This window comes from Hetaerina americana, unplaced genomic scaffold (assembly GCF_022747635.1).
Source record: "Hetaerina americana unplaced genomic scaffold, ioHetAmer1.1.p SCAF_2, whole genome shotgun sequence".
NCBI lineage: Eukaryota > Metazoa > Arthropoda > Insecta > Odonata > Calopterygidae > Hetaerina > Hetaerina americana.
Window position 1 is genome coordinate 25,219,618 of NW_027286763.1, and position 144,179 is coordinate 25,363,796.

General features: G+C 36.7%; 4 protein-coding genes across 9 annotated transcripts; 1 reads left to right on the top strand and 3 right to left on the bottom strand.

The window, feature by feature from the left end:
• Nucleotides 1-26,507: 26,507 nt before the first annotated feature.
• On the bottom strand, nucleotides 26,508-96,556 carry LOC139688310 (YLP motif-containing protein 1-like). Of its 5 annotated transcripts, none has more exons than XM_071585804.1 (21): nucleotides 96,359-96,556; nucleotides 85,331-85,514; nucleotides 81,045-81,167; nucleotides 78,852-79,901; nucleotides 69,914-70,036; nucleotides 65,371-65,538; nucleotides 53,773-53,884; nucleotides 51,142-51,238; nucleotides 50,015-50,475; nucleotides 46,713-46,835; nucleotides 45,204-45,347; nucleotides 44,069-44,162; nucleotides 40,702-41,103; nucleotides 37,594-37,906; nucleotides 36,996-37,115; nucleotides 35,852-36,028; nucleotides 35,486-35,653; nucleotides 31,933-32,043; nucleotides 31,162-31,225; nucleotides 30,241-30,359; nucleotides 26,508-27,782 (listed from the first exon to the last, which is right to left on the bottom strand). In XM_071585804.1, the coding sequence occupies exons 2-21, from the start codon at nucleotides 85,505-85,507 to the stop codon at nucleotides 27,642-27,644; spliced, it is 4,287 nt and encodes a 1,428-aa protein (XP_071441905.1). In that variant the 5' UTR covers nucleotides 85,508-85,514; nucleotides 96,359-96,556; the 3' UTR covers nucleotides 26,508-27,641. The 5 variants fall into 5 exon arrangements, 4 of the variants coding, with proteins under 4 accessions (XP_071441905.1, XP_071441904.1, XP_071441903.1 ...); XM_071585803.1 differs by having other exon boundaries at nucleotides 37,594-37,903; nucleotides 46,713-46,838; XM_071585802.1 differs by having other exon boundaries at nucleotides 46,713-46,838.
• An 89-nt stretch (nucleotides 96,557-96,645) lies between these two features.
• LOC139688311 (uncharacterized) lies at nucleotides 96,646-104,199 on the top strand. Of its 2 annotated transcripts, none has more exons than XM_071585808.1 (6): nucleotides 96,646-96,864; nucleotides 96,971-97,047; nucleotides 97,135-97,262; nucleotides 103,301-103,436; nucleotides 103,543-103,668; nucleotides 103,825-104,199. In XM_071585808.1, the coding sequence occupies exons 1-6, from the start codon at nucleotides 96,801-96,803 to the stop codon at nucleotides 103,942-103,944; spliced, it is 651 nt and encodes a 216-aa protein (XP_071441909.1). In that variant the 5' UTR covers nucleotides 96,646-96,800; the 3' UTR covers nucleotides 103,945-104,199. The 2 variants fall into 2 exon arrangements, with proteins under 2 accessions (XP_071441909.1, XP_071441908.1); XM_071585807.1 differs by having other exon boundaries at nucleotides 96,647-96,876.
• Nucleotides 104,200-109,713: 5,514 nt separating this feature from the next.
• LOC139688436 (uncharacterized) lies at nucleotides 109,714-115,475 on the bottom strand. Its single transcript, XM_071586009.1, has 4 exons — nucleotides 115,416-115,475; nucleotides 115,195-115,308; nucleotides 113,740-113,918; nucleotides 109,714-109,852 (listed from the first exon to the last, which is right to left on the bottom strand). Exons 1-4 carry the CDS (start codon nucleotides 115,451-115,453, stop codon nucleotides 109,764-109,766), a joined length of 420 nt encoding a protein of 139 aa, XP_071442110.1. The 5' UTR covers nucleotides 115,454-115,475; the 3' UTR covers nucleotides 109,714-109,763.
• A 4,267-nt stretch (nucleotides 115,476-119,742) lies between these two features.
• On the bottom strand, nucleotides 119,743-139,649 carry LOC139687624 (uncharacterized). The gene is made up of 14 exons (XM_071584861.1): nucleotides 139,557-139,649; nucleotides 136,240-136,325; nucleotides 136,038-136,158; nucleotides 135,823-135,951; nucleotides 135,669-135,730; nucleotides 135,283-135,456; nucleotides 130,984-131,085; nucleotides 130,765-130,891; nucleotides 129,041-129,242; nucleotides 128,786-128,930; nucleotides 127,395-127,559; nucleotides 125,007-125,071; nucleotides 122,772-122,923; nucleotides 119,743-119,976 (listed from the first exon to the last, which is right to left on the bottom strand). Exons 1-14 carry the CDS (start codon nucleotides 139,647-139,649, stop codon nucleotides 119,743-119,745), a joined length of 1,857 nt encoding a protein of 618 aa, XP_071440962.1.
• Between the last annotated feature and the right edge of the window lie 4,530 nt (nucleotides 139,650-144,179).

Below are 144,179 nucleotides of genomic sequence, written 5' to 3' on the forward strand. Positions count from 1 at the left end.
TATGCTGAAATAGTCGACCGAAACTTCAGAGTTCGGGTGAATCAGTCTATCGCCAATGGAGGGCGCCACCTGCCGGATACAATTTTTAAAAACAGTGTAAACTGAAATTTCCAATTGTGTATAATAATGAGAAAAAATAAATAAAACCATATCATCGAGCTGTTTCATTAAACATTCAGATCAACAAGTTATGTTGCCGCATCTTGTACTACAATATCTCCAAGAAGAAAAAATATGAAACAATAAAGAACGATGCACCACACCCTACCATTGTCATTTAACGTAGGGGACAAGTTGCGAGTTCGGATGATCAAAAATTATCGAGAAGAGTGGTAGTCCTGAACATAACCTTTTGACGAAACTTGACCCTTAAAAGCATCGCTGGAGCTTCGTTAAACGAGGGGATCGAGAATAAAATCCCATTCTCCGACGGAGGAGAGCTGTTACAATCATTACCTCCACTGGTGCGATTACTGGCAACATTTCCATTTTCGTAATCCGCACTTGTAAATAAATAGGAAGGGATTTAAGAATATTGAACAGAGGCATGCATGTACCACGGTCAGGAGTCAAATGGAGACGTGGTAGGAAATAAGAATAAACGGCTTTCCAGGGAAACAAACTCACGATGCGGTCGTTTCGAGGCCGGTACTTGTGGCTGGAGGGTGCTGATGATGACCTCACCAAGAGAAGGCGGGCCAGGTCGTTGACTCACGCTGCCAGGAGCAGACGCTAACGACTTGGAAGGAAAGCTTTCATTTACAAGTGTGACTAGAGTTATCAAGGGGCTGCACTCTCGAGAAAATTTATTCGCATCAAAATGAATTCATTTAACATCAGATTACACGACATGCTTTTATTTTAATCGTATAAAACATTCGTTCACAAAAAACAAAGAGAAAAATGCTATACGAAAACAGTTCATTAAAGAAAAATACACATTTCAAAATACCTTCATACATCCTTCAAATTTTCTAGTTCTTCTAGAAGAAGCCCCAATTGCTTGCAAAGCTCTTTTCCCACCTTTTTTCCGGTCTTAGAAGCTATGCTGAAAGCCTTTGTTTTGTTGGGTCATTCAAAATCACATCAGCAGCCTACACCACTCGTGATGTAAAAGGATTTCCATGGAGGTGTTACTTTCCCGTAGAAGAACAGGAAAATTCACATGGCGAAAAGTCTGGGCAATATGGAGGATGATGAGTAGAATTTGCATCTATTTTCACCAGATATTCAACAAAATTTGCGATGTGCGGCCTTACATTATCGCGGTTAAGCATCCAGCCCGTGACGCAATGAAATGTGGCGTTTTGCTATGACATGACCTTGAAAAATTTTCTACGTACCCCAGGAGTACGATCCATTTACACCTGTGTGCGCTAGTGGGACTTGGTGATATACCATCGAATATCAAAAAATAATATGATCAGAACTTGCCCAGGAGATGCGACCACTTGATTTTTGTGTTGGCGATTCCGAAGATTTCCCCGCAAAGCTTTTCTTTTTTCTTCCAGGATCAAAAGGATATAGCCAAGTTTCATTAGCAGTATAACCTTCGAAATGAACTCCTCACCTTCCCGTACAATTTACTTCAAATGCGAACCAATCTGCACGCGGACGCTCTGTTGTCCAGTGATGGATAGTCTCGGAATCAACATGCCTAAAAAACACGTCTTTTATGCAATTTTTCCATAATCCACGAGTGAATGATCAATACTCCTGATAGTGCTCTTGGCGCTATTCGACGATCTTGCCCGACTATGCCAAAAGCGATGACGAGGTTTACTTCTATAAAAGCAGTGATTGAGGCACCCGAGTCCTTTCATTGAGTTGTCTTCCCTCTACTATCATTTTAGACTATCTTCTCCCTGTGCTATAGAGGGAAAAACAGACTCTCCGTAAACCTTCTGTAGCTTCGGTGTTCGTCCAAGCGAAAGTAACATTTAAATGCAGCATGTTACTACCTTCGTCGTAGCTGAACTTACAACATCTGCTGCTAAAGCAATGCTGGGGTCAAATCATTGCAACGTGTACCACTATTTGTTAAAATGTATGATTACCAATCGGTGACTCTCTCGGTATTTTTTTCTCACCATTCAATTACCAAATAATAAAAAATCACAGTAATCAAACCCAAGGTTGGTTTGACATGTGAGGGTAGACCTATCCCCGAACTAATACAGCGTGACATTCACAGTTTTAGGGCAGGGATACCAGTTCCAAGATAGTCCCAAGGATTCCCTAAAAAAAATTGGGTACCCGAAAAATCACAGTTCAGGTGAAGTTGGGCATGTTTAGGAGCGTCACCCGGAATCGAATCCGGGCCTTCCGGTCCGTAGACCAGCGCTCTACCCACTCTGTTAGCATGCCAGCCTGCAAAAAATACAAAGAGAGAAGGTCATGGGATACGCCTAAACCCTGCTGCGAATCTATTTCATGAGGAAAATATTTACTGAGATGTTCTATGAAACACCATCTTACGTTTCAGAACTGTCTAGTAGGCTCGTCGGCTTAAATCCATAACCAGAAAGGAAATTCCAGAGAAATAAAAACATCCCAGACGTCCATTAAAAATTCAAAACCGTAGATACAAAATAAATAAATGTACTGCATGCATAACAATATGGAGTGGAATTTCACAAGAGCAGCTCAGTTGGAACCTTTTGGAAAAAACACATTTCAAGGTGAACTGAATTTCAGACGATTCTGCAGGAATATACGCTCTTATAAAATTCCTTGAGGTCTCAAAAATTTTTAAATAATAACTTGGAACCGTTTTTAGTTAATTTTGAAAACATTTCTTGCATTTTTTTAAATCTTCCACCGGTCAGCTGGGAGTCCAGCCCAATAATATCACCAAGTTTGCAAGAGGACGTTATTGTTATGCCATTTATTAGCACTACCTCCTCCGAGTCCTAGAACTTGAGGTTTGAAGCCTAGGCGAAAGAGCTCGTTCTCTCGAGGCTCTAACGTTAAAATTGACTTCTACGTGTCGTGGTAAATAAAATGCAAAGAAACGGCGAAAAATTCCACATCAGTAACTTTAGTGGAGTCTCCTGCTGGCGTGAGCACATGCAAGAAATATCCCTATCATTCTCTCGGACTGGAATGCGAACCGAAACTTCGAAATGTGAAAGGACACATGGGCAGCTCGAATGGCTTGAATTTACGGCCATAAATCGAACTCTCCAGGTTCCAATCTCGGTAGAGAGGAATGATTTTCTTCACTGCGAAATTTCTCACATTTGGAAGTCGGGTACGCATGACCGTGGAACGCAGGAATGATTCCAAGCCACTCGACATTTAGATTTTTCCCCCTTAAATTTATTGCCTAATGTCCCGTTTGCTTGAGCAAGCCTTAAACGGAACAGACATTGATGATAATAGAGACATAAGAGTAATCGTAAGTCCTCCAAAAAACGGTAAGGATAGAAATGTATACAATCTTCTTCCTCATTAATGAATCAATATTTACAAGGAAGACTTCTGGTAGATTTCGCCATTTAAATGGCTTTTCCTTTACATTCTCTTAACCACGCGCGCATTTCTCGGCTTCTCTTCTTCAGCCTCCAAACGGTTTTCAATTACATTTTATCCCTTCCACAGTTAAATTTATTTCTTAACCTGTCTCCTTTTCTCGCAATGAATGATTTCTGTGTCTCGTGTCCTAACTCATTTTCCACACGCCCCTAAAAGCGGTCAACAGGGTAACGTGCACGGTACTCACACAATGGGCAAATGGCTTATACGGAAGCAATTTTTCGGCGATGACATAGGAAAACCCGCCTTCCCTCCGATTCGTCGACCTCAGACGAGACGCCGAAGAAAAAAAGATAATTGGACCGAGACGGATGCCGCCGCGACTCTTCGTCGAAGCATTCGACGCGAAATACACGCATCCGCGGATGGAACCACCCGACAGGGAGGTCGGTGTAGCACCCCGAGAACAATGGACGGGGGGTAATTAGGAGGGTGGGACATTTTCGAGGGGCACCCGGCCGTGAGTGCGCGCTCTCATAAGAGTGCGACAGGTGCGGCAAGAGAGCCTGAGTCCAGGAGATGCAGCCGCAGAGCGCCCTGTTGCCAACCGGCCTCTCATGGCCCCCGGTGACCGCCAGCAGCCCGGGGATAGCCGCCGCGGTGAACGCCCGAGCCGGCGACGGGATCAACCACAGGTCAGCCAATGTGCAATCGCGGAGGGCAATCGAGGGAGAGGCAGGATTTAAGACATCAGGGAACTACATTACGAGATAGAGTCAGGGATTAGGTCACAGACAGCTGTAAAAAAAACACTCCGGGAGATATTTTGCTGGTGTATTTTTATTTATCAACGCGTCAACCAACTTGCATACACTTATTCCGTCGCTTCGCTCCAGAAGTCGGCTCTTAAATAGCAGAATCTCTCCCTCAGCCACATTCAGCGTTCAGTTATCGTTGGACATCCTCATCGCCCACTTGACATTTCCCGGCAAGGTGAGATTTCAAGTGGGAAATGAAACTGTGCTAAAACTCAACGTGCGATGGTATTAACTGAGGAAGAAATGATACACCTAGGGATGCAATAGAAGTAAATCAGTGAAAATTAATAAGGAATTCAAAAGATGATTTGCATCAGCTAAACAAGCAGTTATGAAGAGGAGGGGAGTCGATTACAGGAACTCTTTGAGTTTCGATGTTGATGAAGGTTAGAGAAAACTTGGGTATAGCGCGTAGCGTCGTATGTTTCCGAACAAGGTCTTTGAGCAGGGAACACGAGGGTGAAATGGGTTTGGATAAGTGGATGCTAAGCCGAACTGACAAAATAAGATGGACGGAAAGGAAAGCAGGCGACGAAGTACCAAGCATGGGAGGGAGAAGAAGAGAAAACTGGAGAAATTGGATGGAGGCTGGAAAAGTGAATTCAGGATATACTGAGTGGAAATGGAATGTGGAAGACTGTAAAAAATGGAATGAATAAAAATTTAAGCAATCGAGGGAGGGTTAGGAATAGGATAGGCGTTGAACGGAATGAAGTACGTAGAGTTAAAAGAATGAGTTACTGCAATGTGCAATGGATTACTCAAGACACTGAACTGCGCCAATATGGTCTAGTCCTAAGGATTGCTGAGATCGTTAGAAAACCATGGTTTAGGCTAATAGTTTTCAAGATGTCTAGTATCAATTTTAGTCTAGTTTGGCCACCATATTTGACAAATAAGGAGATGCACTGGTATAGAACACACACGGGAATAATAATGAGATTTATTAAAAGCTACGTGGGAGCGTCAGCAATTAGGGCACAGACAGCTGTTTTTAAAAAGATGCCCAGTGAGATAGACCATTGTCAATTTTTAACGTTATTCCAAAAACCATTCCATTTTATATTTTAATTTCCCATCGCTCCACCGGCGCACCAAAACCCTTAAAGTACTTGTCGATCCTGCCACAGTCGCACACCACATAACACGTCCTCATGCCCTACGAAACGCTTGCGTGCTTGCTTGTTTAGTGGACCAATGAACAGAGCATGGCGAGCATAAGTAGTTGGGTTGACTAAGGCGATGACGGAAGACATGGGATTGTGTACCTCTTTTTTTACGTATGCAATTGAAATAAAAGGCCAAAAATAAGATATGATAATAATCATTACCAATCCTAAAAGTAGCACGAAGTCTACGAAAATATTTTAAGTGATTATAATTTTAGTTGCGATAAAAATACCACCTTGTTGAATTGAATCGTGACGTCTTGTAATTTCTCACCGAAGCCGTGCTGTTTGTATGACTGAGGGAACGAATACAGTAAAGTTGTTTTCGCTAACGTCAAAGTGTCTAAAAATAACGGAACCGACAAAATAACAATCTATTTATGATGTATTCCATTTCGTGTTTCTAAAACGATCAGAAAATGTATTCCTTCCCGTGCCTAAATTCGAAGCAGTCCATTGAAAATTTTCTAGCCTCTGCGATATAAAACTCAAGACTCATGCTATCTACGACTAACTACAGTTAACGCAATCTAGAGATATTTTATTAACTACTTTTTTTATCATAATTAATGCTCGAATTATATTAATGGCGGATTTTGTGGGTCCACGAGGCGTGGAAAAGTGGGGCATTCCCTTCCCAAAATTCTTTTGGAAGGAGAAAGGCTGAGAGAAAAGTTACAAGTGTGATAATACTAGCTATTTAAATACGATAATTTATCAAGTCTACACCCTCTGCCCCATGAATGCTTGTCATTTTATGATGCAAACATTGTCACCGATGTTGAATTGAATCGCTACTCATGGTTCGGTATATTTTACGTAGATTACAAGGCGGTTAGGATGAACATTTGGCATTTTCTTATAATACAGCATAGCATTATTAAGTATTCAAACCCTTTTTCCGTAAGATACGAACGGTCCCTTAATGAAATTAAATTCTGTTAAATGAACAACTTATTTCCGACAGAAGAAGGAATTTCTCTATTAGAGAAATAGGAATAGATGATTCCTAAACTATTCATGGCGAGTTCATATTTAAAAATAGTATCTCAGCATATTTCTTGTGGATAATACTTGATATTGAAATTGACTGTTAACAATAAACCCTCGCAATAAAATACTTTGATTCTTACTAAAACTGTTCCAGAATATTATTTAAAATGAATTTATAAAACCAAATGAAATGATCGATAGCGTTATACTGATGTCATACAATATTATTTCACTTTACTTGTATTATGTCTATCGCCAAACTTCATGTCTTCTTTTCTTCTATAGCGAAGAGGAAGTCAGAATATGACGAGGTGACGTTTTGAAAAATATTTTGAATTCAAAAAATCCTGTGTCGCCCCGAGATCACCATTCAGTTTCTATCCTACCGAAGATATTCGCGTTAATACTCTCCCATTTCAGTTACAGAACGATGTGGGCTATTACATCGGTAGAAATATTGCAAGCAAAGCAAGAACCCTTGGACTCCCCCGTAAGAAAATAATTTCTCAATTTCAGCTGGTCGAGAAGTAAAAAGCGCTTTATTTATGGCAGACATACGTACATTGACTTCTGTCTCTCTAACGCTATGAACTTAGGATACTCAAGCAGAGATGAATTCTAGTTCACGAGCTACAATGAAAGTGGCTACAAGAATATTGTCCATTTGGAGCTTTGAGAGTGACAGCCTAAAAAATCTGACTCGATCGAAGAGTAACCCCGTAACAGATATCGGAAAATTATACCTCAAGGCCGCTTTGACAGCGAGAAAATATTGCTAAAGACATCGCGGGCGGAACTCAAGAGGGGGCCAAAATATTCTCTATAAAAGCCATCTTTCTGATTCATTTTCATATGTTCTTCCATTCAACCTGCAGGAGACCGTGTTATCTCATCGAGTACAAACGAGGATGACATTCTCATCTTAATATTAATGAAAATTATTACAGCATTTAACAACGCGTAAAAACACGAACTGTATTTACTTTTGAAATCGGTGAATTAAAAACAAGAAGTATAAAAATGTACGATAGGTATATCGTAGACTGCATCATAAAAGACAGACCAATAAGGAATACATCCAGCGTATACATACATACATGGCACCCTGCAAGCCAGATCCGCTAGGGTGTAATTACGTATGCTAAACTAACGCATATATGTGCGGCTACAACGAAATGACCCCATTTTATTAATGACTTTGCCTAACATTTAAGATTGATTTCAGAAGACTTTTAATTCTGATTGTAGCTTTCAGATACGAGCCCCAGGTGTCGTCCTGTAGAGGATGAGTATGGAGAACCAGGAAAAGCAGATTTGTGCAAAATCAATGGATTAAATTTTTGTAATAATAACAAAATTTGAACGACTTGTTGCACGTTACAATTCGTTTTAACACGTTCGGTTCAGATTTGGCGAAAAACATTTTAAAGATTGGTCGCCATATTAATGTATAATCAAGATTTCATTATTGATTAAATTCCACCTCCGGCGAATCATTTACTTATTGAATAACGCCATCAATGACATTGACCTCACAATCATATTAATGCCACCGGCGAGTCTGCGCATGTTGATAAAGACATCAGTAATGCTTAATTAACTCAGCAGTCACACAACATACAAGTAAAAAAATATTGCGTGCATTGATAGCAAAAAAAGGGGCAATATCATATTATCAATAATCTGGTTTATATCAGGGAAAGCGGAAATATTCAAATTTCTAAACTTTTCTCTCCAATCCCAAACACATCAGGATATAAAATAACAGGAATTATTTATGTGAACAAAGGGAGACTTTTTAGATCACCACCTTATATAGCCTTTTGAGTTCAAGTGTAAAATACCGCCCGTGAAACCACAGCCACAGCCTTGACTTCGCGCCGGGGATGATCAGAGATGACTGCAGTTATCTCATAATTTACTTAACAGTTGCAATTTAGATGTCAATTAGCTTGAACTTGCATCGAGACACCATAGCTTTCACTATGACGAGCAATTGTAAATATCATACACTTTTTTCATTTTGATGAAGATATGAGATACCTTTTCGTAAAAATTATTTTTTAACTCGAGGGTAAAACCGGCATGTAGATTTCAAGTTTTCATTCCAATGTAAATGCGTAAATTTCCTGTGCATAAATTTTTCTCAGGCATACGAGGTGCGCCCGGAAACTCTCCGACCTGCGTTCATGTCTCCGCATCTTTGTCATCTGGGCCGTGGCATCCTTCGAAGTAGCCCCCATTTGATTGAACCAAACGCTCCCGGTGCTTCCACATCTTAAAGCAGTCCTCGAACGCAGATTTTGGAATGGCCTTCAGCTCGCACGTCGCATTACTCTGAATCGTGTCGATGTCGTCGAACCGCTTTCCTTTGGTAAGTTCGATGAATGCGCTGGCGCATTATCGCGGTGAAGAAGCCAGTCACCGCTGGACCAAGACGCGGTCGTTTTCTTCTCACGGCATCACGCAATCCTTTCATAACTTCAAAGTAATATTCTTTGTTGATCGCCTGACTTCTAGGAGCAAAGTCGTAGTGCACAACACCCCCACAATAAAAAAACTCAGGTCGGATACTTTTCGGACATACCTCGTATAGAACTCTTAGTGTAGACAACTAGTTATAAAAGAAATGGCCGAAGTAATAAGCCTTTACAAGTTAAAACATTCAGCTATTAGTACTTAAAGCAGTTGAAACTGCAAATTCTACGTAGTTGCATCGTATTTATTCAAAAGTCGACAAAACAATTCCGAATAACCCAACAGTCTAGATTTCTCCATCGAATCCCGGGATCTGTTCTGAAGCTTGGTTTCTTGGCATTTTCACTTTCCGCTTTTGAAAATAGCGTGACGAGATTATTATGCGGGATGACGGCGGTAAATGGGTTTCCCACCCCAGCTTCTGGCCATTTGCGCCTCCCTGAGCGTGTACTGCGAGGATCAATTCAATCATATGTGCGGGCACTTTAGAGGCGTCAAAATGCGATGATAGCGCCGCGAGCGACAACCATTTAAGCTAAAAAAGGAGAGCAAAAGGTTAGACGACATGACTCAGGATTCATAGACTTGCGATGATTCAGTCTGAAAAATTCAACTTTGACCCCATCGGCAAGCCGGTGTACCCGAGCGACACTCACTTCCTTCCAAACAGGATTGCTGCGTCGTCACCATGCACCAACAGCGAGGGAAAAGTGGTCCTTTCAGTTGTAAATCTGTGAGCAAGTAGCGATTCGCGTGATTCGGAATTTGCGGAGATAGGTCGAAGGTATCGATTCATAATTGAACGAGCGATAAAAACCACGCGCACACTGTTGCACTCCCGTGCGCAGGGTCAGCAGAGCCTGGAATGGTTATAACACGACTACACTCGCGAAAACACTTTGACGAACCGTTAACACCTGGAATCGTAAATATGGTCGACGCATCGCAAAAATCTTGGGCTTCCAACTTTTTGTGGCTCAGGTTAAAGGTAAACTTCATTCATTGCCACTGGCGCGAAGAAGCAGCGTGACGGTTCAACTCGAAACGGTGTGTCAGAGCACGCACACAAATCCTGGCGGTTTTATTTCCCTAAACCCACAGCGCTGAAATAAAAATCCGAGTGTTCTCATGGTACCCTAGCCGATGGCGATACGCGAAAGGTGAAATATCACCGAGCCTATTATTATCAAACAAGGTCTACACCCACCAACGCAATTGACTATTAAGTATCGGTCAGCTTATCCCTCTGGGACTGTGCCGCCACTCAAACTGGAGGCCAAAGGTGCAAGTCCCCCTCGCTCCAAAATTAGCCGGTCAACTCTTCAGCCTCCTCCCCGAAACCGAGGTCCCGCTCCCTGTCAAAAAATAACATGCGGGCAATAAGGTACGCAATGTCACAAGAGGCACCAAGCGATGCTCATGTTGCGCAGCACTGGACATCATCACTGCTTGTCTCGTCTCACGATGACAGACGACAGCGACGTTCAGACAAAATGCAACCGGTCGCCTATTAGCAACGGTTGACATACTCAGACGCCAATGAATGGTCTGCATAGGCGAGATTAACTCCCAGTTGCGGCTACGTTCACGTTCATAACGGCTGCGATAAATGAGAAAAAAATGTGCGAGGGCTGGGCTAGTAATATATGATTCCATTTGAGCCACTTTCTGGCGTATTTTTGCTGTACAGGCTCTGGGTTTTGCTATGATATTTATGTCGTAAGTGGTAGGCAAACTCAAAATTCTTAAAACTTGCAAAGTAATTCGTTGTTAAGTTATAGCAGCCGAAAGGATTCGCTTTGGTCACTGAAGAGTCTCGCATTGGACAACATGTCGTAGGAGCGTCTACTAGGTTCCAGAATAATCAACTAAGGGCTGCTAGTCGCAAAAGGACATGGCGCGGCCAGGACTAATATTCAGGATTAATATTTCTGCAGTAGCGGACGAGTGTAGTGGGTTACGGGATGGATGTAGAATTGAGGACGAGTATCGAAGAAGTGGGGATTGAGGGAGCCTTTAACCGTTGGGAGGTGAGAGCCATGATTAGGGAGCAGTTAGTCCCACTCTAGCTATTAGTTCCGAACTCATCAGAGGGGGATGGTACGCGGCGACAGTTCGTTCCAAGGCAAGTCTGTGCAGTTTGGTAGGGGTGGGATTGCTCCGGAAAAGGGAGTCATACGTTAAGAGGGGGCTGATCACGCTGCTATATCGTACAATTTTGGTGTCGAAATGAGGATTTTCTGATGTGCGTGAACTGAGGGAACCCTCGACAAGCGAAATTCTGAAGAATCACAGGGACGCAGAATACACTGCGAGTATTACCATTAAGCGTGCTTTCCCTGCGCTGGGAGGTACGGGTAATCTATAAATTAATCATTCGTCGGGATTGACAGCTTCCGGATGTTCGTCCAGTCTTGAACAAAGTCGAGGTGCTCCTGGATATGACCAGCGTGGTGTCAGAATGGTAGGATAGGTGCGCCAGAGCTGTGCCATTCACAGGTGCGTGCAGAAGTATTTGAGGGAGTATCATCGATGCAGATATTAAAATGTGGTCGGAGAAAAATGGCGCCCTGGGAGATGCCAATGGTGACTGGACTAACGGTGGAGGAGCGGAAAGAGGCGAAGAAGAAAGAGTAAGCGAATTCGAGGCAACAGAGTTTCAGGGTTAAGTCCGGTTAGCCATGCGCGGTCGATCGTTCTTGGAGGTCCAAAAAGACAATATGGGTGTACTTACGAGTTAACGAACGGTTGAGTTAAACATTCTAAGAATTGGATAGGTGGTCGAGGTATCAGCACGGAAACCGTCTTTTTATGGACGAAGGCGATAGGCGGAATTCCACGAGGAGTTGATGGATGATCTTCTATAAAAAATTGGCGAGGGCAGAGAGATGCAGCGACATCCGTCGGGGTCCGCGAGAGGTTGGTCAAGCTTCTGGATAATTTATCTTTCTCTTAGATGAGGAGAGGAGAAGGGCATAGAGACATTGAAAAGGTGGCGGGACACTCACACCTCCGAGTGACGGTATTTAAAACGCAGGTCGTCGAAACGCTTTTGCTAGAACCTTCTTCGGTGCCGCTCGAAAATAAGGCCAAATGAATTTAAAGTGACCTCAAATTGATTTATCTTGCTCGAAAATACTCTTAGCCAGGTAAACTGGGATATTTGTTAAGAATCTCAAAGCCTGCTGAAAACACAGTAGGTGGGACAATAGGCTTTGCACTATCAACTATCACGCGATACAGGCCCTCACGATGAACACTCCATTTTGCTCGCCCGCGCGTAGGCCACGACTGCGGCCTAGGGCGTTTCCATCGAGTTTTGTTCGCTTTGATTCCCAATTCCTCGCAAAAATATACACAGCAGAGCGCGGTTGACACTGCAGGATACGCACGTCAGGTGAAACAAAGCGAAGAGGTCATCCCTGAAGACCAATGGACATTCAATGCGGTTCGGAGCGTGAAGTGCAAGAAACAGTAACTTTCAAAACGCCAACAGTATAAGTGGGGAATCGATTAATACCGGGGAAAAAAACACAGCGATCAGTCGGGTAGGAGTCTGGTAGACTTACGCAGAATCAGCACTTGGAACACCTGTAGAAAATTTAACGTCACTCCAGGTAGGTTACCTTAAATATTTTTCAAGGGACATCATTCACAGCCGTTGTCACAATGTCTCCGATTGGGTGGTCGCACACCGTCTACAAGATAAATTTATGTACAAATATTTTTGGAAACATAATGTTTACCACAATTGCTGCGTCTCAATCTCTAGTTGACTAGCCTAAGTATGGCCTTGATTCAACTTATTCCTCGGATGCTGAACAGCTGCTTCACTGGGTTCAAACCCACGTTGAAGAGGCTTTTGCCATGGAGTGTCTTGAACGCTGATGCAATTTATTTTTTATGCTCACAAGCAAAAATGTTTCCCTGTCCACAGTTGACTCATGTAACAGAAAATACTTCACGCTTTTGTAAATGTATGCGAGAATTAGTTCATTGATAATTAAACATACTTGCTGAAATATATTAAATAATGAAAAATGGTGACATACCATCGTAAAGCATGCAAAATCACATCTTCCACTACAGAAATGAGGAACTAATGAACAATAAATAATTGGATACTGTTTTAAAAATTTCAAAAGAGTTCAAGAAAATGGGTATTGATGCAAGTATCTCATGAAATTATTTCCTAGTACCAATTCAGGGGGAAGGGATGAAGTTCTGCCAATGGCTCTTCAATTTTCATATTACAAGATATGATTCAGCTTCTGCCAAGCTATTTTATGCAGGTCTAAGATCAGCAGTGCATATCGATGAGACCTATGACCTTTCTCCAGGAGAAATATCTCATAAAGAAAACACTCTCACGCTGCAGCTACCAACACAAGATTTTAAAGATGTGCTTCTGGATAAATAGCAGTGTAGGCACATTTCCCTTAAGATAACAATATCCAAAATAAATGATACATAGGAAAGAAACCAATGACTGTGGTTATGATGCTCATGTATGTACAGAAGACGATGTGCCAAAAATGTCATGATATTAAGCTGTGGATACTCCTTTCCCAGATATAAGAATTAGAATGCCTGGAAAGGCACAATAGTCACCATAATTATACACTGAATAACTTATTAACACCATGGAGTTTTGGTGCTTATCATAAAATATCAGTTAGCATAAAATAGAGATTCAATAAGCTAATGTAATCAATTACCTACATAAACACTACTAAAATGATTTTTATTTACATTTCGGTACTAGTTAATACCACAGATATATCAAGGAAAAGCTGTTAAAAATTATCATTCCTTACTTTTTATTAATTATGAAAATTAATTCATGGAAAGTTAAAAATGCCAATAAAATGAAGAGAAATAATAATAATGTTCAGTTTTCATGTCTGAAGGATTGAACACTATTCATAGGAAAGCCACATGTATTATTTTTATCAGATGTGATAAATAAATTAAGTCAATGACCACACCATATTATTCAAGTAGTAAACTTTAACTTGCATATTATGTAGGATTTAAAAAATCAGCCATCAATTATCAGTGCATTCTTCAGCTATGGACATGTTAAGTAATTCTGCAATAACATGATAAAGCATAGGAATGCCACCATTATTTATTAAAGTGCAATAGCACAAGTTAGTCAGTTGGTTCAAGCATCTTAAAAATATTTAGGAACAACTTCCTAATATCAGGGCTCACTGCTTCTGGCATCACTTTTCCAGGGGCAGACATGGAGGTAGGAGGGGCAAGAGGACCGGCAAGGGAGGTTACAAGAAAGCGGACTCTGTTCTTTCAGCCCTCGCCCTTCTTGCTTTCCTCTTCTTCCTCAATATGCTTCAGGTAACAACAGATACCATGATAGTTTGTTCTCAAAGATTCCTTTTGAACTTCTGGTGCCATCTGTATTAAAAAAATTATGTAAAGCTGTCTGAACATACTGCACCTCATTACAGGGTAGCCAACCTTTCTTTTCAAAAAAGAAATGCAGCATGGGATTGACATTATAGGCACCGACTTTATGTGAATAGGACAGTAAATTTGAAAAGACAATATTAATTTTGTTTGCTGCACACAACCCTGAGAGGCCATTGGGTAGTTAAGAATTGCTTAAAGAAGTTAACTTTCATTTTCAACAATTTCAAATTATTACCTCTTGAGATAAATTACACGTGGTATGACAATTCATTCATAGAATCACCACAGCTAATCTTAACATTTAGATACATTTGCCATGATAGTCCCTAATAACCATTACTGTTTTGAGGAATGCCTAGAGCTCATTGTCTTTCTTCAGAATATTTCCACTTTCAGATATTAATGATTTTTACCAACCCTTCTCTTCTCTCTTTATCCAGCATATTACCATCAATCTTCCATCTATTACGACTTCTCAACGTCCACTCCATTCTATTTTTTTGAATTTCAATCATAAAATTCCTCAATTCCTCCTCCTGAAAATATGCTTTTCTCTCTCTCAGCCCAAAACTTTCCCCATTCTGAGTCATATCCAAATTTCAATAATCACCAACCTATCCCCATACATCAAAGATGAGGTTTCAAAACTATACTGTGCTAGAATCCATATTATAGGATAATATATGAAACAATTGAAAAAAATGATTTAGGATGATGTATAGTATACTAAGGAGTTTCCTAAAATGTATGGAAATAAAAAAAGGTGAAACATAAGATTGTTAGCAACCCTCCACCAACACCATACAATGCCTCTTGTTCACCATTCCTTGCATTGTATGCAATAATAGTAACAATTACCTTCCCATTCGTTTATACATATTTGATCAACACCCATGTGTAGGCCATTATTGACACAGGCATCACTTCACATTTGAGAGTTAATCCTACTTTTTCCTTAAATGGAAATTAATAATGATCATTCCATAGATTGTACATATCCAGAGTTATCCTTACATATAATTTTGTCCCCATGAAAAATTAATGCAAATAAGGCCCATCAAGTTTTAAAAAACTATAAAGCTTACAGCACTCGTCAAAGGCAAACTAGGTAATTCAAATGATGCTACTGCATCTGGAGTGTCAAATTTAATAGAAGTATACAATTCTAAAGGATTACAAGTAAAATTTTTAAAAAAGATGCATAAATTAATGGCAACACAAAATCCTCTCAACAAATAACTATAAATTTTGCTGCCTATATATGTGATTCTATTCCATTCAAATACCTGGGTTGTTACAATACTTTTTAAATTTCTCAAACAGACATCAATCAAGGACAGCATGGTAACAACCACACAAGCACCAACAACAATAGAAATGTTAATTGCACCAATAAAAGGTCAACAAATCAAACAACACCAATTGGACCATGTGAAACAAGAAAAGGTCAGCAGAATTACAAGCAAGGATGACAAAACAACGAGTGTTCATGACTGGCAATAAATTCAACTGAGTGGTGGCTGAGTCAAGCAGTTTTGCAAATATTTTATTATTTATTTTAAAATGTATATTGGAAGAATGGTAACTGTAATAAAAAAGCATTCCAGAATGAAAAATGATGCAGTTTTTTTGGCAAACTATGCTGAGTTCACACATCAGAAGGAACACACCTACGAAGTTTGGAATGCAATAAAAATTATGAAATTAAAGCTTGAATTATGGCAACATCGCCCATGCAAGGGGGTATCATTAACTGTGAATTATTACTAAAAAATAATCAAGATAAAAATTTAATTTTTATGTTATTTTAAATGCTTCTCTATGCAGTCTATCCAGAGTTTTACATTTCTATTGGCGTTTCTTGTCCTTTAAAAGGTCATTATTGCCAAACTCAACAGATTACGCTGAAAATAGTTCCGTCTCTTGATTGAAGTCATTTCCGTTGTCAAATCTCCAACCCCGGAATGGTTTTTTTGATTTCAGGTACCATGTTGAAGTCGCTTGGGCAAAATTGGGAGATTAAAATGGATTGGGCAAAATTTCAAAGAAACATTGCTTTGCTTGCCATTTGCATCATGGTCAAAAGGAGTCAGTAGTCATGGAACCCATTGCCCAGATATCTTTGACGTAAGCGGTTTTCCGTGAATTATTTTCCATGCACTACTGTGACTAAGATGTCTCATTTATGATCCTTTGGATGGTTACTCTTTGGTCTAATATGATAAAGTCCTCCACTTTCTTCACTGTGGAAGCATCGTATGTGAGTGATAGTCTTCCACTTCTTGGATCTTCTGTGAGAGACATGGGGCTAGTTTGAAAATTCCTTTTCCACCTCACAACTATATAATATAATGAGGCTATCTTTTCCATTAACAGACATAATTTCTCGTGAATTTACTGAGTACTATACTCTTTCAAATGAAAGAACTTAATCACACTGCGAGCCTTTTCCTACAGTGAGTTACTTCATGTATAGCTCCCTGAAAAATAAATGAACATTAATAGCTGTAATTTACAACATTGTATTTGAGGATTAATTAATATGCAGAAGTTATTTAACCAGATATTTGGGTTATTTCATAGTAATAAATACTTAAAAATGATGCCCCCACCAAATTAATTCACCAGATTAGGCCCCCAGTGACTTTATTTCACAACTTGAAAAAATGGCTGCCGAAAACGATTCACATTAAACGAGGTCGTCATCACCAACGCAGATACCTATTTTGAGGATCTTCCAAAATCCTACTTTTTGGAAAACTTTAAAAGTTGGAACAATGCTGATAAATCATGTATCAAGCTAAAAGGAGATTATCTTAAAAGATAAATAAACATCAACCATAAATAATTACTTCCCAATTTTTTCTATGCACTTACAGTAAAACCCACGTACATTTACTTGCCTTTCCTAATAAATTCACAACCCGACATCAGATTCAAGTAGACACCACACTAAGTCCTATAAATCTCCATACCTCCTTCAACGCATCATTCCATCCAACATGCCTATCCAATTTATTTCCCTTCTTTGCTTGCCTAGCATTCTCTCCTCTATCACAGTCATACACAATGTTCTGAATCCATTTTTCCTACCTCCTTTGGAGCTCCCCCGAACAATCCTCTCCCCTCCCTCTACATGCCTAGCACTTCCTCAACTGCTGTCCTTCTGTCCAATTCCCCTTTTCCATCCTTCTCCACACCCACATTTCAAAAACCTCTAATCTATGCCCATCACCTTGATTCACAGACCACATTTTTTTACTGTATGAAACCATAGTCCATATCAAAATCTTGATGAACTTTCTCTTGATATCCTTGCCCAATGTCCATGTGATCAATTCCCTCCTTAAAGCTTCTTTGCATAAAGCAAATTTTCTCCTTTTGCTCCAACTACTTTGACAATCTTGGTCCAGCATTATTTCGAGAGAGGAAAACTGTTCCATGTGATCTAGTTTATGAACTACATTTGAAAATTTAGCCTTCCTCTCTCTTAAAAACTGCATAAACTTAGTTTGTTAATATTTTTTCTCATTCGATAACTATCACACTGACCTTCCAATGCACTCAGCAGGGTTTGCAGAGACCACTTAGCTAACTGAAAAGATAAAAACCTTGAGCATTCCCAAATCTGATTTTAAGAATCCCCAACCGATTTACATTTCTACCTTCAGTACTCCCCTGCCTCTTTTACTATTTCAAACATTATATATTGAAATGCATAAGTAATAACTGACACCCGTCTTAACCCTCTGCCTAACATTGACCATTTGGAATCCCCATCCGCCACTCACACCTGAGCAGTCTATGACATTCACGCGTTGTGGATATGTCTCTTATCCCTCCAATCTACTATACTCTACAGTTTTAGGTTTCCCCATAGAGAAGTATTTGATGACCATATTTCACCCTTTATCAGCAAACTTCCCATATCCTCCCGCTGTGTCTTCCACCACACTTCTTCAACCCTATTTGCTACCCGGCTCAGTTTATTATTTAACTCTTTATGCTTCCTTTTATCTAACTCTGTGTTTATATTCTTCCATTTCCGTCTCTCATCTATCTTTCCAATCACCTCATCCATAATCCATAGTTTTCTCGTCCTATTCCTAATTACTATGCCTATAGTTTAATTTGAGGCTTACAATATCCCTTTTTCTTATGCTCCCATTTTTCCTCCACAATACCCAGCTGCCTTTCTTTACTCATGATATCGTCCACAGCCTGCTGATAATTCTTCCTTGTTCACCTAGTTAGTATGTCTAGATTCCATTTACTAAACCATATTGTGCTTCGTATTTTTGAACTGGATGCTTAACTTCATAATTACCAAGTTGTGATCCGAGCCCACATCTACTCCAGGGAGACTGAAAATTGATCCATCTGTTCCTAAATCTGTACCAAACCATAATACAGTCAAACCGATACCTTCCCAAATCCCCTGCCATTTGCCATGTACATCTATGCCTTCTGTGGTGTCTAAACCACAAAATGCTGTCCTTGGCATTGTCTCAATATTCTAAGTTCCTATTCTCAATAATTTGGTCCTCTGATCACCACCTGTGCTGCTGCTGTCACTTTTACTTAGCAAGGATGTCATGAGATGACAACTGTGGATTCTTTGCCTACCCCACTGCTGGCCACAAGACATGGCCGATGGGGCCAAATCTCATAATTGCCAGGACTCATTTTCAACAGCATCATAGTTACATGACCCATCACTCAATGGCCACACTACTGGTGTAAAAACACCGTTGCAGCTTCCTTAATGGGGAAGAGACTTCCTTTTGTCTGGCTCTTGCCCTTTGAACTATCTAGCAATGATGACCCAACCAGGAGCAAATATGTGTATGAGCAATTAGCTCCTACAAAAACAGCTCTAGGAGTCATCAAAACACAAGTTCTTCCACCAAGTCAAGGTTGTAGCCCATAGGGAGGCAAAAATAATACAAGGTACGGCAGTTAAATCTGGACAAATGAAAATTTTGTTCAAAAGCAAATGTATTTAAAAAAATGCAAATGAAAATCCTTTTACATACAAGTAGAGGTATCTGTCAAGAGTGACATTACTCAATGTAACCTCCTTCAGCTGCAATGACCGCCTCCAATCTTGTCCTGAATCGATCACATGCACTCTTTAAAACAGCGCTGTCCATGTTCGCAAATGCTGCTACGATAGCGGTGCATAGAGATGCAACATATGGGTGCCTCGTCTTATTGGTAACACTTCCGATTACGCTGCAAATATAATAGTCGAGGGGGTTCAAGCCTGGGCTATTCGGGAGCCAGAACTCCTTGGACCAAAACATATCAATGTTATCCGAGAGCCAGTTTTGGACTAAATGATTCATATGAGCTGGTGCACCATCCTGTTGAAAGACATGTTGTCTCCCGGAGGCCACAGTTACCATCCACAGTTTCACGACATTCTTCAAAATTCACAAAAATTTTGCAAAATTCCTCTGACATCAGCGCCAGAGCATTTCCTCAAATGACGTTTCCTCAACAGGTTAGCGAAACCTTTCCCAGACTTCTCCGAAGCATTATACTTAGCCATAATATCATAAACAGTTGATCGGGGTAACTGAAGAATCGAACTATTTCACTGGGTGAACGCCCAGCGCAAACACTTTCGATAATAGTAGCTCTTTGATTGTACTCCTACTTGTATGTAATATCTCAGCCATTTTGAGGTTATGACTGTTCAATAATGCCTATAGCTTTCAAGACCGACAATCACCACCTCAAGTGAAACTATGACATGGCTGGAAATTCAAAGTGAAATTTGTCCAGAGATAACGCTGCACCCTACAGTAAAGAAGTTAGATTTCTCTGAAGGTCACCTGCCATAACAGGTTTTTAGTTGTGATAAAATGGGTCTCTTCTGGAAAAAGATACAGAAGCAATCTACATGGGGCAGTCAAAAGTCAAATACCCACTTTACCATGACATAACCTAACATAAAAGGACATAACCCAACAACTGCGTAGGCCTGTGAGTTGTCACTATGCAATTTTCCTACCTTAGGGATGGAAGTATCAATACGTAAAAAGCTAGGCTCTCGCTTTTAGCGGACTGGGCATGTTACGGCAGGTTTTAAGTTTGCATTTAACTGCCCCTCATATTTAACAGCAGAGGAAAATGCATTGACTGGCCACATGGCAATAAAAGACCATCTCACAATGCCATTTTGTGCCAATGCAAGCAGCACTTTGAAAATCGCTGCCTTTTTACCATTCAGAAACAACTCGAGCCTTCAATGGAGTGTATGGTCCAGAAGTGCAGGGCTAATGTGCTTTGCTGTCTGCTAATCAAATTTGTATTTCAGCATGGTTCATCCCACTGTTTAAGAAAATATAAAGACGATGCAAAGATAATTTTCTTTAAATAAACCTTACCCATAGTTTATTTGTTTGGCATGGAACACGCTATCAGATTTAAGATTAATTTGTATGGGAAAAGTTATTTCAATTAATAAGAGTTTCTCATTACGAGTAAGATTGTAAAACAAAATTCACATCAAGCAATGTTCCACTGTAAATACCAATGAGGAGCAGTTAGCATTGTTTTTATCAACCACCCAGATTATGAGATATCCATAGTCTCTCTACGTTTTTGCATGCAGATTTTATTATCTTTCTTAGGATTGAAAGTTTCTTAAGTCTCGATAATTTGGCCAGAAGGTATATAGTTCGTATTGATCTAAACATGGAATATTTGCATAAGCTCTATTATGATGCAATAAGTTTAACAAAATTATAGGTGGTAAAAAATATTGACCATTTCTGCTTTCAGCTTACTCCAGCAATGTAAAAACCGTTAAGAAAGCTGACCCATGTTCGAAAAGCATTTTTTAAATTCAAGTGTTAGGTACTAAAACCATTTAACGATACCTTTATTCATTGGCCAATGAAATTTATTCAGGATATAATAAATATCTTCATAAAATTATATTTAAATAAAAATCTATTAGTATAAATAATTGTAACCAGTCCAATTGTGACTAACCAGCAATGTTTCAAACAATGTCTGTGACCTGCTAGCACTTAAAATGAGTTAATACACATGCACTTATTTTTAAATGAATTTATCACAATCAAAACTGTACCAAAAGGAAAGAAGTCCTGAACCATTACAAAGAGAAATAGCAGGGAAAATACTACAAAGAATATTAACATTTTTAAAAATTCAGAACCAAGAGATGAAATGAGCCAATGAAGTCCTGGTGTGTGCCACGGAAAGTTTGTGATCCAGTCATAAGGAAATGCAGAGATAGAAAATAAAAGACCGCCCAAGGTGCATATTTCAAAAACTATTTTGAAACAATTTGATAATGTTCAAATTCTCACATCAGAGCAGTCAAAAGCTCTTGTGATGCAGCTTGAGAAGAGCTTCTGTCACCACCAATTGACTTGCACCAGTCCAAAGTGACATGCAGCACACACCAAGGAGCAAGGATGCAGAAACGGATGCAACCAGATTCAATCAGAAGGCTTCAAAAGAACAAAACCCAAAAGCATGAGCATACCCTGTATTTTGCACAGCTGCTGCTTTCAAGGATAAGCATACTATTTTGGTTACACTTCACAGGCAGACAAAAGACCATGGAATTAAAGTCAACTTGGGTGTAGAACAAGTACATATTTTAAGGTATAACTATCTCTTCATTTCATCAGTGAAGTGAACTCATATCCACATATCCCTAGACACCATTTCCCCGAAATCACAGACTATGTGTGAATTGAACAATTTTGGGTTTCCTACACAAAATACATGCCCTGGGATATCAATTTATGAAGTCTACAATTTATGATTTTACATTCATCAAAGGCGTTGAGATTGATACTGTTAACTGACTAACATAAATGTAAAATATCATCTTGGACATAATTATGACCAGCACTCAAGATAACTCAATTGAAGGGGGGGTAGACCCTCCAACAGTTACTTTCAAATTAGAAAAGGTGTGTTTAGAACCAAATGCTATCAACTACTTGCAAAGCAACATCCACCCTATTCATTTCCCATGGATCATCCAAACACAGCTAGTCATCCTTTCTTATCAAAAACGGGCAGCAATTATCCCTTTCAGTTGGCAAATGGTTGGTTTTGGTTGTCTCCTCAAGACTAAGTATAACATTTTCATGGTAAAATGGTCCCTTAATTTACTCATCTACATTTCATTTGTAAAATTTCAGAGGGAATTCCTCTATTTTTTGACTAATGCTGCTGTGAACTGTTTCATATCACCAAAAATATGGGAATGACTGCTATTTCATAGTTAAGGCAGCAAGTGATACAATAAGTTAGATGGGCTGGCTATTTCCCACAAACTTTTTTTTTGGGTGCATATAATATTTTACCAGTTATTAGGAATTTAAATATGCAAAAGCATAACTTTCATAGAAATTACAAGCAACTGCAATAAAAATTTATCCCTCAATTCCATTGATTGGAAGTTGCCACATATTCATTTTAGTAATACTTAATGAGAGATTCCATTTTGTTGTTTCTATAATTTTTACTTTTAACCTTGGTTTCTTTTAAAGCATGATTAAAACCAAGATATTGCCAAAAATTTCAACTATAACAATATCTATATGTGAAACATTTACTTGAACATCTACAGAATCACACATGACAAAACATTGAAGATTAAAACCCTGCTGAATGAAATTGCTAAATATTAAGAAGTTTTCATCACTGGTTCACTCATTGTTTACAGGGAATCACAAATTCCAAAGGCAGAGTAAATGTGCTATTGACAAAGATAAAAAGATACATGCCAAATTGTTTTATCTAAATGAATACTTATATCACTCGCATTAGCATTAAAAAATTTATCAACACAAAGGTTGGCTTGATGAGTAAATATTAATTTAATTATCTGGTTGAAACATGGATTGAAAACGTATCCATAAGATAACATGTTCAAATATCTTCCATCTATATAAAAAGCAGGCAATGCAAAATGCATTTTTCCAAGAGAATCATCGTCACCATCAAATTTGTAGTCAAATGATGATGAAATATCAGCAAGAAAAATATGATGGTGCATTTGAAATATAAATACTGTTCATCGACATTCATGATGATGAATGGATTTGTAACTGGAAATTAAATATGATGTTCCCAAATCAACTGCTGCATTCAACTAGTCCAAGAATTGAAGAATAAGCAAAAGCATTAGATACAAGAAGATGAAAAATGAAATGTCTCTTTCAAGAAAAGAATTAATTTCAGTCAAGAACTATAACGCCTTCATGAAGTTTTCTTGAGTCTTCCACCAGGTCAGAGGTTCCATATTGGCCAAGGTTTTGATGCCTGACTTGTGCATCGTCCTCAGGTTGTAGGACGATGCACGAGTCGGGCATTGAAACATCGGCCAATATAGAACCTCTGACCTGGTGAAAGACCAGAGAAATTTCATGAAGCATATACGCCAGGAAAGCACCAGATCTTACTACATAGCCTTCATTTTTGGAATCGGTTTCTGCATTGTCATGCAATTAGCAATAAAGACTCATCCGATTGAATGTGGGTTCTTCCAGTTTTGCTACATTCAGAGTCTGACAAATTTTGTGAGATATTTAAAGTAATGGCAGCTCACTTTACAAGGTCTGTTCAAAAAATATCTTGAATTTTGAATTTTTGCGGGTTACGTAAATTTGTTTTTTGATTTTTTTGTGGCATGATGTTGGTACTTATGTCTCTTACTTATGCCAAAAAGTTCGGCCATTTTGAATGCTCAGGTAATTGTTGACAGCTGTTTTGCTTGGACGTGTTTTGGCTTGTCTTTGATTTTTGCCTGTTCCAAAGAATAGATCAAAGAATCTATCAAATTTTGTGTGAAAAACAAAATTAAGTGCCTGGACGTATTCCAAATGTTGACTGTGGCATATGGAGAAGCTACCTTGGACCAAAGCAACGTTTATCAGTGGTACAAGATGTTCTCAGAGGGCCGAGAAGATGTGAACGACGAAGAGCATGCCAGATACCCGAGCACGTCAACAACAGACGAAAACATTGACGATGTGAAGGAAATAGTATTGGCCAATCGTCGAATCACCACTTGAGTTGCTGTTTCTGAGGACCTAAACATATGGTATGGCTCGTGCCATTTGATTTTTACCAATGATTTGGACATGACATGGGTCGCCGTGTAATTCGTACCAAAATTGCTCAATTTCGACCAAAAACAGCAATGCATTAACATTGCTAATGAGGTGTTGGACTCAGTCCATGACGACCCAAATTTGCTCCAGAGGGTCATAAATGGTGACCAATCATGGGTTTATGGTTATCACATGGAAACTCTCATACTCCCAATCATCCCAATGGAAGCTGCAGCACGAGCCAAGGCCACAAGAAGCGTGCCAAGTTTGGTCGAATGTGAAAGTTTTGCTTACAGTTTTCTTCAATTGCAGAGGCGTGTGCACCATGAGTTCTTGCCACAGGGTAGAACGGTAAATAAGGAATATTACCTGCAAGTAATGCATAATTTGCACGAAGCAATCTGCCACAAACGCCCGGATTCGTGGAAGAACAAAAATTAGCTTTTGCACCATGACAACACCCATGCTCACACATCGTTACTTGTGTGCGAAGTTTTGGCCAAAAACAACATACTAATGATGCCACAGCCACCATATTTCCCAGATCTGGCTCCCAGAAACTTTTTCTTGTTCCCCAAACTGAAGAGGCCCATAAAAGAACGACGCTACGCTATGATTGACGAGATAAATACTGCATCGAAAGAGGAGCTCAACAAGATCACAAAAAATTGATATTTTGAAGGGCTTCGAGGATTGGAAAAAACATTGGCACAAGGGTATAATCTAATGGAGATTACTTACTGGGGACAAAATAGATATTCATGAATAAATAAATTATTTTTGAAAAAACACAAAAGTCGCGATACTTCTTGAACAGACCTCATACATGTATTATCTCAGAAAAACAAATTATGAATAAGTACCCCAACCACAGTAATCAAACCTAAGGTTGTTTTGATAGGTGATGGCAGAGCTCACCCTATATGGCAACTGAAATTCATGTATCGGGATAGGGGGTGCCATTTCCTTTCCCCGAGCCGTGTGTTCCCAGGAAAAACTAGTACCCTAAAGAATCATACAGCTTGGGTGAGGCTGAGGGTGTCCAGAGGCAATATCCAGGAATCAAACCCGGGTCCTCCAGTCAGTAGCCCAGTGCTCTACCAACTGGACTACAACATTCCCATATGAATAACTATCACAAATTTACAATGATCACGATTGTTTACAATTTTTAAACCCATATCAACAAACTGTAATTTCAACCAAATTACTTTCAAATGATTTTTTTATAGCAATGATATCAGCTGTGGATCAGCCACTTCATAGTGCATCTGCATAAGCATTTTTTAGACTACCTGAGGCAGGAGTCATGCTTTTTTGAAAATGAAAAGATATTGGAAGTGAAAGGGAGATTAGAGGACAGGGAGAAACAAACCAGTGGGTTTACTTTTCCTTTTAGTAGAATAATAAATGGAAAAATCAAAAGTCAAATACTTGATGAGTACACTTTTTCCAGTTCCATCATTTCTACGATCCACGCAAGAGTTGGGATTCACTACCTCACTTCCTGGTTGCATTTACATAGGCTGTCACATAAATATAACTCAAGTGATTTTTAGAGAGTCGGTAGAATTCAATTAAGGGATCTTCAGATGTGACCAAACAAGAAGAAGGTAGTTAAGAGAGTACTTCTCAGCTTGGTATATTATGTGTAAGGACCAATCTACTGCACACCAGTCTACATTTATTCACTTTAGTCACACAAACAAATATAATACTACAATCATACAACTGTGAGAATTATGAAGGATCTCAACTGCAACTTTTGTTTTCTACAAGAGATTTGCTTGGAGACCTAGAGAGATTAGCTATTACTTATTGAGTTTTTACAGTCTACCAACACTCAACGCATCTCAAAAGAGCAAACAGTATTAGTCAGTCACAGTAACAGTAAGTCAGTATTAAAAATACCATAATTTTTCTCCAGACTTAGGTGAACTAATCACTTTTCATGCTGCCAGAGGAAGAAATGATGATTTCCTGAAACTTAATATTAATGTTGAATAAAAATAAAATCATTGAAATATAATTCATAAATAGGTTTAAGTCAAATTTTCCAGTTCAGGAAAAATCAAATATATGGCAAAACTGCCCGGGGATTTATTATTCATGAAATAGGGTACCACAAACTCCTTTTGCATCTTAATCTAATGACATGCAGCAAAAATACAATTATAATCTGTTCACCAAATGATGAGCATGATTTTATTGTTGATTTCTTTAGAGCATCAAATTTTAGTGCACAGCACAACATTTAATGAAGTACATTCTATAGATATTCAAAACTCGAAAGTTTCACTCCACACTTCTGTTCAGTAAGTAATTATGATTTGTAGCCAAAAGTTACCAGCACATAATTTCGAGTATATGATGATTCAATTACACAGTTACCATGTTAACTGATATTAAAAAATTGCACACAGAAATGGCAACTGGTGAAACCATGGTACCATCGTACTTGAGATGCAAAAGATTAATACCAAAATGTCCAATTAAAATATAGGATTAAACATAAGCAGAACATGTGGAAAAAGTTCAGCAAGATCTTTGAATAAATTACAGTAGTAAATTCCAAAGTCCCTTATGAAGCATTGGCTGCATAGAATACAGCCTCCTGTGGTAAAATGTGGAAAACATTCTAATGCACATATGAGTCAAAACGCATGTACTCAGAAAGTACATAAAATATGTGACTAAAATTTCCAATGCATAAGGACAGTGCCTACAATCCACGAAGAAAATGAAACACTAACATTTCTTTCGGCAAATTTTAAATTTCTGCTCCAGAGATTCCCTAGAGAAAAAAATGCAGATGAATAGTTCTTGCTCGCAGTAGCGTGGTAGCAATTTTGACACCACAGTCTTCACATTCGTATCAAACGAGATATCCAAATCCAGCTCTCATGGCATTATATGCGGAAAACCATCCCTCATGAGCCTCCCCCTTCCTCCCACCAACCGGAAGAGGAGTTCCTTCTGCTCCCCCTTGATCCACACTCTCACCAAAGCACACACACACACCCACACACACAAATTAACCCAGCAAATGATGAAATGAGACATTTTTACTAGTCCATTTAAGTGAGCCCTCACCTCCACACCCCCTCTTCACGCGCTTGATTCATTCGAAACAACAGGCGGAGTGCCTGGCGACCACGCACTCAGATGTACTTGGTCTGGGTGAGGGCGCCCTGGCCAAAGGTGGGGTCCGTCATCCGAGACCAGTCCGTCTGTCCCACCACAAATCCTATGGCGCGAATCCTCTCCTGCTGGCGTCGCTCCTCTAGGTCTGCCCACCTCACCTTGACACAAAAACAATGGCAGGGACACAATTGGATCAGAGGGGCAGCCGCTCAAGCAATCCCTGCCAACCACGCACAGGAAGAGGAAATATGGGCAGGAAAAATCAACAGGGAGGCCAAGACAAACCTTCCAATTTTGGATGGGAAGGTCCGGAGTCCTAGTCTCGCCAGTGATTTTCTCCAATTCAGTTTCCATCCTGTGCTTACTCGGTATATGTATGTGACACTGAAACTACCACCATGGTAGAAGGGCTCCACAATTGATACAGTTCCAATAGCAGGAATGCTCAACTTGTGATTCAATTGAAAGGTATACATAAACAACATGTGCGCAATGAAAAAATTCAGTCACTTCGAAAATGACCCAACATATCTATACGTTCAATGGCTTCAATATGATTTAAACAGAACAACTTCATAAGCGGAACGGCAATTAGAAGTCTTTTCATTTTTTAACGCATATTTTCACAGCATTGATAATTAGTATTTATGGCTTTCAGGAGCTGCTGCTCGGTCATCATAGATTCTTTCCTCTGAGCTCTTTTGTCCACTGCAGGCAACATTATCAGGAGCAATGGAGTTTATTTTGTCTGCAATGGACATGAAAGCTCAACCTGCAGCCTGCAATGGATGCAGAAGCTTGGACAAAAACATTCCCAATGATAAAGTAGCTCCTGACAGCCAACAATACCAAATACTGTCGTTGTGCGATGCAGTTTTCATAAAGAGAGGCATCCAAAGGCAAACTGCTCAGAAATGTGTCCTTGTTTTCTTTGAATGCGCATAATGGATCAGACAAAAATGAAAATGGAGGGGTAAGGAAAGAAGGAGGATGTGGATGGGCAGACTATTACTAAGAGCACCACCGGCACTCCCCTTCTCTCTTCGCCATGATGACGCTCCCACTTCACATCTCCACTCTTCCCCTTCCCAAGCCCAAAAACCCCTGCATGCACAATGAACAATCTGACACTTCCATGTCATCTACTTCCTCAGGTTAAGGGTTGAAAATGTATGGGTCATTAAATAAATAACATTATCCACTGGTGATTGCGCATCCATGGAAGTTCTATTTAAGTATGTATTCGCAAAATGTACTTTCCAAGCAGAATTTTGAGAAATAACAGCACAAAACACAGAAACGTAGTAACATGACATGGATGTTTCATTCATGATGGTTTCAGTCGCAAGTTTTGAATAAGGCCTCCAGTAGTTCAAAATGATGCTTTAAATAAATAAATAAGTTATGCAAAACTGTTGCACCATTGAAAGATAATTGCATGCATCTCTTTATTCATACATACCACACCCTACCTAGTGAAGTCCCTTAATTGTGTGAATGTAGTAGCAGGAAGCAATCGAATATTTATTTACTAGGACAAATTTCCACATTTCATTTACATTTGTGGTATCAAATCATCACCATAACCTTTTTATCACGGTATTAGATAGACATTTGGAGAATTAAAAATGTGAACATAAGTATTTTATCCTCATAGCATTGTAAAGTTACAGAGAATGAGTGTGCAGTCAATGATACCCTTCAACTGAGCATGCAAACTTTGTCATCAGTATGATCACTTGCTATTATTTCCATAAAATATTATTCAAATTCTTCTGTGGTGAAAAGGATACTTTCATAGGACATCATTAATCTAGCACATATCATTTTCACCCACATATTCATCTTCCTTCATGATATTATGCGGGAATTTTACGAGGAAATTATTTCCATATCAATCAGAGTTCCAACGACAACATTGTAAAATCTACTGCTCCACACCAAAATTTCATAATACATGAAAAGCCATAATGAAAACATTCTCTTCTAACTTCATAAAAAGACAAATTCTTGGCCTACATTAGGAGGGAAATTTTGAAAATGCATTGCATTATGGCATCTGCACAGTCAAGATCGTCAAACTTGAATGACAACTGAGAGGTACATGAATGCCAAGTACTAAAAATAATCTTCGATTGGACTTGGGATTGTGTCATCAATGACGCATTATCAAAAGCACATGAGATGCTCACAAATGCTAAAGAATATTTTATTCAATGAAAGAGGTGCGGTGTCTTATGATAGTAAAGCATTCAAGGATAGCGACCAGAGGGCCTGGGTTCAAATCTTGGGTGGCACCTCTGGGCACCCTTATCTCTACCAAAACTGTATTTTTTTTAGTACCAGATATTCCAGGTATATTGCATGCACACAGGGAAAGGAACTGCTCCCATATTATCCTGTTAAGGTAAGCAACTCACTTGCCGCAGGGCTTAGAGCAAGGTGAGCTCCACCCTTATCTCCTGAAGCAACCTTACAATTGATTGCTATGATTGGTTGACATCCCATGAACCATGAAAGATGGTTTGATGTGAATGACGAACCTTTTCCTTTGAATATGCCACCGCAGCGGCGCATGCACCACAGGGGAGAAAGATAAGAGGCTGGTGGCCTTACTTGTTTTTTGCCAGGTGTGCACTTGCGTTTCTCATAATCATCTGGAAGTTGCAACCAATCCTCTAGGCTTTGAGGGTGATTGTCGCTGCGTCGTTTCTTGGCGAGGCCATCAAGCCGGTCTGCATGGGAACAAAAATTCGCAAAGATGATGGACGAGTCAAACAAATACGAAGTTGATGCCCCACGGCAGGGCTGCTTGAAACACGCTGTCTTTGCTTAGCGACAGTAAAGGTTTATATCAATAAATTCGTAGTCCAAACTATGAAGAGTTCTAAAATATTTGCAACTAAGTCGGCAAAATATGCTGCCACTTCAACTACGCTAAAATAATGCATAAAATCAGGAGAAATTAGCAACGAGTAAATTGATATTCCCACAGCATCGTATCAGCAATTAAGTTTTCATCATATCTTGTCAGAATTTTCAATCAATTATGCAATATTTGTCATAAAGTCTCACACATCTGCATTCACACACCCATCTATATGCATGCGTACAACCAAACACACGGTAAGAGGTGGCACATGGCCCAAGTGAGTTTTACACAGAGGACCACATCACTGCAAACAAATCATTCGAAATTTGCCGATGAAATAATACAAAACACAACAGAGATATACTCATTGCAGACTGTAGAATAATATTTCAGGGTAATCTCAATTGAGAATAAAAAAATGCACACAGTGTGACACAAGTGTATGTAGATAAAATCTAAATTCTACACAGCAGCAATTTCAACTGGATTACTTTCAAGCGAAGAACGCATCTGAAAAATATTTCTTTCCTACCCACTCACTCATTCAAAGAGAATCACCAAAAAGATTTAATGATAATGTACATTTCTACCGTAAGAAGCCTTTATACACAATACCATATATACATATATTATCATATGTTCTTTGGAAATGAAACATTACTCACCTAATTTCTCTTCCGATGCTTCCATGCCCTCCCACTTGCTGGTCACGACAATTTTCTCTGCATCCTGAGGGAACAACTTGGATTTCTCAACAAAAGACACAATGATTTTGTTTAACTTTGACAACTCAAAAGGCTATAGGAGGACATTGAGTGCTGTCTCATGCAATGAGAATAAAATAACTATCCAAACTAATATAATCATTCTTTCAAATTTGCCTAAAGGGTAAATCCATAACAAACCCAGCAGCTAATCAAAATGTTCGACCTTATTCCACGCCAATTACTCCTTTTTAAAATTTGTATGGAGAGCCTGTGTCGCTGTGATAAATTCATAACACTTTCTGCTAGCAGGAAGGGTGATTGTACACTACCAGAAAGCAAAGAGGAATGCAGGAACGCATAACAAAGCTACTTCGTTTATTTCATCGAAAAATGCTTGTATAACTTTCTCCAGTAAAACCTGGGGAATCTCCCACCAAAAAGGCTAAGCAACTCATCCCCTCCTCATTTGATCACTCTCTTCATTTGGCACATGACATGAATAATAATGAACGACTTTCTCCATGGCAACATATATATACAACTGGTCCGGTGCAGTGGAACAAAAATTTACAAGGAAACAATAAATTAATGATGTGGCTATCATTTTATATGGATAACTTTGATTTTTATGAAAACAAAGCTAATTGCATAAATATATAAAAAAAATAATCAAGGATCACGTTTGTCTACTTCACTGGTTTTGCTATCACCCTTGGAAATATCTCTCACCTCCTCAGCACCACCACCAGGCTCTTTCTCTTTATCGCCATCCTTCCCTGTTTCATTTGCACCTTCCTTTGCATCTGTATCCTTCTCTTCAGTAGTGTCTTCCATTTCCACCTGTGATCAGCATAGAGTAGAGAAGAGAATCTTATTTGCATAAATATTATGGGGGGCATATACCCCTTGAGCAAAATGTAGATATGCCTCTTTTAAAAATGACGACAATGAAGAAATCAGCAATTGTCCCATGCACACTCATATTTACATCCCCATAATTTATATTTATTTATACTTTACACTTTTAGGCTTCACTTCGTGGAATTGTTTGATGTCCATATTAAATAAGTTTGTAACTTTCCACAGACTTGTCCGCTTTCCACAAGTCTGTGGAAAATTACAAACTCATTTAATATGGACCCATAATTTATGTTTGCCATAATTTACAATATTCAGGGGCCTAAAATTTTTTGCAGCCTTGCAATACAAACTAATCTCATTACATAAGGCTTTGAATGTTGAAACATCCAGGACTAATCAATAACTGACATGAAGCAAAATGAATGTTGGTGCACTTCACTCATAGCCAATGATGGAAAAGCCTGTGATTGTACAGATATTACAAAAATATAGACTAAAATATGAAAGTTTGAACGCCAAAAACAAATATTTTTTTCATTTGACAGTGGTGCATTACATACATATCATATTACGACAAATATGTGCGTCTAATATTGTAATGATGCGATTTGCACCATTTTCCATTACAACAATTTCATAGAATGGTACCGTCAGGCATAAAATTTAACTGATATCATACAGATATTCAATTAGATGTTATTAGGACCAACTATTACCACTACTTATGGCCTTAAGGGCCAAAAGGTTAAATTTGCTGTTAATTCTTTTGCTCTTATTTTGTGATGGTCTTCCTCTTTTCATATATATTGTACTTAATATAATTTTGCTGTTCAGCTTGCATTTTTGGTAAATTAACTTTTTGTTTTAGATGATTATAATTACTAAGGACATTATTGAGGAAACTATTTTAAAATGACGGACAAACGTGAAAGAAAACTGATGTCATTTGAAGATTTTAAAAAATCAATATTTTTTAAAAATGTCAGCACTGACGTGTCCCTGGCAGAGGAACTTTATGTACAAATTTCAATTCTAAAATTTGTACCAATTCAAAAATGAACATAAGTCCAAAAATTTATACCGGAACACATGGAAATCCAGGAAAACTATAATGAAAGGAGCAAGGGAATATAGACCTAAGATTAAAAGGCATGAATATACCAAATACTCAAAGAGTGATGAACTTGAAGAAATATTGAAGATATGGTTTTGACCTTTAAGAGCTGCAAGCATTAGTACCCATTAGTTCAGTTTTATTGAAAGAAAAGGCATTTCATGTGAACCAGGACTGATAACAATGTTGACTTCAAAGCATGAAATGGCCATATAGATCAATTAAACTGTTCAATTTAATATTTCTGTATAACAATCCGCAGTGAATCTGAAAGTGTAGACCCTGAAACACTATCCAACTGGAAGTGCACAGCTCTGCACAACCATGTTGATGACTACAATACTCTCTCTTGTAGTATTCATCATTACTCTAGGTATGTGGTCACCTTTGTTAAGCATGCGTCTCTTTCAACAACAATTTCATACACTTAATCTATGAAAATGAAGGAATACAAGTACATGAATAGCTCATACTTGGAACTCCTAGAACTTATTCACCTTTCCAGTTGCAATAGCAGTTTTTACCAAAAAAATACATCAACTTTGGGCAGTTAATTTTCTGCTGCAAGTCAGTGGTTCATCACTAGTTGGGTAAGTAAAATAAATTCATAGAAAATTTGGTTATGAATTTGCCCCCACTTCCTAAAAATTATGATTTCTCTCTATCTTCACCTTCCCAAGAATTAAATGTTTTCCTTTGTCTACACCTCAACCCTTAAAAGAAGGGTTTCACCCTAAATGCAATTAAATTGCACCTCCAATTGGTGACAAAAACTTAGAAGTCAAATTTCAGTTTAAGAATTCGAAAATCAACTGCATTTATGTAGTTTAAACAAAGATTCATCCTTAATGGGAATAAAATCTTCAGTTCACTTCATTTGGACTGAACTAACTTATTTGGGGCAGATTTGCTTAGGTGACAATCTGCTATTGAGATAATGAGGAAGCCCATCATTTAAGCCTGCCTGTTTCCTCATTGCCTAGGGAATGCCACACCTAGACGGAATGAAGAGGGGTGCCTGAATTCTGGTTCCTCTGTATTTTGTACCCTTGACATGCACCAAAGGATAGCTCCCAACCTACTACGTTTCAATCCCCCATTACTATCAAATGTTTCCTCCCAGGGACACCCATATATATTTCTTCTTATTGATCATATACCCTGTCCATTTCTTTATCCGTATGGTTGCTTGTGGCACACAGACCTGAGTAATGACCAAGTGTATTGATTCAGATGTATGCCTATTAATAATATTTAATCACTTGCCTGCTCTATATTTTTATATGCTTCATCCTAACTTTTGGTTCAACACTGTGGCCAACACTCAATGGCTTTTTTTGTGTAATACTATTGCCATCCCTCACTGGCTTTCCTACCCTTCACTGTACACTTCTCTATCACTACCACTTCAATAATCCCCACTGTCCTTCCTTCTCCCCTTGCAAGCCCAAAATTATCTATATTTCCTCTCTTCATCTCCTACTTTACACTTCCAAATTTCTCTTTTCTCTACATTATCCTGACACTCCAGATACCTATTATATCTGGTTTGGTACTCTTTTCTTGTCTTCTGTGCTGATGCTGCCAATTTAGCTTAGCAAGGATTTCGTGAGATGAAAACCATGGAAGTCTTACCTCTCCTACCACTGGGCATAAAACATGCCCCTGTCAGTCCAGTGTGATATTGTCAAGAATCCTTTCTATAATTTTGCCAATTTCTTTTTTTCTTGCAATAAATAATTGAGGTGGTTTCCTGCTGCCTTCCTCATTAGTGCTTTAAATGTGAGGCCATCACTCAATGGCCACCCCACTGGGGTCAGATGCCTTTGCAGCCACCTCACTAAGGAACAGACTGCGTGGATTACCTATCATCTGACTCTTACCCTTCAATATATCTGGTATGAGTGACCCTATGTCATTGCTCCCACCATCACAGTTCCAGGAACCACCAGCCAGTACAAACTCTTCCCCCACAGCGAGGGTATAGTCCACCCTCGGGTGTTTAATTTTCAAATATGAAGAATGAGAGAAATTATTTTCTGCCGCTACACACATGTATGTCGTACCTAATTACTCACCTATTCACTTTAATTAGCACAACTCAAAGGAGTGACACCTAGAATTGACTGAGACATATTAATTACATATAGAAATGTAAACCCCATTTTTACTTAGGATCACAGAAACTGCAAGACCCAACGCCACAAAATGCATGGACGAAGATTTCCTTAAAATGACAAGGGAGCAGGGAGCAAAATGATTTATGACTTCCCCTTTACTGATGGCATGCAACCAAGTCGAGAGTACCTCAGTGATGGCCACTGATTGGAGGAGGGATCGCACATCCACGCGCACATAGGTTCGTGGCGTTTCCTCCCAATTTTTCACCATGTCCTCAATGCTTTGTTGACTTCTTCCATGAGTATTTCTCTTAGCGCACGTTGACACATCCATGTCCATTTCACATATATACACCTGGTAAAATATAGGGTTGGAAAAATATTATGTCAAATATTCTTTCTGAAACTAATACCCAAGTTATTATTAAAACAACTTATTTATGATAATAACTTTAACTTACATTGATTATGTATAAATAAATATTTGTATCTATAAAACATCAATTAGTAAAAAACATGAAAAGATGAAAAATGCTTCAATTTCCGCTCTTACCTGGAATCCCTTCTGCTTTGCATAAGTCCACATTTCATCAAACTGGCAAACTTTATCATTTATACAGTCTACTATGATGAATAGAAAATATCCATCATCCACAGTCTTGCGGAAAGCCTTGATGAGGCTGTTTCGGTACTGCTTCTCCATCTCTGGCTCATACTCATACTTCATGAACTGAAAAATGGAAAACCAATATTTAAAAAAATACATGCCTATAAACATTTCAAATTTTAATTTATTTAGCAAAAACATCAATATATTTTAATGAAACAGTTCAATGTTTTTGGCATGCAAGAATCAATATCCCTTTTTCCCACAGGGAGGCCAGCAAAATCTAATCAGGGAATTAACCCAAACTTTAAAAACTGCCATGGAATACAAGCAAATGCTAATGCTTTATTGGGTTTACTATGCATTATTCATTTTCATAGGAGAAAAACCAGGGTTTAAATTACACAGTGGAATTGAAGACTTTAAGGTCTCTCTTTCACAGTGTTTTCCGATGTTAAAAGTCTTGCTTGAAAATTATTCAAAAACGTTTTGGCAGAAATAACAAATGAAACAGATGCTGAAATCTCAAGGAATTTAAACTGTCACTTAAGATAACTCTTTATTTAACCAGCTTTTAAACTATAAAAACATGATAAAATAAAAACTAACAATATTAAAATAATGTTAATGAAGGCAAATAATCATAATGAAGTACTCCCATTGGGTAATAATTATCCAAGCATTACCTAGAGGAATGATTTTTACAGGCCATGAATGTTCATTCTCCTTTGAATATTGTCATTTTTGAGATTTCTTTTTTCACAATGTCAATTGATAAGGTGCCATTCAGTGGCGATATTTGTGGATAGAGTTGGTGAGGGCCCATTAAGCAGAGGCAGAGACATAGATTCCTTTAAGGGATAGGTATTTGGCACAACTCTTTTTAAAGGAGAGAGAGTAAACAAATGATACCGGTGACAATTAATGGATTTCCATAATTTACTACATATGTTATTAAATCATCTTAATCTGAATTAAATAAAAATCAAAATAGGGCTTAACTATAAAATTGACATTATTCCTTTTATTAGCCTCAGAAAAACAGAAAATAATCCTAGCAACAAAACTGAACAAAAGAAATGCACTTCACCTTTTTCGTCACCTTGCGCCCAGACTCCTGATCTTTCTCTTCTTTCTCAAACTCAACCATGAAATAGTCATCTAATGCCAGAATTCTGGGGGCACTCCAACCTTGATCTACTTCCTTGTCCTGTGAACAAACATGGCAGTACAAAATGATTATATTAAAAAAACAACATGTGGTGAACAGTAACTGGCTGAAATAAGTCATGTAGTGGGCCAATAAACATGCATTTATTCAGGAATATTGTACATACTAATGTAGGGTTGACCTTTAAATAACAGCACTAACTTAACAGTATTATTAATAACAAAAAACTAGGGTCAATTTACATGAGATATGTAATAAAATTGAAATTTTTAGTAAATACTGGGGGGTTAACCTAAACACAAGATCAACCGATACACAAGTACATATGATATATACAATACATATTACTCCCAAAGTATTCAACATTAAGTATGCATCGTTTACCATAATTATGTAATTTAAATCCAGAACTAATACTGTGGATGAGGAGGTATGCCTGGAGAATAATGTGGACGTTAATATCCAAAAAAATGGTCAAATTTGGAATTCATCTGGTAATGTGTCATCAGTCAATTACCTTGATTAACTTTGCAACAAATGTCTTTCCTGACCCGGGTGGACCTCGAAGAATAATGACTATTCGAGCGGGACGATTGGCTCGATTGGATGGTGACCACAGGTCTTCTATCAACACCGTCTCCACCTTTGTGAGAGATGGCTGCGCCTGCTGTTGCGAGGAGGATATTGCTGGAGGGGGAGGGGAATTTGTACTTTGAATGGTGGGGTAGGAGACAAGCTGGTGGGAGCCAGTCGAACCAGATGCTGCGCCACTCCCTGCTGGACCACTGTTGGCACCTCCACTGCTGCTGCCACTGCCACGACCACTGCTGCTGGGATGACGAGAAGGAGGCATGTAATACTTATAGACCAATTGGAGGTAAATATGGATTCAACCCTTTTAATGCAATAAACATTATCCAAAGATAGAAAACAGATGTTAACAAAATTATGAAGATTCACATGGCGTTGCCACAAGTAATTCACATTTATTGTTATTTACAGTTTTTTCAGGCTGAAAATGACCATTATTTTCAACTTTAGATCGTAGATTTCCGTGGCGTTCAGATGAATGACTCTCCATTCTCGGGATGCCACCAAGGTTTGACCATTCCAAGGTTGTTTTTTTTTGGACAACAGTTTCGCCCATTTTCCAAAGAGCATCTTCAGGTCATAGTGCCGGGGCGTTGTTTTGGCTGTGTTTATATGAGCCTTATTTCCCTACCTGCTCTGTGATTGCTCTGAAGGAGCACGAAAGGGCTGCAAGGAACAAACAGTTCAGTTTATCAGCCATTGCTGAACACGCTTGGAGTGGGCCTGGCCATGACATTAAATTTGATGAGGCCAAAATAATATCTAATGAGAGAAGATATTATCCAAGGCTGATTAGAGAATCGATCGAGATATTCAAAGAAAAAGATAACTTCAATAGAGAATATGGCTACCCCCTAACAGGCACTTGGAATAGGATTTGGCGTGAATGGTGGCATCCCAAGAATGGAAAGTCATTATTTTCAATTTCTAAAGAGATTTCCGCAAATTAACATTTCACATATTTAAGCAAGTTCACGGAACAATACATGAAAGCAATTACAAATACGGCACAGCAACAGCAAACTCTGACAACAAAGTGAGGCAGCCTGAGATGTGACAATGCAGAGAGAGTTTCAATGCAGATAGGCAAGAGAGGAGAATTCCTGTGGTGCAAAATTCATACATTAACATTTGTGCATCATGCTCTTTTCTTTTCCCACGATTGTACTCATGGCAGGTTTTCGACCTATCCAGCTTAGGTCATGATCACCTACTGGTAATCAAAAGCTCACTTAATGCGATCTCTCGATGTCACATTAAATTCCTATCACTGATAAGATCATGAACAGATTTTCATATCCAATTCCCTTTGCATCCAAACAGCTTATATGCACACCTTACATATCTGTATATTTATTATATTGTATCCCTGAGAATTTAGATGATATTGGGACGAGCTGACTCATGCTAACTGGTATCATTGCCATCAAAGATAAATTTATTATTATTAATGTTGAATATTAATGTTAAATAATACATTGGTTGTGGTCCACAGATACACCTTAATAAAAATTGAGAAAAAAAGGGTATAGAAGCTGTAACAACTGGAAGTTCAGCATGTACATACATCTACACCAAGGGAACATTTGGATTACATTTTTGGTACAGGGACACATAAAAAGGACATGGAGACATTCGCAAAACAGACATGGAACAAACTTACTGAATATGAAGAAGGGGCCTATCATCTTCCTTGGAATGTTTATGAAGTTGTTTTCTATGAAATTGGAACATTAAAGGGCCAAATTAAACTCCATTTCAGATGATTCCTATCTCCCAAAACACTATAAAAATACTGACATTACTTCTAATAAAAAAAATATTGGTTCAAGGTCAAAAATAATGCTGAAAATATCACTGTAATGTCATAATGGTAGGGTATTTAAGAGGTTAAATTCCAGCATTTTCAGACATTTTTCAACTGTTTCTGACCCAAAAATATAATTCACTATTCATTTAAGGACTGCATGGCCAATGCCATACATTTAACTCAAAAGTGAGAATGCCTGAAATATGAGACTGATATCTCCCTAAAACAGAAATTTTACAAATTTGCTCTGCGGTTAATTTAGTATCATATGATGGTGATACAACCTTCCAATCAGAAGTAGTACACATGGTAGAGTCAAAATACCATCTTGCAGCTTTTGGCCATCTCCAGTTTCCACCCAATAAAATTAGCATTCATCACGCTAAATCAGATCTCCACCTCCTAAGTGACATCACATTCTTCTAATCTTCCTGTTAACTTCACAGGAAATCCCTTCATAAGTGTGAAGGTTGAAATTATCTCTATTCATCCTGTGGGTAATATGTTGCTCACAAGACAACCATGTCTCAATAGTTTCAGCCTCAACTTTGTGGAAGTTCATTTTAATAAATGAAAAAGAAAAACTTTGTTCCAATCCACCACTTTATTTCAGGTACAACTAGTTTCGACGCTAGGGCGTCATCCTCAGGTACAAAGTTTAAAGTCACAATCATTGTATATATACCCTCTTCAGGAAAGGGTGGGGGAGTTGCACATTCCACATTCCTTCGTAACTACCCCCGTACCCCCCTCCCCGCCCCCTCTTCCCACAACTCCCCCACCCTTTCCTGAAGAGGGTATATATATACAATGATTGTGACTTTAAACTTTGTACCTGAGGATGACACCATAGCGTCGAAACTAGTCGTACCTGAAATAAAGAGGTGGATTGGAACAAAGTTTTTCTTTTTCATTTATTACAACCATGTCTCTTTCTCATAGAAGGCAAACTACACCAATACAGAAAATTGTTAAGAGTAAAGTTTGTGGAACAGAATGGAGATTTAAATACCTCTTTCCACGATGTTGAGTCGACTGATGCGAGACACGTGAACCTAAATCATCACACCAGGAAATGATAACGGAGTTATTCTCTTATTACCTTGAACACTGACATCAAAGATGCCACAGTCAAGCTCTCTCCTTTCTCCCCTCATATGGCAATGCAAATGCCCATTCCAACTCATTGTCTCCATCACAACGCCCCCCCTTTGAGATGCTCACCTCTCATCCTTTTTATGCCTGCTGCTGTTGGATGACCGTTCCCTGTCCTTGTCCGAGTCATGGGTCTGACTACTACTGCTGCCACCTGCTGACCCACTTCTATCCTCTTCTCCCCTCAGCCGCCCCTTCCTTGAGCGATCCCGTTCCCTGTCACCTCCTCTGTCGCCACCCCTGTCTCTGTCACCACCCCTGTCCCTGTCACCACCCCTATCCCTGTCACCACCCCTATCTCTGTCACCACCCCTGTCCCTATCTCTTTCCCGGTCCCTGTCACCACCCCTGTCCCTGTCTCGATCACGGTCCTTGTCCCTCTCCGATCTGTCCCCTCTGTCCCGATCACGGTCGCGTTCCCTCTCTTTCCCACTGCCTCGGCTCCCCCATCGCTCCGAGCCCCCACTGTACCTGGAAGCAAGAGAGAGAGAAGGGTACCAATCATGGAATGGAAGTGGACACAACATACACACCGAGGGATAGGCATGCAACTTTTTCTCAGGAGATGCAAAGAAATGGGCTTCTCATGCTAGGTGCACCACTGAAATGAACCTGGAACACTGGAAGATTATACTTCAGAGACCAAAATAAATATTTGGAATATCCAAAGAAATTGTGTAAAAGTGCCCCTTGCTCTGACATTTCACCACACTGTCTCCATGAGGCTTTTTAAATGCTGTCTCCATCAAAGTCCAAGAACAAGATCGAAGAAAAACAAAGCAAATACTTAGAGAATATGAATTACAGAACATGGGAAATGGGTAACACAATCGCTCTCTTTTTAATCCCTTTATTTATCTACAACTGCAGCAAAATTAGAGGGAGAGAAATGATAGAATTTATTATTCTCAAACCCATCATAATATACTCCAGCATGACATGTTGAACACAATACTTAGTTGATATGATTCAGCATTTTGATGATTGCAATATTCATTGTACATTTTTTAAAAAGATTTTTATAAGCACTTCAAATATTTTTAAGATTCTTCTCTCCAATTACACAAAGAAGAAATATAAACAACTAATTTAAATTTCACATCCTCAAACTCCTCACATCCTCACTGACTTCCTAAAACTGGAGACTGACAACTGGGATTATTTGTACTGCCTCGACGCAACAGTTATAACAGTGATAGGCTCCTGAATAATTAAGAGTATTGAAACTTGCTTTATTGCATCAAAACTACACTGAATCATAAATAATTTTATTTTCATCACAGAATTTTGAAGTTGGACATCAGATTGCACTAGTTAATCGACGAGGTAACTCAGGTTCTCGTGTGTTAACTTTTCTTTGATTGCATTTTATCCTGCTTGACAATGGAAAGAGGAGGTAAAAAAGAACACTTTCAATTAAGGGCAAAATATAGAACAAGTTGATTCTCATGATTGACCCCGTTCTGATCTGGCTAAACATCTAAGATTGCCAGCCTCCACCCTGAATGTAGCAGTGAAAAATTGAAATTCCATTCTGGAACACGCTAACCAGTGTAAAAATTTCCCTTAGATGAGAAACTATAACACAAACTCCAAGTAAAAAAAATTAGGATTACATAGAGTGTTTTTTTAAGTGCTGGATCTTCAAATATCTGCATGATTGGTGTCATAGGAAGAAAAGCACTTCACATCGCCACAAGATTGGGAATCAAGGACTATTTCATGCATACCAGATGTTCAATGAGCTTTTGTTATTTTTATTCATCACATTGAAAATAAATAGGGAGCACTATTGTTAAGACATAAATAATAATCCTGCTCTTAAGCAGTTTATGTCCTTTTCATTACCTTTATTCCAGTAATTAAGCATGTAAAAGTGAAAATTCTCCATTTCCCACAGTTGACAAATTCCCGCAATTTACTCTTTTTTTCCTTGGAGCCCTAGAAAAGTGTAAACAAGGGGTTCTACTGTCCTTATAAGCATTTTTCCATTTAAGCATAAGAAATGGTAACGGCCATGGAAATAAAAATGGTGGTTAGTGACAGCTTCTTTGACTGTACACACCTTGATTTCTGCCCAGAACGTAAAGAATATTTTCGTTTAGCTTTCTAAACTAAAGAATATATATTCGTAGAAGTTTGGAGAGGAATTTTACTAAACTACAAATATGTCATGAATTTACGTAAATAGGTAATTCTGAGAAAACTGTATCATCCCTATTAATATGTTTTAAGATAAGTATTAGTACCTTGTAGAAGACATTTACCTCCAACACTGTAAGCCTAACCTGACTCACTGCATGAGAAGAAAATAAGTTATTTCCAGGAAATTACTATATCCCAATTAATATGTTTTAAGAAAGGTTTGAATACTGTGTGTGGGAAATTTACCCTTAACCGCATTCATGGTTATCCCTTTCAAGCGGAGTTTTAATTCAAGAAGAGAATACCTTGTAAAATGAGTTTTGATGCTCTATGGGGAACATTAACCCCAACTATGAGTGAAACCAAAGAATTTATTGAATTTAAAGTAGTTTGTTCGCTACTAATGCCACAAAACTCATCTAAAAAATACCAAGCAAGCAAATATATTTTAATGTTTCCATGGAACAACAGCAGTTTGTACAGTACAATGGTATGAAGTAATGAACAACATAGCAAAATTGGTAGAGAACAAAAACAAATACCATTGAATTAGTCCTCAACCTAGTAGAAAAATCAGCGACCACTCTATATATAAAAAAGAAAATCAACAGGGTGGGTCATTTGGCATGCAGTGAGCTCTCAAAAATGCTCCATTTTTGTGATTTCTATAATTCAATTTGAAAGTTGTAAAATCTGCACCAAACCCAAGGATTTCAATTTTTAGCTCGTATTTATTGCTATAGTAACATATAACAACATGTCAAAATTACTGCATCAATATTGAGTGGACTGCGGACACATGCCGGGAAAGGCACTTTAATTGCAGCCAAGGGTTGAGGTACCCTGACTTAATATCCAGAGGATGGCCCCAAATGGATTAAGCATGTACCTGGGAACTTTGGTTTCACAATCATGTGTCACTCGGCTAATATGATGTGAAAATATGGCTTTCCTTTACTTGCGTACAAAAAATCACTATATGTATACACAATGCTCATAGCAAAAGGATTAAATGGGATCTTCTAACACTTTGCACTCTAAAATACATCATGTGGAGCCATTAGAAGTTGCCACTTCACTGGAGCACAAAATTAGAGAGGGGAAATGCGAAATAGGAAGGCAACATTTGATAAGAAGTTGAATAGAGAGAATACCTCGTAAAATGAGTTTTGACGCTCCATGGGGAACATTAACCCGAACTATGAGTTAAACCAAAAAATTTATTGAATTTACAGTAATTTGCCTTTGCCTAAAAACTTCAAAAGAAAGAACTGAACATTTTATGGTTTACCTTTCTTCCTCTTCCCAACGGGCAAGGTCGGGCTCATTATGCTTTGAATTCGACCAACGAGGTTTTTCCCAACGAGATTCTCGCCTCTGGTTTTCTGAAAAAAAATGGAAATTGATTGAAATGATTAATTATAATTTAAGAATTCTTAACTTGGGTATGAATATTTCATCAGGGAGACACACAGAAAAATGCTGGAACTTGGATGGACCATAATGAGTTCTCTTCCATAGATTAAGGATAAGAGTAAGAGGAAGAGAAGAAAAATCTGAGTGAAGGCCTAGCTTTGCATTTCTCTATGGGAATTGAGTCTCGATTCAACAATTAGGTCGACTCCAAAAAGATTATTATGAACTTATCTTTTATCCAGATCCATCAAATTTCGATTCCTGAATGTGCAGGTCACACATATTCTGCAATACATTGACAGGACTCGGAAACAATAACAAGTATACAGGAAAAGCATTTCATGGATTTTCTATTGCATTTTATCTCTTGTTCCACGACCATTAGCATTGAATGCTCTACTTAATTTAATAGTGAATCAAACAGAATTTGAGAGAGCTGGGCAAATTTCATCTTGCAATTTTTTTGAAAAATTGCAAGATGAAAGAAAAACTGAAAGATGAAAAGCGTTGGCGAACCTTCCTCCAGTCATTTAAGGACAAATTGATAATGCCATGAGTCATGATTAGAATTAAAAGAAAACTCACGGAAGCATCATTATTAACTTAATATATGCACATTAAAAATAGGATCTTCATAAATATTAAAACAATCAAATATTGAAAGCTCATAGTGAAGAAATTATACCGAGAAAAGAGCGATTTCAATTGCGAAGAAATGTCACAAGCAACATTGGGCAAATAAAGTCATGCTGACATGCCTTAATTGCCAATGTGCTCCAATAGTCATTAGAGACACCTAATTAGGTGTCATAAGTTTATCAACCGTTCTCCATCAGTTGAAACCTGTTTGAAACGCAGTCAAGCCAGTCCTAATAATTTTTTAGTTGGAATTATTCCTCCTATTAAATGTGACATTTTCATGTCCCTTGATGCCCGAGGGTCAGTTGCAGCTTGAAATGAGTTGGAGAACACACTGAGAGGAGAGGACCACAGACCAAATATGCAAATACCTTTTCCAGGTGGACCCTCAAAGTTTCTCCCTTTGCTGGGTGAATGCTCACTGCGCTCCCACACCCTTGGTCCATGTGGCTGCTCGTGGGCCATTCCTGCCACCCTCGAGTCCCTGTCCCCATACTCATTGCCTCTCCACTTCTCTGTGAACAAAAAGAGAACACAAATATGCTAAGCAATAATAGAACTTGATACGGAAGGATTTTAACACTTTGGGTGTTTCTGCCACTGGAGAAGTCAGTTTCAAACAAAGAAAATACAGTTAACCCTTGCTCATTCACATTATATTGGGCTAGAGGTTGTTCAGTCTAGGTAAAATCCAGATTAACCGTTTGGAATTGGAAACGTGTAACCCCAAAGAGTATTTTTCAACATTATTCTTGTGCATGCTTAAATGCAAAGGATTTGAGACAACTCTATACGGTGACATAAGAGGCCTAAAATGTAAACACCATTTATGTAATTTTCACAAAATCCTGATTGAATAAAATACATCATAGAGTGTCCTGGTAACTCAGCTTATTTATTGCAGAGCAACTTCAATCAATGATGATAATGTGTTATTAGCTACATCATCAATGATATTTTCCAATATCATCCCTCGAAAATAAAGGTCACTAGTTCTTCATTCATATATTACTCTTTTAGGGGAGATTTATCATTAATTTACTGTTCTCTTCTATAAGAACTGTTTTCACAGCAATTGAGATTCAAAGGACCATTCAAAATAAGACATAAAAAGACAAAGTGAATAAAAGTGATTTATAAGTAATGTCCCAGCCAAGTCAAGACTAAAAAGAAGTTATTGTAATCATCTTCTGCTGAATTCTATCATATTATGTAATCATGTTAATGCACTTAAATTTTGGAGACAAACTGATGATGAATATTCATCAAAATCCTAGAAAAAAGATGCAATTGGATAGCATAATGAAAAATAATATCGAATTTAAGGCGCTTCTGATAACCCACATTCTGCTTTCATATACAGGTATTACTGTATACACGTTAAACCGACCTACATGTACATGAGAGGCTTACACATCTCACTTCTTAATAAAAAATGATATTTTAAACAGGAATCTAACTCCAAATCTAATAAAAATCATTGGGCCTTGTATTCGAAAAATCAGAAAATTATTTTATAATCCTCTTGGCTAGCCTTTTGTATCAAAAAATACATCATGGAGGTTTCAGTGCTATTCAATTTCTGATGCTCATATCTAGAGTGGCCACTCATTTTCCAGATTTCTCTTCCCAAAGTTTTCCCAAAACATGCCATGATCTTTTCTCTAATTTTTTCCCAGAGTATTTGGAACCTGAATGTGTTTTTATATGGAGAACACCCATCTCCCCTGCAGATGTCATTACTACCAACAAAGTAAGTCTTGCTAAAGGTTTGGTCTCTTCCAGGTACACATGATGGACTAAAGCAACACAAACCATGCTAGCAATAAAAAGCAGCATTCTCAGTACCTCAGAGAGAAACAACACAACGCCAGCCTCACCTCTTTCCTCATACTCCATGACAAATGGGACTGGATTTCTTGCATTTCCATGGCCATAGTCAAATGTTTGCACACTGCCTCCAAAATTTCGTGGTGGCGTGGGTACTCTTTCAATGGGTGGATCTGCTGATAGCAAAGAGAAAAGAAAAAAAAGTTCATAATTAAATTTACATTACTTTATGGTTAAAAACACAACTCGAACATTACTCTCAGTTGCAAAATGGCATCATAGTTATATCCCTGAGAAAATAAAATAAATCTCATGAGAAGTGTCAGGTAAGTCTGAAACCATTTGATGAAATCAGGAGCAATATTTCAACATTCTTGCATCATTGACAATTGATAATGAACACAAAAAACTACTGAGTTGATTCATAATGTCAACAATGGTTAGAATGCCCTTTTCTCAAGGTGTTAACTCAACAGTTAACTCTTGATATCTGTGCCAATGGATGCACGATGAAGCACTGATAATCAGAAAACTCACATAACGGAATTACACAGAAAATATGGTTGTGATGTATATAAATATGCACAGAAACTCTCCTTACCCATTCTGCGTGATAACTTCTGAATTTTTTAGCGATGGAAAGTACATTTTTTTCCATTTACAGTAAAATTTTACGGGTGAAAATATAGATTTAAAAGAACACAGGACTAACATAAAGCGAATTGCAGGACATATTTATTTTAGAAAGCTAAACTGATCACATAGCCAAATAGGAAAAAACAATTGAATGGTGATAGATGAATTTAAAAAAGATTGGTAATGCGAATATTTATCATGTGATACTGATTATAATAATGCAAGGAAAATAGATAATGACTTATTTGTTTCATCAAAAAACTATGCATTTGCTCGCCTTATAGAGGAATACGGAATTTTAAGGGCTAATGAGTGTGAGGGAAACAAAATCTTGCTGCCACTTGGTTGGCGGCCGCTACATCATTGGTGGGAGCGTGGCACAGAATGAGAGAGTCTTATTCGGTTTATGAGTCTTTACCTAACCCTTTTCAAGCTATGGAATTCAGGCACCAGGGAGTCGGAACGAGCGATCGGGGTAAGGTTGGGCCTCTCTGGTGTGGTCATAGGCTCGACCGACAGACACAGATTTGGCACGGGATGCCGGTAAAGGTGCAGGATAAGGCTGGGCGCCTCTGGTGTGGTTGTAGGCTCGACCGACGGACACAGAGGGAGGGTATCGGGTGAGGAATGGGTAAGGAATGGGTCCCTGCTCCAGGATTGTCTCGCTTTATAAGGCATCGCGCCTTCCAGGGGAGGGATGACTTCTAAGTAGCTACATAATAGCTACATAATAGCTACATAATAGCTACATAGTAGCAACATTGTAGCAACAAGGGAATTGGGTAGCAGACATTGTCTTGTCTTGGTTTCCGAGAAACCCGCCCCACATCACCATACATTGTCTGGTATGCTGGGGTGTACTCCTTGGGAGAGTTAACCGATAGTGGGGGTTTCCAAGAAATCCAAGGGACAATACAGAAATAAAATAGATGGTGGTTCGGTGCCTTACCCCTTACATAAATGCACACTTTTTTGATATTACATTGGCAAAAGTAATGAATGAAAATCATACAAAAATAACAATAAAAAAACATTCACCTTCACAGTGTTCACCTGTTTTCACTTGTGAAATTGGTAACACTACATTAATGCAGTAACTTCTACATTTTCTTAGCCTGATTTTTCGTAGAACAAGTCATAAGTTACAGCAAACATTAGAATATAAGTACATATCACTAAGATTAAAATGGAGAAGCACTCCATCTTCGTTGATGTTTCACAAAATGGCACTTGAAATTAATTGAGAAGTCGGCGACATTTTCAGTCGTATTGAGTCTTTTTCATGTGGCACCGCATTCGCGCCTGGGAAATTTGTTACTCGTACGCCTTCTCCTCTTTCCTCGAAGCTTGCACTACTATTCACGGGAATTGGGTAGCGGACATTGTCTTGTCTTGGTTTCTGAGAAACCCGCACATCACCATACATTGTCTGGTATGCTGGGGGGTACTCCTTTGGAGAGTTAACTGATAGTGGAGGTTTCCGAGGATCCTACACTACAGTATTTTTTAAAAAGTATATAGAAATTTAAAAGCATTTAATTATCTTTACAATCATAGTTTTATTAAAAAGTGCAGGGAAGAGAGTGGTGCGGGCAATTCAAAAGATGGATAATTCGCAAGCAAATGCATTATAGCAGCGGAAGAAGAGAACTTCAAAGTAATCATTATATAAATTAGGTATGTCAGGCCTCATCAGGCATGCAAAACAGCATTCACTTTTGAACTTTCACTGAGTTCAAAGCTATGGCAGCAACTAAATTGAACACTACATCAAAGTCAAACCTTGATATTATCAAGATTCACCTTTGGTGAAAAGAGGAGGGGCAGACACACGAAAGGTGAAGAGAACTCCAAAATAGAGAAATGGATTGCAGGAAGGCTTTATGCTTTCAAAGGAGTTGAAGAGCCATTACTTAAAAGACACACTTTACGTTAAGAGTGAGGATATAAATTGTATGTTCTTTATTTGTCATAAAATAAGTTATTTTATTGAATATAAAAATATCACTTTTCACTTCCCAGAAGTGGAACTCATGGTGCAAAAGAATGTACTTGGTTATAGTTCCTAATGAGCACACTCTCTCACCTGGTGGTAATGTTGACACCACTTAAAGACAAAAGCTAGCTCCTAAACATTAGAAGAACTTTTGAGACAAAAATTAATATATAATCAGAGGCTCCTGTTCACAGTTAGGAAACCATAGTAAGTTCATGCATGTCAAATAACATTGCATTTAATGTACCAATTCCACCTTTATTTTCAGTGCATAAGTATTCCTTATTAACTTGCTAAATACTGCATACGGTATGAAGTGAATTAATCAGTAAATTTCTTTCAAATTATACTGAAAAATCTTTCAAAGAAAACATTATCAGAACAAATTATCCCTCAGTTACTATATGTATTAATTTTCATTGTTTCGAACCTTCATGCCACCAAACTATTTTCATGCCAAATATATTATCTGAAAGGTGATAAAAATAACTTTTTTCCTGAATCCCATCCAAAAAATATTAAAAAAAACAACATTCTGTCCAGTCTCAAACCTTAAAATGCCTTTTACCACTCATACCTAGTCTATTGTGCATACATACTAAGATAATTTATTAAAATAACGTAAATAGGAGGTCCAGCACAATCCATAAAGGGGATAGAATTATCCAAAACTTCACCAATTAAAAAACACAGAAAGAAAAAATTTTTCAGTTGTCATACCTGGAACTGAGTCTGCTCTTGAGATGTGACCATAGTCTATGATGGTGGGAGGAGCCAAATCAGGCCCCCACTCCCGGAGTGGTGGAGGTGCGTGTGGGGGTGGGGTGTGTCGCAGAGGAGGTGGGCCAGCGCCTGGGCCTGGTTCATCCCAGCCCATAGGAGGAGGCCGCATTGGGTGCTCCATGCCATGCCGGTCCCGGTACTCCCATCGCTCATCACCCATTTCCTCCCCAAACTGATTGCCGTGGTTCACATCATATGGCCTTCCCATGTGCTCCCCCCTCCTTGATGGGCCACCACCTCCCATTTTATCTGGCCCCATCTCTCCTCCGTCCCCTCTCAAGTGATCAACATCGTCAAAGAATGGTCTCTGGTCACGGTCAAATCGGTCCCCTTCCATTGGAGGCCTGCCAGGTCCACGGAAGTCATCCCAGCCCTCATCCCTTGGTGGTCCATCATATCTACAGGAATTACAGCGTCAAAAGCAAATTGAAAATGCACAGGCATGACACAAGTGCAAAACAGTGCATGACACTTTGTCAAAGTGATGTCAATATATAATATGCTATACATCATGAATGAAAAAAATGTGTCCTTTCATAGACTTTAAGAAAATCTGCGATGGAATAATTTATTAACAAATCAAAATGAAATCATTTAGTGCACTAAATTGAAACTATATCATATTAAGTTTCTTCAGTTATGTGGTTGTATAATATACCCTGAATAATGGTAAATCAATTTGAAAAATATAGTTTACTAAAATAAAAGATTTGGTCAGGAACTTTGATTCACTCAAGTAGGCTGAAATCAGATTCAGTGTAACCTAAAAAAAGTTGCCCAAAAAATCACTCATTGCATACAACTCATTACATTGGGAACAAACTATAATTCTACCAACAATAAAATACTGTTTAATCACAAGAGGCAAAGCGGTTACAGTTGATGATGGAGAAATACTCATAGTTTTGAATTACAAGAAATTTTAAATTAAATACGATCAAAATAATTAGGTTTCACTTTTTTTATTACCCTTGACTTTCACATATTTTCCATACTACGATTGCAGTAAACCAACTTTGGTAGTTCTCATGGATATGATATGGTCTCATGAAAGGGAAACATACCTTTGATTCCTGGGATGGTCATCATGCCAGTGAGGACGTGGAAACCCTTCACGCTCCCAATCTCCCCGACCCCTGGAATATGGCCCCTCCCGCACTTCTACAAAAAAATTGTAAAGATACATGATGAACATGACATTAAAAGACAAATGGAGAATTTTCTCCTGTCCATGAAAAACAACACAGGAGTTTTCAAATTTCTAAATGAAGTAAATTCTATGCAGGTGAATGAACTGTGGTTAAGACAAAACTTTGCTTATCAATATCTGAAGAAAAATTCATTAACTTCAGTTAAGGAATTTAAGGTGGATGGGATGTGAAACAGTGGACTCTCCTACTAAAATGCCAAACTCTCCTTCACACAGCATAGCTTGTTCCAGCTAACAAGGGAATAGTGAGCAAGAGACTAACTACCTACCTAACAAACTAACTAACTAACAAGTCCTCAATCAAATGTCTCCCATGGCCTCTGGTGCGTGGATGATCCTTGCAAGGAGGCATCTTTTTATTCAGGTGTTAAGAAATTGCCCTTGAGGTGGAAAAGTCCCTAAGGAACAAGAGGCAATGTGGTATTTCCCATTCAACTGTCTTGAATGGCAGCATGAAAAAGTAAATGATTTATCTCAAAAAAAAATATTCTGGTGTAAAAATAATTTTTCTTTAATAATTTTAATCTTTTAGGGCAACTTTTGAGAAAATTCAAACTCAATAAAAATTAGCTCATGGAATGTTAGAATGAATGCTTGAAGTGGGATCTGTGATACTGTACCAACAGATAAATTCTGGAATATGACATTTGAGTGAAATTTCTAATGGAAAAACTGGCGTGTACATAAGCTTCTTGGATCCTTTTGTACTGCCTACTGAAAATAGTTTAAAGAGATATCAATAAGGACCCATGAACATGCTCTAGCAAACAATGTTTCCATTATACACTTGGTATCAAGTAAATATTATTCTTTGGCACATTGTATGTCATATATTTCACTCAAAATAACTGTACAGCTTAAAGCAGTTTTATAATTTGAACTGAATATTTCTGGAATAAATATCAATTATGTACTCATTTTAACTTTTCAATGCCAATGCACATTCCAAGAATATATAACCAGCCCCTTAAGTTACCATCATAATCTTAAAATACAGACTGAAATGTCAACAATAGATGCAAAATTTAGTAGTCCCTGCCAATTACCATAATAGGATGTGAAGTTGTTCTTCAGCGAAATGTAATGCATGTAGCACTGGTAATTCATAATTCAACACTAAAACTGGAAAATTGATTAAATTATTTACATTGGTTTTTGGTCATGCCAAGGTAATCTTGAAAGGAAAATGTGTCTTTTAGGCAAAGTACTTCAGAGCAGCCACCTTGTGAGCCTTTTTGGAACCATATACACTACATGGTTGGATTCAGTCCTGATATAGAGTTTGTACAGATAATGTGACTGGATTTTCAAGAATTTACTGTACTGTACCACAGAGATTCTGGAAGAGGAAGAAAATACATGGGTGGATGTAGCAGACAAGAAAATTTGGAAAAAAATGGATAGGACCATGACAATGCCCATCACATGGCCCTTCTCCATTGATGAGCTTTTGACCAAAAAGAGAATACCTGTGATTCACAAAACCCCATGTATTCACTTAATCTCAGTCGTTGCAATATTTTTATTCCCCAAATTGAAAAATGTTTCAAAAGTATATCATTTTGGGACTGTGGCTAATAACCTAAGGAGTTTTACAGAGGAGCTGAAGCTAATCTGATTGAAGCCTTCCAAGCCAGTTCACAAAACTGGGAACAACTACCAGTGTATAGCTGCCCAAGAGTAGTCACTTTGAAGCGGATAACAGAGGTTCATTTAAAATATAAAAAATTGGTCTTAAAAAAAAATTAGCCTCATTATTTTTCTGCCAAACCTTGCAGAGGCCAGAGGAGGAGATTAATGAAACCTTATGTCTGTAGCTTTTTTTAAATGGAGTATACACCTTAACAGCAACAGATTGGAAATGAGGTATTCAAAATGTGGGCATGAGGACGAGTAGAAATAAAATGGACCAACAATCTGAGGAATGAAGTTTTACAACATATGACCAAAGGGAGAAAGCTACTCGAGATAAAGCAAAAGAAGAAAAAAGGGCTTGGTTGGCCAACTTGCCAACTCATAAAAGCCTACTAAAGGCAGCACAGTGTAGAGAAAGGCGGAAGGAAGGATAAGAAAAGAAAGAGAGAGCCATTGATTGGATGAGCTGAAAGAACTACAGGAGAGCTGAAGAGACTGCTTTCGAAGGAAGGGCAATGGGGACCCTCTATGGGGAAGAACACTTCATCATGATAATTAAACAAACTTTAAGGAAAGTTTTCAATTGATAGTTAAAATAATTCATGTAATCTTTAAGTAGCTTATCTAAAATAGTAAAAAATGAACTGAGCAGAACTAAAATTTCATGCCACCAATTTCTTGCATGATTTTTATATCCATATTGGAGTTTGATAAACATAGAATTGAAACTTCTTTCAATATAAATAAAAAAATTTGGTTTGTAAACTTAAATCCATTTAATGACATAAAAAGAAATTAATGAATTAAGAATGAAATTATTTAAGTTCTGAAAGAAAATTTCTGGAAATACCTGCTGGATCAAATTCGCCACGGGGATGCTTAGGATCAGGCAGAATGGGTGACCTCATCTCGCCATGGGGAAACCGTGAATTGTCCATGAAGGGTCCTGGTTTAATTAAGCCCTGGAAGAGAATTCGCTAAGCTTAACTTAAACCACAATGATGGGCAAAAAGTGACCAGGATTCACTAATGAGCAACAGTATTAAATTTACAATAAATAAATTCACTAATACAACAATTGTAAAATAAGGGTCACAACATAAGAAATAAACCTTACCACATACTTTTGAGTTTTCAATTGGGTAAAGCAGGTACAATGTCCAAGGATTGTTGATGATTATAACAATTGATTGTTTAAATAGGGGAATTTATAAACTCATAACAATTATTTCTTATGTGCATAAGGAGTATTTACATTATGAACATAAATGGTTAATGTGATAAGGCATCCACTGACTTCCAGTTCAACACACAAGCACTTAAGCATGCATAGAAAAACAAAGGGATGTTAATTTTGCATACAAGGTGGAACCAAATGCAAGACCTACACAAAACATGAAGACATCTCATTATGCCACAGATTGAACCACTTTCTTAAGTGAAGATAGTCACAGTTTCCCAGGCATTTCTCAGTGTGTGAATTTTGTCTTGCACAAACTAGCAGCATTCTCTTAATACACCATTTCCAGCAAAGTTGTAACATGAACTTGATATTTTCCTCTTCAAAATCTGAACATTAAAACATATTTTTATGCCTAGATCTACTTCAGTGAACTTCAGTTTCACCACTTGACTTATCTTCATTCTTTTGGCTGACCAATTAAAAATCACTGCCATTCAAAATAATCTTTACATTTTTATTCTGTATGTCCCAATCTTGTATGACATCTTTTTCGACATAAAATTCACCTAATCTTGTTGACTTGGAGCTTCAAGTATTGGCAGCATAGCAGTTTGGATTGATTCTTTCCTACCTAATAACCAAAAGTCTCACCAACATAGAAATTCTGATGGGACTCAATCATATATCATATATTTAAATTTCCAGAACACAGCCCTCTCTTCTTCCTTGGATATCTTGCATTTCAGTCCAAGTCGCTTCCTCTAATTTGATTCCAAGATGATGCAACAGGTTAATAGAACAGCAAAAAATCCTGGAGATTTAACCCCTAATTTTCTTTTTTCAAGAATTGAAGGCTAGATTTAAATATCTCCTTTGGAAGGTATTTAAAGCTATTTATTATTTGGGTGTTGATGATTATGAAGAGGTGAAACACGTTTCAATAAAGGAAATGACAAATTAGAGAGAAAATTTCTTGGACAGAAAATTTACAAAAATTGTTCCTCTATCTGAATGACACACTGCGGCTAACACACAAATGCTCCCAAGCATGATAAAAAATCATTTGTTACATTTGTTTGAATTTAAGGACCAAATTTAGCTTCACTGGACACACCTTATATCAGCCTAATTTTATAAAATCCTTAAAGGGAAAAATTTAATTGCTAAGGCTCTGTAAGGGGTATACACTCATATTTAAAGGCAAGTACATGGATACTTATTAAGCCCTTGTGAATAAATTGATGCATTAGACACAGGCCACATCCCTCCTATTCTCTTTTGATTAAATTTGGTAATAAAAAAAATCCTACACGTTCTAAGTTTACTTGAATACATAACTCTACGATAGGGTACCTGCTAAAAAGAGATCAATTTTGAGCGGTCTAAAAAGTTTTCAGATGAAAAATTATGAGTACAATATTCATGACTTTATTGAAGAAGAAGATTGTTGCTGATAGTTAAGGAGATCAGAAATCATGTGTGTCCAAATTGGTAACCGGAATTCACCTCTTATAAGAGAGTATTAAGCAATGAGTGAGAGAGGAGCAGTTACTTATTCCATAAATGCCTTGATTCAAATTTCTCAAGAAGATCTGGCCCCCAAATACCACAGTGCTCCACTGAAAATGGGTTGTAAATCAACCATGTCAGTCACATTCAAGACTGGGTCCTCAGTTACTACCTGAACTTCATTTTGACAAACATATTTTTCATTTGATCCCAGAGAAAGTCAAATAAACTTTTATTTCTGCCAGATTTTCATAGTAATCACACTTCTCAATCATGCAGTCACACTTCCTCTTTCTCTCCATTAGTATGCTAAGAAATTTAGCAAACAGTTTACTTTACACCCATATGATCAGTTGAATTAGCCACTGTTACCTCAGCCAAAGGTCTTGGTTGTGTGTCACATATAATTCTGGATCAACAGTCATCAATTACATAATACAATCTGAAAAACTATTGATATTTTTGCACAAATATTATTTGATATCCTTCTGATACTCTAAAAAATGAATATAACACAAAATTATTTCAAAGAGTTCCAAGAATCCAAGAAAAATTACGTACAAAAACTACGTTTACATATGCTTTGCTTCATTCACTAAGAATGTGACATTGTTACATCATTTGTACGTTTGCTAAATATAAAAAAAATTGATAAGTATTTACTTAAAAATAAAGGCAGCCTTAAAAGAGAAAGTACCAGTCTAACTGCACATATTTATTGTGCTAACTTAGTGAGCTATGAGCTCATTAGCTAACCCAGATGTTTCAAGTTAAATTAATTGCATAGTGATGTATAAGTTTAAACATGAGAGAGTTCATAGAAGCATAATAAATATATTATTATACACCTCAAGAGTAGGTTTATAGGTTGAAGGTATCAAAAGGCTGAACTCACGATTGCCTTTTAGTCAATATTGTTGTACAAATTCACATTTAGGCATTCATTACTTCAAACAGTTCCTTAGTTACATGATGTACAATGAATTGCCAAGAGCCCTGAGAGGATGAGCAGTCTTGAGCAACATCATAAGGCTAGAGCAACATCCAAAATTAAATCATTTATACTTTCCTTGAAGGATAATTGTTCACTAAAATTAATTTTTTATTGTTAATCAGAGTCAAAACGTTCATTTAGAAACAATTGTTTTTTAAATTATGAGCATTAATCAGCATCGGGATTTAAGTCTTAATGCATTTATTTCCTTTCGACTGAACCATAATCAACAGAATTCTAAGATTGAACTCTTAATTATTAAATTGTTTCCTTTCATCAGATCACGGCTACTTATAACATGTACAATGAAAGAATACATATATTTCATTACTCTAAAAAAAATAGCAACATTTTTGGAACTAGAAAACAAAATATCAAACCTTATAGCCAAAATTAATCTAAATATTTTAAATGGAAATTGTAATTTACAATGTAATTTTTCTCTTCAAATAACCTATGTTAAATAAATGGAAAATAGTAACATTTATCCATATCACAAAAAATTCACAAATTGACATCTTATGTCAATTGCAATACTTAAAGCTGCAATAATATTTCATCAATCTGCACAGAGTTTTCATGTACTAAGCAGATAAGGAAATTGAAATGAGATTTTGTAATATTAGTTTTCTAATCCTCCTGCTTTGGGCTGGCTTTATAGCAGGATGAAGATGATTCAACAAGAAGACAGGCCAATACTTCAGGAAGAAATACAATGCCTTTCAACTCATTGATTTTAGCATATTGCTTGATGTACTTTTACAATATTCCTTTTTACCAAGGATAGTTCCAAGAGCTTCAAAAATATTGTCCGTCATCAATGTGGTTGGCTGAAAATTAACCAATTACAGCCGTCATAGTAACAATGGCTTTTATGAGAAAGAAACTTTTAGAGATCTATGTGAAGATTTTTTAGTCAAATAAGTATTTCACCATTTCATACGGCTACAGCTCCCTTAGTAAGATTTTAAAAGTGAATCATGTTTTAGTCTTTTTGATCATTGTAAAGCAGTTCTGGTTTGTGATTCCTTAATGAAAGTACTGACCAACCAAATTTAGATCTTTTAGCATACAACATAAAGAGTGATATCTTCTAGAAATCAAAATACGTGTACCTGTTATCATTAAACTCCAATGATCACAAATAAATAAGGTAATATTAATGTAGGCAAAAATAATTAATAAGAATGGTCTCAATACAAGTACCTAAATCTTTTTTCATTTCCTTTGGCAGTTAGAAATCCCAAGTTGGTGGTTCCAAACCAATATTGCCAAAAGACAATACTGAAGCAGCTACTCATTAAAAGCAGGGCTACTTTCACCACATGGTTTTAATTTTCAGCAATTTTTTTTGTTTTTTTCCTGAGGAATTTGATCTGTAGAAAATCCCATCTGGCTATTATCTGTTAACCTTAAAACATGAATTACTTCGTACCAATGCAAATGCTAGTAAATGCCAATCAATTAATACATGCCTTTATCTGGTGTTAATCTAAAACCTCTTTTCATTCATTCCAAAGTAGATTGTTAAACCAGTTAAGAGATAATGTAGCATGGCACATGAGTCATAAAGAGGGCATGAATTAAGGCACAGAGATAGAAAGTGGAAGAGACCATCATGCAAACTGTGTATGAATTTAAGTTGAAAGTGCCATTTTGTTTCCACAACATTCTAATATAGGCTCATGTTTATGGCAGCAATAGTGACTGTGAGTGAATAGAAGACATCATACTAATTCGAATGGCCACAATGCTGTCATAAGAGATTATTTGAGGAGAAAACTCACAACCTACAAGCACTGTGTACCAGTTTGATGCTTCTCCTAATTGAATAAATCGAGGTAAAACAGTATGAGAATTTTTGCAACAACCTTTGGAATACAATAGAAGTTACATATGACTAGATCTCATGTATCAAGTACATTTGACTAGATCTCACAGTAACAAGCTACATCTACACCACTGGGCTGTTATGTTTGAAACTAAAAACATTGTAATACAATACTGATTAATTTAAATGTGCTGTTACCTGAGTTTGAACAAAGTCTAGCATTATTATGTAGTTTGTAGAAAAAGTTGTGTGTTCCAAATGTGTTCTAAAACATTTATAACACTTCATAAAATTATCTGATTTTACTAACAAATACTTGATTTACTGAAAAAATTGAAGAGCATGGAGTACAAAGTTATGTCACTTGTGATATGCCATTCATTGGCATTACCAATTTTGCATGAACACCAGAGGTCATTTGGCTTGTTGTTAAATTGAATTGTTGTTACACTATGTATCAGTATATCATAGGGTTTACTTTCTCACTGCCATCACAAAATAATTAACTCTAATGTTCATTAATAATATAAAAAGAACATGAATATTGATTTCAATGTATAATCTCTCTCGCTCAATTTGCTGAATTCCCTGATAGGTCAGATCACTCAAATACTGGGATACCTCAACTAGCAAAGTACAGACCACAACTATTAACATCAACAGTGACATTAAAACTTGATCATCATTTACCTGCACGTTGGGCTTAAAGTTTGCCTGTTGACCTCTCTCACCTCCCGACGATCGCATTCCTGGCCCAAACATGTCTGGAGGACCACAGTTTTGCCATGGCTTGTTGATATCTTCCCTGGCATCTGTGTCCATTGGTGGCCTCCCACCCTCCTGCCTCATGCCTGGTGGGCCCCCATACATGTCTGGTGGCATCACACCACCCCTCTGGGCTTGCCATGGCTTGCCGAAGTCATCTCGCATTTCGCCCCCCTCAGGCCCACGGGCCCCCTGCTGTGGGGGATGCATCACATCCGGCCCAAACACATCCCTCTGGGGCAGCCACGCTTTGGACTCATCCCTCATGTCACTGTCCATCGGCCTCATGCCAGGAGGGCACACTTGGGGGCCACCAAATACATCTGGTGGCCCACCCTGCCACGGCTGCTTGCCATCACCCTCCCTCATGCTAAATGATCGGCCCCCTACCATGCGCATATCAGATGGTGCCATCACATCAGGTGGGGGGGGCCCTCCCCTCTGTTGATTACTCCACGCCTTGCCATCATCAAGCCTCTCGTCCATCATCATCCTGCTGTCCACTGGCCTACTACCAGGCCCCATATTCATATCCATATACATATCCCCATGCCATTGATCTTTCCCCGCTTCCATTTCACTCATTCTGTTCCCATGGTGTGGCTGACCGAACATTCCCCCAGGCAGGCCCTTACTCGAGCCACCCTTCCATGCACTCTTCCCATCATCCTCCCGCTCCAAGGGGAGCAGGCCCTTCTTCCCTTGGGCCCTCAAGGAATCCTCGCCCCCTTGGCTACCAGGTCCCTCGGAGGCATTCCAGTTCCTCTTGTACCATCCTTCCCGATGCGCTTCCTCATTCTTTATAACAGGAGACCAGCCCTTGTCCTGGTTCTGCCTCGCCATAAACTCACTCTTGCTCTCGCCCTCTTCCTCCCCCTCCTTCACCACACCTATGGACTTATCGCCAACCAAATCCAGCCCCGGGATGCCCTTCCCTGAGGCACCTGACCCTATGAGCCCCAATTTTTTCGAGTCCAAAGGAGCCACGTCACCATTCTTTGGGGTTTCCTGTGCTGGCACTTCCACCATCTCACCACCCCCCATCTCTGCACCCTGAGCGGCAATGGCCTTTGCCTCCAGCCCTGCCTCCTCAGGTTCTTCCTTCTTCCCATCACCCAACTTCTCTGTCTGATCCTCAGCTGATTCTGAGTGCCACCTACTGTCAAACCGTTGTCCCCCAGGAGGGCCCTGCTTTGTATCGCTGCCTCCCCTCTGTTCCTCCCCCCTCTTGTCACCCCTACTCCCACCTCGCCCGCTATCAAATCGGCCCCCACTCTCACGCTCTCTCCTGTGGTCCTGCGGTCCCCACCACTTTTCTCCAGACCTTGGGCCATCACCTGGACGACCCTCAGGGCTCTTCTTCATTTCACAAAGAGACATTTGTTTAAATTACACATGGATGACTGAACAGAACACAAACAAAAATGGTTTAAGACTGGGAAAACATAACACTTACATACGTATATTAGTACAAACAAGGGGCATAAAGATTGGGAAGGGAAATAAGCTGTGATAAATACCAGAGCAAGAGAGTCATGAACAGCACCATGCATACAAAGAGGTTCAGATAAAAACTATTTTTGAGCATGTAGGTATGCAAATCCCTATTTTCCTGAACATCAGTAGGCATTAAACAGTTGCTCTTTATGTGTACAGATTTCATGTGGAGTGTGCTGTGCCATCACTACGCTGAACTGGCATGAGTTTCATAAAGATTTAAGATTGAAATTCTAAGTACAACATTTAACAGTTATTTGTGTTGGAGGTCAAGTAAGAAATATGAATTGACCAACAGAGAGAGAGATTTGCATTGGGTGAATGCAAGTGTTTTCATAGTGGATTTGGGTAAATTTTTACCCAATGCTTGTTGGGAGCATCATTTTTTGACTAGTTAAGACTAGTCAAACCACCATTGCAAGAGCTTACAGCCCTTAGTGTAAGGGAACTGCATTTTGTTGGTTGAGTTAAGTATGGGTGCCTAAAGTAATGAACGAAAAATAGAACAATATCCTCATTTTTTTACCAAGAGAAGGGGTAGAGACTCATGCATTTTTTTCACTAAGACTATTTTAGGAGGGGTTAGAAGTTCATGCAATAGAAAGCAGTGCTGTCAATTCCCCTATCATGAATTAGATAATAATAAAATGTGAATATTTTGTGAATACCAAAGTAATAATTTATGTTTCCAAAACCCATTTCATCGCAAAGATAGCAAATCTCTAGCTTCAAACAATGTCTAAGCAAACAGAGACAATGCTGGTCTGGTACCTCTAATGCCTGGAATTTAATAATATTGTGTACAAATGATTTAATCATTCCTCGAATTTCTATGGTTATTTTTCTTACCTGAATGCTTCAATATTTTCAAGGTATGATAATTTTACAGATCATATTTCAGTCATGTAAGTAATTATATTTTTACCAATATTTTCATATCGTCATGGAACAATGTGAAGAAAAGCCTGAACCAGTGCTTTGCATTTGCTAACATTTGTCTCTCCCAATGGTATTTGTTGATACATAAAAACCAATATCAAGTCATTGTAGCCATGTAAAAAGACATTGAGGCTTCATATCACTTGATTAATCTGATTAGCATCACAGGAACGCAAAAATGAAAGATTCTCTGATGTGATGAGCCAAAATGGAAATTTGCTACAATGTAACAGACAATCTTAGTTTTCATGAAAAATGACTTTCTCTATGATTTATATTTCCTTATTTATTGCAACGCCAGACCAGAAAATTCACCTGCACTATATCATAGGAGCACTTTACTGATTCACATTTGTTCAAAGCCAATCATGGTTATGCATTAATAGTGCTTCTTTTGTTATCAATGGTCAGAAAGGACTGGAAGATTTTTACATATCTCAGACAGCACAGGAAGATTTTTACATATCTCAGACAGCACAGGTGAAAGTGGTGAATGAAGAGTCCAGAAAGGCAGTGTTAGGAAGAGGAGTAAGACAGGGTTGTCCATCATCACCTGTGCTTTTCAATGTATACTACCTTGATCAAAAAGTTCCCGGAATAACCACCGTGTGGCGCTCCCATCGTTCCGATTTGAGTTCTGTTTTTTTTGTTAAATTGGTACATCTGTTGTTGATATTCCCTTTAAATCTTAGTGTCATACCTTGACATTTGCAAAAGTTACGTAGCCAAGAGTACATCTATCTCTGTGTGTGTTGGCGATTTTTTACAATTTCAGAAATGGATTTAAATTTGCAACAACGAACTTGTATTAAATTTTGCGTAAAAAACGGATTTAGTGGCGCACGGACGTTGGAAATGTTGGAAAAGTGTTTCGGCAACGATTCTCTAAAAAAAACGGTCGTTTACCAGTGGCACGAGCGGTTCAGAAGTGGTCGTGAGTCAATCGAAGATGATGAACGCAGTGGCAGACCATCGACATCGAAAGTCGGTGAAAAAATTGATAAAGTAAAAGAAATGTTGGTCAATAACCGCAAATTAACCATCAGAGAAATAGCGGAGGACTTGAACATTGCCTATGGATCCGCCCAAGACATTGTGGTTAATGATTTGGGTTTCCGTCGTGTAGCAGCAAAGTTGGTGCCAAAAGACCTCAATTTCATGCAAAAAAGAGACCGTGTTGACGTCGCAAAAGACATGATTTGCGAGGCTGAATCCGATCCCACATTCATCAAAAGGATCATTACTGGAGACGAGACGTGGGTTTATGAGTACGACACGCAATCCAGACATCAGGCAAGTGAATGGCGTTCACCAAATGAGCCGAGACCAAAAAAACCACGTCGTTTTCAGTCAAAAAAGAAGGCAATGCTGACGGTTTTCATGGATTACAACGGTGTAGTGCATCATGAATTTTTTCCAGAAGGCCAGACAGTAAACAAAGAGTATTATTTGGGCGTTATGAGACGTTTGCGTGAAGCAATTCGCCGAAAGAGACCAGAAATGTGGGCAGAAAACTCGTGGATTTTGCACCATGATAACGCACCGTCGCACAGTGCTATCATTATTCGTAATTTTTTGACGAAAAATGCAACAAATACCATCCAACAGCCACTGAATTCACCTGATTTGGCTCCCTGTGACTTCTTTCTGTTCAATCGAGTTAAAAAACCATTACGGGGAACGCGTTTTAGCAGCCGAGAGGAAGTAATGGAAAAATCGCAGGAAGCACTGATGGACATACCGAAAACCGAATATAAAATGTTTCGAGGATTGGATCAAGCGCTGGCATAAGTGTGTTGCAGTCGATGGGGATTACTTTGAAGGGGACAATATAGATTTAGATGAATAAACTTGTATTTTTAATTTTCTGAATAAATTCCGGGAAATTTTTGATCAAGGTAGTATGTCAAAGAACTGGAGATATGAATGAATGTCATTTGGCGATTCATAAAAATCGGTTTGGCTTTTGGATATTCAGACTTTAGTAAGTCAGTCATCCAAACAGATGCACGCTGCTGACCATGTTGAAGGAAATAGCTATAATAATGGGATTAGAATCTTCAACAGCATTAACAGATTAATGCAAAATAGTTCCATATTTTCGATTCACATGATTGAACTACATCTTTTTCTCACAAAATATATGTTAATGTGAGAAATAAACTTAGATAATTTGCACTTTTTCATTTAATACTCAATAAAAGGTCTTCACTAGGACTTAAACTTTTTTCACACTTCCTACATTGAAAATGGAAAACGTCTTTCAATGAATGGCTTCTATTTCATAGAAGCTGATAAATAATGGTATGAGGTATAAAAATTGAGTCGAATATTCACGAAACTAGCAATGAAGTTGCTTGAAACCTGCATGTGTAACAATCATATTCACATGCAATGATGCAATTAATCTCTCTGTATATCTACTTAGCTGGTTTTAAAAATTTACACCAACATATCTTACCTTGTTTACAAAGTATCATTTTTAAATACCATGTAACAGAAGATTTCACCTACTATAAATAAATGAAAGGACTAACTTTGTAGTTCCACACAAACAATTTATTCACACGACCCAGGTTTCGAAGTAAAACTTCATCATCACCTGATGATGAAGTTTTACTTCGAAGTTTTACTCCGGGTCGTGTGAATAAATTGTTTGTGTGGAACTACAAAGTTAGTCCTTTTATTTATTTATAATGAATCGGTTCCATAAAGTTACGCCAGAAACCATCAATTATACTTCACCTACTATATGTAATTCAGTGTATTCTCCTTAACTAATCTGGTAACTATTTCAAATAGGGCATGTTTTGCTGTACCGAATTCAGTGAATGTACTCTAGCTGCATGCTCCACTAGACTAATAATTTCTTTGCATTTATAAACACTAATCTTAGAAACACTCTCTTTATATAATGTCGCACTCCTCCCGTGTCTGAAATGGCATGCATGCAAGCTCTAATAAATGTAGTACATCTAATGTAGGAATCTGTCAATCAAAAAAATTTAAATTCATGAAACCAGTTGTGCAATTTCAGGTAAATAATCTTTCACAATGTAACTGAAGAAGCAATAAATTTGTCTAAATTGCTAAACAATCAATTATAACTACTTCACATATCCCAATACATGCCCTTCCATAGATGACATGAGTGTTAGCGAATAAAAGAAGAATATTAACAGGATTATTTTGTCCCAAACTTGCAATTGCATTCTTAAAGTGGATTCGACAAAGAGTTGCAATAATTGGTTACAGGGGCAACAGGATCGAGAAACTAGAATGAGTGAGGAGTAAGGGGGGGGGGGGAGAACTATAAAGATATGAAAATACACAAGACTTACTTGATATTTTAGTACCCTGCAAGCCACCACTAGGGTGTGGGGCAGAGGGTGAATACAGACCAGACTAATTTTGACCTAAATATGACCCTACTGCAACTTCAGTGGAAGTAATTAGTAGTGGTCAATTAAGCTTTACACTTGCGATGCATATATGAAATAGTTCACAAGGAGCTGACAATGACAAGGAATTTTTTTGTTTCAAATCAAGCATTCCACTGAGGAGGCTATAGTCTCCATTAATCTCCCAACCCACCAAAAACCTGCCATTGCATGCTCTTGTACTAATGACAATTATGATTACATAGAATGACACACCCTCTCACAAACCTATACTATATTAAAAAGCACTCCCATTAAGACAAATTAAACAGACTGCTCCAAGGACTGACCTCTGGGGGAGGAGGGGGCATTTTCCCGAATGGTGAGTTTCCAGGGCGATCGCTCAACTGCCCCGAGGAGCCCTTTCCATTCTCTCGCTTCTTCTTCATTTGCTCCCTCCTCTGCAGCAGCTGCTCCCGCCAGCTTTCCCACTTGGCTTCATACTCCCGGTACTGATTCTACAGGCAGAAGAAAAATGAGTGAGTGATTCTACAATTTTACTGTGGTGATAATATTATTACTACGATTTTATGGATTTCATCTACCATGGAATTTATTTTAAAGAAGAGATTTAGGTGATATTGTTTTACCGAAATAAATTTACAAGACCAATTAAAAATTACCTAGAATGGAAGATATTAAAGTTTTTTTCAATTGTTTCACTGAATATTATGAATGGTTTAAGAAACGGTGGGATTTACTGGCACATTAGATATGCAAATATGTGCTGCTGATATGTTCACCCCCCCCCGATTTTTACCCACGGGGACAGTGCTAGGGTTGAGGAGGGGCTTTTTCTTGTGAAGAAGGATAGGAATAATTCTATGAATTTATTGAATACAATTGGAGAGTAACATGATTATTTAAATTTCAATAATTGAATTCAGTTACGGAAATAAAATGGAATGCTCTTTACATTCAACCCATTTCTACGTTTAAGTATTTGATGCAAAGTATTTGCTCATTTGGGCTGTAAGATGGTGAAATATAAAGATTTGATGGTGACAGAAGATGCTGCTGAAACTTTTGTAATAGTTTGAAACAATATGTTCAATGACTGTCACAGATACATAAATTACTCCTCTCAGTAAATATTTTAGTGTTATGTGAAGCACTTGTTAGGTACATTATTCTCTTTTCTATGTCTAATCTTGCTGGCCTAATGTTTTCACCTCACAGTTCTTCTACATGTTCCTGCCATCAACACACAACACTTTCAGGTTTCACTTGGTGGAATTATGTATGTCCATATTAAAAAGTGTTTCGTGGAAGTTTTGGGTATAAATCTGTGGAAAATTACAAACTCCTGCCATCTCACTGGGATCTTTTCTTCTGATTCAGCTAATATATTTCCAGATATTTTTATCAAATTTATTAAAGAGATTCAGTAAAAAAAATTAATATTCATTTTTTGAGGGGGTAGGGGACAATTCGGCAATCAATCCAACCTCATTTGGATCCCATATACCAGCAGCATATTCTACATGAGGCCTAAATGATAGAAAATAACACTGCTCTGTAACCTTCTGATCATATTTTCCTAACACTCATCTAATTAATCCTTGTTTTGCTAGCTTTTCCACATATTCCCCATATGTTTCACATAGGGGAGGTCATGCTATGTCAAAACCATGACGTACTTTGTCAAAAGCTTTTTTTTAAATCTAGGAAAACCAGGCCCACTGAAACATTATGCTCTCCCAAACAGAAGACACCATGAACAAAAAACCACATTGTGCCATGAAGGATTTAGCCTTTTGGAGACGGAGGGTTTTTCATCAATAACTCTATCAAGGTGTCTCACTTTGAACTAACAATTTCATGTTCCATGACCTTGCATGATATGGATGCGAGGGCAATAAATCTGTAATTCTTCCATTCCTCCCAAAGTCTGTTTAAAAATATATGAAAGGTAAACACCAAAAATTAATGAAAACTGTGATCCTCATCCTCCTCATAACACACATGTAGCCCATGTGACTTTTTCTTGATCCCCAATGTAAACAAACCTCCATGGGACTAATTAATAATAATCAGTAACAGACAAAGGTGAGCTGATGTTTCAAATTACAATGGCTGCCACTCATGTAATACTAGAGACAAATCAATGAAACAACTTATACATTACACATTTAGCTGACAATATAACACACGAGTGTACCTAAATTAGCATAGAATAAATGTAAGATTACTTTTTTACCGAACAGCCCTTATACATATCAAAATAATGAGTCATAACATCTTCAACAAAATGAGTTTTATAGTTGTATATACACAGTAATTTATAGGAGAAAGTTAAGAACAAAAGGCAAGTCAATTGGTTGAAAATACAATTTAAATTTAATATTCAAAGTGCATTTTTGAATGAATTACATTTTTTGTGCAATTTGCCTTTCTGCTGTGGTTTGCTGTATTAATTAGAAATCAAATTTGTTTTATTTTCAATTATGAGGACATGGTAGACCAAGGTTAAAGCAGTAGACTGGACTGACTGTAGGGTCCGGGTTCAATTCCCACGGCACCCAACTTCACCAGAGCCGCGCGAATTCTGGGTACCAGAACTGGGAAACCATATACGGTACAGGGATGGGATCTGCCCCCCCTACCCTGATGTGTGAATTTCACACGCCATCAGGCTTACTATTAGGTGAAATCTACCATTACCTACCAAACCAACCTTCAGGTTGATAGGTTAGGCGAGGTGTTAATGGTATTTCTTAGTTTTCATTAAGCATAGGAAACAATGAGTTTCAATCAATTCTTATTCTTCATATCATATAAAGTTTACTTTAATATAAAACATAATAGGTAATAATTAAAGTGATTACAAGTTCATACCAAGTAATATCTGGCCAATGATTGTCCAAATTTTCCATAAAACCAGATCTTAACCTTCCTCTTATTTTTCACCAAACATGCAAATTCTACGATTTTTCCAATGAAAAAATACCCTATTTAACATTAACATTATGTTTCAATCCACTGAAAGGTGTGGCTGTTAATGACTGCATTACTAGGCATGCCACCACTACGAAAAACAGCATTCCTCCACATGGAAACTTGAAATTATTAAATTTCATATACATTAAAACTTGCTAAAAACCATATTGAGACGACTGGCCTTTCACTTAATTATAAATGGCATTTTATTGTATCCGAACAATGGCATTTTTGTCATGCAAGTTGCAGGATTGCAGGCTATTTTCGCCATTGATTGTCTGCATTAACAGAACAGATCTTTGACAATTTATCTTTGTCCCACAGCATCAACTTTTCTTTTTCAATTTTTATTCTTTATGAATAAAAATTGAGAATATTCTCAATGTCTTCTGGTGTATAAGTGACTTGCTATGATTCTTTTAGCATTAGATATTTACATTTGTTCCTCTTTCGACTCACAATATCTCTATAGTGTAATGCCATTAGCATTCCATGCATGTGAAATAGGACATTTGAAATCTAAGCGTGAGCTTTGCAGGTTCAGCTAGCTTCATGAAATTTTATATGCAAAAATCTAACAAAAAATGAAGAATATTTTGTACCACACCAGATCAGTATTTTCTACGAAAAATTAAGAAATAAATGCAAGAACACATTACTGAACTCGATATACGAGGCCAAAAATGCTGATTGGTCGCGAGTATGATTACCACTGAGCTCACACATCTTCCTCCCACTGCTAATTTATACATCCCAGTAATAGGGCTCAGATCCCACAAAATCGACAGCCAATGAGGTAAATTGTTGACAGTCGTGGTGATACGTAGATGAGAATGTTTTCATTTCACACTCCAAGTGCAGTTAAAAAAATAAAACTTTAAGAGAAAATCTCCATCCATCGAAGCGAATATAAAAATTCTTAGCGACATGGACAATAGCCTTATCACTTCAAAAGTGGCAATAGCAAAGAAATATAACATCTCATTGTTTCCTCTCTCTACTGTTCCAACTCAAAGAGGTGCCATTGAAAATTCCACAGTTGAGGATCAAGCAAAAGTAGGAAATTAAAAACAGCAAAAAATGAAGAATTAATAGGACATGCTCGCGGAATGAATTCATGAAGCCTCTTGCCATGACATCCATCTCAGTGGATGTTGTCTCGTTTATTTCTTGTTAATTTAGTTAATATCATAATATTATTTTGTGTATTTTAGAATTCATTAAAAAATTTCGCATACAATTAAAGAGTTTTCAACGAAGTTATCCTTTATGCCAAACACCTGAAAGACAGGGTTTGTCGAGAAGCAGCAGTATCTCACTTAGTTGCTCTGAGGGAGGTTTAAGTGATAACCATGCAACAGATCGCATTATGGTTTATAAAAAGGGACAGTCAGGTGACGGAAACAATGGGAATTTTGCTATAAAAGAGTAATAATTGGCCTAAGGACCAAAGAAAAGTTTGCTGTAATGGCGATTTCTTCTCATCCATACGTCCAAGTCCAAGGGCCCAAGCTCACCTCGTTATAGGTGGGATTTTGTTACATGCGGGATTGTTATAAATGAGTTTTACTGTATTATACTCTATTAATTGTGGATTCAAGGCCAGATGTGGTAAACAGTACAAATTATGTTTAGGACACAAGAACATTGAGTGTTTAGGTAAGACTGAACATGAAAACATACTATGTCATCATATTTTCCAAAGGACTGAAAATCAACATTCAATCAATGAACAATTATATTGCATTCAGATCATCCCTAAATTGATTATTGCAGAGCAAAATAAAAGAAGATGCAGTTGTCTACATTGAAAGGGTAGTTAACAAAGGTAGCTAAAATTACTTGACTAGCTGATATAAAATGCAAGAAAATAATGAAGATGAAAGCAATTACCTTGTCCGAGTGGTTCTTGTTCTGTTCCTTCCATCTCATAAACTGTGCCTCCCATTGCTCAAACTGGGCATCAAAGGATTTTTCAGCTTCCGAGGGCTCTTCCTCAGGAACCAATTCTTTTGACTGTGGTATTAACCCAAAAATAGCTTAATTACTGCGCGTTAAGATCATGCATTATCATTCAGACCAGAGACTGACACTGACTTTTTTGTGAAAATAATAGAAAACTAACTTACTAATAAATATTACTTTGTTTTTGAGTTTATAAATATTATAAGAGAGCCTCGATTTAATTCATTTATGATGATGGCTTGCTCATTGTCTTTAAATAATCACCATCCAATCCATCACATATAAATGGACTGTTCGCCTTTTCCTATTCAACCATTTCTATATCAACTCAGGCATGAAGTTTCAAATGACCATCATCAATTTTTGTAACACTTCCAAGTAAGGACTTCACTGGCTTCACACAAAGTACGGACCTGGGTCCCAGAAGACCCAGGCTTGTAAAATTGATTTCTAGGGACAATAATTACTACCCAAGAAAGAAATGAATGAATTTTGAGTAAGGATAATAAGTTACACAAAAAAGTGTGAAAATGTTAATATTCCAAAATTAAACCCTTGATTTAACATTTAAATAAAAATCATCATTGAATCTATGCTTTGGTCAATTACTTAACTAATATTACAAACTAAATTTTCAAGTCTAGCTCTGGCAAGTTGTGGACCTAAGACATACCTCCAAAGCCTTCAGTTTACTTCTTCATTGTGGCCCACTATCATTTATTCATCTCTTTCATGCACACGGATCTCATCTAAGTCAAATTCGTCCTCAATATCAGCCACTTCAATTTATACATTATCTGAACCTACATTACTTCATCACTATTGCTTCCAAGCTTCTTTGATTTCTTGATGGATAAATTAACCAAAAATTTCTTTTCCACTCATAAATTTACTATCTGCCATGTCAGAATAATAAGGGCCATAAACAGTCAAAAATCATATTCCAATTAGAATCAGGAAGATCCTCTAGACTTAAAGAACGACTATAATGGGATACAGTGAGCTGAATATGCATGGACTTTGAACTGCCCTATCATAACAACGATAAAAGTTACACGACATAGAGTTTAAAGCCGGATCCCCAAAAACCCTCAGCGCCATATCATCCGGGGATTCCTATAACTTTAATTAAGACATCCTTTTGTTGTAGATTTTTAACTCCAAATATAATTCTCTTTAGATACGTTAAGTATCAATCATTGTAAAAAACAATAAAAATAATTATTTCCGAAAATGAATTTCTTGGGCCTCCGGAGAGCATTTTGAAAATGGACGAAAATGTCATCAATTACTCGTACAAGTCACATGGAAAGCAAAATTTTATTCTCCATGTAAAAAATTAATTTGATTTGTTTAGTTTGTTTCTGCACATTGAATTCTTCTATCCTAACAGATTAACGAAAGAATTTTACAGATTTATCAAAAGAAATTGCAATAAACTCTCAAGGAAGTCTGTTTTTTAAATTATTTGGAGCACAGTTGATTCATCTACATATTTAGTTTCTTAGTATTCACCTGACTGTACCTTTCTCTATTCAATCCCGTTTGCTGCACAATTCCAAGCTTTCATGCCTTTACTTACTAATGGTTTTAAAATGTGAATTGAGTAACACTTGGGTCAGTTAAAATTTCAAATATTAGATTTTGGTAAAATTCTTAAAAGAGATGATTATAGGCCAAAATCCAGTTATCTCATTTTACAATCGACTTAATGTGAAACTAGTAGATTGTGTGGCAACATCTTTACAGCTAAAAATCAGTTTCTACTACCTTAAAAGCAAAATAATTCAATTCATCTCCAGTCCTAAAAACAAACAAAATTTGAAAACTTTCCACATAAATTTCATTATTGGCAACATTTTTTGGCTATTTTCAATATGCTGTATATTGATCAAAAATATTTTTGTAAAAATTCCATTTAGGGTATTTATTTTCTTGGGTATAAGTAATCACAATATTAAAAAAAATAGAGATAGTCATTTCAAGCATATTGGAGGTAGCTGCCCAATTTGAGATGGAAATAATTGCTTTCGTATAACCTTTCAAATTGCTAAAGACTGTAAAATGCATTTTAAATAAGTCACATTATTTATTGCTCTAAATTAATGGAATTTCAAGAATAATTCAACATTTAAAAGAGTCCTCAACAGAAAACATCACAATATGGTGGCCTATGAAAAGGCTAAAAAGAAGGAATGAGTGGGAAAGGAAATAGTAAAGCCTTCCTAGAACTAGGCAATTCCAGCACAAAACTGTGACGGGCAAAGTACCATATTTATATCTTCCATGACATCACAGCAAGTTTTATCACCAGGTAACTGAACACCTAACTAATTCCCTATCTTGTCCAGTACTATCATAATTTCTCACATAACAAGTCTCTTTCTATGCAGAATACTAAACAGTCAATATTTCCAGCCTTCAGTAAATATCACCATCAACTTTTCATTCTTAAGATTGGTTGACTGCAATCTCCCATTTTTCTGTAGTCAGTGCTAACTCCACCCTCTGATATCTTTTGTTTTATGTCCTCCTTAATTATGTACTGATCTTAGGGTTTTCCTCATGGATCTTTCCATCAATTACAGTGGAACCTTGTACAACAAGCAAAATTTGTTCCATAATCTTTCTTGTAAATTGAAACACTTGTTTGAGGAAACAATTTTTGGCAAATAAATTAATGTAAAATATGATGCGATGCCATAAAAAAATTAATTTTGTACAAGGTTAATTCAAACTATATTATACATAGATTTTTTAGCATCATGTTCATCTTTTCTTCTTCCGTGGAATGAATCAACCAGGAATGTGAACTCAATTTGAAAAAGCAAAAAAAGGCTCAAAATAAACTGAGTATTATTAATGATACATAACTAATTCCTTTTTACTAGACAACTGTCTATAGACATGCCAACACTTCAAAATTTTGCAAATATGCAAGCAGCATTATCATTGAATAAGTTTCAGGAGTGCATAGCCACTGCCTCATTAGGATGATGCCTCATACGTATGGTATGATGCAACAGTTCCACATGACCTCCACATAGCACTTAGCCTGCTGTTTTGGACTTCACTTCATGAAGGCTCTTGAGTTTCTGAATGGCAAATAAGCAGGGAATTTATTTCCAAATTACCACATGCAATGGCACAAAATAACAGCAAAAGATGGCTTTTCATTAGCTTGTGGCTGGGCAATGCATTCTGTACATACATGTATATAGGTATGCTGTGGTGTCTTCTTCCAGAAGAGGCCCATATTGTCATAATTAAAAACCTGTTGCAGCACATAACCCTCTGAATCTACAGGCTTTTTGAAGTCACCGAAGCAGTTCTCTGCAGCCTTTATTCTGTGCCTTGCTACTTCACCATGACTCACAATGCTGTGGATGCCTGTTCTTCTCTTAAACTTCTCAAACCATGCATGGACTCCCTCGCATACTTTTTTGTCCATTGGTAATTGCTGCATTTTCTTAACAAGGTTGGCAAAAATCACTTTTGCACTCTCACAAATGATATTCTTGTTAATAGTGTGGTATTGCAATTGCTTTTTGTTTAGCTATATGAAAAACTACCTTTCAACATAATTGAGAACATAACCATTACATAGATATTCCTGCCAGTACAATGATAATCTTGTTAAAAGTGTGGTATTGAAATTGCTTTTTGTTTAGCTACATGAGAAACAACCTTTCAACATAATTGAGAATATTACCATTACATAGATATTCCTGTCACTCTGTTTGAAACATCTATTGCCTTATTCTGGTTATAAAACAAAATGCAAATTGTTTATGTTGACTGATCGACTGCGTATGCTAGATCAGCCATGCTCACACTTTATTCTTGTTTTTCAATTAGGTACTTCTCATTTCTAGTGTTATTTTTATTCTCTTATGGCTGTCTTCTTGCAGATTTTTCTTTGGGGACATTTTTAAAATTATGCACAAAGTACTATTACACTTCGCAAAAACAAATTCAAAAATAATATTCAGAACACAAGTTTGGAAAAATGTGAGATCATTAGCGACAATAAGATGCTAGTGGATCGAGTACTAAACACAAATTGAAGTAGCAGGCGGGCAATCATTCTAGGAATTCCCTCTTTTCTTCACTCATTGTGCAAAAAGTCCCTCGTTGAGAAGTGAATCATTTCCCGTCAAAATATTTTTGCTCATAGTACAAAATACTCGCTATGTAAAATGCTTGCTAAGCAAGGTTCCAATGTATGTTTTTAACTAATCCATTGTGCCTAAAGATGTGTATAATCCATTCAGTTTTTCTTTGCCACAGGGTTCGTCAAATGGTTCATTCCTACTTTATACACTTCTTTGTTCCTCAATTTGTCTGTCCATTTAATCTTTAGCCTTCTCCTCTGACACCATGTTTCAAAGATTCCCATTCTTGACTGGTCCACTTTTCCAACGTTTCATATCTCTGATCTGCAACTGCTTCCATGATTGCAAATCTCAGGTTTTTTGAACATGGCAGCAGTCTCTTCTTCAGCAATGCTCTCTTAGCTCGAGCTATTCTTCACTGCCTGATATCAAACTTCGGGTTTCGATGTATTACATCATCATCAGGTCCTTGGCCCGAAGACCTGATGATGATGGAATACATCGAAACCGGTCATAAAATAAAAAATTTTATCAAGCGGAAAAGTTCTTCGACCAGTGATTCATTTAGATAATAATAACTTGGAATAGATTCCTATGGTCCAGCAGTCTTATAATGAACTGAATGGTTTTTCCAGCCATTTTCATTAAATTTACGTTAACAAGTTTGATTCAATAATAAAAAAAATTAAGGTCTTGGGATCATCAGTCAGTCATACATGATTTTTTTCTGTGGCATTAATCAATAATTTAGAGTGTTTTGTTGCTTTAAAGCAATATTTTGATGGCAATGAAGATTAAATAGCCAAATTTCAGTGAGTGATAACCAATGTTCAAGAAAGCTTAAGGCTCTGTAAAAGGAAGTATGAAAATATTTGATGCTATTGCTATAATGTTCTTGGTAAGATGTTCATTTTGTTATTTTTGATCATGAATGTTGTGTATATTTAATTGTAAAGAATGAAAATTATGATGAATATTCAGAAATGTTATTTAGAAAAAGCTATAATTAAACAGCATCTGGAAATATATCATTTTGTTGAGTGGAATGAATACTTTTTATAATAGATTTCATGAAACTAGTTAACAATGTAAGAGGTGATAAGAGGAAAGGTGATAACCAATTTGCTGCTAATGGGTCACTTAATCATTTTATTTAATAATTATCATTGGCCATTTAAACTAACAGCGATGTAATGTTAGGAGCTATGTAGATGTTTTCAATGCAATTTCTGATGCAGTAGGTACCTTACACTTTAAGGTGAGAGCGTATCTACCCAAGAGCAATATTGAGTTTGAAGACTCAGTTTTTTGAATGATTACCATGAATCCCTGAATATTTTCCAAACATTATCACTTTTGGCATTAATCTATTGTTTTGGGTAATCTGACTAAATAACTATGAATTATATTCTGCTACATTTTCCATCGGATATATGCAGCCATGTAACTATAGTGCACTTGAGAGAAACAGACACAGCAAACTTCATCTGAGTTTTCCATAAAAATCATGAAAACTTATTTAAAAACATGACTAGTAAATTTACTCATTTGGGTAAGCTTGGTAATAAGAATTTGTCATAATACTTAAAAATTTGCACATAATTTTGCAGTAATGTTGTCAAAATGCATTTTTTTTTAATTTATTGACAGGTGAGAATCACACAAGGTGTGTTTCAGTAGGAGGGGCTGTTCGGTAAAAAGGTTGAAGATATTATTTACCCCATATTTGCATTACCAGAATTTCCCCGTCCATAGCACTCACCATCACTTATGGACACACCCTGATTTTACAGGCTCTAATTTATGAAAAATACTTGTATCAGACAAAAAAGGATCAAAGTATTTTGATGCTAATAATTACTATAAAGAAAGTTGATGTCACATTAAAAAATTAGTAGCTACATATACATTAACCCCGAGTAACGTCCTCGTCTGCCATTCCAAGGGTCGCGGGTTCGATTCCCGCCTGGGTGAGTTTTCCTCCACCTAGGGCTTGGGTGTTTGTAAATGTGATCATTGTTATCGTTGTTAATAGTTCGATGTAAAGGCCAGAATGCGCTGTTTTCGGACTTATACTGAATAAATAAATAAATAAATAAATACCAGAGATTCATCACTACTCCTGCTTTGTCATTTCCGAATTTATTTTCACTGGAGTTATCAATGCCCTCTAACATAATGCCTTTATCACTTCCATGTCGTGCATTGCTAATTTCACACGACATTGTAATATTCTCATTTTCAACTTTCTGTCAGAACTTTTTCAATCTAATACAGCATTCCACTTCTTTAATTACTAAAGAACCCCTTTGTGCTGTCAATAAAATTTATAACCATTTACCAGCAGGCATAAAAGATACCGACACACATCAGATGTTTACATCTAGGTTACTGCCTTTTTTAATGAAGAATTGTTTTTATGACCTAAATGAATATTTTTCATCCAGGTGTGAAAAGCGGTAATTTTACAACTGTATGATTATATTTTTTGTTGTTTTTATGTGACATATCTTACATTTTACCATTGTAAAATAACAAAATAAATAATAAATCAAAAACACTATTAATCGACGTCCATTTCATTCTTCCTGTCAGTATGACATCATCAGTTGGTGTCTTATAACCTTCCTTTTGCAATTATGAGGTAGTTTTAATGCTAGTTTCAGAGGAAGCTTTGACCCTTCAGGAGTACATAAACGTAATTGCTTTTACTCGTATCTGCATTTCCAAAATCTACCTTCTGCTTCTTCTTTTCTCATATCATCTTCTCAGTTGGAGGTGGGCAAAAATGCCTTAAGCTGCCTTGTTTCCATGCTCTGAAGCGCAATTCATAAATTCAAGTTTGAAATGCAATAGTGTAATACGGACAATCTTTTCTCTTAAGATCCCATAAGGTTATTATCATTTTAACTTTTTATGCGATGCTTAGTTTCTGTTATTATTTTGATATTACCAAGATTTGTATTTAATGCAACTATTTTCTATGCCTGTAAGACACTCTCATACTACTTTAGGTTGAATGCCTAAATATTTACAATAGGGCTAACAGTTGCCCACTCCCTTAACATCTCAGTGATTCAAAATATGCATTGTACTGCATTTTCCCATTGATAACATGCACCTTATGTATAACGCGCACCCAGAAGTCATAATTACCTGTGGCTATATCTACCGTAAGTAAAGAGAATATTAGAGTAAGGTGATTGAAATTAATTCCAAACAACACGATCAAAAAATAAACAATATTTACAAGTCAACACAATATGTCACCTTATTGCTTTTTTGCTATGATTCTTAAGTCGACACTGGAGATAGTTTTGAGTGCCCTTTCAGTTGCAATATAAACTTTCAGCAAATCAAGTATAAAAAATAATAGAATGAATGAAATACAATTTTCTTGTTTTGTTTGCTTTATAAATAAAGCAGTTTTTGATATGACTTGGTGGAAAATCTTAACATTGAAATTGAAAAGTAAACAACTTGGCCTTTCCACATAGAAAACTTTTTTTATTTACGACCTAGGTTTCGTTATGGTATAAAATCTTCAGGTGAAGATGATATGATGGTATAACATCTTACCTGAAGATGCTATACCATAAGGTACCCTAGGTTGTAAATAAAAAAACATTCTATGCTCAAAAGCCAAGTTGTTTATTTTTCAATTTCAATTATTTCGCTTTGTTAGTATCGGTGCTCAGCTGTTCTAGACCACCCTCCAAGTTATATGAAAGTGCCACCTACATGGAGATTATTTCAAACCTGAATTGAGTTAAGCTTTTGTAATTTAGAATTTTCTCAAGAAAATTATCCATGGAGAAGAAAAATGTATACAGTGATGTTTATGCTAGAAGTCATCAATTTTGCAGAGGAAAAAGGAAATTGTGAGGCTGCCAGGATTTATCCATTAATAAATCTTTTAAAGCAATGGTATATTCTGGTTGGGAGAAGTGGATGATGTCTGGTATGAAAGGCTACACAGAATCGGGAAGGATTAGATGAGTGTTTAATGAAGAAATAAGCCGGTGGATCCTGGAAAGTTAGCAGGGTGTCACAGCGACTTTTGCAAAAAATGGATTTGAAAAAGCTTCAGGCAATATTTCAATGACAGTGCTAGAAGATGAGGAAGAGTTAACTTCAGAGAGTGAACTCAGTGATGTGCCTGAAGAGATAATAAATGCACTTAATTCATTTAATTGTGATTCAGGTGACGAATTTCTTGGATTTGAGTGGTCTACCAATCCTGTCATATATTTATATGTACGTGTATATAATGCGACGTACTCAAGTATACATGAAGTACTATGTATGAGAAAAAGAAATACTACGCATTAGATTAAATGAAGTATAGAAATTATGTGTTTCTTCTTTTCCTCATGGATTTATGAGATAAAATTACTGTGAAAGTAGCAGAACTGTATAATATATAGTGCGATTAAAAAGGTATGCTTCCAGATTAATTTATTTTTGCAAGACTCTTATTTTAATTATTGTGTACATAGGTATGTAAATGTTTGGATTTTTTCAATTTTCATTACATAACGCACATCTTCCTTTTTTTATCATCTGAACATTTTTGTACTGATAACGTGCACATTATTGAAGGGAAACTACAGCAATACAAATTTATTACGTAGAGAGTGAAAAAATATAATAATGATAATCCTAACATTATGCCTCAAGCATTAAGATTGGCCCCTCAACAGGTTACTTCTGCCCTAGGTTGAGGGCTGCTTGCCCTTCACCTATCTCACCTTAGTAGCTGGGGGTGGCCTCGATGTTTCCATGTGCTGCTGCTCCATTCGACTGCCACTGCCAACTCTCCCGCCTGCCCCCTCTTCGGGCCCCCACTGGGACCATGGCCCCTCCTGGGAAGGTGGCCGCTGCTCCTCTCCAACCTTTTCCAGTGATGGTGGGGGCATGTCCATCCTCATCTTCTTACTGCCCATGTCCCCGCCCAAGTGAGGGGGGCCACCATAAGGAGGTGGGGGACCCCCATGGCCACCACCCATGGGCCTCTTCCTTCCGCCATACCCACCATCGTAACCGCCATCATAAGGGGACGCTGCCGTGGCATATGGGTGGTGGGCAGGCCCCCCTTGCCCTCCCTCTCCTCCCCCACCCATTTGGCGATGATGGGGTGGTGGCTGTGACTGCTGAAAGTAGCCTCCACCACCACCCTGCTGGTGGGGTGGGGGGTGGTGGTGATGATGGTCCGGGACACCCTCATACTGGTGTGCACCACCAGCACCATAGTATGAATTGTGGGGACTGGAATACATCTGCCCTGGCTGCCCCCCATGGGGTGAGTACCCCTGATGGTGGTGCATATGGCCACCCCCTGATGAGGGTGCTTGCTGCTGGGGATGGTGGTGTGGGGTTGCCAGGAGAGAAGGGGGAGGATGCTGCTGTGACTGCTGTTGTTGGGGTGGGGGTGGCACCATGCTCACTTGGTTGCTGGGTGGAGGGGGTTGCTGCGACTGTTGTGGTGTCGACGATGGGGGTATAGATGGTCCAGTTGCTGAGGGAGGCTGCTGGGCAATAGGAGGGCCTCCAGGAGGCAGGGGTGGCCCTTGGCTTGGAAGTGGAGGTGGCTGTGATTGCTGCTGATGTGCCGCTGCCGGGGGCAGGGGGGGTTCTGAGGGCAAAGGAGGGTTTGCGGCTTTGCTGTCAGCCGGAGGAAGTGGTGGGAGTGGGGGCTGGTGTGCTGAAGGATGGTATGCCCCGGTAGAAGCACTTTGCCCCCCAGATGGAGGGGTTGGCGCAGCTGCCTGCTGCTGAATTCCTCCCATGGCTTGCTGGTACTGTAAGAGAAGACAAAATTGAAAGAGAGGAAAAGAATATATGCACATGCAAAAGCTAATCACTCATCTACATAAACTGATCTTTATCAACCACAGTTGATGAACTAAACAAAAATAGAGAGAAAATCCATATTATTCTTCACAAACAAGATTGCTCAAAGTTTGAGGACAACCTTACTTAACCATAAGGTCCATTCGATGATCAAAGGCTGAGCACACTTTGTATTAAGAAACAGGAAATTCAAATACTATTAGAGTAAGAACGATTCATTTGAATTACAATTAAACTTCACTGAGCAAAGATGAACCAGAGTTAGAACAGAATCAGAATCTGTCCAAAAGTTGACAAATATATTCCAAGTCATGAAGTATGGTACACACCAGCTTATTAAATGTTGTGGGAGCAGATAGAAGCAATGAATCTCATGGGAAGCTCAAGGCAAAAATGTTGGGTAATAGAATGAGTAATAAAAAATAGGGTATACAGAACAAATTTTACACACGAATGTAAACTCCACAATATTTTTACTGTTGAAACTTCACAGTTAAACTAAATTTTCATTCTATAGACATCCATAATTGGTTGCTGTAGCCCAAGGATAGAGCATTGGATTAATGACCGGAAGGGGCCCTGGTGTGATTCCCGGGCCGGCCTCTATGGGCACCCTCAGCTCCATTCAAGCAGTGTGATTTTTTGGGTACCACACCTAGGAGAACAAATGAAGAAGTGCTATGTATGGTGGAGGTGGAGAGGGGGTCGCTGAGAGCAATCCAAAGAAGGCAGAAAAGATTGATGCAGAGCATATTGATTGGTAATGGGATGTTGATGAATGTGATAGAGGAAAGAACGCTGGGCAAGCCAGGTAAGGATAGGATTTCCTTGCCTCGCCTAAAAAAATTGATGTACCATTGTATAGTCCATGTCCATCCAAAACCTATCTTAATCGATGCAATACCAATAATAAACATTTCCCTGAAAAAGGAGTGATGTTGGCACATGTGGAAGCTGAAGGAGGAGGCAGATAGTTATTGCTTGGAAGGCAAGTCACCTTCCATGATAACATCAGGTGACTGTGTTTGTGGTAGTTTTGGTGTCTGTATTTTTTGCATTTGCATGCCATGTGCCAAGGCCTGCATTCTCACCTTATCACCATACTCCTGCTGCCACTGCTGGAATTGCTGTTGCCATTGTGTCCACTGTTGCCACTGCTGCTGTTGCTGCTGAAGCGTGTATTGCTGTGTCTGCTGGTTGTATGCAGACATGTCCTGTGGGAAGGCAAGGAAATGGTTGTTGTACATGCTGCTGCATTCATAGACATTTTAAAAGTTTACTATTCATATATACTATTGTATTGTATATAAGTATATTGAGGCATGAAATCATATAAAGAGTTAATTGTGGAGCAATATCCAAATTTAAAATTTATTTACTGTGTCCACATTTTTCTCTGCCATGCAGTATCATATGGTGGAAAGAATCTAGCATGGGAACTGTGTGATGAATTAACAGATTGTGGAGGGAAAAGAAAGGATAAATGGCTAGATTCCTTTTGTTTTGAACTCTCCCCAGGAAGTTAAATATTTTCACGGGCAAATGCTTTCCTTATACATTATATCAAGTCTTACTCAAAGCAGGTTATGACATGGAAACTTGGAAACCTTAAGAGCAGTTCTGTGTGGTTCTTAAAGTATCATGACAGATGAGACAAGTTAATCATGGTGCCAAAAAATGCTCATTTTGAACACATTTTTAAGGAACTCATTACTCTTCTGGAATAGTAATGTGGGTTACAATAAGTGGAATACTTTCACATCATTTTAATAAGCTTCATTTGGAACATTAAGTTTTATTTCACTATCCCTTACAACTCAGCATCACCAAGCCAATAACATTGAGCAATTTATTGCACAAAAGTTCGATGCATTGTGTACTAACTGTTCAATTTGCTCTTTGGTTACCATATTTCCAGACCCATAAGATAGTGTGATTTTTCAGGCAACAATTTACAAAAAAAGACACTTCGATCAGCAAGCAAATAATCCAAGTATTTTAATTTTAACATTAAATACAAAGAAAATAGATCGAAACATCAAAAAAACGCTGTCAACGCTTATTCATCATAGAATTCCAAAAATTTGTCACCACTACTGGTAAATTATTTCTGCAGTTATTTTCATCAGGGTTATCACATTCCTCATACACAATGTCATCATCACTTCCTCACAGGCACATTGCTAATTTAACATTTAAAAAAAGACATTAAGATATCTCACTTTTTACTTTCTGTCAGGGTTTTTTCAACCAACCATAAAAACTAGAAATTAACTGCTGTTTCATTCCTCCTGTCAGTGTGACGTCATCAATAGGTGCATTGTTCTTTCTTTTGTATTCAAGAGGCAGTTTTTTGTTATTGTAGATTTATGCACTAACCATTTCTCTTCATGAATCTTTCGGGCCATGAAATTATTCCTGAAAAATCAGCAGCAGCTTATTTTCCTGCTTCAATTAAAATAATTTTCTTTGGGAACATCCCGTTCATTCTCTCATTTTCTAATCCAGTTCTAACATGTTCTCACTTCAGTGATTTAGAATTCATGTTGACTTCTTATTCCCTTCTGACTTCTTATTATATAAGTGGGATCCCAACCTTCTCTTCAATGCATAATGTCTTTACCCCTGTATTTCATTGTACTTGAAACTGCTTTTGCTATCCTCTACTAACCCTCCCCATATCTTAACTTCTTCCGTTCAAGCCACATTCTTTATCCCCCTCCCTCTCCCTACCACTTTTTCTTCCCCTTTCTCCCAGATGAAAATAGGTTCATAAGTCGGCATATGACTGCAGTTTTCACTCAAGGTGATGTAGTACTTCGAAACCAATGGTGGTTTGAATAAATATCTAGTGGAAAAGTACATATATTTGTTCATTATTACGTTCAAATTCCACCACATCACGCATGAAATTATGCAATTAGAAGAAGGGGGGATCGGAATGGTGCAGTGGCTAATGTACAGGCTTCCCACCGAGAGCGTCCGGGTTCAAATCATGGAGACAACAAATATTTTTCAGTGGTATCCCAATCCCTATTTGAGTTGCTTTGTGGAGAGCACTTTGAGTAAGTCTGATGTCTGTCAGATGGGACATTTAACCGCAGATCCCTTGGTGCCTTTTGACAAGAGTAAGCTAATGCCGATGCCGGGTTTCTCTTCACCCTTCATCCTTTCCTTTCCATCCCTCATGGTGCAAATGACCTTAGCTGTCATAGTAGTAGTATTAGTTTTGAGGGGAGGCGACCGACAGCTGAGGTCATTTGCGCCATAGGGGATGGACAGGAGAGGATGAAGGGTGGAGAGAAACCCGGCGTCGGCATTAGCCTACTCTTTACGAAAGGCGCCAAGGGATCTGCGGTTAAATGTCCCATCCGACGGACGACCCTTAGCTGTCATTCGCCCCAAAAAAAAAAAAAAAAAAAAAAAACTACTACTACTAGAAGAAGGGATAGCTTCAAAATTCAGGGTTGGCTACAAAAAGTTTTGGTGACTAGTCCTATAAATGCAAACAGAGTCTTATGATACATAATTCTTTGTATAATGTCTAAAAATTAACCAGGGCTCTACGTATTTGTCTCTATTTCCTTTTGCTCCCGGAAATACAAAAATTCTATGCATGAAACTGGGAAGGAACGAATGGAATAAATAGGATAATAAAATTTGAGCTGACTTAAACATACGACACTCATTTTGTAAAAAGACTTTTGAAAATACCCATTAATAATACAACAATAATAAATATAGAATACATATTACAAAACAGCCTTAAAACATGCAAGGCCTAAGAAATATTGTCAAGCAATTTTACAAGAATGTATCACATTTACCATGCAAGGATAATTGCATAATCAACTAGAGAATATCATCACATTAAATATTTCCAAGCAAAGAAACTAACATTAATGACTAAAAAAGAAATTAATTAAAATATAGTCTTGAAAACACAAAGCTTACTTAATAGCAAATAGGTCTTCCTTTTACTCTGCTCCTAAATACTGCTTTTAAATACCAGATACATTTCAATCATTCAATATGCATGATGATTATGATTATGAAGGAATGGATTGCACATTTTCTGATGATGATAAAATTAAAGGCTTACATGGCACAAGTTACACCAGTACAACTTTTCTATTGGCTTTTAAAAAATAAAATGGTGAATTTGTCAACATTTGCTTATGATGGACAGTTTTACTAATGCAAACAGAGGTAATGAAGAAACATCATAATAATCAACCTAAACACTTGAGGTAGGCAGAGATCACCTCATATTAGACCCTAGAGTCCATGAAATTAACACATGCTGAGTACGGGGACAGTTCCTTTCCCAGTGCTGTTTTTTAATTTAATTTAAGGTTGAAGTTGAACCATCAAATAATACCACTTCAATTTTAAGATGGGGTTGTCAAAAAGCATTGCAAGAGACAAGTTCAAAAATTAATTTTTATTTTAAAGTCATATTATTACAAAAGCTTAACTGAAATTATTGCAGATGTGTTATGCCTAGCTGAATTCTTGCTAGTTAAGCATTTATGGCAGTATCACAGACATTGGACAGGACAGTATATCTCCCAATATTAAATTCTGCCTGCCTTACTGGCAACCGAGAGGACTGAATATTTATTACACTTTTAAGACTGCTTCTTGGTATCCATTGGCCAGATTGGATACGGAAAATGGCAGGTATACACAAATTTAATGAGGAAGTACAAGATACTAAGAAAAAGAAATATTATGGATTGCACCCATAAAAAAATATGCGAGTATAGGGCTTGTCTTACCATAAGATGTAGTGAGTGTAAAATTCACACATTATTTGTGTTTTTAGGATCAGTTCCTTTTTTATCAAGCCAGCTGCAGTTTTCTTGGGGAATCCTAAACTATAGTGACCAACCCAAAGGGTGGTTTGATTGGTGAGGGTAGAGCTCATCTCGTACTAAGGCAAATGGTGTGTGAAACTCATACATTTGGGAAAATATGGGGGGGGAGGGGGGGCAGTTCCTTTCCCTGTGCCACTAATGATTTTCCAGGAAGGTCTGATACCCAAAACATCACCCAGGTAAGGTGAAGGGCTGGCAGTGCCAAGAGGCATCCCCAGGCCTTCCAGTCAGTAGCCCAGTATTCTGGCACTGGACCACAACATCCCCTCCCTAAGGAGATTTATCACTAAATCCATTAGACTCCATGATGGGTTATAAGTTATGGGGAAGAAAATAACGTTGATTGCTTCAATCATATAAAATTCCGAAAATTTGATAAATCTTGAGCATATTTGGAAGTAAGGAGCACAACAGAGATTGTTAGTGATGTTAGAGTCATCCACACCATAAGATTAAACGATACGTTACAAAAATTTCAAAAGTTCAAACTTAAATACCACTTGAGAAGTGTCGGTGGATCCAGGTGTGCTGTAATACTGGTAACCTGAGCTGTAGTTCTGCATTTCAGTGCTAGCAGCTGTAGGTGTTGCAGTTACTGCAGCAGGAGCGGCGGTACTTTGATAGCTATAGCCCCCCCCGCCACCTGCACCACCCCACTGGTTCCAAGACTGCATCTTGACCCTTTGGCATACAGCAGAGTGAAAATTTCTTTAATGATCTCCAAATTATGCCAACAAATTATTTCACAATAAAGATAAAATAATAATACCGGTCAAATTTATTTAACTATTCATAAGTACATGTAAATACTCTAATACAATAGGAAAAGTACAAAATTAACATTATAATTCAACACTTGAAAGCAATTATTTGTACACCATCTATTATACAAAATTCAACCAATTTTAAGTTACTGTTGCAGTTTTGCAAATCAAAAACATCTCAAATATTAATAATTTTCTTATCTTTATTTTAGGATGCATGAATTCTAATCCTCGAATATGGACTTCATGAATGAATTACACTAGATGATATCACTATAAAACTATGAGAACTGGTATGAAATGTCTTTAACAGAGGATTGTTATCATATTTGTTATAGTATTATGGCTATATGTCTTGATTGATTGCATTTGCCATGACTCACATTCTTAGCATACTTCCAATTAGAAATCTAAAGAGAAGTATGCAACTAAAATAAAATAGTTACATTGAACTACACTGCCTTTCACCAACATGACTAAAACACTAAAAATTATTGCACATTAGGATTTGAAAATGCTATTCATGTCAATGATGGCTATATCTCCCTCAATTCATAAAAATTAAAAAATTCTTTCCCCTGGAATTGTATCACTACAAAACTTGCTTGCCTATGCTAAAAGGCAAGCATTTTGAGAAGTGGGTGAGGATTAATATAAAAAATGTATGGAAAGAAAAATAGATGATGTATTGGAATTGAAAGGGGAAGAGAAAGAGAGAGGGTTTTTGGGAGAAATTCAAAAAAGAAATAGAAAGTGGAGGCAGGGTATGTAAAGTGGCAAAGTTAACGTCCCTGAAAGAGAGGACAAAGTAAGGAATGCAAGCTAAGAAGGGAAAAGAGAAACACATTGAATGGTCAGAGGAAGACACTATGCAGAACTGAAGATTTTTATACGGGCAAATGTTAATGTGCAACACAGTATAGTGTTATGTAAGGCATGATTTAGAAGCATGGCAGTATTTAGAACATGGGTCCATCAAAACCTTCCCTAAATAGGAGACCATCATGAATGATATCAATATCTTTTCTCCATCCATTTATCTTGACATCCACCTCTACCCATACACATTAAAATTCATCCATTCTTGGACTGTTTGTCTCCCAGAAACCTCTCTTTCCTCTCAATTTCAATATAGCCACCCTTAACGACAATGTTTCCTTCCCCTAGACTGAAATTTTTACGCATGAATGTCCTATTAATATATTTAACTTTCACCTTTTCCATTAGATTACTGTAAGTTTAAGGGGATGTGTGGTAATTCAATAGCAAAACTGCCAAAAAGTAACATTCATAACTCTTACATATATATATTTTGAAAGGGCAGTCAGTACCAGTATCATATTAAATTTCAGGGAAATGATTGTACTCAATTATTTTTAGTAATCCTGCCGTAACTACCAGTTTTGAAATGTTTGGAATTTAGAGTAACTGAAACAAAATTTATAAATTCAAAATTTTTACAAATTTCATAGCTTGGCTTAGTCCAATTATCCTTAACAAGTACTAATTGGTGCATATTACAGTGACTAATTATTGCCAACTAAATTATCAAGAAAATAATGTTTTTGAATATCCTGAAGGACACAGCATGCAGCAATAATATTATATTATAATGCTGAAATAATTTAAAGAGCAATATAAGTGCCTAGTGTGCCCTGCATCAGTCATGGTTTCCAAACACAAATCCATACATTAAGACTTTTAAGTATTTATGCATTTAACTTCTTTGGTGAATTTACAAAAATAACAAAAAACTTCACAAACCCTGCAAACAGGTAAAAGCCAAGCATTGCAACTTTGCTTTCAATTATGGAATAAGATTTGGGAAATACAGATTCACTGGGCAGGTTTTGTTGTATTATCAAACCAGATAAAATGCAGCTTTGCTGTGAATTGAAGATGCAATATACACTTACATCAGAGATTACTCTTTTCCCTGCTTGGTACACAAGCAGGGAAAAGAGTAATCTCTTTTCCCTGCTTGACATTCCTTGACATTGCTTCCCTGCTTATGGCATTCAAAGATATCTCTTTGAATGCCATAAATAAAGTTCTTGACATCATCACATGTACAAGTCTAAAATATGACGGGGTGGCTCCTAACCAGATGTTTAACATCCAATTGCCAGATGTTACGAGGGGAAATATGCACACCCTTGGAAAATCTTCATACATGTACATACAAAAAAGAAAACACTCAAAGCTTGAAATGAACTCCTTTTATGCTTTGTAACTTACAGGGAAACAAAAAAATGATAATTAATAGCAACCAATCAATGCCAACCTTATGTGCAAAACTACATTTAATAATATTTCAATACTCCAAAAATATAATGTATACTCACATGCAAAGTGAGATTTTTAGAATTATCATCTTTGAAGTAGAGAAAAAAGCTTTATAACTTAATAATACTTTTTTAAACTAGGAATCAGAAAGCTAATGACATTTTTTCTAACCAAGATATTCTTATGACAGGGCCACTTTATATTCAGGCATTTATAGTCAGATCAAAGAGGCAAAGTTTCCATGGAAAAAGATTTATGAAATTATTTTCACAAGAGATAGACGAGTGTCAGTATAGAAATTTAAATGCTATGCAAGAGTGGGATTTTAAAGCAATGATTACTTTCCATGCCACTAAGAATGACTATTAAATAATTACCTAAATATGTGGATCGTGGAAGAATTCATGTAGATAAAATTATTGACCAGGAAACATTTTATTAGGACAATGATTATGTACATTCATATTTATACATATTTATTTTCCCAAGTGATATTATGGATGTAATATTTACAGGGAAAGGTACAGGAAAAAAAATGATAATTACTAATTGCATAATCAGTTAATTCAAATTGTTACTAGATACTGAGAATACCTAGACATCTTGAAGTATACATCCATACTTAGAGTTTAGTAGACAAATTGGCATTCAGGTTCAACTATCTAAGATTCCCAAACTCTGGCACTGAGAATGTGGTTTCCAGCTGTCTTTCACTAGAAACTAATTTCATCTAACACTGAAAGTAGCTAGCACACTTTTATGTACTACAAGAAAATTTATAGTCAATATACCTCACTTAGTATATGAAACTAAGCACACAGAGGGAAATAGGTAATGAGACTAATGGCAAAGACAGAGTTTTGTAGTGAGGATTTAATTATAACGAGTATGGCATTAAGGGCATAGGCTTAATTCTGAATGAAAATGTCAGGATGCATGTATGGACAGAAATTATTTTGCAGTCCTTCATGCGACAGTCCTGATTTGAGTAAAAAAATGACGGATGAGTTCTTGGATAAATTGACAATTAAAAGTCTTAGATTGGTGTGACCCTGGTGAAAGAATAATACTATTTTGACTATAAGATCTACATGAGACATTCAATAGCTTCAGTGAGGCAACAGAGAGAATGAAACTGAGGGTAAATGTGTCCAGAACAAAAACAGTCATGCTCCATAAAGAGAATGGGAAACATGATTGGAGAGTGAGGGTAAGTGGCAAAATAATTAGACAGGTGGATGATTTCATATATCTTTAGAGAATTGTAAAGTTTTTGAAACAATAGCATTGAAATTACGATTAATTATAGTATTTCCCACGACCATGGTTTCATTCTGATGCTGATGCCACTGTTATGCAAATAAGAGAATAAAATGATTTGTGAAAACACAATGATCTTGTTTCAACATATGTTCTAGAAGATTTTGATGAAGTTATGTTTGAGATTATTTCTTTTACTTGGAAAATGATCAAAAAGCAAGCAAATGCTGCAAGAATTGGCATTGGTAGTGCATAAAATATAAAAAATAAATGATCATCTAACAGAGCAAAAATGGCACAACATAAAGTTTTCTCAAAGTCAAAGCGACTGTACAGAAGCTAAATTAGTGTATGAATATGCATACCCAAGTTGACATGAACATAAACATCAACTAAATGTGGTGGGTATATGGGGTACTTGAGGAGTGTTTGTGGTAAAATAGGAGAGATTACATGATGAGGAATCAGCGGGTCACCAACAGCTGTGGATTTAATACACAGGGTTGATCAACAGGTATGGAAGAAGTGTGTTATGCTAATTTGGTCATATTGTGTTAGAATACATGAGAGTCAACGCACCTAACAGATATATAAGAGTGAATGGTTTGAGAGAGGAAGGTGTATATATAAGCTCAAGAATGAACGAATGAATAAATGAACTACTCATTACTTCCTTAGCAAGCATCTGGCAATGAAATTACAAGTCTCAAAACTGATTTGTAAGTGCAACGTGCCATTGGAAAGGGCCAGCGAGAATTTCTTTGCAATTTGCCTGATTTAATTAGAGGATCACGAAAAGCACATCAAGAAGATGGTTGGGGATGCAATGATAAAAATAATTAGATTCTGCCACTACGAAAACACATGAGATACACTTTTTCACAAATAAAACCAAGCTAAAAAAGAGGCATATAAGCTCTTAACAAGAAATTCAGTCACATCCAAGGAATGAATATGGAAAGTACTACAGACCCCTAATACCTATCTGCTGCTATAGGATGAATATAAATAAGCATCTAAAAGTCTATAAGTGTTGCATCCACAGGTGTAGTTTTTAAATCGTTAAAGAACAATGAAATTGGAGCAAAATTATATTTTATAGTTTTCTATACAGTTATCAACATAAAAAATTTGAAAAATATTTTTCAGTCTTTCATTTGCATTTTAACAGCATTGAAACTTAAGCAGGAAAGATATATATGTCACTATGCACAAACACACCCATGGCAACATACATGGCAAACTACTAATTAAAATCAAGTGATTTGCAGATAATGATTAATAATTTTGTGAAAAGTGTTTAAAAAATTGACATAAATAACTTGTTCCAATCTTCAAAACCCAGTTTTGACATCATAATTTCATCATCAGGTGTACTACACCCAAGTTCCCTTCCTACATATCAACTGAATTGTCCTAAATGGTTAACATGCAAAATCAAAAGCACAAGAACAACTTCCCATTCCCTTCCTCAATTACAACCTCCCCCACAAAGCCACTTTGAACAAATAAACAACAAATCAACACATTTTTCTCACTCACTAGAACAATCCTCAAAACATGTTGTTCTTCCCACCAACTTCCTTCTATTTCCTATGATTCCTCCTGTTTTCTGAAACTTTATTGGTTTATATAAGTAGGGACGGAGTACTTTTATGGTAAACTAAATAATAAATTATAATGATACAAGTGAATAGTTCATAGTTATTTCTACAAAGGGCAAAGTATCAAAGTTTTTATGCCAAGGTAACAAATCTGAGAAAAAACAAAAACAGGAAAAGGCCCTGACATTATCACAACTATTAATGGTACAAATTCAACAGTTACGTTAAAGGCTTAGGATGGTCCTGAAAACCATTGCATATTAATGTGAATATTAAATGCATTCCCTCCCCAGCTAAACCACATTCACAACATTAAATGCCTCTTCAGTTCGTTCACATTTTCTTCATCCATTCATATTACCTTGATTTGCTTTTTCTCTTCCTCTCCCTTAGCTTATCACCCACCACAACCCCTCCCACATTACTGCTCCCTCATTACAATCCAACTTCTGCCTTCCTGTCTTATTCAACATTCTCCCTTCTCCAACCACACCCATGGCTGATCAGACAGGAAAGTTTCCTTCTCCCTCCAGTTCATCATCTCCCCAATACTTCCGACCCAAATATCAAAAGGCTCAATTTTATACGCATTCTCTTTCCTCATAAATAAAGGTTCACATACATAAAATGCTACATTCCATGTAAATCTTGACTTAATATTTTATTTAAAACAACAGCCATCACGTTTCTCTTTTAAATTATTCCTTTATCATATAATTCTTCACCCAATGTCCTTTATGTTATTCCTAAGTCTCCCATATCAATGCCTAAATTTTGCACTGTTCCTGCTTAAATTTATACCCTTAAACTTCTTTGCTTAACCTACTTTTGTCTTTATATTTTTTGAGATTATATTTTCTGATTTTGCTATGATTTACCTTCGCTCATTGACCATTCATTACATGTGGCCATGAATGTGATCCCTTGACTGACTGGACAACTAGAACTATTAGCCACAAATCTAAATGATTGAAAATTCCTACATATTTTAATCCCTACTCCCAGGTTTACTATTTCCTTGACAAATAGAGGCATGATATGGGTTGGATTGGAAATTGGATCAGAGCTGATTAGGCCTTCTAGAGCTCTGAATAGCAAAGCAACATTTCGCCAGTTTGTCAAGTGACTGCAGTCATTGATTACTGCACTCCAGAATCACTGTGAGAAAATGGGATTGATACGGTATAATCACAAGAAATAATCATAATTAAATTATTAAGCAGTTTAAGGGTTAAATTGAGCAATAATGTAGAAACACAATGATTATAGCAGCTTTTTATACATTTTTACAGTATCTGGATAGAAAAGAGCAAAAACAGGAACTATAATAAGAAAAAGTCTCTTAAAATGTATCCTTGCATAAACTGCAAGCTTAATATGGTCATATATTGCACATTCGAATGATCCATTCATCATTTTATACAAAGGATATTTGCAAGAAAAACTTGAGATATTTTATAGGTATTTCAAAATCATTTCATTGAATTCTACTAGGAGGCCTAAAATTATCTTCATACACATTATTTTCACAATCTTTTGAAGATAATTTCAAATGCAAGGCCTCTTTTACTTCCAACAATCCTTGGACCTTGGCATGGCGGAATGGATTGTGCATTCTAATAACCCCTAGAGCTGAGCTGGCAGGAGCAATGATATTTGCACCTAGTAGGGTCACCCATGCCAGAAGGGTCAAAGGGTAAGAGTCACACGAAAGGTAGTTCATGCACAGAGCAATAATTATGGGATGACAATAAATTTCAACAAAACGAAGACTAGGTCATTTTCAATAGAGAGTAAGGCTGGAAAATATAAAAAAATAGTTCATGGTGCTCAAATGGTTCAAGCAGTAGGTACATATGAAAAAGAATTGCCAAAGGCAAAGAAGCTTTCACAAGGAGGAGGGAATTGGTGACTGGAACTTTAAGTATAGATGTCCAAAAAAGACTAATCAAAACTTACATGTAGTGAGGTTTTATACGACATGGAAACATGGTCATTGAAGCACGATGACGGGCATAGATTTGAGGCTTGTGAAAAGTGGGTTTGGATAAGGAATAGAAAGGTTAAATGGACATAAAGAAAAACAAACAAGGAAGTGCAAGGTATGGTAGGGAAGGAGTGAGAATTATTGGGAGCAATTCAAATGAGGCAGGAAAAATGGATTCAGAGTGTTTTCATTTGCAATGGCATGTTGAAGACTGTGATAGAAGGGAGAACGTCAGGAAAACAAGAACGGGGCAGGAATAGGATAGGGATGGAATGAAAGAAGTATGCAGAATTGAAGAGGGGCTTATTGTAGCATCGGATGTCAGGTTGCATTGTGTTAAAAAGGCACAGGAATTACCATTGTACAGTTGTGCGGCCTGTCTATCCATAATCTACCTTACCAGTAAATTACTAATAATAATTAGTTTTAAAACATTTGGGTACTAATTCCCAAACAGTAAAGTAATCAATCAATTGGCATAAACAAGCTTGAGAGTATACTATATGCAAAACCCTTTCCACATTCAAACCTATCCAATGATATGCAACAACTTTTGGAAACTATACTTCATGGCACCTACAGTTAACAAGAAAGCACAATGAATTTAATCTATAAGCAATATAATATATATATATATACTACCTTGATCAAAAAGTTCCCGGAATAACCACCGTGTGGCGCTCCCATCGTTCCGATTTGAGTTCTGTTTTTTTGTTAAATTGGTACATCTGTTGTTGATATTCCCTTTAAATCTTAGTGTCATAACTTGACATTTGCAAAAGTTACGTAGCCAAGAGTACATCTATCTCTGTGTGTGTTGGCGATTTTTTACAATTTCAGAAATAGATTTAAATTTGCAACAACGAACTTGTATTAAATTTTGCGTAAAAAACGGATTTAGTGGCGCACGGACGTTGGAAATGTTGGAAAAGTGTTTCGGCAACGATTCTCTAAAAAAACGGTCGTTTACCTGTGGCACGAGCGGTTCAGAAGTGGTCGTGAGTCAATCGAAGATGATGAACGCAGTGGCAGACCATCGACATCGAAAGTCGGTGAAAAAATTGATAAAGTAAAAGAAATGTTGGTCAATAACCGCAAATTAACCATCAGAGAAATAGCGGAGGACTTGAACATTGCCTATGGATCCGCCCAAGACATTGTGGTTAATGATTTGGGTTTCCGTCGTGTAGCAGCAAAGTTGGTGCCAAAAGACCTCAATTTCATGCAAAAAAGAGACCGTGTTGACGTCGCAAAAGACATGATTTGCGAGGCTGAATCCGATCCCACATTCATCAAAAGGATCATTACTGGAGACGAGACGTGGGTTTATGAGTACGACACGCAATCCAGACATCAGGCAAGTGAATGGCGTTCACCAAATGAGCCGAGACCAAAAAAACCACGTCGTTTTCAGTCAAAAAAGAAGGCAATGCTGACGGTTTTCATGGATTACAACGGTGTAGTGCATCATGAATTTTTTCCAGAAGGCCAGACAGTAAACAAAGAGTATTATTTGGGCGTTATGAGACGTTTGCGTGAAGCAATTCGCCGAAAGAGACCAGAAATGTGGGCAGAAAACTCGTGGATTTGGCACCATGATAACGCACCGTCGCACAGTGCTATCATTATTCGTTTTCTGCGATTTTTCCATTACTTCCTCTCAGCTGCTAAAACGCGTTCCCCGTAATGGTTTTTTAACTCGATTGAACAGAAAGAAGTCACAGGGAGCCAAATCAGGTGAATTCGGTGGCTGTTGGATGGTATTTGTTGCATTTTTCGTCAAAAAATTACGAGATCAAGGAGAAACATCATTGCATGTGAACAGAATATATTTCAGAATTTAAATTAAGCAAAAGCGGATACAAGACCCACGTTAAAGGTAAGTACATTTTTCTACAAATTTACCTAGTTATAATTGGTTATCAAACTTAGCATTGTAAATTCATAGTTTTATCAATACTCTATCACATCTACCAACTTATGAATGCCTTAAAACATAACTCTACTAATGATTCATGATGAAAATGGTTTAAAATATCCAATGGACATCCACAATATACACTCACAGATTTAATCTATGTGCATATAACTAATCGTATATCCATAACTGGATACCCATCAGCACATATAAAAGGATATGTAGTGTATATACATTAGACATCCTGTGTTATGCCATTGCTAAAATGTAATTAACCTTTATCTCACAATAAAATTTTAATAATAGAAGGATCCAAAAATTTTTCTTTGTCTTATAAATATTCAACGTTGGTGATAAATCTGAAGCCAATTTGTTATATATGGAGTATATACAATAGATATACATTGCTTGTGATCTATGTACCAATAGACAGCATGGGTATGTACGGTGCATATACTTGTAAACAAAATACATGGACTGGTGCTGTGTGGAAAATAATTTTCACATTCAACCAACAGCAATTTAAAAATAAATATCTTAAATACTCTAGCGGTAAACCTTCCAACATATTCATCCGATATGAATTTCCAATCCAAAGAAGAATTAATTTACAGTAAAATTACGAGAAACTGTACCATCTTTGTACTTCAACACATTGATGAAGTGATGAAATACCGGGTTGAATAAACTTTTTTCGACTTTATTTGAAACGCTTTGTAAGTATAACTTACTCCGGGCTGCGTAATTTAAATGTTTTTTACATAACTTGAGCTACTTTTTCGTGGTAACAGTAAGAAAATTGGACTTTCATAATGCATATGTACGGAGATTTCATTAAGTTAAAATAATCCAAAATACACTATTTTATTTTGACAGTTATAAACATTCATATCTATTTTTATCTTAATGAAAACTTGAATGGATTTACCATGGTTCACACAACATTAGCCAAAGCATAAAGGCGACTCAACAAATTCTACAATTTCTAAACACTTTTGAAATATAAGTCTGCCTAAATATAGAAATTTGCATGTCTTTAAGCTCTACGATTGCCAGCGAATTAATTGCTACATAGCGTACAAAAACATAACGCTTCGACAATTAAAAAGAGAGCATTAACTAAAAGCGTACATGCCGTATTTCCTTTAATATTTAAGGTCCAAATATATTTGAGTTGATATCTGTTGCGATCATTAAGTCGTATTATTAGCAGCAGCGAATTTACTTCAATCAATTCATAAAATAGTGGACAAATTAAAGCTATCATATTGCTCACACACAAAGGTACCTTCATTAAATGCTAGAAAAAAACAAGATTCTCACGAAAAATCAAAAAGTGAATACAAGGTTGGCTACTGACAAGTTTGGTTTGAACTACGGGGCAATTAAATGCATATCCGCGGTCGACCTGCCGGTAAAATTGAAGAAAACAAAGAATATGCTACAAAAGGTTAACAAAAATTTATCAGCTTATTTTTTCCTTCAAGGGCGATTGATAATCGTGTGCACTATGCGAATTTTAAATCTGTTTATAAATTATTTCTTTTGTTGTTGTAATCGAGCAAGTTCAACAAAACATGCTGAAGGAAAATGAAATTAAAATCAACAAGAGGTGATGGCTAACCGTCACCTAGCAGGTAATTAGATTAAGGATGAATATCCAATACTTAAACCAATAAAATGCTCATCAAAACGAATTTACTCACTTTCAGTGTCTCTCAATTTCGGGGATCGACAGCCATCACTAAACTCCTTTCACTTTAAGCGAAGGATGCGAAATGAACTCTCTCGGAAAACTTTAAATACGCTCTTTAAAGGACATCTTGCTCTTTCAAAATTGTGTCAATCATAGAGTTAAATAGAAGAAAATTACATTTAAAACTTTAAAATTAAAATACGCTTCCTAAACTCACCAGTAACTCAGATAATCAGTTTACTATGCGTTTCACTTGAGGGCGTTCCAATTCCAATAAACGTAAATGAAGATTTTCGGCAATATGGCGCATCCCTTGAAATTCGTCGTCCTGTGTTTATTTATGTAATGGGACCAACTTTTGAAGCAAGTGGTGGTCATTTAATGCCTTTCCATTGCTATTGTGCCCATTTTTAATTTTTAAATATTATCACTAATATTGTTCTCGAGCTAAAATGTTTATTTCATTATGTTTGAAGAGGGGTGTATATCGCAAACTGCCTTTTGTTTGGCCCAAATGTAAACATTTTGGTGGGTATAGAAGCCGAGGTTAATTGTATCTTAAGTTAAATTTGAATTCCAAAGGAAAGTATAGAGGTGACCACTTAGTTTCATTCTCTCACAGCTCATAGAATTCCGCAAGCTCTGTTTGGAACAACGCTATTTTTTTCCGTAAATGCTGTCACTGATTCTTTTGATAAGGTACAGGTACATATGGAGTTCAATTTTTGTCTACCTTTCCTCCACGTCGTAATTAGCTTTTAACGTTTCTTTTCACGCTTCTTGTAGCACAAGGTGATGGAGTCCATGACGAATAAGTCATTGGTCCAGAACGCAAGTTCTGCCACTGCAACGTCTGTCAATCAGCTTATGGTCCTAAGTGCTGCCATTCTAATTCGCCATCATGAAAATTATAGGTATTGGTCATCTTTAATTGTTTTCATTCTCAGCAATATCAAGGATAGCTGTTAATCGCACAGCCGGAGAAAATAGTTTCAAATGAAGTCCTTGCAATGGATGTTGTGTCATCTTTGTATACAAAACCAAACTACTTTTGCTTATATTACTGAAATCCATTCGTTTTTTCTCAAATTTTGTGGGAACCATCGCAATTCCTAAACGAATATTTAGAAGGTAATAAAGTGAGTTAAATATAGCCTCTAAGACCCTTAATCGCTTGGATATGCTGTGGAGACCATCTGGTTTATTGTTGGTTGATTTGGACTTGCTTGAATTGGCTTTTTATATTCATGGGTTATGATATTCAATATTGGCGTTTGAACCCTTTCCAATTCACGCACTCCTCACCCTAATTTTATTTTCCAAATTACCCCATCGATAGTAAGAACAGCAACGATACATTTCAAGATTCTAAAACCAATTTCATTGGCGAATTTTTTGATTAAAATGAATTAATTTTGTAAAAATCTAATATGACCATTGTTATACATGCAGGATACCAACTCAGACAGCATGCGGACATTATTGGAGTGTTCATGCTGTTCAGATCTGAACACTCCATTAACTTTTAATGGCTGAGTCATATTACAAGTAGCATGTGAATATTAATTAACCAGACGACGGTTAAATTATACACAGGAGATGATTATTGTTATGAATGCGTAAAACAACGACATAGAAAATATATATCCTTTCATATATTACATAACATTAGTTTTTAAACAAGTGTTTTTGTTGATCTTTTGTATGGCCAGGCTAACAAAAATACTGTTAGTCCTCTAATGTAAACAGCTGTGATCTTTTATAAATACTTATTTACTTTATTTCATCTCTTCCCTTCTTAACTCTTAGGGTACACATGAATACATGGGCAGAGCATTCTCTGTCAGCAACAACCCCCCTTTAAAAGAATAATGCAAACAAACATCATAATGGTCAAATACTTTGTCAACTTGTCACCCAAAAGATATCAATGTTGCAGAAATCCACCATGTAAAACCAAAGCAATTGATTTTATTACAATAAAAAAACAATTTTCCAAATGCATTGGCAATGAAATACAATATTTTGCCTCTAGAAGAATATTTTTTACCATTATTATTATTTGCCAGCATGAAGAATAGCAGTGCCACACTAGTGGTTACCAATGTTTGACCTGACCAAACTTTTTTAATGCATCTGATTCCTAATATATCCAGTTTGTTGAATGGGACAGAGTGGTGGATATTATAAAAAGTCTTGGAAAAATCATGTGAAACATCCCCAAGGTTTTATGTTTTGGTTTGAGGGGTGTCAACATATGATTGCTAGCTGGAAACAAAACAGAAGTAGTCTGGCAACTTATATGATAAACATGTTGATATGAAGATAAGTCTTTTTTTTCAAAATGAAACATTTTGTACAAAACAAATAAATAATTTGGTTGATGTTTGTGATGAAACAAGTTTTTAATGTTGTAAAAAAGAGGAAACTCCATTTTTTAACGATTCTTCTACTAAAAATATCTGAGGATTCTATGTCCAGTTATAGATAAATTATTTTTCCGATTATGTCATTAGGATCTGAAGAATGTTTATTAGCTAAATTTGAGACAATTGTTTTTAATTTATGGTCAGTGTTAGGTCAAATGAAGGGGGCACATTCTAAGGAAGATTTGTTAAAATGCCTGGTGGAGGAAATATTACCTGAGATATTAGAAAACAATTGTTGTAATCATTTACCAAGTCTGAGTAATTTTTATGTGAGTCATCGCTCCAGTGCTTCATTTCAGGAAGGGTCAAAAAGTTTGCGGACTTTTGCTTGAGACTTATTGATGATGTCCCGGACTGTACATAAGATGGAGAAAGAAACCATGATTATTATAAATTCCAAGAAATTGGAGGAGATACCTAGACAGTAACTTTTAATGGAGTCATTTAATAAATGTGCATTACATTCCAACAATTTCAGAGTAAAAAAATCATTCACCTTTACTGGGATCCCAGTTTAGGCGAATGATTTTAAACTCTGAAATTGTTGCATTGCCATGATTGTTATGTTTTTCGTATGCAATAGGAGTTTCTTGTAGTTTTCTAAAGGAATTTGTATTCCTTGTGTAGTTTTAGATTGTCAGTGTCTCTAACGATAATTGAATGTTTTTAAGAATAGTGGAAAAGTGATTAATGTGGCTAGTGTATTTACTTGTTGAACATAATCCTTTGATATTGTATGTGAATGGACAGTTACCCATTTATCATCATTCATATAAATCATCAGAAATTCAGGAAAAACAATAAAGAAAAGTAATTCAAAGCACCATGATATATTTGAAGGAGATGCATCCAAAGTAATGATATATAATTGCAAGATTTACATTTTTAAGTCATTTTTTATTATACTTTCAGCCATAGGTAAACTCTTATTAAATAAATCTAGATCATGGAAGCATTTAAATTTCCCATCCCTATTTGGCCATTAGACTGTAGACATATAATTTATCTGAGAAAATTCTTTGTTAAAGGTATACCTATTATGTGGGTTAGCTCTAGAAATTTGAAAGCATCATTTGTAGCTACTGAGGAGACATAATTGAATTATTTTAATATATTATACAACAATGAAATAGCCCTTATTCTCCTTAGGTGTAAGTTACTTTGGTCCAATGCTTTTAAACTGTTAGAAGTACCTAATTTTGATTCACATCACACTTCCTTGCACACATTTTAGTAAAATACTTTTGACACTTGTCAGGTCTAATTTTATGACAGTCGTATGAACTCATATTGGGAACTCAAATCTGTGTACTCATATTCTAGTGTTGGTGGGCCCAAAGTAAAAAAATATTCCCTTAGTACAAAAATATCTCACAAGGCCCCCATTATAACTCTATGATTTAAATCTTAAGGCTTTTTTTAATGTCCACAATAGATTATAAAAATTGAAGAATGAGGTAAATATCAGACAGGCCATACATTGATGATGTCCTTCCAAGAGGCACATTTTTACTTTGGTAATTACAAGAACAGGATCCTTGCAGTGGGAATTGTATATGAAAACACTTGCTTAGTTTTAAATGCATTTTAATATCAGAGATACAGGTTGTTCAAAATCCTCCAAAATGTTATACAATCATCAAATTAATTTGCATTAAAATATATCATAAGGTCATCTGCGTAAAGCTTGTTTTAGCCGGCTTAAGAACTTACCCTATATCATTTATAAATAAATTTAAAGAATGATTCAAATGAAATTGGCAATACTCCTCATGCACTCTTATAGCTATGGATAAACATAATTTAATTCTCAATTCCTGTTTTATTCCTAGCAAATAGCTTATGGACCAAGAAAAGACCAACCTGTTATACTGTACATTCATAACTTTACAATTAAATGAGTAATACCTATTGTGAAATGCTGATTTAAATATTTATAAATTACATTTACATGTTGCCTATCATTAAATAAAGCCAGAATATAGTTTTGTAAGACATCAAATCAGGTACTATTGATCAACCAAGTTGTAAACTGTGTGCTCATCAAACATTATATTTTAAACAGGTCTTATGCAGTCAATGCACACTTTAAAAGACCTGTGCTACAAGTAATTGAACATGAATTGGCCCATTATTCTTTTCATCAGATTCATCTCCTGACTTAAAAACTGGCACTATATGGTTAATTATACGAGTTTATTTGACTTGATTACTCTTTTCTTCAGAATGAGAAGGGAGGCAACATTAGAACAAAACACTATGTGATCATAAAAGTACTGAAAGTCTAGTCAAAAGAGTCTGCTTGATATATGTACAACCGATGATTCAAGCATGGTTTGAGATATGAATATACTTGAGTATTAGAGATTTCTTTCTTATGGGTGGATGAGTCGACTCTTACTATTGCCAAGAAAGGGAAATGATCAGATATACTTCAATTGAGTATAGTAGTTTTGACATTGTTACTAGTAAGATTAGAGACTGTGTTATCCAATAGAAATTTAGAGTTTATTGTTATTTCTGTCCATAATCCTGTAATATTAGCAATTAAATTTTATGCTATGAGTTAATACTTAAGAGTTTTATCGCATATCAATCAACAGGTTATAGTTCAAGTCCCCAGTGGCAATAATGCAGATATTTTTTATGGTGATTAGGAAGTTGCTCCAATAAAATCATATTTTGTCAATATATATCCTCGAAAATGACCCAATGGTGATCCACATAGGAGTAATACTAATGTAACCTGAACATAATTTAAAGACAGACATACAGTACAACATTTAAAAAGTGTTCTTCATTCCAGTGTCGATATGAAACTTGAACAGGTATGTTTATATAATCACTTTTCACAAAAATAATAATGCCTTCATTTTTACCTTTAGAACATACTGATATGTCTAGAGCATCGTAGCAAGGAAGTACCATTGCTGATAGTTCTTTCAAGTTGAACTTATGTTCACATTATCCGGTTGATGATCATTTAGCAGTATTTAAAGTTATGGAAGTTTGTTTCATGTACATTGGATATTTAAATGCAGTACAATGATTGAAGATTGGGGATGAAAAATGACAATTGGATTAACAAAAACCAGTGGATCACTGCTGCATCATAAATTTACCAAGTCTGTCATATTACCTTTTTTCTGGTTTTATCTGAATTAAGTTATAAAATTAAACCCTGCAAACCTTTTTGATAAAATAACACTGTGGGCATGGGTCTGGACCCTATGAGGGTAAAATCATTTAAATTAATAGAAGATTCAACAATGGCAAGCATCTCTATTATTGAACTTAAAAGTTGTTGATGGTTTATGAAATTTGCTGTGGCTGGTATTCGGTACAGTCACCTTAATTGTAATTTACTTATGCTGACTTGAGTTAATTGATTGCATTTTACATAGTGATAAGTTAACTACTGAAAAAAGCTGCATTCAATGAATAAATTGGCTTAAACGAATTTTAGGCTTTCTTTTCATTTTTGAATGATGGTCTCTTGTTTGAAACATATGAATGCATCTAAAATGCATGTATCATTCGGATAAAAAAAATTCCTTTCCATTTGCATCTTCGTAATTACCTATGTGTACAAATGTAAAAGTTGTTTCTAAAGTTTCAGTTAATGTTACCCACAGGTTAAAAAGCAAAATGATCCTGAAAGCACATTTATGGATTTTTAGCGTACTGTCTTACATTTATGAAATCAATTTTTATATACTCTTCTATTGTTGTTTGGTATAAATAAGTTCCCTTGAAACTATGTTCAGCTCACTCAGTAGCATATGATAGACAAATTTACATTTTAGATTGTCAATAGTAAAGCGTTCTTCATTCACTCTAAAAAGACTTAGTACTTTTCCCCAGATTTTTATTTTGAGGTACAATGCGTGTCACCGACTTGCAGCATCATCAGGTACAAATTTACTTAACAACAAGGGCAAGAATATATGTGCTCAGGACAGAGTGGGGAGGGGGAGGAGGGCCTGAGAGGGTTGGGGGCAATTGGGTGCTTTGATGGTTAGACCAATGATGGATTGGTTTGACCAATTCCAGGCTAGTTTTTCGGAAAGGAGTAGGGAGGGAGACTGGAACAATTGCTTGTTACAAAGTGTCAAGTTGGGGTTTTGGTAAGTACCTCCTTGTCTCCATTTGCTCGAGAGCGTCCATTTTTAATCCTTTTGGGAGTATATGTAATATTTCTGGGACAAAGTCACTGCTGTGGTCGAATACTAGTAGGTGCTTTGCCAAGAGGGAGTTGGTATTCTTATTTGGTGACATCTTGTGTGTTTCTTGGCTCGTAACTTGACATTCCTCCCTGTCTGATCAACATAAATGATGTTTTAAATATCACATTTCAGTTTATAAATACCTGATTTAAGAAGGTTATCCTGTGTGTCCTAATATCCAGTGTACCTTATAATTTAAATCTTTGGAAAAGTATAGTCTATTTAGTATGGATATTAAATATTTCCATGAAATGAAGCGTGAAACAGTAGAATATATTAATCTTCATTCTTTTGTAGGGCAGCAATAGAAGGTATTTTGCTACTTATGGACCAAACTTTGACATTCATTAACTCTGAGTCTCATCAAGAAGAATTGTGGGCTGAAATGGTTGTTGCTAGATCTAAAATTGATGAAAGCAAAAAGGCTATACTTGTAAGTATATACCAATGATATTGTTAGAAATTATCAGTGAGATTTCAATTACTTATTCTATTTATTTGAATTATTTATTATTTTTATGGGATTTGATTATCAACAGGAAATGCAGAGCTTCTTGGATTACATTGAGAAACTGGTGACTGCTGCTGTGGAAACAGCTTATCTTGCTGGTTCTGAGTTTTCAAGTACTGCACTTTGTGAAGCATTCAATACTGCACAGCAAAAGGTACCATGCATATATTGCCACTCAGCAACAGAAATTGAAATGTTCATTTCTATAATATGGTTTACGAAGGAAAACATCTATGTTGGTATTATGAAGGTATGAGTTCCTTGTAACACAACAAAAATTTATTAGTTCATGCTCAATTATCCTTTTCAGCTTCTCTCGGAACAAAGCAAAACTAAGGAATTGGAAGCAGAATACCATAGGCAGCATCAAGACTTCATGAGAAATATGGGAAAGAAGGGCAAGGTGCCCAATAGTGAAGATCCCTCATAGTTTCAATCATTGTTCTGATAAATTTCTCAATGTGATGACAAAAGTGGAGAACTCAGTGTGAACTCTGCCCTGCCATGTGAATTTAAAGGGTGATCATTTGGAAGTTATCAATATGGGATCCATTTTTCACCATGACCTTGGTTTATTGAACATTTTTATTGGGCTGTTAGGGGACTGGAAGCAGATACCTATTTGTCCATTTTATGCTCAAGTTGATGTGGGTGCAGTCTGTAGAAATAAATTCCTTCTAAGGTGTGAAGCATCGTTCTTTGAGGACCCACAGCTCTTGTGTTCATCATCATGCACTAAAGGCAGCGATTGTAGTAATAACCACGCCAATATATTGCTACTTCCTTCAGGTTAATATATGTCAAGGCCATCTCATGCTCCATGTTCATGAAGGAAGCAGCTCTGGGACATCCTCTTTGTTTAATTCCTTCAACTTTACTCTAAAATATGTTTTCAAGATATTAATTATGCCTCTGAAAATGTCCAATCAGGTTTGCCTTTCTTCATAATGAGGGTTAAAAGAAACATTACACTTCTACAATAAAGATTTCATATTTCACGACTAATTTTTGAGGTGGCCAATGAAGCATTATACCTCTCCCGTTCCCCCTCCGATAATTCTTAAAAGACTCCAATTTCTTTCCGCATCAACCCAACCCCACCAAGGCAGTGATGGTCATCGACCTTCCCTTAATAAAGGTCAAACCATTGTAGACAAACACCCCCCCTAATCAAATGTAGAACACAATCTGTTTTTGTTCCACCGCTATTTCTAAGAACGGTGGGGTGTTACATTGTGTTCTTCATTTAATGATCATTTAATTAACATAAACTTTCACAAACTTGAGCCAGAAACCTTCCAATACATAGCACACCCCCTCCCCTAGCCCACTAATAGGTTGCTGCACCTAAACTCAACTTACCCCCTCTCCCTTACTCCCCTCTTGGAGCCATAGTATATAAGTTGAAAAAATGTTGATGTATGTAACCTGATGATGATGTGCAGCATCAAATCAAAACCATGGTCATGAAATATGAAATCTTTATTGAGGAAGTGTAAAAGTTTCTTTTTTATCCTCACCATGAAGGAATTCCACAAAGTTAAACCTGAAACCGTTATGTTTGCCCTTCTTTGTTCTATTGCTCTTAACAGAAATCTATTTTCTTATGTGAAAATATGAGAATGACAATCGTATGAGAGGAACTATAAACATTTGACTGTACTTTACACCCCACCATACCTCACACCATCTGGCTCTGTGTTGTAGGATTGATCCGCAGAAAAATCTCAAGATAATGCCTACCTTTTGCTACCTATGTAAATAGGCTCATTGAATATTTTTAGGTATTAGACCTTTTTTTTTTAAGCTTACCTCTAATTTTAAATAGCACACATTTCAAATTTCCCCAGGAACATTTTTCTCAACAACTATTACACCTCAAAAACCTTGTCAATGGAGCAAGATTATGATGATCTGCGTAATGACCTACCAAAATGCCCCAGAAAGTATGTGAAAAGAGCATTAAATGGTCAGGCGGATTGCCAACCGAAAGTTCGAGAAATGGCTGAAGCTGTAGGGACGTCACCTGAATGGGCATATCACATTTTAACAGTGAAATTGGGTATGAGAAAATTATCTGCCAGATGGGTGCAGCTACTTTGATACAGGATCACCAATGCATCAGAATGGAAATTTCTGAACAATGTTTGACCCGATTTAAGAGCAACCAACAAGAATTTCCGCACCAGTTTGTCGCTGTAGATGAAACTTGAGTCCACTACTGTACCCCAGAGACAAAACAGCAGTCAAAGTAGGGGAAACATGTTGATTCACCACCACCAAATAAAGCGAAGGCAATACACTTGGCTGGAAAGGTGATGGCTTCAGCTTTCTGGGATGCGAAAGAGATTCTGCTGATAGATTATCTTCCCACTGTTCAAACAATTACTGGACAATACTATGCTAACCTGGTGGACCAACTACAGCAAAAGATACGCAAAAAAATACCAGGTTTGGCAAGGAAGAAAGTCATCTTTCAACACAATGCATGCCCATGCACAAGTGTGGTTGCCATGGCAAAAATGCATGAACTAAGATACGAATGTTTGCCATACCTACCTTATTTGCCTGATAGGCTCCATCAGATTTCCATCTCTTCCCTAAGCTTAAATTTTCCTTGGTGGATGGAGATTCTCATCAAACGAAGAACTAACAGCTGAAGTAGACTGGTATTTTGCAGGCCTGAATGAATCTAATTTTCAAGATTGGAACATTACTGGACCAATTGGATTAGTGTACGAGGAGACTTCATTGCAAAATTTAAAAGTTTCACTTGGGTAAGTCGTTTATTTCTATTCCATTCCAAGAACTTTTCAAATTACCCCTGTACATTGTACTGTACTCCATTTGTTTGTTCTCAAATTACCTGTACTTGAGCAATACCTAAATAAGTCATGGGTACATGAATTTACACCAATCTTGGTGAGATTCATTCCATGAACTGTTGGCTAACATTTTCAAATAACTGAAACCAGTGTTCATTAAGACAATTTCATAGCGATTATCATGAAAATAATCAAGAGTTTATTGTTGTGCAAGCATGGTATATGATGAATATCACATATATGAAAAAGTTTCACATTGGCTTTGATTAGAACAACTCTCAGAAGACTTGTTGGTGCATAAAATTAACTTTCATTTAGTCAGAATATTTTATTTTTAGTTGGCCCAACCTAAAGTTGAGAAACCATCCTCTCAGGAGATTGCAGTGAACTCTTACTTGCTATGGATAACATTTTGCTAGAGCTATAATGTATAGCTTTGCTGCTGAAAGATTTAACTTTTTATTTTGTGACAGTACTGAGAGCTGATGACACCAAATAGCATAATTTTTTCAACATAAATATGTGTGTGTACGTATGTATACATAGCGAATGCATAGTTTTCATAATTATCCATGAAAATGGGTTATAAATATGATTTAGAAGAAGGACTTGTGTTCTCATAACTCATGGAGCTATGATAATCACTCAATGTAGTGTCACCCATGCCAGAATGGTCAGAGGGTAGGAGTCAGACGAAAGACTTCATCCAGCATCAGTTCCTAAGTTATATGGATACAAAGGCAAGTGACCCTAATAGGGTGGTCGTGTAAAATGATGGTGTCATGATGAAAAACACTATATATTTAGGGAAGCAATGGGAAACCACTTGAATTGTACTTAAGATGGACACATTTACAAGAATATGTCTACAGAATTTGGCCCACCAGAGTATAATCCCTGGCAACAGTAGAGACAAGGCTTCTGTGGCCATTTTCTCATGAAATCCTTGCACAGCAATATAGGTAGCTGCAGCACAGAAGAGAACCAAACCAGTTAGAATGGGAAATTTAAATGTTAGGACAATTTTGAGAGAAGGGAAATCAGAAAATATAGAGTGAGAGATAGATGAAATATAGATACAGGGGTCATTTTCACATTTTAGAGCTATGCGAAGTGGGATGGAAGAATAGTAGGGATTTCTGAAACAATAGTTACTGAGTAACATACAGAAAGGAGAAGAAAGCCAGTGATGAGTGGTAATTATAAAAGATGGGTAGGAAGAACCATAGAAAACTGAGTAGGTGAGTGATAGAATGTTATGAGTTTAAATAAAAGCCGAGCAAACGAAATTAGTCATCATTCATTCAATCCTACAAATGTATGTGCTTACAAGCGATCATCATGAGGAGGAAGAAATACAGGCTATATGCCCTAGAGGAAATAATCACATAATTTTCAAGAGTTTTTACAACAAGTCTGGCGCAAAAATTTCTACTCTGTACTACTATTATGCTTAGTGTGAATGAGTTACTGACTGATGACTTTTAACAAGTATATTTTGAGTAGTCATAATCATTTATTATGCATTTAGCATAACTAATCATTCATTGCACATAGTATATTTTCATCTACCTAATTGACAAAACTTATGGATGCTTTTGTCCCCACCACAATATAAGATAATTATTAATGTAAAATAAAAATAATTTGTTGCACTCAAGTCGCCTAAAATAAGTAAGTGCACTCGAAATGTAGTTGATATCCAGGTAAGATACACTTTGAAGCTACAATAACCCCAAAGAGCAGCAAGCATTTTGTCAATACACACTTCAGAATTAGAAGCAAAATATCTTGCCTGTGTCTTTACAGTTTCTTTGGAAAGAAAGGAAATTGGTGCCACAGGATGCCATTCTTTGTTTATCAAGCCTTATATAAGAAATAACTTTTTTAAGGTCATAACAGAAAGAAGTATTTCGTAACCAGTTCTATCTGTGGCAAACCTGAACTGTCAGAACCTGACTTGAAAGCACTTCTAAAATATAAAACCACCTCCAGTTAAATCAGGTCCACTTCCTTTGAAATGTAATTTTTAATCCTTAGAGCACTTTGCGGACTTTTTATTCTGCATCAGTTTGTAATAATTAAGCATTGTGGCACTGAAAATTAGAAACCAAAACAGCTCTTATGTGGAAATTTTCTTAAAATTTTCTTGCATTACCAAATATCCCTTGCAGTTTTTGATTAATTATGTGCCTAAACAGAACAATCTATAAAGGACCATCTGAACTCATTAACTTTTCAACAGGGTCTATCCCAAAAATAAGTAAAATAATTTTTGCTGCCGATGCAAATGGCTGGAGTTGTGTGATGAGTCATTACAGTGTGTGGATCATTGCTTGACTGGACCACTACTCGAGGATGACGTCACAAATTCAAGATGCCACATTCCATGGAGCAAAGATACATGATATAATTTTATTTTAAGCTCAGAAGATTGGCTTTGAAGACATGCACTTTTAGAAATGTCTCAAGGAATGGTCTACCCCTGGCACAAGATGCTCTAGTTGAGTAGAGAGGAGGTTGATAGCAAGGATGTCCATTAATGACAGTGTGATGAGAATGTGCAAAAAGTGAGTGACATCCTTCACTTGATTCAATCAATACCAGTGTCAGAATGTAAGCTGAAGAGTTAGCTATTCTGAAAACTACAGTTCACCACATTCTCACTGAAGATTTAGCCATGAGAAAGGTGTGTGCCAAGATGGTCCCAAGGGTACTGTCAGAAGATCAGAAGGTTACTGGAGTTAAAACCTCATGTGATCTTTTTGATGCTACCTCAGCTGCCCAACAGTGCCAATTTGGCACCAACAGGCCTCTTTTTGTTCCCAGAAAGCACAACTGGCAGAGATGCTGGCATCATTTAGTTGATGCACAAGGATGCTCTATTTTACATATGTTTGGGAAAGACACTGTATAAAAGTACTTAAGTGCCCATAGGAGAACCTAATCATTTTTATTTAATGACTACTAACTGTCAAACTTGAACTTGCATTGACACACTGAACAAATGTATTCCTCCTTTCTTCTCATGAGTCGCATCTAATAAATAAGGAAAATGAAAGCAATTAATTACTCCACAATAAACAGTGGGCAGCACATAACATTGTTTTATTTGGAATAACAAAATTATTTAAAATATTCATTTAGACAATTTTAAAATAGATGCTAAGAATTTCACTAAGCTCAAACCTTAGAAAATATATTTCTATAGCCTTCCTAATTTCTGTAATAAATATTTAATTCACATTAAAAATGACAAAAAATGTTGCTCCCCATATGGCAGTCTCAAAAGAAGCAACAGCTAAAGAAGATCATATAATATTATTGAAAATTCTTTCAGATTTAACATAACAGTATACATCTTAAATTCTCATTGTTTAATTTAATGCTGCTCTTTCACTAAAAAAATTGTTAATGAAGTAGGCTAAGCTGGGTGATTCTGTGGCTGCTCCTTGCAGTCATCAAATTCATCCTCAAACATGCGCCTGAGGAGATCTTCCACATTTTTTGGACCTGTAGAATGTGAGAGAGAGAAAATTTCCTATTAGAAGATAGGGTTACAATATTTTTGGCAGCTAGTAAACAGTATGTTTGTAGAAAAGTATGTATGTGTGAGTGTTTATGTAGGTATTACTCACTTCACAGCAATGTTAATAAGTCTGACAGGAGAGTTGATGTGATTACTTTTGGTAAAAATGTGCTTTGATGTAATAAAAATGAGAATATAGACCCTTTAATTATACAGCACACATCTTCAGGCCAGAATAAGTCAACACTAAGACATTTTCAGAATGGCCAAGGTGAATTTTTTTCTGTTGAAGTTATCTCCAGGAAGTTAACTACTACAGTAAAAGATCACTGTCAGGAGACAACATCGAAAATAAATCCTGTATTCCTTCCAAATGGAGCCATATGGATAATAATAATTTTAAAAGAACCCATTTCACTGCATGCACACAACTATATCCTGTTAGAGCAAAAAAAATTGGAAGTTACAATGTAACATTGCGACTTTGTTTTGGGGTAGGAACTTTGTACACAATGTGTGGCATGCACCATTAATAATGTTGCTAGAATGGTTGGATCTTCCCATTTTAACGAGCACGTAATATTATGACAATACTTTCTGCTGAGAATGGCCTTATGATACATGTTACCTGCCGGCTGTGCAATGGGAAGTAGATTCCTCCCCTCAAATGCCTCCACCTTGGCATCCTTGAAAGGAATTTACTTTACGGTTATCCCCTATAGCCTCATCTATGGGCCAGATATATAGATGAAAAATACCTTTTCTGGCTACATGGCATGGATTCCCTTGAAATATTAATTTCCTCTCTCAATGCTTTGTCTTCTGTTTCCTTCACCGCCATCGACACTACCTCATAATCACTTTCCTCAACATCAGCATTTCTCACGAATCAAAAATTCCACACCTTTGTCCACATATAAACTCATCAATAAACAATAATAGTTCCACTGCACCAGCTGACATCAATCACACACTAAATGCTCTCTTCCATACTCACTCTTCACTCATGGCTACTGAATTTGTCACAATCCAAACTTCCTCAACAATTTACATAATTCTCTCCTTCACTACAGATTTCCTGAGTCTCTTCTCAATAAAAAAAAATCTGCAACTTTCACGTGACTAAACCTTCCAAAGATGTCCACCAACACACCCTCTCCATTTGCACAACAAACGTTCCAGGAATTCAATCCCTCTAACATGTCCTCAAAAACCTCTTCCCCATCCTGACTAACCGCAAAAAAATGCCAACATATTACTTAAATGTATTTACATCACTCTGAAATGACCCTCCAATTTATTTAATATGCAAAAATCCACTCAGGCCTTGTCTAAATCATCCACAAATCCACTCTATTACCTTGAAATGGACCCAAATGTAAAAGATGCCCCATTTTCATCACTTCTTGCCTCCCTTCTCAACTAACCAATTCTCTCCCATCCCATGATACTTACTCATGCCCATTCCATAATAAATTTGGGGATCAAGATGGCGCGGTGGCTAATGTACTGCCTTCCCACCGAGAGGGCCCAGGTTCGAATACTGGAGATGGCAGATATTTTTCAGTGGTATCCTGATCCCTACTTGACATGCTTTGTGGAGAGCACTTTGAGTGAGTTTTCCATCTGTTGGCTGGGATGTTAATGGGACGGGTTTCTCTCCTCCCTTCATCTATTCCTATCCATCCGTAATGGCGCAAATGACCTTGGCTGTCTGTTACCTCCCCTAAAAACTACTAATTTTAACCATAATATAGTCTGTCGACTAAACTGCAAACTTTATCCCTCATTTTATGTTGGGCAATGCACCACACCCCCCAACATTTGCATTAAAAATCACTGTAGCTCATGCAAACCTTCCACATTAGTTTCACTACCGGTTCCTAAACATGCCTCCCTTCACAGTGTTTTTTAATGGCTGTTTGGAAGTGTAAATTACTGCCTCCCTTCCCCCTCATACCCTAAAGTTCAAATCCCTCAAGGTAGCAGGCATTTGGCTCTTGGGAGTTTGCTTGGATTCCAGGCTGAAGCTTACCCACTAAGTGGGCACAGCCTTCTCCTCCCTGTTGAACCCTATCCCTGTCGTTCACCCCCAAAAACCTCCCTCTCCCCTCTTCTCCACACGCACTCCCCTCTTGCCCATCACTAGAGCCCTCCAGTCAATTTCCTTCCATTACAAAAACAAAATTACCAGTTTCTTTTTATGCATGCCATCATCACACTTGTGACTAATGTGTACAGCGAACATACATGGCAGGTCATTGGCCATAAAAAGAAATAGCAGTGGCCCTACACAACCTATTGAAACACCATTAGGCACATTGAATTTACATATTTAAACATATTTGTGTTTTAAATATTTTTGATCATATATATTTTAGTATTTCATACATAATAATTATAAACATAAACTTTCAAGTTGGCACTAATGCATGAAGTGACAACAGGTGCTACTGTAGAGGTGGCATAGAAAGGGGAATTCCAGATACAAATATTCATTCAATGTCTTAGATACTGGTTTTTTTAAGCATGGTCCAAAAATTAAATATGATGTCATGATACATACATCAAATGGACATAGCTTGGTTGAAAACTGGTGGCCCCATGCGCAGAAATGAGTTTTGGGCCTGGAGCTTACCCCTTCCAAGAAGAGGGTACACAAAGTTTCATTCTCTCTCAAGACCTCACTGTGACCACGTGCGCTCATTGCCAACCTCGCTGATTTTTCAACCTTTGTCTTTAGTTTTACGTTTTAGTTAGCTAGTTTTGTTTTTAGATTTTTCTCCTTAAGGGCTATATAGGTTTTTAGATAGTTTATCTCCAGTGTATTCTTAGTATAATATTCATAGGTTATTTCTATTTTTTAGTAAGCAACATTTAATATTCTTTAGTTTTAATTATTAGTTAATGTTATAAGGATAGTTCAATTCCTAGATAGAGTATTTTTGTAAGTTGGGCATAAATGTCATATAGATTCATTTATTTAAGATATTAGTATTCAGCTAAAGATTATTTAATATACCTTAATAGCAGATTTAGTTTACATTTTGTTGGTAGTTTAGGGTAGTTTACCTTGGAAAACATCAATTCAAAAGAAGTTAATGGGAAGCTGTTGCACAGTCAGCTGCAGGAGATTATCTATACTTTTACAAAGGAAGCAATTGAGGGAATCACTGTTCCCCTTAGGGGTGTGCCCAAGCATGTATGTGTACGGGAGCAGAAGAGTGGAGAAACGTATGCGCGAAAGTGGAAGAAGTGGAAAGAACATTTATTGAAAATGAAGTTCCTACGGACAATTTCAATAATGATATTATCATTAGTGAAGAAACTGATGAAAGCGACAGTGACTACAGATATTTTTTAATTGACATATGTAAACACATTTAAAACTAAATAAAAGTAAAACATGATTTCAAATTATAAATTTCCTACAGTTTTTAAAATATTGAGAGAATAGTGTTAATGTAGTGTGGAAAATTCTTCCATTGCAAAAATCTGTTGGCTGAGAGTAATACTGAAGCATGCTCTTGGTGATGTCTTCAAAGCTGTTCACAAATCCTTCCGCTACCATTAGCTGCACTGTTAAGTGGCTGCCCGTGGTCTTTCTCCTTCCCCTCTCAAGCCAATTTCCCCCCCCCCCCCATCCATGCCTCCTCCTGCACAGGTTGGGGCCACCAGCTTTCAACTGGACTATTACTAATCCAGGGTTTATGAACTCTGCCTGCAGATATGAACATTCACAATGGCACTTTTAAAAACGAATTGGAATGAATTTACATTGAATCTGCATCTTTTTGGACATTACGTTGCAGTCCAATCCAAAATGAGACTTTCTAATCATCTTAATGTGTTGGTCGTATCTGTCACCCACCAGAGCTCAAATGGAACCTTAGATCAGTGTCACCACTTAGATCTGGGTAATTGCCAACAGAGTAGTGGGTGGATGGGCCCAGCTGCCTGTCATCATGGTCGGCATCCATTGTATCTTCATCAACATCCTCCACTAAAGGGGCTCTATCAATAACGGCATTCAATTTTTGTCTTGGCTTGCTGCAAATTGATTTCAATATGTTGAAAATAAAAGTATTAATACCTCTAGCACTCATGTTACCATATTTTAACAAAGATTTATAATCAGAAGTTTCACATTGAAAATGCACATAGAACACTATTATTGTACTTGAATGAGTCTCCCCATCCATATTTAATTGCACGCCAAGATATCAGGAGAAAAAGAATATGGGAGGATGACCAATTCATACCCAATGATCATGATATCACATTAACAGTGCCTGAACCAAAAATCTCCTGCATAGGCTTGTGCTAGAAGATTGCATTAGAAGGTTTCAGACTTCAGCGCTTTCAAATCCCTTTAAAAAATTGGAAAAAGGTTGATTTTGAAATCAAGTGGTTGTAGATTTTGAATTATATGTAGCTCAAGTGCTTCAGAAAGTTTAGTGGTTTTTTATTACCAAAAATCAAGCTTGTCAATCAAAAGGAATTTAATGAACAACAATCCCCAGAAGCAAACATGACAAGGAGACAGCCTAGTAGAAGTTTGCCTGTACCTTGTCTACCTTGAATTAGCTCCTCTTACCATCTACCCTCCTCCCCCCCTTCACTGTACAGTGCTGCTACATCAACTTCTGTAACACATGTGGAAGTTACAAACTTAGTTTTAAGTCATCAGCTATTCTTGTAAAGATATTTAAAAATTCATTGGAAATTTAGAGATCATTACCTTAATACTCATAATGAGAGGTAATTATAATTTATCATTCCAATATGCTAAAATTTATTTAGCTAACATTCTAATAAACATTTATTGAACTTACTTTATATATATATATATATATATATATATATTATTATTATTGTTTGTTAATTTACTTCAGAATCTCAGGTGGTAGCCAGTCCATCCCAAACACTGCCTTGTGAACACAAATTGTTAAAAATTGTACCAATTGTTAAACCTTTTCTCCACTTTTAAAATATAATTACTACATTGCAAGGTCCGACGTCATTTAGGTAGAGTCCTTCATGCTGGAAAATATTCATGTTAAGATTTTCTCATCAGAGGTGGTTAATTTTGCAATTAAAAATAAATCTCAAACATTTTTGTCGGCACATTAAACACGAAGGAAAAAATTATCCAAGTACATATGGGATTAGCATAAGGGAATAAAATATATGTGATATTATAAAATACAATATGTTTATTGGTCCCGTTGCATTACAAGAGTGCACTAATAGTGAGTCATATTATGTACCTGCCAAGTTAACACATATATTCATAATACATTTATCTACTACAAAAGCTACTTACCTTCCCAGCCCCAATCCCAGCTCGTTGATTTTTGTTTCCAGGATATTTTCCTGCCATCTTTTGGAGAAATTAAACTCTAAAATAAAGGCTTCAAGTACAAATGCTGTGAATATGCTGAGGAGAAAGAAATGCCAGCATGTCAGGTTACATTACATAAATAAAAATTAGATGCCTTTCAAATACTAAGTAGACAGCTAATAGCACAATTACACATTACTCACTTCAATACAATGATGACACAAATAATGTGATAGAGCATGAAATAGAGGTTGGCCCAGGAGTTGGACACCTTGGCATACCCAGATGCAATAAGTAATTGAAGTTAAGGAAAGAACAAGGCTAACAGGATGATATAAAAGGGTACAATTTGTAGTATTTTGACAATCCACTCATCACTCAGTTTATTACTCATATTTCACTTTAATGTAAGATCAGGGTTATTGCTTCAATAGCCACACACATGCACACAAAATGCTCACTCCACTTTTGAGGATGCCAGTGGTGGATCTAAGGAGGGAGGAGGAGGGGAGGCCCAGAGGCCTTCCCTCTCCTTTGATCCCCAACAAGATGCCCTCCAAAATGTAATATTTCGTTTATTATTTTCAAGAAATATTTTAAATTACTGAGCACCCACAAACTGAATATATTTTAAGTAAAAAAACAGTTAAATTTAAATTTTTGCCACTTTATCCTCTACTCTATTGTCCGCACAGCTTATATTCTCCCAGGGAAGGGTAAACTTATGAAAGGCATCAGCCCCATTTCTCATTCTAGGTGTTACATGGTGAAAAAGGTGTGCATAGTACATTGGTTTATATGATACAATTAAGGGATGTAATTCCTGGAACCAAGTCCCTTAAGTGTAAAAAAGGTACAGAATGAATTTATTTTAAGTGACGATGAAAATATCAACGCATGAAGAAGAGAAACACTGGAACAGCTTAGAAGCTAGTGATTTATCACTTTAGAGCAAATGTGTTGATGCTTAAGGAAGCCTCTCCAAATTAATCAAAACAAGCTACAAAAGTGGAAAATTATTGGAGAATAAGATAAGAGAGAGAGGACTGCAACACCAAAGAAAACAAGGGTTGAGAGATGAGAAAGAGGAAATGATTTGGAGTCTTGAGCCATGTGCTTCCTTAATACTATGGGAACAATGAGCCAATAAATTTAAGTGAGCCTGTCAGAAAATCACTGCCCATTCAATCATTGCTCTGAGATTGAATAAGAAATGAGGGAGGTCATGCTCTGCCTAAGAGCACTGGTAGCAGTATGTGCAAATGAACCATTGTATATGGCATGTTTGGCCATGGATAATGTCTTGGATAACAAGGAGTGGAATATGATGAGCAATATGGTAGAAAAGTTGGATTACAAGGATAGTGGCAGTCAAATATACAAGAACCAAGTCACCATATAGAGACAAGAGGTGAAAGGAAAAAATAAGCTAAATTAACAAAAGGAATTGGACACAGAAACTCACTGGCACCTCGTAGCATACATGGAATGGGCATCATAAGAATGGTGATTAATGGATAAGTAATTAATATGCCATCAGTTTAAGAGATAGTTGAAGCCAAGACTTTGTCTAATTCATTTTATGATGATAGGAGGGTAACACCATACACATATATTTGTTATTTAACTACTATTGGTTTTCTGTAGCATCTTGAGCCCTGAAGAAAAATTAGTTAAGTAATAAATATTTTTCATTGCAATGCAAAGTAATATTTCATCGCTTTCCTATCATCATAATATGATTTTTACAGATGATATCACAGTAATAATAAATAATCCAGAAGAACAGCAAGTGTCTATCAACATAATTGATAAAGTAGTTTAGGGAAATAACATGAAAATAAAACTAAATTATCAGTATGCTGAGTGTTACTGCACGAAGAGTATCTAGTATTAAAAGGAGAGACATTAAAACATGAAATATTTTACCTACCAAGTTACTGATTACAAAAATCTGAAGCACTATATTCCAAATGCAAATAAATTAATAATAGCTGAGCCCTTGATGCTATTAACAGAACCAAGGAAAATTGTAAATTTATTTAAGAATCTAGAGCGTAAAAAATAGACAATTCCCTTGTTCTTTGTCATTATTCTGAAGCTCTCATCAATGACCCAGAAACCACTTTCTAAAATTTTATGAATAATTTTTTGGTTAAATCAATGACGAACTTAAGTAACTTTGACATTATTCTCCCTAGTTTTAGAGGAAACTCTGTATTTTGAGTATTTTTTGGAAAATTAGCTAGTAGCACATCTCAAAGATACACCTGGTATTGATGATATCACAGATATTATTCAGTATTCAAAAGTTGTGCTGATTTATGAAAGGAAAGGCATATAAGGTAAATAAATCAGGTCAATCAGCCTAATTAACGAATATGCAAAAATTATTAATAATATTTTTCATAATTGTTTGATTGATTTTCTTTAAGGAAACAATACTCTAGTTAGAGATAAACGTGACGGTTTCAGGAACTTTGTGGAATTCATTCATTCTGAGGGTAAAAAAGAAACTTAACACTTCCATAATTAAGATTTAATATTTCTCGACCATAGTTACGATGCTGCGTATCATCATTACCACCTGATTTTAGACAATGGTTTCTGGGTCATTGATGAGAGCTTCAGAATAATGACGAAGAACAAGGGAATTGTCTATTTTTTACACTCTAGATTCTTAAATTTACAATTTTTCTTGGTATTAGGGCCAAAAAATCTACCAAATTTACAATATATACTGCTAAGAATTACCTACTAACATCACCAGATCATTGACTGAAGACAGTGGGACTATTCCTCGATTTTTCCCAAGTATTTGATTATGTGCTCATACAATTTGCATTATGAACTTAAAGATATGGCATAAAAACAACAGCAATTAGTTGGTTGAATCATTATGTGAGGAAATAAATTGTGATTGAAAGAATTTCCTGTAGTATTTATAAAACAGTTAAATTGTGAATAAGGAAGCACCACTGGGACCAGTATAGTTGATAGGCAGGGAGTGGTAGTCTAGGTGTAAAGCATTGGACTACTGAGGGACAGGTCTATTTCCAGGCATGCCTCTCTGGGCACCCCCAGATTCACCTGAGCTGTGTGATTTTTAGAGTGACAGAACTTCCTTGGAAACCATAGGCGGCACGGGGAAAGGAACTGGTCCCCCTACTCTGATGTGTGAATTTCACATGCTGTTAGAGGCTTAGTATTGGGTTAACTCTGCCATCACCTTTCAAAATGACCTCCGGGGTTAATAACTGTGATTATGATGTTTTAATAGTTAGTTGTAAACATTATTGACTTTGTGAATCATCCTAACACAATTAAAGCAATTTTTAAGCTGAAAAGATTATACCAGGAATTTTAAAAAAACAAACTTTTTAATAAAAGGCAAACCAGTGCACAGGTATTACCAAAATAATGTTACTAGCTATGCATCATGCTACTAGTACTAGTTTTTAACTACAAAAGTTAGTAAGCGTGGGTGTTAAACTTAAATTGGATTTTTCACAAACAGAGAATGAAAAGTCTCGAAGAACAATGAGTTTCTATTAAACTTTGCTTCAAACTGTAAATCTTTTATAAAGGCATTTAAAATGTTTCAGCAAACATTTGCAGAGGACTGCATGAGCAGAACTCAAGTCTTACAAATGATTCAATTATTTTAAAGGGAGCAAAATGGCAACTAATGGAGATCCCAGACCTGGAAAACCTTTCAATTCAACAAATATCGATAACATTGATGCATTTCCTGTTGTAATTCAGGAAGGTCACCATTTCACTGTCCAAGAGATTGCTAAGGAATTAGGGATCAGCAAAGGATCATACCATAAAATTTAACAGAAAAACACCATCAATCACATAACCAAAAGTGCACCACATTTGCTGACTGATGAATTTAAAAGAGAATTGAATTAACATCTGTACAGACCTTGACCATATCTGTGCAGATTAAAACTTTTTGAAAAACAGCATTGCAGGAGAAGAATCACATTTATGGCTATGTTGTCAAGACTAAGACACAATCATCCAGTAGATGGAGAAAGGATCACCCTATCCAAAAAAAGCCTGCACAAGTAAGTCAAATGTAAAAGTTATGTCCATGATTTAGTTTTACTGGAAAGGCCTAGCCCATTAAGAATTCAGTTCACATGAGAAGATAATAAACAAGGATTTCTACATGGAGTTTTACAGCATTTGAGGGGTGCCATATGCAGAAAGAGCCCTCAGCCGTGGGAAAAAAACAGTTGGATATTACATTAAGAAAAAAGTGTATTGCATTATCAGTGAGATTAAAATTGTGGCCCAAAAGAGTATCTTTCATTTTAAAGGGTAAAGCAATCCTTGATTATCATTTTTTGCAAAGTTAGTCTCACTTGAGTGATGATGATTAGGTCAGAGGAACGAAAAGAATTGCTCATTACAATAGGAAAATGGAGACATGGAACTGAATAATTACACAATATAACATTCAGTATCATTAGGACAGCTGCTAAAGCTGTCAATTACAAGAAATAAAACATGTAAGCATCATAAACAAAGGATATCATGCCATTGATTGACTACACTTAGCTCAAACATGACAACCATCGACTGCAATATATTATTGAAATTCAAGTTGCAATAGTCTGATCTCCAGAAATCACTCTCTTTCAGTTTCAAGTTTCCACAGAATGTTTCATTTCCTTCAGGGAACTGACTCTCTGATTTCACCAGCCCACCAAAGAGTTCCATCCCAACAATGGCAAACATATACTGGAACACCTGAGAAATAACAGGGTGTAAAAATATCAGGGTTTCATTAGCATTCTGAAATAAGTTATGCACATGCATGACTTCAGGAAACTGCTGAGATGCCACAACAGTAACTTTTAACAGAGTCGTGCATTAATATAGTATACATTTCAATGCAACAATATCAGAGCGTAAAAATTTCACAGTTTAAGAGGACGCCTCGATAGCTTAACTGGCTAAAGCACTTGGCCAGACATCAAGGGATCCAGATTTAAATCCCAGTCAAGGTGAATGATTTTTACACACTGAAATTTTTGGATTGCATTACATGCACGATGTTTTATCCCAATAATAATGCAACACAAATGCTCAAATCGAGGGTTTTCGGGCCAGCAAAATCATAAAACAAACCAACAAAAATAATTGCAGCACCACAATTTTAAAGGTCAGATATTAATACATTAAATTCTATTCACACTTAATTCAATACTTTTTTACATCAAACCTTTAGGTTTTTATGTTCACATTTTGATAAAGAAGTCTTTAAAAGAATTTTAAATAAGTTAAATCTAGCATTGAATCCCTTTGAGGCTAAAAGGACTCTCCTCACAGGTTACATAGCAATTAAGTGAAGCTTGCACCATTTGGAATTAGTGTTTTACAAACCCCGATTCCATTTTATCCTGTAGTTGAGGCAGCATATTTTTCTGTAAGTTCCAAATTCACTCTAGATGAAAGACCTAACTGACGAGAAATAGGGACTTAATGTGAAAGTTTCTTCCAGGTTTTTAGTGAAAAATTTTTTAAACAAAATTTTGTTTTCATTTTTCCATGAAAAATTGGGAGTGAAAAAAATTTCAGCAAGATAGGACCCATGTATATCTAACTAATATATCTCCAAATCCCTGGGCATTTTTCACAAATACATACTTCTATTGCCTTTAAACCAAGTGTTTTTAAATGATTATATCATTTCTCTGGCCGATCTCAATTGATTTCTCCCCATGTTCATAAACCATAATCCCCTATCTCACTCGCATCTCTCCCTTCACCCACCTCACGGCATTCCAATCCCCCATCACTATAAAATGTTTTTTCCTGGGTACCCATAATTATTTCCTCTAATTGTTCATATGCCAAATCTACTTCATCCTCCCTATGTTTAATTGTCAGAAGGTAGATCTGAGTAATGACCAAGTGGGTTGGTTCAGCTTTTACCTATACTTATAATATTCTATCACTCACCTGTGCTATGTTATATACACTTCCTCCTACCCTATTTCTCCATACTATTGCCTTCTTACCCACTTCTCTCTTCCTATCCTCTGTGCATTACTCCATAACTATCTTTCCAGTAATCCCTGCTATCCTTCCAATGCACCTCACACAGCCCCAAACTATATTACCTTTCTCCATCCCCAGCTTCATTTTTTCTTATTTCCCTGTTCTCAACATCACCCTAACCTTCCAAGCCCCTATCCCGACTGGTTCAGTTCCGTTCTTTGTTTTCTGTGCTTCTGCTGTCAATTTTGCTTTCCGAGGATTTTGTGATTTGATGACCCTTTTAGGATATTACCCTTTAAGGCATCACTCAGTGAAGTTATTCCAAAACTGAATAGCAGTTTTTTTACATCATAATTAAAATATTTTTTTACAGAAGGAACTGTATTTCATCTAATTTGCTCCCTCCTGGTTTCCTTCACACAAACCATAGGATCCCCCTCCTCAATTCCCTTTCTTTTTCCTTCCTTTACAGTAAGGTTGGAAATTGCAATCCTAATTACACTTTGAAAATAATACTATGCATTAAAACCTAGTGTTCACTTTTCCATTCAAAAATCAAAAAAACTCCCACAAAAGGTACTATTTCATTTAAAGAGCTATGAAGCATCCTTTTGTTCTCCATTATATTCATCTTTTGTGTATCCCTCTGCAATCAGTTATTCTTTGAGTTCCAGATGATGAAGATGAGTAGATGAGAGAAGCAATTAATGCTTGAGCAGCTTTTCAGACTAAAGCTGTGCATAGATTCATATGGTATTTGGCTAATTAAGTGGAAGAATTTGATTTTAATTTCTTAATACTGGGCTTTAAATACTTTGTACTGGATTTCAGTATCTGGGGAATGATGAGGTTACTCCACAAAATAAAGGTCTCCCAGAAGTATTACAGTGCATTTGTTGAATCCTTGTCTAAATCTACAATTTTATGCCAGTATGCATTTTATTCATGTACTTATAACTGGGAAAAAAGCTGAACTAAGTATTTTCATCATTTGCTTTCAGAATACCATTGGAAATTAAATCCCCAAGATAATTAGCACAGTGAAGTAAGGGGTACAAAATATGTATTGCAACACTGATGTATGAAAAAAGACAAGGAAAATGTGAGATAAAAAAAAGCACAGCGATGAATTTGTAAATTAAAATAGGGAAAATTTAAAAAAAATTCCAGTCTGGAGGCTGTTGTTTCCATTATATACATTGAGTAGATGTAAAGGACTAAATGGAAAGGATGCACAGCACACACAGCATTGCAACTTAGGCAGTAGGCTTTTTATAACATACTTGATAGAATTGGGATAGAAGTAGTAGTTTTAAGGGAGGGACTGACAGCAGAGGCCATTTGCGCCATTATGGATTGGACAGACAAGGATGAAGGGTGGAGAGTAACTTAACGAAAGGCACCAAGGGGTCTGCAGTTTAACGTCCCATCCTTTCTTTGAAATTATTGACACACTTTTAAGTTTCACATATTACATTCATCAAAGGGATCATGACCTCCTTCGCAGATCAGACCAAAATAAATAATGTGAATTCACTTACCATTAAAACACATCCATAGGTGACTATAGATGGCCCCAAATGCATGATGGTTCTGATAATGACTCGAAATCGTGGGATTCCTCCAATTATTTTCACCAATCTCAATACTCTTAGAACCATAAGAAATTCCAAATGGCTTCTGCTATTTATCACTGTGGAGAAATTGGGACAATATCAGGAAAATGGTACCAGGATGTTATTAGGCACTTCTCTCCCATCCACTAATCTTGACAAATTTATAGTCCTCGGAAACTCTCATACCTCCAAAAAGTATATTTACAGTGGCCATCACACAATTCACTATTCTATCACTGGCCTTTGCCACAATGATTAAATGACCATAAAGGAAAAATGGTTGGTGAGGAAGAACAGTTAATTGGTAACTGATTCATATAATAAACACATTTCGTTTAAGACATTTAGCTCCTTATTAGTAGGTTAACTGGTGCTGTTGGTTACTGGTACATTCACAAACCCCTGCTCTCATGCATGTGAATTTAATAGGTAGTAATAGAGTAATAGAGTCCTAAGCCTGAATTTAAAAAAAACTCTGGTCATTCCGGGAAAAAGAGAGGATTCTTTGCTCAAAATTTTCCTATTTTCTTTTGGCAACAATCAAGCATTCCCAAATACATATTTTGAAAAACAAATTTCTCCACCAATTAAACATAAGGAAACCAAAATAATGCATTATACAACAGTTCCTTCAAGTGGACTAGAGACAAACTCTACATTCCTCATTACATACTTTCCATCCCCAAAGCCTAGGCGGAGTTGGGGGAGGGCCAGAATGCAGCAACACAGCTGAATTGTAAAAAGAGGCAAGGAGAGTAAGTTTCACCCATCCAAGAATAGGTTCATGGTATTATGGCAGAATAGCTCACTTCTCATGATCCATTTTCATGCACCAACTTCCAGGGCTCAGATTCACGCTCCACACGAGGGGCAAGAATGAAATGAGCCCTTACCACGTACTAAGGTTGTTATGGAATTCAAACATCTCTGGTCAAGGGAAGCCATACACACATCTGAGCCAGTATTAGGGGGCATTGTGGTAGTCCAGGGGGCAGAGCATTTGCCTACTTATACCGGTGGGATACCCGAAGTTTTCATCCTGGGGATGCCTTTGGGCACCCACTGCTTCACCCAAACTGTGTGATTTTTTTAGGCATGAGGTCTTCCTAGGAAACTACAATTACTCACTTAAGGCAAAATTTCACATACCATTGGGATTAGAGCAAGGTGAGCTCTACCCTAACCTACCAAACCAAACTTTGGGTTGATTCCTGTATTTATGGTTTTTTTATATGGAATTTGGTTAAAAATGAATTAAAAATAAAAATTCAATGCCTGACAACTCTTTGGAAAGTTTTCAGAATGGAGTTTAAGTATCAGACCCAAATAAAATTTCCAATATTTTCAATGATTATTTTAATCCTATTTGTCAGCAACAATGGCTTTAGGGGGAACCAAAGAGATTATGCATTCCTTCTTGAAGTCGAATGTATCTGGAAGGTATATTTTGTTAGCCAGTGCCATATAATTTGCAGTGATGGCCCATAAGTTGACTTTTTTGTGTACAGCTGAACAGAGGATTTGAAGAGAAGATAAAATTCTGTTTTGGAAGAATGGCAGAATTATTTGATTTGATGGCTGTGCTGTAGTTCCGGTCTCCCCCTTAACTATTTTGCCAAGAAGTTTGTTGAGACTGCTGTCAAAGAGTTATTCTCTGCTGGAGAGCACGTCATTTCGAGGGGAATTCATACAAAAGCATAGACTTTTAGGAGCTATATTCATTTAACTCAAGTCATAAGTGAAGTAATTCAAAAGTTTGGGGAATCAGTAATCTTATTGGTATGGAACAAACAATTAGTGCTCCAAAAATATATGACAAAGAATATTTAAGGTTAAAATAAGGAATGTACAAGCTGAGCCAACAAAGTTATATGCAATTACCATACACATATATGAACAACATATAGTTGAGATGGAACACACAAAAGTAATGGAAACCCTATTGACTATACGATAAAATTAGCTAAGAGATCTCAATTTGCCAAAATATTATGATACATTACAGCTTCATGCCTTGATTGCAAGCAAAAGTTTCTCTTTTAATGGATCTTCTGAATGCTATGAAATATGAGATCACTTTAACGTCATCATGGATTTAGCATAACAAAAGCAAAAATTTTAGTTTTAAAAATGGATTTGTATAGAAGGTAAAATGCTTACCTTGCTCATTGACTAAGTCACTGATGCTCCACACCAAGGCTGTCCCGATTACAGCAAAATCAAACCTATAAAAATACATTTTTATTAAAAATTGTTTCAATAAAACTTGCCATTAAACCCAAATCATATGTGAAATTAGAAATTTTATTAAATGTGGATACCAACCTTGAATAAAAATTTGAAATTGCATTACCAGCTAGTCCAAACATTTATGTTTTATCACAAAGATTCATTTTGGATGACTTTTATTCATTTATTTCAAGTATTTTCCAACCCAAAATCTACTTTTCTGCTCCAAAAGATGCTATAAATTCAGCCTGTGTCTTATGGGGCAGGGATACACAGGTATAACTGTGACATATAAGCACAAGCCAATTCGCCAGAGAAAAACACTTATTTGTTTCTTGCATCAGGCATGTAAAATGGTTGCCTTCCTTACAAATTTGGATAAAATCACTGTTTTGAGTCACTAGTTAGTAACAGAGTTTAAATATTTTGTCGCAAGGGGCGTTTCTCGCACAACACAAAAGGTATTGGGGAAGGTCAGAATAATTACACCGAGTTTTACCTGAACAATCGTATATTATACAACATCAGATATATTACACCATTTACATAAGTATAAGGGAGTTGGGGATTACATAAGTATATAGGGAGTATAAGGGAGTTGATATATTTGGGAGTTGTTATAAATAAAAATTTATCATGGGATGAACACATATGCAATCTTCGTAGCAGGTTAAATTCCATTTGCTTTCTTATTAGAAGTATTAGGAAATCTGTAAGCCTTGATATCCTACTTTCAATTTATTACGGAGAATTTTATTCTTTAATTATCTATAGTATTCTGTTCTGGGGTTCTTCCCCTCATTCTGATTCAATTTTTAAAGCTCAAAAATGTTTAATACGATTAATATGCAATGCTCCCTACAATGCACCTTGCCTTTCCTTCTTCAAAAGGTTAAATATTCTGACTGTTCCATGTATTTACATTTATGTCGTATGCATTTTCGCTAAAAGTAATATATCCAATTATATGACAAATGACAACGTTCATTGTCACCAAACCAGAGCCTGCAGAGACCTGCATCAAACTTATTGCAGGACTTTAAATACATCCCTGGGGCCTAAATCAATGGGCCTCCTTGCACTGAACAGGCTCCCTTACGATTTTAAGTACGTAAAGGATCCAGTCCTGTTCAAAAAGAAATTAATATCATTTTTAAGGAAAGAACAGTTTTATTCTGTAATGGAATTCATGGAGAAAAAATAACCATACTGAATATGGAATATATTTTATGCAAAAAATTTATTATTGTGTCATGCTTTTCTGAATTTCATCATTGTTTAACATCTATATGAACATATGACGTGTCCTATACACTTATCTGATGTATCTATTACACTGTGTCAGTGTCTTCTGGGCAAATAAAGATTATTATTATTATTATTATTATTATAAGCAAATCATGGATGGCTAGACCCTTGGCAACCCAGCATGAGTGCGGAAAAATTGAAATGGCAGAACATTACCTCGGAAAGGGTAAAGGCAGGTTGGATGCAGTCACGAGACTCGTAACCCAGGCAGAGCCCTCATCCAAAGGCAAGGTCCAACGAGGAGTGCGGGAGCGGCGAACGCTGTCACAGACACTGTAACATGGGCGAGGCCCTCGTCCGTCGGCAAGGAAGGGAGTATGGCAGGGTGGACGCGGTCACGAAACATGTAACCTTGGCAGAGCCCTCGTCCGTCGGAAAGGAAGGGAATATGGCAGGGTGGACGCGGTCACGAAGCATGTAACCTAGGCAGAGCCCTCATTCGTCGGAAAGGAGGGGAGTATGGCAGGGTGGACGCGGTCATGAAGCACGTAACCTAGGCAGAGCCCTCGTCCATCAGAAAGGAAGGGAGTATGGCAGGGTGGACGTGGTCATGAAGCACGAAACCTAGGCAGAGCCCTCGTCCATCGGAAAGGAAGGGAGTATGGATGGTTTTTATATAAAAATATTGGTCCCATTGGTTAAATAGTTTTATGCTTCAATGTCATTGGTTTGCCTCTAACAAGCAGAGGACATAGCCAACCCCCACAATCAGCACTCTAAATTTGAACTTTCTGTGAAAGTGTTGAATTCGAGTGATATTAAAGTATTGAGTTAATGAGAAATATCTGCAGTAAGTGAGGGAATATACACGTTTCAGGTGAAATATTTTTGCAAAGCTTGAGTCATAACCACACACCATGAGAAATGCATTACATAGATGCTTAGCTGAGCTGTTGAGATTAATGGAACTCAATGAAAATTACATTTCTCAATATTTTTCACAGAGGATACTGTGAAGAGCATCTTCAAGCTGAAGCAATTAAATATCTCAATTCACTGAATGATACTTACACATTCCAAAATTTCTTGAAGAATTCTCTTGAGCCAAAAGTATATAACTTGAGGATTATTTCAAGAGTAAAGACACTAAGGAAAAACCACTCAGCCATGGTAATGTCTAATGCTATGCATATAGCATTTATAACTATCACTGCATCAAATAAATACCTGAAATACCTGCAATAAGTAAAAGATAAAAATTAGAATATCATTTGATTCTCTCTATAGCCCCAAAACATGGAAAGACATTATATTTTATTTCTTCTCCTGCCTCTTTATGGGTTAGGTGCTAAAGAGACTGCTCAGTCTCAATTTCACCCCAAAAGGAAGACTACTATCTACGAGGGTCATCCGGAAAGTAGTACCCGTTCGTGAAATAAAGACACAAAAGTAAATATTAACAAACATAAAAAATTTTATTTGAAAGAGGATACTTTAAACTACTTCTCAACATAATCTCCAAGCAAATTAAGGCATTTGTCATAACGTGTGACAAGTTTCTGTATTCCTGCTGCATAGTCCTTCGCCGCCAGCTCATTGAGATACGCGAGGGACCCATCTTGCACAAATTTTTGCATAATGCAGATGGTGTTTAACAATTTCATGAACAATTGTTCGAGAAACATTGGGAAAATGCTCACAGATGTCATCAATTGTGACGCGCCGATCGTTCCTCACGAATTCGTCAACTGAGCTCACCAGTTGGTCTGTAATGACAGACGGTCTCTCCGAACGCTCATCGTCGTGTGTGTTCCCCCTCCCCATGTTGAAGTTGCGACACCACCGCCGAACAGACGACTCGTCCATTACATTGTCTCCATACACCTCCTTTAATTGGCGATGAATATCACATGGGCGAACGTTTCTTGCATTGAGGAATTTAATCACTGCCCTCACTTCACAACTGGCGGCGTTCTCAATTTTTTTAAACATTGTAAACAATCACAGAAACAACACAGGCAATGCTAGCGTCACGCAACTTGGCTCAGAGAAGGCAGACAAGCCACTGAAGCTATCTGACCTCGTCCAGCGGCTACTCGCGTCGTCAGCACTTCATGCGGCACGAACGGGTACTACTTTCCGGATGACCCTCGTATTTAACTTTACCCTCTTCCCACCCTGATACCCTTCTCCCAACCTACTCATCCCCCATCAGCCATACTCTCAGACTGATGTCCTGGCTGATGGCTAGGACCACCAACAATCACAAAAAAAGTGTTAGTCTCTAGATTCTTTACATCATACTAGTGTGTGAGTATTTTATATCACCACATTCTTGAGCTTTCTCATATCCACATATTTATTCACAAATGCATACAATGAATTATTTCCAGGCAACACATTAATAAGAAATACAACAGGACTTCAGTATATGTATAAAATATGCTTCATCCATGACTTACTTAGCTTTAACAAAACTCTGGAGATATTTGGATGCCTTAGAGTTATAGAGCTTTGGCAGAAACATTTGGAGATATGTAACTCTATCTTTTACTTCTGATATTTCTACATTAAGCAGATCAGCTAATTGCATAAATTCAGAATTTCCTGAAACAAAATTTTTCACCACATAAATTATTTATACACCAACCAGATAAATCAAGAGACCAAAATTTATACAGATTATGTTTAATGTAGTTAGTAAGAGTCATTCATACCTATTTTATTACAGCCTTTTGGATCTAGCACTTGCCACAATATATCAACATAAGTTAGACTTCTGTCAGGTTTGATTTTCTTCATTAACAATGCAAACGTGCTCTTTAGTACACACTGGCTCCCACTGCTTTCAGTTTTAATCAAATTGTAAGCTTTCAGGAGTAAATTTCTTTTCAAGTAAATACTATTTTTAATTTCATTCTACAAAGCAACAAAGAAATTTATATAGATTACATTTTCATGAACAAGAGCAAACAGAACAACCCATTTCACTGACTGAATGAAGTAAATTTTGTAAATATAACCGATAAATTGCAAGCATGCTAAGGGCATGCACAATGTTATTGATAAAGCCAATAAAACATACATCTAAGGCCACAAAATGAAATCAGTCTTGCAGCAATGGCAATTTTGTCACCGGCCTTGTTAAAAATGTGTCACCACAATGGTATTAAGTCACTTAGCAGTTGTGATTAATAAAATACTGAGAGGTCTGAAGTAATATATTTATGGTTTTGTAACTAGTTAATATCCTTTTTTGACAAGTGGATTATCTTTGGCAAGATTTTGTAAAATCATGGATTAATATGGATATTAAATATCAATTACTCACAAAATAATTACCTAAGTAGATATTCATTTACCTACTATGGAAGCAATGGGATTGTTTCTGATTCCAGATTTTCCGTGAGAAATATTTGTCTTTCATAGTTTTGTGCTACCGGTTTCAGTGCCTCATTTTCCTGATGCACATATTTAATCCAATGTGCAATGCTGAATTTGCACAAATATTTTGGCATTTTCCTACCACAAAAACATTGATCAGCGGATAGAGAATTAATATAATAATTTTAAAATTTTCACTGCTCACCTATATAAAAATCTCACAGTACTGGAATCATACCTGTATATTGTAGTATATGACTTTCTTAAGCATTTATAAGTATCTTAAACATGCCATGACAGCTTTTCGCATTTTTAATGCTAGCATTTATTTAGTACTAATTCGTTATCAAGTGATATTACAGGAGAATTTCAGTAGGCTATTGAAGTTACTGGAAAAAATCATTCCTATTGTAGAATATATACTTTCCTCCAATGTGTCCTCAATCCAAGTAGAAATTGCCAAAAACTACTGCAGCAGCGGTTCTTAATGCAGCAGTTTGGTAGCATGACTTATTTCCCCTGATTAATCTCACGAATACTTGTACAATGTACACACAAAGATGTAATGCACATTCTTCACCTTCTTGAAGAATGCTCAACAGACGGAGACCCAACAGTTTAGAAAAAATACTGGATGAACCATTCGCATTGAATTAAAGTAAGTCATTTTTCCTCCTACTCTCCATGATCAATTTTCTCTTTACAATACATTAACTCTCCAAAATTCCAGTTTTTACCAATCATTTCCATTTTTTACAAAGACAAAACTAGAAATAATGGAAAAAAATGGTGGAACTGACCCCTTCCCTCTAAGCGCTCAATTTGCTGCTGAGGGTAATACAAGTCTACCTTCCACCTAACAAATCAAACCAGGTTGTTTATGATGATAATAATAAGAATTTAATGCCCTTTTTTCGTAATTTCTAATATCTGCCCAACATTTCGCAGAGTATTTTGGGCTTTGGAGACAACTACCTACAGAATTCAGAATAAAGAAAAAAATTGATTAAAATACCACTACATACTCAAAGTTGGTAATTTAAAACTTGATAAATACCTTCAGGTGCTTCCTGTAGTTGTTATAAACAACAGCCAAAAATATGTTCATGATTATGAAAACACAAATTGTGATAAATATTATAAAAAATACAGCAGATATTTTTTCCGAGTTGAATGCTGGGATCCTAAAATTGATTGTAAAATAAAAGATGTACCAAGAGAAGTAAAAAAAATCAAATTACATCAAGCTCAACAGTTGAAACAACTGCTTACTTACATCACATCAGGATTATTGGCTGCAGTGACTAAAACATAGAGATCGAAGAAGCTGCCCACCAAATTTTGAAAATACAAATTTCCATTCCGATATAAAAGGTTCCTAGAGTAAACAAACCAAATCCTTCAGTAAAGATTCAGAATATTCACATTCTCAGCCTTACTGTTATCAAGGAAAAGCTCTTTAGCATGAAAACAATGACCATATTAAACAAAACACATTAAAAGTTATGACTCAATTGATTCTTAACTTTCTTTTCAGTTCATACCATTACATATCAGATGAAATGAATTTGATGAAATGAATTTCACTGATTGCTATTCATGAAAATTTACTGCTTAATTTAAAATAAAATATCGAGCTCAATTTTCAGAAGTCTAAATTATTCCTCCACTCATCACCACCCATTATACCAAGCTTAGCAAACTATTTTTCAAATCACATTACTGCAAAAACAGGGACATGAAACTGGAATTGTATTACATTATGAGGTAAAAAACGGTGAGTATATTCTGCTGGTCAAATACTCCAATTAAAAAGTTAACACTCGTCTTGCAAACCATAACACCATTTATATTACGAAATAAGTCTCTACAATCTCATAAAAATACACCTGGAAACGATTTTATACTCTTCTTTCATTTTCTTAATTTAAAATACTTATGTTATCTGTAAATTGGGTGGAAGTGATAATTATACCAGATCTCAATGTAAAAACTCAAAAATTTATCGGCATTTTTACATTTAATTTTAATGCATTTTTCCCATTGCACAAAGTACATGCTCCTTACTCGTCTCCAATAAAATGTTCTTGGATAAAAAAAGGGCAAAATATATTATGTAAACATAAAATGTTATACACATTATGTATTGCTTGAAATGACCCCAGTGTAAAATGAAAAGACAAGCAATATTGCAAAATTCTGTGAGATATAGCAAAATCCAAAATAATCCATCATGGTGTGATGACACACATCTGTAAATAAAAACAAAGCTATGTGGAATGAGTGGATGGTGGTAGTCCAGGGGTAGAGTGTTGGACTACTGACCGGAAGGCCCAGGTTTGATTCCCAGGCAAGCGCCTCTGGGCACCCTCAGATCCATTCAGGCTGTGATTTTTTGGGTACCAGATCTTCCTCGGGAAACATAAGATGGCACAGGGAAAGGAACTGGCTCCTCTACCCTGATTTGTGAATTTCACATGCCATTGAGCTTAGTACTGGGTGAACTCTAACATCACCTACCAAACCAACCTTGGGGTTGATTACTATATTTATGGTATTTTATATGGAATGTGGTTAAAAATGAATTAAAAATAAAATTTGAATGCCTGACAACTCTTTGGAAAGTTTTCAGAATGAAGCTTAAGTATCAGACCCAAACATAATTTCCAATATTTTCAATTATTATTTCAATCCTATTTGCCAAATGGAAAATAACATTAATCATCTCACATACATGAATTCTTTAAAGTTCTAATATCAACCATCAGCCATTATTAAGTCCAGCTAACAGAAAAGAAATCCTCAATATTATTATGAGCTTGGAGAATAACTTTTCATCTGGTTTTGATGGCATACCAGATCATATGTTAAAACAATGTCCCAAGTCAATCTTGAGCTAACATTTGGAAATTTGCAACCAGTCTTTTACTGAAGGAAAATTCTTAGACTTATTCAAAACAGCTAAGGTTAAATCTTTATTAAAATAGAGGGACAAAAATAATAAGGAGAACTACAGACTTACTTGTATATCCCTCTTACGTTATTTTTCAAAGGTTCCAGAAAAGGCAATGCATGTTAGACTAGGGTGGTATGATAAGTCCTTAGAAAAAAGTGGAAAAAACCATTTTTTGGGCAAATTTTTTTTACTTTACAATATAATCTCCTTTCAACTCTATAAATTTGTCCAAGTGTTTTCCAATTTTTTTAAGCCGTCTAAAAAGTAGGATTTTGGAAGCTCCTCAACGCTCCTCAACCTCAAGGCGTAAACCTTCGTCCGCCAAGCCATTTCTTCAAGTATGGAAATAAGAAATAGTCACTGGGGGCCAAATCTGGTGAATACAATGGGTGTTGTAATACTTGGAATTTTAATTCCATAATTTTGGCCATCGCAGTTGCGCAGGTGTGCACCCGTGCATTATCTTGATGAAAGAGAATCTTTTTCTTTTTCAGATGAGAATGCTTTTCCTTGATTTCTTTGCTCAGCCATTCCAATAATGATGCATAATACCTTCCTGTTATCGTTTTTCCCTTTTTCAAGTAAGCAATGAAGATGATTCCGCCAGCATCCCGAAAGACCATGGCCATAACCTTACCGGCCGACTTGACTTGTCTTCGTCTTCTTCAGAGCCTGTTCGCCTTCAAAAATCCACTGTTTTGACTAATGCTTTGTCTCTGGAGTGTAGTGGTGTATCCATGTTTCATCAACAGTTATATATCGATGCAGAAACTCATCAGGATTGCAACGGAAAAGCACCAAAACAATCTCTGAGTCAACCACACAATTGCGTTTATTCTCCGCTGTGAGTAAAGGTGACACCCATCTTGCCGAGATGTTTTTCATGCCCAATTTTTCATGCAAAATTGAAGCTACTGTACCTTGTGATAGGCCAATGGCTTCTACTATTTCACGCACTGAGTCGTCGATTACTTAAAATTATATCATGGATTTTGTCAATCATTTCAGGGGTAGATATTTCTACAGGGCCTTCTGATCTGCATTCATCTTTTGTAGATGTACGACCACGTTTAAACTCATTCACCCAATTGTAAACAGTTGCAAACACAGGAGCAGATGTGCCAGGAACTTTGTCCAACTCAGCTTTGATTTCTTTCGGCGTCAACCCTTTCCAATAGAATTGTTTAATCACAGCTCAAAACATTATTATCTATTTTCATAGACAAATTAAAGTTGTTTATTTAAATCGATGACAAAATTGAAACTATAAGATGGATACAGTGGAAACTTTAACAGCTGACTAGCTAGGAGTGTTATCTAAGGGAAAAAATTTCTTTTCGATACTACAAGCGCCATCTCTTGGATTTTCTAAGGACTTATTGTACCACCCTCATAACTTCATTCTTTGAAAAATATGCTATATTATCTAAACATCAATTTGGTTTTAGGAAAAAATTCAAACTATGTAAAAGATATTCAACAAAAACCTTGTTTATAATATTAGCAAATATATAACTTTGTTATATATTTGCTAATGTTATATGATAACATAACTTTGTTCTTGTCCTCAAATCTGCCAATTGTATTTTGATTCTTTTGTTAAATGAATTTCATCTATACTTTAATAGTGTTATTATCTGTGATGTGTTTTTTCTGTGTTTCCCTCTTAATGACTCAATGCAAGTTTATTTTGTCTCTGGACAAATAAAACTACTACTACTACTACTCAATGCACAAGTTTCATTTCACAAGCTTCAATAGTATGAAAATATTGTGTAGACACTAGCTAACCACCCATGGTGGTTAACTAATGCTACAGTGCAGTACTACACAGACAAAAATAATTTTGCCAACTGAGCTCTAACATAGCAGACAAATATGTGGAATTAGAAATAGAATCCTAATTCAAATTGTAAATTTCCTCTCATGAATTATTGAAATTGAAAGTAAAGAAAACTTCATGCCTCAAATCATTGAGATAAACATGCACCCCATGCCTTATAATTAAGAATTACACAAACAGTGCTTAATGCAGATTATTAAAATTCAATAACAAAATCACTTAGCCAATAAATTCACTTATGTGAATTCCACCAACTAAGCTATCACTGAAAAGAACTAGTGTTGTATTATTTTTATAAAAATCAGCCCTTTCATATAAACATACAATAAAAATACTTCCTTCAAACTATTTTGACATTATGCTGATCTTAAACTATTTATGAATTTCACTGAAATTATCAAATTGCAGGCCAGTAATCTATAAGTAATTCTGGCTCCCGAAAATGTTTAAAAATATTCATATTTTCAAGGTGCATATCTTGTTTTCAAAGAATTATAATTCCACAAAAATGCCAAATTTTAAAGATTTCAAAACAATATCCTTAAGACCATGAACTGAAATATTTAATCTTTCGGACCAATTTTCAATTCCATCTTTCGCTCAGACTGAAAATATTAAGAGATTCAACTGAAACAATTTTTTTATTCATGGTGAAACAGTTCCACAATAATTCATGCAACTGTTGGCAATGAAACCAGAGCCCCAAGGCGAGTCAACTAGTAATTCTTACATGCGTTCAACAGCAAAAATCAATCAAATGAATAAATCATGCTTACCTCCTTCCAAATAACTTGAGAGCCATAAGAGAAAACAGGCCTATAGCCAAGAAAAGCAGAACCAACACATTCAAAATATCTGGCATTGTTCTCCAAATGTTCCTCAAAGCTCTCCGAACTTGACGGAATTCAAGGAAGTTAACTAAAAGCAAAGGCCTCAAGGGTCTTGACCACCTACATGGCATGAGAGAAAGAACATTTGCAGAAAGTCACAATATTTATCTCAACATAACATAACTGTCCCTCAAACCGGGAATCAATGATTCACTCATTTTAAAGTTTGATAATATGAGACTTCAAATTATCAAGTTCAATGAAATAAATGTATACACAATATTTGAATAATAAGTGTATCCAAAGATGCTTGAATGATTAAAATTTTCTACCTAATGACCGTGGTTCCATTGCAGTAAAATCCAAGGAAAAGAATGATATCAACAGAGATCAACTGAAAAAAGATTGGTCAATTAGAAGAGTTCCATGATAGTTATCAATTTTCTTGCATGCATTCAAAAATATCATTTGTCACTTCATACTTACAGATATTACAGCCATCAAAGTTATATTCTTTATATCTACCCAAAATAGCTTGGTTTCACTAAATGACGCCGCAAATAATATGTGGGCCAAATATAATACAAGGCAGATGGATTCAAAGCAAATTGTGGCCTGAAATAAGGAAAACATAACTGTAGGAACTGGAAAATCCTTGATGACTAAAATAGGTTTAGTAATAGATTTTTCTTTATATCTACCCAGTTTGGCAGTGCTAATCCTTCCACAGCTGGGGGCTCAAATATTGCCAGGGAGAGATGAAAGAAAATGACGAATTGCAAAACAAATTTAACCCAGAAACAATTGAAGGCAATATATGACCTGTTGGAGATTTAAGTTACATGCATTAGACATTCCACTAGAATAACTTGTAAATGGGTTCTTGCCTTCTTAAAAACTTACTTCAAACTCTTCTCATCTGTTTTGTACATGATTCCAAACCGACCACTGCATGCATCTTTGATAAAAATAGAAGCAAGTAATAAACTCTGAAATCAAGAAATAATGACATTTATCAGTCACTGAAAAAAGAGGGTACCTGGAGGTCAGAAGCCACTGAGAAATCAGAAATTCACCATATTACCTCGATGACTCGACAATTGCAAGACCCACCAAGCACAACATTAAGTACGTACAACACACTACAAAATTCTTCATCTTCACATACTTTCCATCTCCCTTCATTCCATCTAATATGCCCAACCTCTTCCTCTGCCTTACTTATCTAACATCCCCCTCCCTGTATTAATCTTCAACAGTCCATTTTCACTCAATATGCAGTGCATCCACTCCGACTGCAGCCTCCAAATTTCTCCCACCAAGCACCTGTATTCCCCTGAAATGCTTTATGTTCATCTTATTTTCCTGTTATTTCACACATCAACCTCTCAAAACACTCCAAATCCATGCTTATGCTCTTTTCTCAACAACAGTTTCTCCAAGCAAAAAAAACTATGCTCCATGTCAACATTTTCATCAACCCTTTATATAGCTTTATTTAAGGTCTTACAAAGTGAAATTGTTCCTGCTACTTAATACTTTGTCCATTTCAGGCTAAGTGATTTCCTAGACGGGATTATTTAGCATTAGTTAGAAGAAAGCACATTTTGGCATTTACATCGGACTATTACAACAATGGACAATTACAAACACCCAAGCCCTAGGGGGAGGAAAACCCACCCAATTTGGAATCAAACCCGCAACCTTTGGGCTAGCAGGTGTGGATGTTACCGCTCTAACGCTAGCTTATGGCTTCCCCACTTGATGCTAGTCTTAAGCTTCCTAAATCTTGAGAATCTCACTACCATTTTTGTAATTGTTTCTAACCCCACACTAACTCAGTAATGCATTCAGAAATCATTGCAATCCTTCCCCAAGGCTAATCAGCAAATTATAGCTGGACCAACTACAACTCTTAACTATTAGGTTGGTACCCCACCTACCTTCCTTCTGATCTCCAGCTCTTTCTATGCTTCCTCTACCATTGCCTTCACGCACACATTAAAAAGCACTGATAATGATGGGCAATCTTATGTCCCTACCCGTCAGCCTATCACTTCCCACCCTAAAAACAATAATATTTTATAGGTCCATGAGTATTCATACAATGGACCTCATCAAGGCATAGGACAAAACAAACAAAGGCATATTAAACAAATTACATAGTTTCAGGCATGACGTGGTGGAATTTGAAAATTATAATAAACAAACACTTCCACGACTGGTTGTAATACATTACATTTTTAGGTGACCTGAAGATGATTTAGTATATCAAAACTGGTCATGGTTTAAATAAATATCTAGTTGAAAAGTGCTACTATTTGTTCATTATTATGTACGCTATATATTAAAATATAAGATCAGTAGTAGTACCAGAAAAGTATTCACTATCCGAGTAAATTAACTAGATGAGCCAGTTTAACTAAAATTAACTAAATTGATGCCTCTTATGCCATTATGCTAATATACACCAGTTTTCAGATCTGTCAATTTGTTTCCAGGTGTGTAGTCAAGAGTTTCACTCTTAGAATGGAATAAATGAATATTATCTTTCACATAAAAGACTATTTTGCAACCAGTTTATATAATCAATTTTACATCTAATAAACAGATCCCTTCAATGGCCAGTAAATGACAAGTGACTTAATATCTTTATCCATTTCGTAAAACAAAAATATATTTTCAGTGTGGCTATTGAAGAGAGCAAGGTATATGGTTCTCAGATGCTCAAAAGATATTAAAATACTCAGCTTTCTTAAAATGAGTATTTGAAAGTTTCTGACATGTCTCAAAGACATGAGAGACTACCTCAGTTTTGATTCAAGATAAAAGCCGAGAAATTTACCACGTTTAACTGCACTTATTTGACATTTTATGCTGAAAATCAAGCGCCAAGTTATATATAGATTTAAAACAAAACCATTAAACTTATAAATGCTAATCGTTAGCCAAATATCTTTACAGCTATCTATTATCTAAAATTGAGCAGTCTACACAAGTTTCATTGAAGTCTCCAATTCCTCAGGTCTACTTTTCTTTCTTTCTTCTCGTCTTATCTTTTGCAATTCAGTCATTTACTGAGCTCATTACATTTTGATGAATGTACAAAATACATACAGGGTCTCAAAATACTCAAAGCTAACATATACATCCTGTTTGAATTCTACAATGCTTTCTACCATTTATAAATATACCACTTGGTGGCACTTGACCCCTTTCTAAACACAACACGATTTCCCCCTTAGTAATCACAAGCTATCCTTTCCATTCATTTACGAATAATGCACAATTAATATAAACCATTACCAATGAAACTGACTAAGTATGCATGAATACTGTGCAACCACAAACTTCACTGCCAAAGAAGTAGTCAGGTATCTCAATAGTTTCAGCCTCAACTTTGTGGAAGTTCATTTTAATAAATGAAAAAGAAAAACTTTGTTCCAATCCACCACTTTATTTCAGGTACGACTAGTTTCGACGCTACGGCTATGCAAGGTACCTGAGGATGACGCCATAGCGTAGAAACTAGTCGTACCTGAAATAAAGTGGTGGATTGGAACAAAGTTTTTCTTTTTCATTTATTAAGTAGTTGGGTGCTTAAAAGAACCAAATCTCAAAGAAAAATCATTTTCAAGACATCAAATCTTGTTTCACTCAAAACTGTTTATGAAATAATAAGCTATAATAGCCTAAGGAATCATCTTCAGAGCAGTCATACAAGAGGTAGATGCCTAGTGTGGAATGGATGGAATGACAACTGTCCCCTGTTGGTGCATTTTACCAATTAAATGAGAGCCCACTGCACATTATTCTCTAATCATCACCTCACACTGGCAGAAGGTAGTCACCTAATCAAACATATGCTTGCCTCGCAATGCATCACAATTTATTTCATGCAAATGAGAACAACACCAGAATTATTCAAAGGAAACTTGTCTTCCACAATAAATTAGATTCCATAGCATTATACAAAAATTAAAATAATTTCATAACCCCTTATCACATAAGAGGGAATAACACTATTTTGCTGAGCATTACAAGGATCAAGGAAAAATGAATTTGGTACAAGAGAATAATGCTCTCCCGTATATTAATATTAAGATGCTTGCTGAAATTCATGACCCATAAGATGGAAAACAAGAGAAATAGATAATAACGTAAGGCACACCATAGTGTGCACACAAATTCAGCAGTTGTGCATTTTATTAATAAGTTACCTTCTCATTACATATATCCGTTTGATGACTATCAACCTGTGGTTCATCATCATCCTGGTATTTCAATTTACAATCTGACAACTCTTCCAACATTTATAGTCCAGCAGTTCGTACTCGAGGTTAATTATTCAAGGTTTAAAATGTCAGCAGGACAGAAAGGCTTGCCGTAATTTTCACTCAAATGCACAAAAACTACGCACATCCAGACTTTTATGGTCAAAATTTTGATGTCGCTTACAGGGTCAAATCTGTTCAGTGCAACAATAAGATCAATTACATTAGGAATGATAAGAATTGGTATTAGCTCTCTTCCGGAATCAATACAAATCCATTAAAGTTTCTAAAGCATACAAGGTATTATCGCTAAGTGATATAACATTGCAAAAAAACAACAGTTCGGCTTACTTTTAAAAGTAAGGCATACGGAAATGAACTCGACTCTGGGAAACTTTTCACTTTACCTTTATACAACTACTTCTCACGTACCTATCCGTAAACTCACATCAGGTAATGAAATGCTTATAACGTATATGGCAAAAGCAACAGATATTATTATTTTTCAGCTCCAAGTTTGGAAGGCTAGCGCACACTACTCACTCACGCGATTCGAATTTCGACCAGCGTCTGGCATTCGTCACCACCACTCGACAGGCCAGATAATTCCCCCATCCTGGCACGGGGCAGCACTAGTTGCCCGACGCATCTCAAGGCGAGTTAGCGAGTGGGCGTTCGCTGGTTGCTCCGAAATGCCTTGTCTGCATCGGAAGCGAAGCCGAGAGGGAGTTTTGTGTTCCTATCGAATAGGTCCAACATTGGCGGGTGCTTCATCGATAAAGGAAGGAACGAGAGCGGCTTATCTATACGGAGAGTTTTTCCCATTAAAAATTGAATGTTAAAAATCTTCATTTTTCGAACGAAGAACGGCATTTCACCTCATTCAATATGGGAGTAGTAAACCCACCAGACTGAGCCCGAAAGATTAAGAATTTAGGCATAACTTTAAAAAGATATTTTTTATATTCGTGGCTGCCATATTGTAGTAACTTTTTATGCCTCGGATCTTGGTATGTGCCAAATGCACTTATTATTTCATCTTTGAGCACCCAAATAAATATACACGTATTGCAGAATGAATACACACATACCAGAATGAATAATTGAATATATAAGTGAGTAAATGATCGCAACGGTGCATAAATGAGTGATGTCCTGAGTATCTCGATGAATATAAGAGGGTGTATGTGATTGTTTAAGTTTTCGTGTAAACGCTCGGGTGATCGGATAGCTTAGGTCTAGGCATACTTGATGGCGAGATAGTGAGCGCATTATGGCTACTTTTATCAAATAAGACAGTGGGGATATACAACATTCCAACGGAACTAATTAAAGGTTTAGAAAATCATGGGAGGAAGAGTTTTTATGGACTAGTTCGTAGCATTGATGAGGTAGTAATTTGGCCGGAAGATTTAACTAAATCAGTGTTAGTTACCAACCCAATCAAATAGACCGGCATCCCGAAGTGAGGGCTATGGAACAATAGGTTTGACTTCACACGCAGCTTAGGTGGTACTGAGGATCATTAATTAGAAATTGGAGGGTAGGGCAAATGATTACTTCATTAGGAATGAATTGATCGATTAATTAAAGGTGGGCAAACAATTACATACACAGGGATCCTGTACGATAAAGATTTTAGGTTGCCATAAAAACATAGAAATAGGACTTCAATTTTCACGCAAAATATGAGAGGGGATGGACGGGTTGATTTTTTAAGGATCATTGAACAGTGGGGGGCTCAAAAGCCGAAAATAGCCTAATGTAATTTGATGCTATTGGGCTTCTTGCTTTGAATGATGATGGTAAGATTCAATTATGAATGGCAGTCTACCAGTGAAGGCATGTTTTTGATGAACCCAGACTCGGACGTACATCTGCTGGATGAGGTAACGCAAGGAGCTCTGATTGACGATGGAATGCTAAAGACAAAGGAAAGAATGCTGGGCAGTTGTAGAGGAGGGAAAGAAAAACGGGATAGGTAGATGGAAAAAAGGGAGGCAGAAAGTACTGTGAGGAATTGATGAAGGTATTGTTACTGGGTTTGGTGTCACTGTTTCGTGTAAGGTGAGGTTTAGATATTTAGTGGCGGTTAGTCTGCGTCCATACAAAACCTACCTTAAGCTGTAGAATACTATACATTTTTTTGTCTTTTGAGAAGTGTGAGTGGCTTTGTTTATTTTTTCTCATACTGTCGCCACGAATTGTGCGTGGAAATAAAAATTTATTTTAAAATTGTTGCATTATATACAACATTAATTAGCACGAAATTCTGTGTACCAATATTTCCTCTCGTTTTGGTCTTGCATTCCAATATCGCTCGGGGCAAAAATTATTTCCACAGCATGAAATGTAGACTATTTGAATTTTCCCATATTTTCCTTCTACCATATGGCTTACCAGCAAAAGTGTGATTCATTATTTCGTTCGCAACTATTTGAAACAAAACGAGCAGCATTTCTTCGTATCTTGTTCGATTCCGAAATTATATTTTCCTGCCCGTGATCCCAAAAGCTCGACGCTTCTTCATGATTATGTCGGACTGATGCGAAATAACATCTTCTTAGACTTTTCATTCTAGAATTTCCCCACTATTCATTTGATTAAGTCATATTGGTACATATATAGGGAGGTAGAATTCTTTCCGTGGATGTTTATAGCGCATTTTCCCCATGTTAAGCCCAATGTTAGTCCAACTCTCAATACTCTTGCATGCCACTCGGTCCTCTATGCAAATATCTCACCCTCTGGATGTATGTGTGTGTTAGGATTTCTTGAATTCCCAGAATGGCGTCACTGCATTCGAATTCGGGCGGAGACTATACTCTTGACAGAAGACGACATTTTTGTGTTCAATATGAAGTCCTATAAAGTCAAGTTTTTATAAGACTGTAGAATCAGCAAATTCATTTATTTTGCTGTCCAGTGATAAAAAAACAAGGCTATTCTTGAAGAATTCGTGGTTCATGAAGAAAAACAGGGCAGCCGACCATGCAGTGAACGTAGTACCCTGGTGGCTCCACTAACTTGAATGTGCCCCATCTAAAGCCCAATTTATGCCACATATATGCAGTTTGATTTTTCGGGTACCAGATTTTACTCTGAAACTACAGGTTGTATACTGGGGATATCACCTGGTCTACTTGATTTAAATGCCAATGCGTGCCTTTCACTCGACGAGACCTTGCGCCGAGTACACGAGTAGTAAAGTCGAGATAAGTGCTTACTCATCAAACTGATCTTCACTGTGGAAATATTTTTGTGGTAAATATTACTTCCACTATCCAGGGAGCACACGATGTCGCTCACAGAAATATACTCAAGAATTTTGCATCAGAGGAAATATTATTTACATTTACGTATAAGTTAATATTTATAAGCACATAAAAACCTGGTGCCCTGACACTGCCTACCACACACCCTTGCGGTGGCTTGCGAGGTATCGTGGGGTTGTAGATCAATGATTTCACAATATATATGGCTCAATACTATTTTATACACTTTCAAAATACGTTTAATATTTTAAATCATTAAATTTGGCCATACTGTTTGAAGTTACTTAATGATTTTTGTCTTTTTATGTCCTATCGTTTAAACTTCTACCATGCAATGTGAAATCAAATTGTAATTGGATTGTCATTAAGGCATTCAGTAAGTATTGCTTACATTTCTCAGAACAGCAAACAAAACCTTTTAGCCAGTGAGCGGAGGCTGGTGCTTTCTCTTGCCCGTAGTTTATTAGATTTGGTGGAGTTTTAGCCATTAAATGTGATTCGATTGGACAGTTTTTCCACAAACTATTTCCATACCATTCTAAACGCCCTCACTCAAGTCTCCTGGGAGTAGTTTTTTAGATGTAACCCCCAGCTTTAATAACTTACCTGTGTAGTTGCGATACAAATTCTAACAGCCTAATAATGTGTTCATTTTTTAGCGTATATATTTTATTGTTTTCTTTGTCACTCAAACAATGTCGTCTCTAGTCCAAATTTAGAGAGCAGAGAAATGAGGGCGCAGTCATAAAATAAATTTGCAATGCAGTTTCCGAAAGCAATGAAGTGCCCTTAATTCTTCTCCACCTCTATTAGCATCTACACTTCATTAATCCACTGACATATGGGTCGCTTCCAGATTGCGAAACGTCCGTTAAATGCCGTGGATGTTTCATCCATTACTTAATTTTTCTTCACCAGAAGGGGATACTCTCCATTAATGAATGGGAACAAAAGAAAGAAAATAGCCATTTCCTTTTCAGCATTCGATGATCCCAGCCACTACGTCAGTTCCAGAGTGCCAATATATACATGAGAGGATCAGAGGCAGGATGGGCACTGAAGAACATTGAAGAGACGACGGAAGTGTGCACCTGCAACGTTTAACCCGGAAGGAGGTTGGAACATGAAAATAGCCACATACTTACTTCATTGCCTTAGGAGAGAGGAAGTGACTCAACATTAAAAACAAGCAGTCGAATGATTCATGAGGTCATAGCGAGTTACGTCGATATCAAAGTGATGTAAAATAACTCTTTTAGGATTTGGGGCATAAATTTGAAATGAAAGCAATGCT

Excerpts from the sequence above, each read along its gene's own strand:
- LOC139688310 (XM_071585802.1), bottom strand. The coding sequence starts at position 85,507 with ATGCAGTCTTGGAACCAGTGGGGTGGTGCAGGTGGCGGGGGGGGCTAT. Across the intron at positions 37,907-40,701 it reads AGGCATAAAAAGGATGAGAG|CAGCAGTGGTCGTGGCAGTG; the intron begins GTGAGCATCTCA and ends TCGTCATCCCAG. Across the intron at positions 35,654-35,851 it reads CAAAGCAGAAGGGATTCCAG|GTGTATATATGTGAAATGGA; the intron begins GTAAGAGCGGAA and ends ATATTTTACCAG.
- LOC139688311 (XM_071585807.1), top strand. The coding sequence starts at position 96,801 with ATGTTTATTTCATTATGTTTGAAGAGGGGTGTATATCGCAAACTGCCT. Across the intron at positions 96,877-96,970 it reads GCCCAAATGTAAACATTTTG|CTCATAGAATTCCGCAAGCT; the intron begins GTGGGTATAGAA and ends ATTCTCTCACAG. Across the intron at positions 103,437-103,542 it reads AAAGCAAAAAGGCTATACTT|GAAATGCAGAGCTTCTTGGA; the intron begins GTAAGTATATAC and ends GATTATCAACAG.
- LOC139688436 (XM_071586009.1), bottom strand. The coding sequence starts at position 115,453 with ATGCTCTATCACATTATTTGTGTCATCATTGTATTGAA. Across the intron at positions 115,309-115,415 it reads TGTGTCATCATTGTATTGAA|CATATTCACAGCATTTGTAC; the intron begins GTGAGTAATGTG and ends CTTTCTCCTCAG. Across the intron at positions 109,853-113,739 it reads AAGGTTCCATTTGAGCTCTG|GTCCAAAAAATGTGGAAGAT; the intron begins GTGGGTGACAGA and ends CACATTCTACAG.
- LOC139687624 (XM_071584861.1), bottom strand. The coding sequence starts at position 139,649 with ATGTTGGAAGAGTTGTCAGATTGTAAATTGAAATACCAGGATGATGAT. Across the intron at positions 136,326-139,556 it reads CGGATATATGTAATGAGAAG|AGTTTATTACTTGCTTCTAT; the intron begins GTAACTTATTAA and ends TCTTGATTTCAG. Across the intron at positions 136,159-136,239 it reads ACAGATGAGAAGAGTTTGAA|GTCATATATTGCCTTCAATT; the intron begins GTAAGTTTTTAA and ends AATCTCCAACAG.